Source organism: Podarcis muralis, chromosome 11, assembly GCF_964188315.1.
Source record: "Podarcis muralis chromosome 11, rPodMur119.hap1.1, whole genome shotgun sequence".
In the NCBI taxonomy this organism is placed as follows: domain Eukaryota; kingdom Metazoa; phylum Chordata; class Lepidosauria; order Squamata; family Lacertidae; genus Podarcis; species Podarcis muralis.
In genome coordinates this window covers 37540768-37657524 of record NC_135665.1, presented here as the reverse complement: position 1 = coordinate 37657524, position 116757 = coordinate 37540768, and the positions used below count along the sequence as shown (strand labels likewise).

General features: G+C 42.4%; 2 protein-coding genes and 2 long non-coding RNA genes across 15 annotated transcripts; 3 read left to right on the top strand and 1 right to left on the bottom strand.

The window, feature by feature from the left end:
* The first annotated feature begins 8235 nt into the window (after positions 1-8235).
* On the top strand, positions 8236-58177 carry ANKRD31 (ankyrin repeat domain 31). 10 transcript variants are annotated; one of them, XM_077936288.1, is made up of 25 exons: positions 8236-8691; positions 19738-19769; positions 21588-21631; positions 24260-24817; positions 29120-29385; positions 29691-29818; positions 32343-32525; positions 34013-34155; positions 35516-35660; positions 36087-36145; positions 37339-38668; positions 40027-40263; positions 42276-42467; positions 43222-43364; positions 44700-44859; positions 45171-45283; positions 46419-46568; positions 46955-47042; positions 48119-48215; positions 49394-49829; positions 50095-50409; positions 51290-51430; positions 51963-52056; positions 52341-52529; positions 55258-58177. In XM_077936288.1, the coding sequence occupies exons 1-25, from the start codon at positions 8588-8590 to the stop codon at positions 55407-55409; spliced, it is 5499 nt and encodes a 1832-aa protein (XP_077792414.1). In that variant the 5' UTR covers positions 8236-8587; the 3' UTR covers positions 55410-58177. The 10 variants fall into 10 exon arrangements, 9 of the variants coding, with proteins under 9 accessions (XP_077792414.1, XP_077792413.1, XP_077792418.1 ...); XM_077936287.1 differs by having other exon boundaries at positions 29688-29818; XM_077936290.1 differs by lacking the exon at positions 8236-8691 and adding an exon at positions 8701-9139 and having other exon boundaries at positions 29688-29818.
* An 804-nt stretch (positions 58178-58981) lies between these two features.
* On the bottom strand, positions 58982-61118 carry LOC144329216 (uncharacterized). The gene is made up of 2 exons (XR_013394682.1): positions 61022-61118; positions 58982-60704 (listed from the first exon to the last, which is right to left on the bottom strand). It is a non-coding gene; the product is annotated as an uncharacterized LOC144329216 (long non-coding RNA).
* A 648-nt stretch (positions 61119-61766) lies between these two features.
* On the top strand, positions 61767-87684 carry GCNT4 (glucosaminyl (N-acetyl) transferase 4). Of its 3 annotated transcripts, none has more exons than XM_028749025.2 (3): positions 61767-62026; positions 72855-73040; positions 81528-87684. In XM_028749025.2, the coding sequence occupies exon 3, from the start codon at positions 81529-81531 to the stop codon at positions 82882-82884; it is 1356 nt and encodes a 451-aa protein (XP_028604858.2). In that variant the 5' UTR covers positions 61767-62026; positions 72855-73040; position 81528; the 3' UTR covers positions 82885-87684. The 3 variants fall into 3 exon arrangements, with proteins under 3 accessions (XP_028604858.2, XP_028604857.2, XP_077792422.1); XM_028749024.2 differs by having other exon boundaries at positions 61767-62635; XM_077936296.1 differs by lacking the exon at positions 72855-73040 and having other exon boundaries at positions 61767-62635.
* On the top strand, positions 73050-78834 carry LOC144329217 (uncharacterized). Its single transcript, XR_013394683.1, has 2 exons — positions 73050-76445; positions 78452-78834. It is a non-coding gene; the product is annotated as an uncharacterized LOC144329217 (long non-coding RNA).
* Positions 87685-116757: the final 29073 nt, after the last annotated feature.

The window sequence follows — 116757 nt, the reverse complement described above, 5'->3', positions numbered from 1 at the left end:
CTACCCATTTCTAGAAGGGTAGTTTATCAGTCCGTTGCAGTAAAAAAACAAAAACAAAAAAACAAAAAAGCCTTGTGGCACTTTAAAGACCAGCTCATTTTATTATAGCATAAGGCTTGGCGTACTAGAGCCCAGTTTGTCAAACACATGATTGTAAGTGGTGGAGAGGCATTTGTAAGCAGTGGACTTTGTGGGGAATAAATGCAAGTACCAGGATACACCAGGGCAAAATTAAACTTCCTCATTTTCTGTATTAGTTGAGTTGAGTTCCAGGTATAGTCACTGAACAAAGTATGCCTGTCATCCACATGAATTCCCTTAAACATCAGTTGCAGCAGGAAGTAAGTTGGAGTTAAGCAACGCTTGTGTGGTGGCAATAATGGAGGAGCATTGCTAAACAATTTCTGAAGTGAGAGGAGGTCTACTACAACATACTTTAATTACATCCATGCCTTATTGCTGCATACACTTACAATAATAATAATTGTTGCTGGTGCCCTGTGGCCAGTTATTTCTGAGGTTTATGCTATTTTTCTCTGTTTCTTTACATCAAGCATCTGATGTTGGATTCACCCTGCAATGCTATCCTACAGTTACACTAGGTGGACAAAGACCAAATCACTGCTAAATCTCTTTGCACTGATGGAACACAAAGGCTCTTGGTGTGGTAAATTCAGGCTGCACAATTAAAGCTGACTTGGAGCTCTTGCAGAACACACCTGTCCCATCCCCACCCATCAGACCTTTTGCAATAAGGAAAGTGGTGGAGGAAATGCCCTGGAAAGTGTGGGAGAACATTTGCTTCACACAAAGTCATCCAATCTTCACAATATTAAATAAAAAATGCTAATTAAAGTTTCAGTACTGTCTAATCGCTCCAATGAATGCTTGTTAAACAGGCCATCTGGAAGTCATATTGGTGTGACACCACTGGTGTGAACGTGCAAAAATCCTGTCTGCTCAGAAGGGCCTCCTACCCCCAAAATTGCCATAATGTTATGTTAGCAAGAGGTTGTTTGCATTTTAAAATTCCAGTTGAAGCATCCGACGACTAACCCCATCTTCTTCCTCACTGTCCACGTAGCTTCAGAAGTGGATAATAGGATAATGACTAAAGACCTCTTCAGGTGTTAAATGGGGGGGGGGGGCACCGTGATGATGTGAGGCTATGCATGCCAGACCCATCTTATTGGTTTGGGGGGGGGGTTCTTGTTTTTATTATGTATTTTGTGTTTTTATATTCCATTTTTATGCTGTAAACTGCTCTGAGATGTATGGATGAAGGTCTGTATACAAATGTAATATTAAAAATAAGTAGAAAGGTCTGAAGAGGGGTTGTAAGTCTGTTCACCTGAACACGATTACAAGCCTCCCCTGATCAGGAACACAAGGCAATCAAAGTTCCTGCTCAAAGGGAAGCTTGTGAACATGCTTACAAGCCCACTTCAGGCTTGGACCTCAGGTCTGGGGGAAGGGAGGGAGACCCGTGGGCATTGTCCCGCACCACCTACTCATTTTGACTTTCCAAGCCCGCAGGCAGAGGACTCAATTCTACAGCCAATCGTGGCAGATAGCCATACAGTTGCCACAGTCTGGAAACACCTATCTCATATCAAGGTGTTCGCATTTCACATTTTGTTTCCTTGTGCTCTCTAGCTCCATTTTGCTCCCTGTGTTGACCCCTCAGGGCATGGGCCTGACCGCTTGTGTTTAGAAAGCACTAGGCACAATGATGTCTCTAGAACAGGGGTCCTCCATGTCTCCGTAGACTGCAACTCCCATTACCACTGGCCATTGGAAATGGGAGTTGAAAGTTCTCCACTCCTGCCTCTAAAGCAAACAAGTGAGAGCTTGTTGATGGGAACTCTGAGAAAAGGGAACTTTACACAAACAGCCATTACTAACAGCAATAAGAGTGCAGATCAATGTCTTTCCAGAACCCCTTACAAATGTCTTTCCTCAGGGCTTGAGTCGCAAAGGTCCACTTACAAGTTCTACTGCTGTAACTAGGATGGCAAGGACATGTCAGCCCACACAGATGAGCATTGGAGGGTGGTGGGAACATGCTTTGTAAAAGAGTAAAAGAGTATTGGGAAATAATTTATAATGAACTGGGGGGAAATGTTTAAAAGCACTTTTCCAAAAAACAAAACAAAAACAGAGTCTTTTTTGTTGGGGATAATTCAGATGGAAATTCCCAGGTGTCAGAAAAGGTTATTTATGTATGCTACTACTGCGGCCCGTGTTTTGTTAGCCCAAAAATGGAAAACTAGCAAGGTCTCAACTAAAGAAGAATGGCAACTTAAACTGATGGAATATGCACAGCTTGTGGACCTAACTTATAAAACAGGAGAACAAGAAGAACATACATTTAAAGATTTTAAAATGTTTATTGAATATATGGGGGGAAATTGTGTACACTTGAAAACGTTGGCAGCATTAAGTTAAATTCAACAGTGTAAATAAGTTTTGATGGATGTAATAATGGAATGCGGAGTGGTTTAGTTTATATAAAATATGCAGGGATTTATGCTATGCAAACTGAACCATGGAAAGAGAAGGGAAGTCATTGATACTTTAAGGTTGTTTAAATGAACACACACACACACACTGCTTTTTTTCTGGGGGGGGGGGGGCGCAAGGGTACGCATACCCCTAAACATTTTGTTAATCTAAGTTTGGCCTCATTGAGGGGCAGTATTTCAATGTGAGTAGGAAAATGAGAGCACTCTTAAACATTTTTTTAAGAAAAAAGCACTCTGTGTGTGCAGCAACATGCTTTGTAGTGCTACAACTCCATCTTCCACATATCTTTCAAGACTTGCTTAAGTTTGTCACTGCATAGCTTTAAAAATTAAATAACCTGTACAGAAGAGCCCATGCCACATTAGGATTAACCCGTGTCAAATCAGGTGTGTAGCCCTGCCCTGGTCCTAACTGAAATTGATCCCAAGCACACTTGCTAAGGGAAGAAAGCATTGGCTGGGTTGATGTTTTGCTCTTTAAATCTAGCTAAATTGGGATGTATCCAATGCTTGGGTGTGTATACACTGTGTGATCATTTGCATTCAGTGCTGGATACAAACACTTTTGTGGGTGCTGTACACATGACATCATTCCTACGTCATCCAAAGTGCATTCTGCAGGGGCTGTTTTAATCCATTTTGTGCTGAGAATTCTCAAGGGTTTGCTGTTGCCACAGAGAGTGTCCTATAGGTCACCAAGTGATGCTGCAGAGCTGTACCATTCCTCATCTCCTACCAGACTGCCACTATATTCCTACCAGACTTCCACTATATTAAAAAAAGTGTGAAAAAATATTTTAAAAGCGAGGAACTGTATGCGCGCGCATGTGTGTGCAGGTAGGTGTTTCATTGTTTCCACCAGTGCTTAGGGGGCATGGACACACTAATTAATGGACCAATTAATAGACTGCAGATAGGTAACTCTTACTTCAGGCAACATTATCATATATGAAGGTATGTACAATTGCAGAGCACCATGTACCAAAGCAGCCTGTGGGAAAATGAGTCCTGTGTGTTTCAAACTCTAGTGCGTACGTGTTTTGCCCTTCCTCCCAAGGGAGCACAGGGTGACAACATACTCTTAGTCCTTCTCAGAATACGCCCATTAATAAAAATAATAATGGAAATGACTAACTTACATCTGTTCTAACTCTGTTGGATACTATCTTTCAAGCAGGAGCACAGGGAGCTGCCTTATACTGAATCAGACCATTAATAATAATAATAATAATAATAATAATAATAATAATAATAATAATAATTTATTATTTATACCCCGCCCATCTGGCTGAGTTTCCCCAGCCACTCTGGGCGGCTCCCAATCAGTGTTGTACAGCGTTACATATTAAAAACTTCCCTGAACAGGGCTGCCTTAAGATGTCTTCTGAATGTCAGGTAATTATTTATCTCTTTGACATCTGATGGGAGGGCGTTCCACAGGGCGGGGGCCACTACCGAGAAGGCCCTCTGTCTGGTTCCCTGTAGCCTCACTTCTCGCAATGAGGGAACCGCCAGAAGGCCCTCGGCGCTGGATCTCAGTGTCCGGGCTGAACGATGGGGGGTGGAGACGCTCCTTCAGGTATACAGGACCGAGGCCGTCCTGCTCAGTATCGTCTAGACCAGGGGTCTGCAACCCGCGGCCCCGGAGCCGCATGTGGCTCTTTTACACTTTTGCTGCGGCTCCGGGGCAGATACTAGCGAGGGGAGGAGGCACATTGTGCGCCCCGACACCCCCCACTGTGGCGGGGGCTGTACTGGCTGTGACGTCGCATGGGGGCGGTGCGTGCGTTAGTCACGCACCGTCCCGACGTCACCTTCCCACCCGCTGTCAGATCGGACATTAAGGTAAGAAACAATATATGCAGTGTTATATTTGTTTTAAATGTCGCAATGGTTTTGCGGCTCCCAGGTTGTTTTTTCTTCGGAAACGGGTCCAAGTGGCTCTTTTTCTCTTAAAGGTTGCAGACCCCTGGTCTAGACTCTACACTAACTGGCAGCAATGGCTCTCCAAGCTTTCATACAGGGACTCTCTTCCCCAGCCCCACCTGGAGATGCTGTCAGGGATTGAACCTGGGGCCTTCTGCAGGCAAAGCAAATGCTCTCCCCACTGAGCTACAGCCCTTCTCTCGGCCAATCACCTTCGAGCATACTTCTCTAGTTACACACAACAGAATTGATCACTATTGAAAACAGATGTGAAAGACAGAGGGGCATTTGCTATTAAGGACCACAAATATTAGCTGGGGACATGGGAAGTGGACCTAATTTCACTTGTAATACAGAGGTACCTCTGGTTAAGAACTTAATTCATTCCGGAGCTCCGTTCTAAACCTGAAACTTAACCTGAAGCACCACTTTAGCCTCCCGCTGCCGCACGATTTCTGTTCTCATCCTGAAGTAAAGTTCTTAACCCGAGGTACTACTTCCGGGTTAGTGGAGTCTGTAACCTGAAGCGTTTGTAACCTGAAGCGTTTGTAACCCGAGGTACCACTGTACTTGTGTAGCTAGCCACTTGGGCACCTGGGGTGCAGGGTGTGCGTGGGGCTGGGGCAGGGCGCCCGTGGGGGTGGGGTGAGGCGCCGCAGGGTGAGGTGCCCACAGGGCGGGGCAGGCATGCTAGAATCCCAGTGTCCAAGCCGCGTTCCGCTCTGGCACCCTGTAGTTCCGCGTTGCTTTTTCGAGCAGCATACAGCCTTCAGGGATTCTACTTGCCACCTCCGCATCAGCTGTAGGGCGGCTGAGAGGGAGGCAACGGGTGGATGCAAACCCCACACTGCTCTTTCAAACAGCGCAGACTCAGAGCCTGTAGATGCCTGAGCCACCACATCACTCCCAGGAGAGTGCTCTGTAGGCCCCTTGTTAAGTGCCGCCCCCCACTATGCCTCTGATATAGCTGCCCTCTGTGTCAGTTGTTTCCTTTATCATTTGCAGCTTGAAGTTTTTATACAGCAGTGCAGCGGAGCAGGGATGAAGCACTGACACTGATTTCCTGGGGTGCTTTGTGCCAATATTTTGCATGTCAAATAAGCAAGTTTTTCTCAGAGAGAAACCCACCAAATACCTGTAAGCTAAGCAGAAAAAGGTGCTGCTACTTTTAATTTGAAAAATTCCAAAATGCCTTTATTCTGATCAAAATGTTACACAATATTAAGCAACCTTTTGCATGCACCAGCAGTCTTAAGCTGGGGGTCAGGGGAGAGAAAAGGTGGCTTAGTATTGAAACCATAGTCTACATTGCTCAAAACTTCATTTTTGTTATGTAGACTCAGAAGGATGTGGCTACAAGGCTTGTCATTTCAGAACATGCCACTATAGCATACTACTTAGTGAGGGGGTCAATGCCTCCCTAATATTTTTCAGCAAGCCATTCTGTAGTACACACATACTGCAAATTATTCACACATCTGCTGTGTCACTATTGTGACATAAAAATATAATAATAACATGGTAATGAAATAGAATTGTAATCAAATAGCAATTATTATAATTATATAGCACCTATAGAAAAACAGAGTAGTTACCAACAGTGTTAACTGATTTTACTACTGTATTTTAAAATGGTTGTAACCTACCCTGTGATCTCAAAATGGTAGTTACTTGAGCTTTGTTTAAGGAAATAAATAATAGTGCAATCCTAGTCATGTCTGTCACAGAAATAAGTCCTATTGAATTCAAGGGACTGACTCCCAGGTAAGTGTGCTTAAGACTGCAGCTTGGTTAGTAGTTGTATGCCACTTTTCCGTATACATTACACTCAAAGTAGTTCAACAAAGCACAACAAAAGGCAGATCTGAAGATACAGGAACAGGGTAAAACCCTCTAGCCTGGGTGGTGAAAGGCAGTCAGAGAAGCTATTTCCTCTGGCCACAGTGGTCATACTTTAATATGGTTAATTTAAAAAAAAAACCCTGGACAGAAATTGCATTGCACCTGCGGGATTTGATTATATGTTCTCTGTCACAGAGTATTTTGAGAAAACTTTAATTGTGCTGCTAGAGTTGAAATCATTTCAATCATTTGAAGAAATACTTAGGATAGAACTAATATTTCAAATGGAGCTCAACATTTTGGTTTTGAGATTTTCTTTGGTTTGGCAGGGTGTGCTGGAGGAGACTCTTGAGAGTCCCATGGACTGCAAGAAGATCAAACCTCTCCATTCTTAAGGAAATCAGCCCTGAGTGCTCACTGGAAAGACAGATTGTAAAGCTGAGGCTGCAATACTTTGGCTGCCTCATGAGAAGAGAAGACTCCCTGGAAAAGACCCTGATGTTGGGAAAGATTGAGGGCACAAGGAGAAGGGGACAACAGAGGATGAGATGGTTGGACAGTGTTCTCGAAGCTACCAGCATGAGTTTGACCAAACTGCGGGAGGCAGTGGAAGACATTAGTGCCTGGCGTGCTCTGGTCCACGAAGAGTCGGACGCAACTAAATGACTAAACAACAACAGCAACAATAAACAGTTTGATAGTTGTTTGGCAGACAGAAAAATAGTCTAATTTCCATGCCACTAAAGGCTCCACCTTCTAAGTTTCTGCCTTCCAAGTGCTCTAGAGTATCTAAAGGCAGGGAGATGATTATGGGTGTGGAACTGGTTTTATTTTAATTTATATATATAGCTGGAACAAATGTAGGAAAAAGAAAGCCCTGAGATAACCTGAGGGAAGCTGAAGTTCACAATCTGCATACAGTATACTAGGGAAGTCCATGTGTGGTTACCAAGCAAGGACTTTTCTACAAGTTTGCATGTATATTTGTTTTTTATACTGAAGAAAATAAGATATTTTACAAATAATACAAATGATGATTGCTCCAGGTTAAGTGGATTAGGGTAAATGCTTGAAGTCCAAAGTATTTTGTTATGCATCTAGCTTCTAGCAATAAAATCTGACATTAGGCCAATGTACACAACCTGTTTCTGGTTTTTTTTCCCAGTAATCCACCCATACCGAATTGAGGTGTGGTAAACCAGTGGCGTGAATCAGCTACGGCAAATATAAGCTGTTGACTGGATTTTCTCAAAAAAATGCATGGCACATGAAGAGATGACTTATGATTCATAAACCATCTCTTCACATAACCAGTTTGCCGTAGCTACAGCAAAGTTATGAATAAAAAAGCTTCTGTGCTTTTATGCAGAAACTGAGCAGGGGAATGATTTCAGGGCATAAATAAGAGGGATGTGGGGGGAAAGGCTTTGCCTGTTTAGGTCATGTAGCTGTTCAAGGAACAGAAGAAGCTATTCTCCAAAACTGTGGCAACATTTGATGCGCAGGGAACAGAAGATGAAAAGGAAAGCGTGGAAGTGATTTTTTTGAAATTAAAATACAAGGTACTGGCCTACATCCAGTTTACCTGCAAATCAGCCCTGTGTCACTGAACGCACTTAACTCCCTATTAAATGCATACCTTTTTAATTGTATTTCAGCAGCGGAAGTTAAGATTCAGAAATCTTGCCAAGTGATCTCTCTCGGCTGGCAATCGTCCCCGTGTTCTGCCCAGCTAATGGGTAGCACTTTCTCATCTCTTACTCGTTTGTAATTTATTTGTTTTCGTTATAAGCGGCCACCTTGCACAGCTACCTCTTTATTGTGTTTTTAATAGTCTGTTGGGAGCCGACCAGAGTGACTGGGCAAACCCAGCCAGATGAGTGGGGTATAAAATCATCATCATCGTCGTCATCATCATCATCCCAAGTCCTTTCCTCCTGTAAGGTGCTCTGGAAAACAGCAACAACGACACGTAAAGTAACTAAATAAATGTTCTCGGATGCCCTTTAGCTTGACACCCTCACCACCCCACCCTCCCAATGCTCTCCCAATACCAAATACAGCTCCTTGCTTTAGTCAGGGACCAGGATCTTGCACGGAGGACTACGACCCCCGAAATGCACCGGGCCTCCCCTCAGAGAGTCTCGAGGGGAGGAAGTGTTGCCTGAGGAGAAGGCGGCTTTCGGTTGGGCCGGGGGTCCTGTGGTCGTTTGCAAGGAGGGGGAATTGGCTTCGGGCAAAGAGCAAAAGTCCCTGAGAGGGGGTTGGGGGGGTGAGGGGCGTAGGTAGCAGCCATGTCGGAGGGAGGCGGCACCTGCGAGACCGACAGCGATGAGACGATAGTGGAGGGTTCCGTCCCTGAGAGCGACGGGGACGAAGAGGAGCTGCTCGCCAGGAGGTGACAAATACACACACACACACGTTACAATTAGTTGTGCAAACACTTCACAGAGGCATCACAAGTCACCCTCTGGGGCTGACTGTAAGTGTCTGAATACTGGCAAAGGGTGTGTGGCTACTCAGAAGTAAGCCGCTCTGAGTTCAGTGGGGCTTGCTCATCTGGTATAGGATTACAGTTGGTCCTGTAATAAAGGCCTCCCGTTGACCAGGATATGCCAGTTGCTTCTGTTACTCATTCAGATGCATGGTAAAATTAATGGTGTGTGTGGCCCTTCCGCCCATATAACCGTCCTAAATGACTGCCTACTCTCTCCTCCACATAACTTCCCAAACAGAAAACAAAAGTCGCTCACGGTCCTAAGCATACAACCAACCACCCGTGGGATTTCATTGTGCTTTTTTGAGGTCCCCTATTTGGAAACATAGTCTTCAGTCAAATGGTTCAGGTATGGTTCACTGTAAAAATGGCAATTAAGGTTCCTGAAGGTGTGTCTTGCAACTCTTGCCTCCTCAAGTTCAGTTAACGAATACAAAAGCAGGAAAGGGTTTGTGAGATCAATGGTGTTGGGGGCACAGGCAGCTGGTGCAATCCCTCTCCCAACACCACACATCAGTATTTCACACATAACAGTATGTCTTGTGAACAGGGTTTCTGCATCAAGCTCCTGAATCTATATGGGGTGGCAAAATCTCAGAGGTTTTTGGCAAGGCCTTGGCAAAGCCTGAGCCTCTAACCTCTCTCTTACCTTTACCACACTGCAGTGGAAATGTGCTGTAAATACCGCAGCTCCTTAAAACTTTCATATCATTCTAGCTAAGTTCTTGGCAGGAATAAACCCAGCATATCCTCCCTTTTAAATAAATAAGTAAATGATATACAGTACAAATATTTGGTACTGAAGAGACAGGAACATAGTTTTCTTTCTCCCCCCCCCCATAAGATTTTATTAAAGCTTTTTTGTGATACAATAAAACAAAAGGAATAAACCTAGATAAAAACAAAGAGAAAAGAAAATGCAGAGTCTTGACTCTTAACCAGTGCTTTTTTCAGGGGGTGCGCAAGGGTACACAGTACCAGCACCTCTTTTTTAGTTGTGTGGCACTTACTGTAATATCTTCATGGTGAGTACCAGCACCTATTTATCTAGGAAAAAAATAATTGCTCTTAACCCTTATCTCACACAAAAATTAGTGGACCTTCCCAGCTCTCACCTGGGAGCTTTCCTGTCTTCTTCCAGTCACTCACCCTGGGAGGTCTTCTCTTCTCTGGCTCTTATCCAGGGTCCTTCCACCCATCCATAATCTTCAAGTGTGTGTAATCCTGAACCCCAATAACAGCCCAGAGCAGAGGACACCATAGTAAAGAGAGGGAGAGAGAAGAAAAAAGATAAAAAGAAGAGACGTATACAGTGGTACCTCGGGTTAAGTACTTAATTCATTCCGGAGGTCCGTACTTAACCTGAAACTGTTCTTAACCTGAAGCACCACTTTAGCTAATGGGGCCTCCTGCTGCCGTCGCGCCGCCGGAGCCTGATTTCTGTTCTTATCCTGAAGCAAAGTTCTTAACCTGAAGCACTATTTCTAGGTTAGCGGAGTGTGTAACCTGAAGCGTATGTAACCCGAGGTACCACTGTATAAGACGAAGAAAAAAGTAGAGAAAAATATAAAGGACTTAATGATTTCCGTTTGTTAGTTACATAGAAGAAATTATTTATCCTATGTTGTCTGCTTGCATTCCCAATCTCCTGAGGTAGAATGTAAAATGCATCCAGTCAGATATCCAAATGATAATTTCAAAAATAAGAGCTTTCTTCAAACAAGGATTCCTGGGATTCAGACTAGGATAGTGGTATTTTAAGAATATCAGTGAATGGCAATTAATAACTAAATTACCTTTTAGTTTGTGCACAAGTAGTAAAGGGGTGGAATTTTTGTTTTATTTTTAAGTGTAACTTATGTGAGAACGTTCCAGGTTATTTTAAAGAAGTACATATTTGCATAGGATAGTGAGAACAGTTACGTAAGTATGAATTTTACTAATCCTGGGGGTGTGGTTACTGAAGAATGTTGGATTATGTTAAGTAACTAACTGAGGAATGTAATTAACTATGTTATACATTTTCATAGAATCATAGAATTGTAGAGTTGGAAAGGACCTGAGGGCTATCTAGTCCAACCCCCTGCAATATAGAAACCCTGCCCACACCCGTCCCTGGGTGGACTTCAACCGCCAACTTTCTTGTTAACAGCCAGATGCACTGACCCATTGCACCACTGGGGGTCGTCATTTTTTAAAAAAGAAACAAGTTATGTACTTCATGCAAATATGAAACAAACAAATAAATTTGCTGCTTTGCATAAAAAAATATATATTTCATTTCTGTATGCCTTGTAAAACATGGAATTGTGTAGACTAGTGCCTGCTGTCCTGGTTTAGGTACTGTATCTATGCATGTCCTTTCATTAAATTACACTCTTGGAAATATCAGAGTTTGAAGACAGTGTGCACGTGGACCTTTGTTTGTTCTTATGTAAAAAACTGAGTCATAATTCCATTTAGAAGTGGCATTGATCCATTATTTGAATATTGAGCTAGATTTAGTTTATTAAGGTCAAATCCAGATCCAGCAGAACTTTATTTTGACCAAATTCTGCTATTAGGATAAATATAGCATAGTTCTATGATAAATATAGAATACCTTGAATCATAGACTTGAATCATAAATTCATAGAGTTGCAAGGGTGCCTTAGGATCATCTAGTCCCAACTCCCTGCAATGCAGGAACATTCAGATGTGCCTTATGGGGATCAAACCTTCAACCATGGCATGATCAGCAGCACGCTGTAATCAACAGAGCTACCATATGTGTTAAAATTCACATATTCATAGATTGGTTCATGATTAAAATATTTTAATTAGATTTTTTTTTACTTTGATCACCTAATCAGGACCAAGCCAAGGCAACTTGCTTCTTGAGACAAACGCTAAAGATAGTGCCCTCTGCATTCTACATGCAGAAACCAATTAAGAGGCAGTTCAATCTTAATTATGAACTAACAAGGTGCGTGTTTTACTGCACTACAAGATAGCAGGCTACAATAGGGAGTGCAGGGCAGTATGTGGGGCACATGCAGCTCTTTCCTCCAACACTTTGGTGCTACTTGCTCACTGCTCCACCTGGTGTCTTTTCACTTCCCACTCAAATGCTGTAAAGCAACAGCGGCACCATAGCTGCTACCACCACCAACATGTATCATGTGAGCAGAGCAATACATATGTGATGCCTGCTGGAATACCTGCTCACCTGATTAGGGGTAGGGGAGTCAACTTGAATAAAATATTGGGGGGGGGCAGGTAAGCCCCGCCCTGCATAATTGATCATAATATGTGGCACATGCATACTATTTGAATGCCAATGTCCATCAACGTGGGGCAGCCCCCCAAATATTTTATTGCGAGGAGCAAAGGAACATCGACCCCAAGGAGTTGGCTCCTATGATTATGGGTATTTCCCATCATTGCTGTCTCTGATATGTTGGGAAACATCTTACTTGCCCAGTCCAGCAACAAGCAAGATTCACTACTGGTGGGTTGCTGGCTCAGTAAGATAGGAATGGTGGATGGGGGAGGACCCTGGGGAGTGGCTGTGGGGGCTACTCACACCCACAGCACCTCCTGCCTGGGTTGGTTGTATAGCTGTCAACTTTTCCCTTTTCTTGTGAGGAATCCTATTCGGAATAAGGGAATTTCCCTTAAAAAAAGGAAAATGTTGACAGCTATGGTTGGTTGTCTCAATCTAATGGTAGGGCTGGGTTTTTTTTAATCTAATGCATAAAAAAGTTAGCTGTGATCAATGTGTTGTAGGGAAAGAATAAGAACCTCCTCCCCCACAGCTGGAAATAGTAGCAAAAGACACAGTGGAGAAATGGATCTAAAAGAGCAAGATTCAGGAGAAAGTACATGATATATGTGGGATAGGATAAATTCCTTTTAAATACAAGAGAGATAGCATCTCTTGTTCCAAGCTGGGGCAGGTTATTGTGTTCACCACTCAGGTGTGGCTTCTTTTAATAATAGAAATATTGAACAGGGAAGATTTATTACTATAGGTAAAGGTAAAGGTACCCCTGCCCGTACGGGCCAGTCTTGACAGACTCTAGGGTTGTGCGCCCATCTCACTCAAGAGGCCAGGGGCTAGCGCTGTCCGAAGACACTTCCGGGTCACGTGGCCAGCATGACGAAGCTGCTCTGGCGAGCCAGAGCCGCACACGGAACACCGTTTACCTTCCCGCTAGTAAGCGGTCCCTATTTATCTACTTGCACCCGGGGGTGCTTTCGAACTAATAGGTTGGCAGGCGCTGGGACCGAGCAGCGGGAGCGCACCCCGCCGCGGGGATTCGAACCGCCAACCTTTCGATCGGCAAGCCCTAGGCGCTGAGGTTTTTACCCACAGCGCCACCCGCGTCCCTTATTACTATAGGTTCTGTATTAAATATCAGATGGTGTGACATCTGTTAATGTATTCAAGGGTGTAAGCAGATGTTTTCTGCGTTACATCTGCCAGAAATTGCATCAGAATGAATGGATGTACTTACAAGCAGGGTTTAATTAAAATCAGAAAATTATGACATTAATCCAATAATTACAACTTTCATCTAAAAATCACCTGATCATCTAATTTTGCAATTTTTCATGCAATATAACTCATCAGATGTGTTGGGCTGTTGGAATCCTTTAGATTTTTCAGTTGCATAATTATGTTACTTAATCTTAATTACAGGTTGTTAAGTACAAAATGTACATTGTTCCAATCTGTCCTGCTTCCTTCAGTCTCCTCACCTGGTTGCTACTTATTCCTTCAAACCTTGCTAAGCTTCACTTAGACTTACAGTCTAAAGATGATGCTTTCTCATTTGTCTGTCTTGGTTTCCTTAACCTAATAAGTATTCTTCAAGTCATCAATATAATCTGATCTTCATAGAATCAAGGGAACCATGGCTTTAACAAATTGCCTGGTTGTAGCCCTTATCCACCCAAGAATTCCATGTTGGCCAGTGAGCAAGCTGGTGGAGGATGGATAGAACTCATGAGAGAGCCCTTCTAGGTCAGTCCACTTTGTTTCTGTTCTAGCCATGAGAGAAGGAAAGCCCCTTCCTATGCAAATTCATCTGAAAATGCACAGTGCTAACCTCTTAGCAGACTGATGACTTTTGTGGGTTTATTTCCAAGGCTGAATTAACAACCATGCAACAACCATGCAGGGACATAACAAAGGAAGATCTGCCATTGAAACCAAGAACTGTTTAGTTGAGATTCTTGCATTGCAGGGGGTTGTAGTAGATGACCCTTCCAGCTCTACAATTCTATGATTATATATTATCTTCTTCCTGCTGAATGTTCTGGCTGCTGCTGTGTCTGTCCCCTCCTCTTCCCGTTGATAGATGCTTTCTATGGCTTGTTGCCTGACGCAAGAGGAGGTTGCATTGCTTCCATTTCTGGTACCCCACTGTCGGGTGGTTCCTTTCCCTGCTCAATCACCTGCCCGCTCACTACCACTGCCACCTCTTCCTGAAAAAGAAAGCGCTTGCAGCTGGATGCCTGTGATGGAAGCAAACAGTATAATGCTCCCACCTCAGTCAACTGGCTGTGGGCTGCTTCATCCCCCAACAGGTGGAGGAAGTAGTATTGGACTGTTTAATCTCACGTGCCTCCCGTTAATTGATTTGCGATCCTCGATTAGCGATTTATGGCCGCCCGGCACACTTCCGCTCGGAGCTCTCAGTCACGTCTCAGCAGAGTTTCACACAGCGGTGTAAAACTGTCATGTTTTTCGGCTCAGCTTGCAGACGAACACACAGAGCACAGGTTTGTCTATTTACAGCCGTTTATTTCATCATTTTCTCAGAAAAATCCAGGACTGCTTGCAGCCATTACAAAACTGCTCCTTTCCCCTCACAACACAGAGTGAGACTGACAAACTCCTCCCAAACTCCTCCCACCTTCGAAAACTGACGTCAGAATGGTGGCACCATGGGAACAACTTAACCTGTTAAGTTCCAATCCCAACACCCCCCTTTGCCGCCCATTCTGACAAGACCCTTTTTGAGTTCAACACCTTCCCCTTTGCCTTGTGCCCCTTCTCGGCATCTTTCTCAGGCACCTGTTGAACCCCTTCAACACTCCCAGAATCACACTGTGCGAATCTGGCCCACGCACTTGTTGCCTGGTATCTTTCAGGTGGAACGCCCTTTGTTGAGCGACTAGACCTTCTGGGCACAAACTCAGATGTTACCTCTGACTCACTGCCACCAGAAGATGTGTCCTCAGCATCACGGGATTCCCCCTCTGACTTAAAACGTTTTCGAATCCTTTCCATTACACTCACAGGAGAACTGGGCTCGCTTTTGGGTGTTCTTTTTACATCTTGTGGAGAAACTACAGATACCTCCTCCTGTTCCTGACTTTGCTCCTGACTTTGGTCAGCGATCTGATCATCATCATCGGATTCTGAACCCTGATCGTGTACCTGGTCCTCATCATCGGGATCAGCCTCTGTTTCTCTTTCCTCCTCAGAATCAGATAGGCATTCTGAGAGCAGATCATGCTGGACAGCAGTTTTTGACCTTTTCTCCTGCTCATAGAACTCAGCGTGCTTACTGATCAGTAACTTACTCTGATCACCTGATGGAAATGCGAACCTCCATGCACTCGCCGCTGGCTCATACCCACAGAAGATCATTTTCCGGAACTTGGATCCATCTGGCCCCTGCAAAGCAGTAGGTACCGGCACAGATGCACTTGCACCAAACATACGCAAAAAATGAATCTGGGGTTTCCTGCCATGCAACAATCTAAAAGGTGTGTCACCTACTAGCGTATTGTAAGTACGATTCCAGGTGAAGCTCACATACTTGATTGCCTCCAGCCAAAACCTTGGAGGTAACTCAGAATCTTTCAGCAACACCTGTGCAGCCTGAACCAGAGCCTGGCGTCTCAGCCCTGCCACCCCCCACTGATTGGGTGAAGTCACTGAGTGACGTATCCCTTTCTTGCGAAAGAACTTCTGCAAAGCAGAACCTGTTGACTGGGCTCCGCTATCACTGGTCACCGCTTGCACTCTGGTGGAAAACCTTTGTTCCACCTCCTCAATCCATCCTTTGATCAGCTGTGCTGCATCATCCTTGGATTTGAGACCATGGGTCCATGTATTCTGTGTAAAATTATCCTGCACCGTCAGCAGATACCTGGCCCCCCCCAGACTTGGTTCCTTTACAGGACCCCACAAATCTATGTGGACCAGTTCAAAAGGTCTCGTGGTTACCCTCTCCACTTTTGGATAACTGCATCCTTTTACCTTTGCCAGTTTGCAAGTTTCACAATTTATAGCATATCCACATTCTGCGATGTGACAACCTTTGGAAACCTCCGGCAGCACCTGTAGTTCTTCTAGAGAACCATGAGCTGTTCGTGTATGCCAAGCATGGACACATGAATCATGATTGGGAATTGTAGCACGCAGTGCTTGTGCTTTCTCAACCTTCCCATCACCCTCCAGAGGCGTTTTAAGAATGAAGAGATCATTCTGCCCCTTTTTAACCTTGGCAAGCATCCTCCCTCCTTTGGAGATTGTGCACACATCATCCTGAAAACAAACCTTAAATCCCTTTTTCAGTAAATAAGGCACAGATAAAAGACAGTGGTGCATCCCAGGAACGGTACAAAACTCCATCGTCTCCTGTAAAGCAAGCACATGCACATTTACATAATTATTGACATTCCCTCTCTGTCCATTCGCAAAAAGTACAGTCTTCCCAGCCGGAATTGCCTTGCAATTCCACCTCTCGACAGCTGGTGTCTCTGGAATCAAATTGCAGTTAGCTGCAGAGTCAATAACAAAACTTAGCTCTGTCCCACAGCTGTCTTCAGACAAAGCCAGACTAGCTGTTATCTGATAAGTCTCCTCCTGGCTCCTGGCACGTCCACCAGCCTCAGTTCCACGCCTGCCCGTCTTCCCAGGCCTGTTGCCATGGAAACCCGACTGGTTCCCATGAGAGTTCAGTTGATTGACCTTGAAGCCTTCCTGTGCAGCTGTCCTCGCTCTTTGTGGGCAGTCTCTTTTAAGATGGCTGTTGGACCCACACGTATAACACCGACGAATGGAAAAAGCCTGAACAGAGCTCTCATCTGGCCTGGCCCCCCCCTTGCTTCCGGCGGAGCTGCCTGCGCCAGACTTGCCCTCCCTTAGGCGTCTCTCCTGTTCGTCAGTCAAGCGTCCCGTGACGTACGCCAGAGTCAAATCCTGCGGACTCATAGACTCCAAAGTTAGACATAGATTGTCATAACTTTTGTCCAGAGAGCTGAGCAAAATATAAACCTTCAGCTCATCTGTAAAGTTCACCTGCAACAGCCGCAGTTCATTAAACACAGAGAGCATCTCTGTAACATGCTGTCTTATGTCCCCACCTGGACGCAGCTTCATTTCAAACAAACGCCTGGTGGTGTGGATTTTTGCACCAGCCGTGGTCCTGTGGTGCACTCTTTCAAGAGCAGCATAAGCTTCATGCGCAGTGTCCAACCCCTCCACATGGGGCAACTCTGAACCCTCCAAACTGAGCACTATAGCTCCCAGGGCTTTCTGATTTCTCCTCTGCGAGGCATGCGCATCTGCAATTGCTGCAGCTGCAGCTCCGGCGGCTGGTTGAGGCAGTGGAGGCCTTAAGACCGCCTCCCACAGACCCTTGGCTACCAGCCAGGCCTTCAGCTTTCGACTCCATTCTGCCCAATTCTTGCCGTTTAGTTTTTCAAAAGGCACGGAGAATGAATCATGGCCGTCCGCCATCTTTTCCCGTTCTCCCAAGGGGCCCCAAGCTTACTCACAGCGTATCCAGCACCCGTCCGGAGAAACGATTTTCCAGCTGCTCTCAGCTCCTTGGCTCCACAGCATTCAGCAACACAGGCAAATCTCTGCGTTTTTTCAGCTTGCTTGCTTGCTTCAGATTCCGGCCTCCCGTTCTCCTGCCGTGCTTCTCTGCTTTACACCGCAGATCAAAGCTTTCGGCAGCCACCAATGACAGTTTTACGATCGGTGATTTAGGTTACCCATAACCTATTGGACTGTTTAATCTCACGTGCCTCCCGTTAATTGATTTGCGATCCTCGATTAGCGATTTATGGCCGCCCGGCACACTTCCGCTCGGAGCACTCAGTCACGTCTCAGCAGAGTTTCACACAGCGGTGTAAAACTGTCATGTTTTTCGGCTCAGCTTGCAGACGAACACACAGAGCACAGGTTTGTCTATTTACAGCCGTTTATTTCATCATTTTCTCAGAAAAATCCAGGACTGCTTGCAGCCATTACAAAACTGCTCCTTTCCCCTCACAACACAGAGTGAGACTGACAAACTCCTCCCAAACTCCTCCCACCTTCGAAAACTGACGTCAGAATGGTGGCACCATGGGAACAACTTAACCTGTTAAGTTCCAATCCCAACAAGTAGTAGTTAAAGCATAAGCCAGCAAGGAGTAGCAGGATGATATTCTAGCATTTGCTTTGCTGGAATACTGTGGGCACACATACACACAGAGAGAGCTCAAAATGCATCCACAGTGCTTTGTGTTTCTTTTTATATTTTGCCCTTACATGCTTGTTACAGAAGTGAGAGAGAACAGTTCACTTCATATTTATAAAATGATTTTAATGGACATGAATAAGTAGCTCACTCCTTTGCAGGAGTAAGTAAAACCAGAATGCCTTATCTTTCTTTATCAGGTCTGAATCTTGCAAATTAATTTCTAGATATCACCATAACAGGCTATTTAGAAATAGAGAAGCTACATTTTCAGAGGTCATGTGTTTAGGTCATGGAGCAGGAAGTCTAACTGATATCTGAGTGCTAGATGGCTTTTTGATTGCAACTTTGCCTTCAGTTTTGCCTTGAGCATGTGCCCTTTGTGGGTTGTTATTTTTTAATTATATCTGTATTCCTCCTCTGTATTCCTAATCACACACCTTTTATTCAGAAGGAAATTTACCATGCTAACCTGTTTCTCAGATACTCAGAAAAATATACGGACAAACTCAGTGCTTTTTATCTTGTGGTATGCACTGATATGCAGTACCAGCACCTCCATCCCCCTCAGAGCCTTGCACCTTTCCCCCAAAGCCCAGGAAGCTTCTACCTGGCTTAGGGAAGGAGGCACGATGTTCTGGCAGGGCCTGAGAGCCCTCCCACCTCCTTCCTAAAGCTTCCCCAGTTTTGGGAAGGAGGCAGGAGGGCTGCAGGATCCCTCACACCCCCCTTCTCAAAGCCTGGGAAGCTTCTGCCCAGCTTAGGAAGGGAGGTGCAATGCTCTGGCAGGGTCTGAGAGCCCTCCCTTGTAGGCTGAGTACTAGCACCTTTTTTCTAGGAAAAAAGCACTGGACAATCTACATCTTTCATTGAACAGCCCAAGCTTCAGGACTGTAGTCAGAGAGATGGCAAAGGAGGGCTCTCGGACCCTGCCAGAGCAATGTTTTGTTATCAGCAATAAAAGGATAGTGATAGATTTGAGGTTTTAGTTTTTTTATTTGAGTAAGAAAAAAAACATCATTTTTCTAAAGCCATACTGGTAATTTGGATGTATCATTATATCAGCCACCTGTCATGCACCACCAAGTGCAGAATTGGATGGAAAAAAGTTAGAACTGATTATCTTTTTACAGCCCAATACTGTCCATGTTTGTTTGGAAGTAAGACCTACTATACTCATTGGGACTTACTCCCAAGTAAATATAATTACAACTGCAGCCTTAGTCTCCCTGATTTCAACTGTTTAAGTTTTAGATAACATACGTATGTTTTGTTTTAGAAATAGTGCCTTTTAAGTACTTTAGAAATCCTGATGATTTCATGCATTTGTGTGCAACAAATTGTTACCATACATTCATCATTATATCACCTACAAATAAGTGTGAAGGATCTGAGTAAAACAGAGATTACAATCAAGCCTAAATCACCCAAACATGCAAAGTTAATTAATGTTATCTGTTCTTTTCCTTTCTAGAGCTGGGATAAACTGTCCCATCAGTGTTACAGGTATTTGCCAACTTGATCATTCACCAGCTGCTACTGTACATGGATGATACAAGCTTTTTATCTGCATGTTTATGTAATGGAGAGTAACTTGTTTAAGTATAGTTATTACACAGTTTGCAGAAAATATCAAACAGATGTATCTATATACAGCACAGTAAGGAACTAAATGGCTTTTGGAGTTTCAGTCTCAGAAAGGAGTTTGTAATTGGCCTCCAATTTCTGTGCAGTGGTTTTACGTAATGCCTATTAGCGTGGTCACCTAGAACTTCACAAGGCAGTGCAGTCCATTAAGAGGAAGGTTACCTAAATCCATTGTGAAATGATTTCTTCCTCCCTCCCACCCTGCCCTTATACTGCATCCCATAATTCTGGATTTGAACTAAATTGCCAGAGCAGAAGACTCATATACCCTGGAGGTACCTGTTCCCATTAGCCCTATTCAGCTTAAATAAGGCTTAAACTAGGGAGGGGTTACATACACAACCCACCCCCAATATATACATCTATTTCAGGCCCACCATTTAGCACCATTTGAAGGAGGATTCTAAGTGCATTTGGGTGAATGTGCTTACAAACTTCCCTGCGATCAGGACCCTTGATAATGCAGAGCTCCTAATCAAGAGAAGAATTGTAAGCACACTCACTCGTAACATTCCCCTTCAGACTTTCATGCCGAACATGGGAAGTTGTGAACTGGAACAGGTGCATATGTGGACATTGGGAGAGCGCCATGAGCCAAAAACCTAAATAGTGCTGCAGCTGCCTTAGGACATAGAGAACATACTTTCAAATTCATAAGTACTTTCATTCAAGGTTAGATGTTAAGCAAAATAACATACAAAAGAATGTTGGTGAATAAAATGGGAAAGTCTGCAATTTGTAAGTTTTATAATGGATTGCACAAAGTAGTTGGAGATTTAATGAGATTCAACCATCTTTGGCTGCAGGAAGATCTTATTTCATATAGCTATATAAAAATGTACACACTGCCTTTTTAGTACACATATTTTGCACAAGACTGATTACTTCTATTAAAATCACAATGTAGAAAATAGCAACAATAGTAGAAATCTAATAAACACAATATATCAACCACACATTAAAGGTATGCCAGTGACATCAGCAAGCTTGTCAAAGGTTCCTGTTGTTATCCCTTTCAAAATAGAAAAGCCATCCATCAGGTCCAAATTAGATGTTACATAGAAATTCCATGATTGACACTCTCCACGCCTTTTTCTTTCTTAAGAAATGAAAGTCCCAGTTTGCTTGGGGATCAGTCCTTGTGGGGAAGTCTAACCCTTTGCCCCGGTTGTCAGTGGTCAGATCCAAATCGCCCTCCCCCCAGAAGCTGCTATTAGTCATAGGGGGGAAATGTAGAGGCACACAAATTGTGCCTGTAAAGGGCAAACTAGACACATTTTTTGGTTATGTAAATAGCAGCCACAGGCAAGTTTGAGCAGTCTTGGGGCCATAGAGAGTCCATAGTCCTGATGACAATTACCTCTCTGAAGCTGCTATTTGTATTTCAAGGGATGCTCCCACTGGTGTAAGGGGAAGCTTCTGGATACAAGTTCTGCTTGTTAAGTTACAGATTAATTTTAGGTGACACACTAGGTATAATGTTAATAGAAGCTTTATTGTGAAGGGAGGCTATGCTTTCCTCATAGGTGGTCAGAAGCTCTTTTTCCTTCAGTTCCAGGATGGCTAAATTTGGTATTTACTGTTTCCCTTCAAAGACCATACTATGTTTTAAAGGATATTCAAAGTGATATGCATTGAAAAGAAAATTTAAAATTCACTTATTTGATGTTGTTTTAGGTTTAGATTCTGAAGTGGCTGGATTTCTGGAAACAGACAGAAATGTAGGTCTGTTAGTGTTCCCCTCCCCCCCAATTGTAACTATATAATCTCTGTTTTTCAATTAATTTATGCCTCATGGAATTCCCCCTTCCTCCGTGAAAGCCTACGAACATGTTTTCTCCAGATATTTATTACATAAACAAACAAACAAATAACTGTAATCGTAACAAGGACGCGGGTGGCGCTGTGGGTTAAACCACAGAGCCTAGGGCTTGCCGATCAGAAGGTTGGTGGTTCGAATCCCCGCGACGGGGTGAGCTCCCATTGCTCGGTCCCTGCTCCTGCCAACCTAGCAGTTCGAAAGCACGTCAAAGTGCAAGTAGATAAATAGGTACCGCTCCGGCGGGAAGGTAAACGGCTTTTCCGTGCGCTGCTCTGGTTCGCCAGAAGCAGCTTAGACATGCTGGCCACATGACCCGGAAGCTGTACGCCGGCTCCCTCGGCCAATAAAGCGAGATGAGTGCCGCAACCCCAGAGTCGGTCACGATGACCTAATGGTCAGGGGTCCCTTTAAAAGGTAAAGGTACCCCTGCCCATACGGGCCAGTCTTGGCAGACTCTAGGGTTGTGCGCCCATCTCACTCTATAGGCCGGGGGCCAGCGTTGTCCGCAGACACTTCCGGGTCACGTGGCCAGCGTGACAAGCTGCATCTGGCGAGCCAGAGCAGCACACGGAACGCCGTTTACCTTCCCGCTAGTAAGCGGTCCCTATTTATCTACTTGCACCCGTGGGTGCTTTCAAACTGCTAGGTTGGCAGGCGCTGGGACCAATGGGAGCGCACCCCGCCGCGGGGATTCGAACCGCCGACCTTTCGATCGGCAAGTCCTAGGCGCTGAGGCTTTAACCCACAGCGCCACCCGCATCCCTCAGGGGTCCCTTTACCTTTACCTTTACCTAATCTTAACAAAGATGTCATTTCAAACATTCAGTCTGAGCTTGAGCTTGAGCTTGCTGTTTTTATGCAAATCAATCAGCATGCCCATAGGATGTGTATAATGATACAGTGCAGAAGTTATTGTGATACAAATTATTACACCATACAAGATTGTGAAAGAATGTAACAGGTGAGACTTGCCAACATAGTATGTTGAGTATTGAAAATGTATTTTTGTAATTTTCCTGCAGTAGCTCCATTGGTTCTATTATGAGCACTGAACTAGATGTGATATTAATTGCATGAATGAAATTAACACACACAATTTTTCTTATGTAACTAGCAGCCTTGGAACCTTGGGGAAGGGAAGTTTAACTTTTTCTTCTCCCTGCCGTGGTCCTGACCAAAATAGCTTCTTTGAAGCTGCCATTTGCATTTCAAGAGTAACTATTTTTGTTGGGACCATGGAAGAGAGAGATTTTTTTTTAAACTTTGTGTGCTTGTGACACCCCATCATTTACTCATACACAGAAGACACCAATCAGTGCATGGCAATAGCTAAACAATTTTGTGATTTCACTCTATCCAGGATACACACAAAAGATAACAGGGTAGCCACAAAGACAACATGTCACCCTCCCAAGTGAAGACCTCCATAGCATAGTGAACAGGAAGGTGGCATCCCTAGTAACCATGTACTCCAAGTTTCTCCACAGAAAGGGTTTTGATTCCCTTGACATCCATGTCATTTTGATCATTCCCTGTCATCCTATCCAACCACAGTTCTCATGTCCACTTATTTGATTTCCTGTGTCTTGCTAGCATTATCCCAGCAGATTTCACTCCATTCAGCCCCCTCTCTGCTGGTTGACTTGTCATAATATCACAGCACACTGGAGAAAGCAAGAAGATTATTGGAGCCCACCATATTGCCTGTGCTGATGCTCTAGTAGTAGACCTCCAATTGTACTAAAGAAAACAGTTTTTCTTCAGCTTTTTTACAGTGGGTTATATATGTTTTCTGGGTGGGTTCCCAGGCTAATAACAGGACCAGGTTTTAAATTTATTATTTGGTATTGTGTTATGGTACTTTATGCTGTGGAGCACTTTGATATTTTATGTAAATGGGCATTTAGAAATATTTTTATCAATCAATTTATTTTTTGCATTTATACTTTCCCATTAACTCACTCCTCTGGGGAGTTATCAACTTTATGAAAAATAGAAAATACAAGACAGAGAAAATTAAAATAAAACCAATTTTTAAGCAATACATATCAACCCACAAAGCCATCTAAAGACCAGAGAAAATACATAGCTTTAGCAGTACAATTGCATCAAATACCTTCATGTCATAAGAAAAAATATAACAATGAATGAATGAATGATACTGAGAAAAACATTTAAATGTAAAAGACTAATAACGAGTAAAAGTTGGCTGTAAGCTCCCTGGAAGCAGACTGAGGGATCATAAGAAACCATTAAAGTTTTTAGCAAAGTGTATCAGGGTAAACCCTTTTTCTTTAAGTATCTTAAAACTATTATGTAAATATACAGTCTAGTAAATTGTGCACTTTTGTCTCAGATTAAAAGAAATATAATAGAACTGGGGAAGGTACAAAAACAGCTGTTTTAAAAAGCCATTTAAAAAAGCTATTTTAAAAAGAGCTATGAAGAGGAAGCAGCATTTTCTTTGAAGAAAGCTTTGCAAATGTGTGCTTTTGAGTGTTAAATTAGCATATGTTTTTATCATTAGCTTACAGAGACTTTAAATGTTGAAGTGTCTCCAGAAATAAGCCTTCTTTCTGGTATGGATGCAATAGAGGATTCAATTCCACAAGATACAGAGATGTCAGAGGTTTTTCAAATTGTCAGTAAGGAAGATATGACAGAAAACCATCCATTTGAAACAGTGCAATCAAGTATAAGTGTAGATGAAACAATGGCTGTGGAATTTGAAGATTTGATGGAACCACTTGATGATTCTGAGACCCTCAAAATGCTTGACATATTGGAAAATCAGGATGGTGCTATTTCTATGGCTAAGGCTGTAAATAAGGAGAGCAATGCCCTGCCTGTAGAGCTTCTCACAGCTCTGAACTCCTTGTCAGAATCTGCAGCAGCATCTGTCTGTCAGCCAGAAGGCAAGGGAAGTTGGTTCATCATCGCAGACAAACAACCGACACCAGACCAAACAGATGGTGATTGCACACAAATAACAGATATAAATGTAAAATGTCAGCTTCATATAAAACACCTTGAAGAAACAGAAGCTTTAATGATGACCACATTGCCATATCCTTCAGAGGAACAAGTATGTATACTTTAAAGTTGAAATGTTGGTTTACAATTTATATTCACATTAATGTTTATTGAAATGTTAACTTGCCGTTTATATTCACAAAACCATCTTATACCCCAAATAAGCCTATTGTTTGTGTATAATATTCCTAGGTAAGTGATGTATGTTTTTATTACCTTGCCTCTCATTAAAGTTGCATACTGCCATTGTTAGGATAAGCAACTTCGCTTCTTCCCTGCTGTCTTGTACAACAGTGATACCTGCATTGTAAAGCCCTCTTATTATAAGTTTACAGTTTGCTCAACCAGCCTTCTCTTTCTATTTTTCCTTCTGCAATCCACTGTACCCCTGACAACCCCATGGTGTGCGTGCGTACGTGTGTGTGTGCATGCTCCTGAACGGTGAACAGCAATGGGGTATAGGGCAGTGGGAAGGAAGAATAATCCCAAATCAGATGGAAGGATGTAATTTAAGTGAGAGCTTTGCTGACACAAGAGTCCTCTGGTTTTCAGGTGATTCCCTCTCTCACTGCAGCTTCATATGACATGGTCCACACTTGTACAGTACAGGGAGCTGCAGGAAGGAAGCAGAAGAACAGCTGCCTTCCACTATTATTTTTAATTATCATTTATTAAATTTATATATTGCCATTCATCTGAAGATCTTTTCTTAGCATCCGTCTCTCTATTGAGAGACAACAGAGTGCGCCTCTGGGGGTGAGGTCAAACTGCTGGAGAATCACAGCACCTGCTGTGGCTGCAGAGACTGGTAACCAGAACATTTAGCACCAGCTTGGCTGCTGGAGTTGCTGGAAGGAGGTGTACAAGACACCATTCAGCCATTTTACTTCATTCCAGATTTGTGTAGGGTTTACTCCTTAGCCTTTTATTTCCCTAAGATGACCCACAAGGCACCGGGTATCTGAGGATGGCTTATACCATTGGTCCATATAGCTCAGTATTGTCTACACTGATCGGTAGCATTGCTCCAGTGTTTCAGATTGAGGGTCTTCCAGCTCTACTTGGAAATGCTAGAAATTGAACCTGGGACTTTTTGCGTTTAAAACAAAGACATTGTAGTCCCTCTTACCAAATGAAGCGCCCTTCGGACCCATTTCCTCCCCCAGAAGCTTCTACAAGGAAGTCCCCACCCACCTCAAGTGCAACTGAAAGTTCTTTGGTGACCAGGACATTTTGTCTGTCTTGATAATTTGCCTTTGCATGTTTGTTTCTGGTATGTATGTATGTATGTATGTATGTATGAAGAAATGTAGGTTGTGCATTGTCACTAAACAAATCCATAGATTGATTACATTTCCTCTGTATATCAGTACCGACAACTTCCCATTTACATGCATTCAAGGCATATGTGACCATTCCTGTTGCACAAAAAGGCATAAAAACAGTGTAACAATCTGATGAGCCTTTGCAAATGCAATCCCATAAGCCCTTGTGCAAACTGTGGCGAATTGGAGTTTGAGGAAGGTGGTTTGGAGGGTGTTTGCTGGCTTTTTCAATGGTGTTCACGCAATTTCACTTAAACGTGTGGTGCCTCGGAACACAACCCCCGTGTAAATGGGGAGCTGTCTTTATATCAAAACACCAATTTCCAACCCCTCTCTTTTGAAAGAGTGTAAAAATATTTTTAAGGGTCTACTGAAACAGTAATTGAGGGAATAGGAATAGCGAACACCATTGCTCATTGGTTTGAAAACATGCCCCCTTGTGTATATAGTCAGCATGGCTTCTGCGTTAAATGATGTTATTGTGTGATAAAAGGTAAAGGGACCCCTGACCATTAGATCCAGTCGTGACCGACTCTGGGGTTGCGGCGCTCATCTCGCTTTACTGGCCGAGGAAGCCGGGGTCATGTGGCCAACTTCTGGCGCTTCTGGCGAACCAGAGCAGCGCTCGGAAATGCCGTTTACCTTCCCACCGGAGTGGTACCCATTTATCTACTTGCACTTTGACGTGCTTTCAAACTGCTAGGTTGGCAGGAGCTGGGACCAAGCAACAGGAGCTCACCCCGTCGCTGGGATTCGAACCGCCGACCTTCTGATCGGCAAGTCCTAGGCTCTGTGGTTTAACCCACAGCGTCCCTTGTTTGTACAATTGCAAACTGCTGTGTACACTGTGGGGAAAAATAACCCTTGTGTGTTTCATAGGGTGTGTGTATACACAGCCCCAGAACAGACAGATGAAACTACTTTTTCACACTGCACATAGTTGAACTATGAAATTTGCTCCCGCAAGAGGCAGTGATGGCCACCCACTTGTGTGGATTAGACATTTTTTTATGGAGGGTAAGACTATCAGTGACTACTACGCATGATAGCTGTGTTTTGCCTCCACTGTCATAGACACTAGTCCCCTGAAGAGCTGTTGCTGGGAATCACAAGTGGAGAGAGTGCTGTTGCATCCAGGTCCTGGTTGTGGGATTTCCATAGGCCACTCTGAGAGCAGGATGCTGGGCTAGATGGGCCTTTGTTCAGATCCAGCAGAGCTCTTCTTACATGGTTACACTCAATGGAACAGCAATTATGCAGACTATAGGTATCAACAAGGAAAGAAGCATCAGAGATTTTCTCCCCTTGGTTGCTTCAGGGAATGAGGAAGATAAGTAGCAGCAGAGCACTCAGATTTCTGGAACTTACATCATTTACAAATGCGAAGCCTGATAACTGGTTTGTGCTAATTTTCATTGCATAGTTCTGTTAAAGAGTTCTAAAACAAGCTTAACTTGTTGATTTATGTTGCTTGAATTGGACAAGGTTGGTGGCATGACATTCAGTAGGATATATCAGCAAACACTGGTTAGGAGGAGGATGCAACGTTGCGCAACATTTCCAGTTAGTAATAATTGATAATCACTTTTAACATCCAGAACTGCTAGGCTTATGCCATAGGAGGAGTGCTTGCATCTAAGGCAGGCCCTTTAGATGTTGTTTGACTCTGATCATCGCTAACCACTGCCCATGCTAGCTGGGACTAATGGATGTTGAACTCCATCAACCTCTGGAGGGGTACAGGTTCCCCATTTCTGTTTCATTAGCATGCTCTTTTAAGTGACTGTAGCTCAAATGCATCTGTAGTTCTAAGGTGCCATAGCACCATTTGGTCATACTAGAAGATAACTCAGAAACAGTAAAATGCAGTGGCTCACCTTCTAAGTGGAGTTAATAGAGCTATGTTGGACCTGTTTTAAAAGATTTTCACTGGCTACCAGCTTTGTTCCTGTCCACCCTTCGTCACCAGTATGGATTACCTTTGCAGAGAGTGGGACAAGGGGAGTACGACTTCTTCATCTCTCATTGACATATGATACCATCAACCATGAAATCGTCCTGGTCCAGCTCCAGGAAATGGGAATTGGGGGCACTGTATTACAGTCATTCGAAACTTACCTTCAGGACTGAATCCAGAAAGTAGCATTGAGAGTGTGCCTTTTGACCCCCTGGCAGCTACATTATGGGGTAACCACATTAACTGCAATCAACATTAATGTCTAAGAGATTCTTCTACCTTCAGAAGATTCAACAGGAAAGCTGTTGTCAAATCTTGCAGGTGTAGTCACAGTGCTAGAAACCCCTTATAGATAACAGTATCATTCTTACGCACGTTAAATAGTTATGTGAATAAAAAATAACTGAAAATTGCTACACCTTCACAGTTTTAAAAGTTATTGTTCATAACATCTGTTTTTTGCATTAAATAATCATCTGCACTGAAGCTATATGCATACAGAGAAGTAGAAGATTCTTTCTATAAAATATTTTACCTTCTAAAGTAATTGGGTATGTGAAGGAAATGCAATGTGATATTCTCCCCCCCCCCCCCAAAAAAGCCCCATCCAGCTCAAGGAAGAAACACAGGATTGTGTAACTAGAAAAAGCACCATTCTTCACATACATTGTATAGCTCAGTTATCTCTTTTCTTGTGAAGGAAATGACATCTAACCTTTGTCAGAAAAATATAGGGGTTATGGTAAAAGGCTGACTCATGAGAATTTGACTAAACCTATGTTGCTTGTCCTGGAAGTTCTCTAAATTTGACAGTGATTTCATTGTTCATACTTTTAAAACAGAAGTTTAAATACATGTAGCTGTACGCAGGGTTGCCATATTTCAGTGTAAAGCACCTGGGTTTTCCTGGACATTTTTCTGATTTACAAAAATTCCACCCTGACACTATTTCCGACGGATGAATCCCAGATATGTCCTGGAAATCTCGGATATATGGTAGCCCTAAGATGTACCAATATGTTTTACTGCTCTACTAATAATTTTGACATCTTTTATAATTGTTATTTCACAGATTGGCTTTAGTCAGAATATGAACAAATTAGTCCATTCAGACCATCAGAATATTTCCTCTCGTGACAGACCAGCTGAAAAAGGAGATTCCATTTTAAAGGATAGCAGTTCATGTGAACAAACTATCCAGGTTGCTTCATGTACATTAAAGAATTCAGCACAAAAAAGGAAGAAGCTTACTCTAAATGATACTGATCCTACTTCCAATTGTCAGTTTCTAGAAGGGATGCATCAGAATAGACACAGTTTTGAGGCTCAAACAAGAGAGTAAGCTAATGGTTTTGAATATGATAAATTTTTTACAGTGGTTAATGGGAAAGCTTATATTAAATATAACATTTTTACCACTTTGAGATGTTTTATATAATGTGTTATGGAAATGAAAATAATAAAATAAATAAGAATATCCTGAGTAGGTAAAACCAAAAAAAGTTTCCATGTGAAGTTTGGGTGAGACTAAATATACAGTTTTCCTTATCCTTTTAAAAAAAAATGTTTTAATATATATATGCACATCATGCGGAGTATAGAGAAATGCATTTGGTAATTTAAAATGTTTTGTTTGTCAGCAGATCTGACACTAAAGATAAGGAAGATGACTGTTCACAGATGGGAACTGTATTATGCCACTTCTCAACTACAGATACAAATACTAAAGTTGAGCAAGTGAGGAAAAGTCAGAGGATTGCCAAGAAAAGAAGTAAGCAGTGTTTTTTTTAATCTTCTGTAGCCTGAAGGACATATGCCCCCCCCCCCCCGCTAAATATGTCACTGTGGCAAAGTGTCCCAGTTCATGTTACCATTTCTGGGCATTAACAGAAGCTCTGCGTCCATCGCTATCAATTCTCTGTCTTGTACTGGGTTGGAAGAAACTATTGCAACCCAACGTGGAATTTAATTAGAGCAAGGGACACCTTCATTTTCTAGGTCTAAGCAAGGAGGCTTCACTGGCATTTCCCCTTACTCAAATCTAAAGGCCAAAGTACATGCAGTTTATGCTCTGCATCAAGCAAATGTCTCATTTGGCCCTCCGTGCTAAGCTCATGATCCTCAATATTACCTCAGGTTTGGGGTAGGGGATAACATTTGATTCAGTTAAAGGTGAACCTACCTAATTCGCACTTTTTAAAACAATATGCGATCAAAAAAGCCTTCTTTTGAAATTCACATTTCTCTTAATTTTGCAGTGTTGTTCTCCAATTTATGTGTACGATAATGCTCATACTAGAGTAAAGTGTTCCTAAAAAGCCATATACTGTATTGGTGTTGGTAATGTACAAAAATGAATTGCAAAACTGTGTGTATTGGGCAAAATTGTGCACAAACACGTGCATATTAAGAGAAATTCACACTTAAATGCGAATGAATTTCAATGAGGGCATTTGAAATTTTGTTTTGCAAACTGATGTGGAAATGTGGAGAAAAGAACTTAAGGCTGCAAAAATGAGAAACTGAAAGAAACCAAAATTGATTGATTTGTCCACCCCTATGCCAGATTCAATTTTACCACATCATCCTTATTGAGTAGAAAGCTCTTAGTGCTTGGGCATGCAGTTTGCTTCTTGGCCATTAGAGCCAGTTCCTATTACTTTTAGAAGACATTTTTTAATTGGAGCTGCATCAGCATTTGAAATCCATGATCACTTGGTTGGGCATGAAGTATTCATGTTTGCCTATATGAGTAGGTGCTGTGGGGAACCTTAGTTGATTGGGAATTCTCCACTGTATCCATTTATATCACACACACACACACACATTTTAAAATATTGTAAGTTGCATATTTATCATGTAGGATATACATACATACTAAAACAGCATTATGAGTCTGTTCTGCAAATACCACTACTGTCTTGGTTTGTACAATAAATCTGCAAGCATCAGGAAGCAGTAATTACAAGTTAAAAGCACAATCCATTGATACATGACTTCTTGTTATCCAGCAGAGGGCAATGGTTATAGTACTTAGTAACTTTGGATTGGCAATTGGAAGTTTTGCTTTAATTACCGTACATGTATTTATTTAGTACATATGTGCATGTGCCATCTTGTAATATTTTTTTTAATGTGTGGGGCAGCTTATAAATAAAAGAAATGTATTTGCTAAAATAAATAAGCTAAATTTGTTGCCTGTTGTTCATGATACCCTTTCAAATGTTTGAAACATTGAGTTTAATATGCATATTGTGTTAAATATGCAACTCAGTTATTTGATATTAAATACATGAATAACATTAGTTGTTCAGTTAACTTTTTTACTTTGAATAAATTATTATTTATTTATTAAATTTCTGTACTGCTCTTCATCTAAAAATCACAGGGCAGTTTACAATATAAAAACACAAAAATGCATACTGTAATAATAAACCATAACAATAACCCCAGTAGGTAAATGTCTTTCTTCCTTCAACTTTTATTCATGAAAATAAAATGGGTTTGTTTACTGTTCCTTTCCATTCAGAATGTTATTAACAATTCAGTTCTAGGCATGTCTAATCTAAATTGAGCCCCAATGAGAGGTAAGGTTTTGCACTGTATTTTTTATATATATATTTTAATTGGAAATTGTATTTTTATCATTTATGTGTAAGCCACCTTGAGTGAGTTTTACTCATAACCAGAAACACTTTAAATAATATTTATAAGAAAAATAGTCCTTGGGTAAGTGAGTATAAAATAATTATTTTTATTCCTTTATTTATTACTCCTACTATACCACAAAGGTCTCAAGGGAATTTACATTTATGTAGATTGCAGCATGTCTCCATTGTTTGGTATAGGCTACTTTTGCAGCCATAACACTGTATGCAGTTTGTTCACAATCCCTCTTAAGATATTTTGTCTATGGCATTAGGGACATGAATTCAGCTCTGTTACAACTTCAGATATATTTCTGTAATTAATGATACATTAGACCAGAGTTTTCCAAACTTTTCATGTTGGTCACACGCTTTTTAGACATGCATCATTTTGCGACACAGTAATTCAGTTTTACTAGCAAACTAGAGGTTAAACGAACCCCTTTCCAGCCCTGGGAGGAGTTCAGTAAGCATTTGCATGGCACATCTACGCCCTGCAGCCAACACACTAACATGTCACAACCTACAGTTTGGAAAGCTCTGCATTAAACCATGATTGACAGGAACAAACTAATACGATTAGATTAGACAACAATAAGCAACCTGCAATATTTTTTGCTTATTGCATCCTTTGTGTATATTTCTCAGGGAGGCAAGCCACTTGGAACAGTTCCTCTAACTCCTCGTATAACTACATTTCACTATCCAAAATCAATAGAAGAGACAGATTTGGCCAGACATTATTGCACAGAGCTGCTGTGGAAGATGACCTAAAGGGTTTACGTGCAATGATAAAAGCTGGTGGAAATGTAAATACTCAGGATTGTGCAGGTGAGCAGAATCTCCAATGTTAATTTCATCCAATGATGAAATAATAATGTGTAATAATAAACTTGAGCGGACGCGGGTGGCGCTGTGGGTTAAAGCCTCAGTGCCTAGGACTTGCTGATCAAAAGGTCAGCGGTTCGAATCCCCGCGGCGGGGTGCGCTCCCGTCGCTCGGTTCCAGCGCCTGCCAACCTAGCAGTTCGAAAGCACCCCTGGGTGCAAGTAGATAAATAGGGACCGCTTACTGGCGGGAAGGTAAACGGCGTTCCGTGTGCTGCGCTGGCTTGCCAGATGCAGCTTGTCACGCTGGCCACGTGACCTGGAAGTGTCTGCGGACAGCGCTGGCTCCCGGCCTCTAGAGTGAGATGAGCGCACAGCCCTAGAGTCTGTCAAGACTGGCCCGTACGGGCAGGGGTACCTTTACCTTTTAATAATAAACTTGAGCAAGGCACAACTTAATGCTAAGCATGTTTACTTATCATGTGTTCTGTGATATGCTAGTTTTACAGTATAAGTAAGTGCTTAGGGCTGGGCCTGTAATTTGTGTTAACTACCATTTTGTGAAATGGTAGTTAACACAAATCATCTCCTGCTCATTCCAGGAGAAAAGGGGGAAACTCTGGGAAATTGAAACCAAACATAAACTGTGCATGAGTTCTGTTTAGTACATAAAGGGGTTCAGATCAGAGAGCTGTGTTCCTAGACTCAACTAGGTCATGCCCCCACCTCCGATGAGGGAGGAAATGAAGCTTCTTCTCTTTCCTTTCCTCACCCTCTTTGTGCCATGTACCAAACCATGAAGGACATGTCTGAGCTTGCTGCAGTCTCAGATCTCATACTTGAAACTATAGTCTGTATTGTGTATCCAAGTGTATTCTACCTGTGTTCACCTAGCTGCTGCTTGGATCAGCACATGAATCATACCTTTGGATTTTGTAAGTAAAACCTTTTAAACTTACTTAACAGTGTGTGGTCTGTTCATTTTCTCATTACTTTCCTGATGGGCATGTGGAAATATGCCTTCAGCAGCTCCTGCCTATCCTTCAACCTCTGGAATTTGAAGGAGAAATGTGGGAGGGGGTGTCTGAATGCTAGGATGTTTACAAAGCACTGTTCGAAAGCACCATGGTTTGCTCTGAAGTCCTAATAATCAGGGCTTTAAAGGGAAGCATCACCTGATATGACTATGAGATCAGGTCATTGACGGTGGGCGGCCCCAGCCACCTGTTAGCTTCAGTTTGTCCGCAGTTGGGGAGATAAAGATTTGGCCCTCTGGCCAGAAAACTTCCTTCACTTTATTTGCATAGGTTGCTAGTGTTCCATTCTTTCCCTTTCCACTACCTAAATCCTCAAAAACCAGTCGTAGTCTCCAGGAGGGGAATGTTTTCTGGCCAGAGGGAAATGTAAGTCATTAGAAAATAATCCTATAAAATATATGGCCTAAATTCTAAGAAAGGAACACAAAAAATAAGTATTTTTTTGATGCCACAGGTTGGACTCCATTGCATGACGCCAGTCTGGCTGGATTTTGGTGGACAACAAATGAGCTTTTAAAAGCAGGAGCTGATGTTAACTGTAAAGGAAGTGAAAAAATAACACCATTACATGATGCAGTTAAAGGTGGTCACTATAAGGTAATGCTTCTGTATTTGAAAATACGTTGCAATTTATCTTCTACAAAAAGCCACAAGGAAAGCCATTGTTTTTCCTTCTTAAAGGTACAGATGCTATTGTTTTGGGGTGCTGCTGCAGTGGAAGCTGCCTACCATGAAAAACCATGTGACAAGGACCAGGAGGCAGAGATTAAAATAGGGAAAACAAAGATTTAGAGGCCTGGTCCATTTGTTTTTATATATGTATTGGTTTGTCTGCAAAAAAATAATAATTAGAGGGTAGCCCATCCCCAAATAATTTCTGGGTATGGAAAGTAGTTATAATGAAGCTTTGTTATCTCCTGTTTTGAGCTCCTGTCTTGCACCATCTAGTGGAAAAAAGAAAGAAAGTACTGGGAGTCTTTAGTTCGCTTCATTATATTTAAGAAATGCCCTTTCCTATCCTATCCTATCCTGTCACAATTGGCATTCCTTCCTTCTTTGCATGTATTTTGCTAATTTTATTATAATTAGCTTTACCTTACTTAGAAGATTGGGGGGTTATTTATTTTAGACATTCAATAAGACCTGTGGAATGTAAACATAGACTAAATTGATCCTGTTTGTTTCTTCTAAAAGAGTTTACATATTCCATTAGTCTTCTGAGGTGGTATTCAACTGAGTTTCATCCAGAATAAACCCACTGAAATTACTTGACCTAACTTAGTCATATTCATTCATTTCAGTGGGTGTCCTCTGAGTAAAACTTGGAATACCACCTCTGATTTGTAGATTTCTTAAACAATCTACCATATTTTACAAAAGTTGTGTGTTTATTTATGACAGTGTTGTAACCACTCCTTTTTTGATTTTTGCTGACAGTGGCAACGATGTTTACATTTGATTTTAGGGATCTAACAAGTCAGAATGCTGCACAAGCTTAGTGGTGTCCAGAGCCATGGAATGTTGAGAATGTCAGTCTTCAGGGACACACCCCCTCCCAAGTACATAGTAGTAATAAAGTGCTCAGGCTCTAAAACCAACTCCTTTCACATTATAAGTGCAGTGCAGGAAGGTTTCATGAAGATGAAACAAAAGCCTGTGTGTTTTTTGCTGAAACTTCCTCCTCTCTTCATCAAGTTTAATAAGCACTCTTGTTCCAGGCTGTCTGAGCCCCAGACAGAACCATTTCCGTTAGGGGCTGAGGATGAGCTGCAACATTTTGTTGCAGGGTTCTACTTGCTCATATTATATCTGTTACTACATGTAAAATTGCAATGAGCAGCAGCGACTTTGACTTTTAGTTGCTGTGGAGCGACACCTGTGGCTGTTCTGTATGATGAGTGAGATACGGAAAGAGTGAAAGCGTTAGGAACAAACGTTGAAGCATCTTTACCTCTAGGTGGCAGAGTTACTACTTTGGTATGGAGCCGATCCGCTGTTCAAAAATGAGAGAGGGAAGAGTGCTTTAGAAGAAGCAACTGACATGCCTATGAGGAAACTACTTGCAAGTTTTATAGCTAAATCTAGAAGAAGGTCAGCATCAGGTAAGAAAGAGCTATATTTATATTGACACTCATTCACAAAGGAACTACAAGAAATGTTTTTACTCCAAATTTGAGATTTGTTCTGTATGCAGATAGGACTTTGTCAACATAGCTTCACCAGAGCACTGGAATATAACAAAATGACATATGTATACAGTATTTGTGTTTTGGATTAATTAAGCAGGAATTACTGCCAAGTGATACAGTCAATTTTACAATATATAGGGCATGCATTCTTGCAAACTTCAGTGGAAGCCAGATGTTTTTCTTAGCATTTTTAATGTTAAAAATCTAGTAATGTTTTCTTTGAATTTTGTTGCTCTATGGCAAGCATCAAGCTGTATCACACAGCTCCTCCAGATATGGGTAGCACTTCTAATTTTTGGTAAATAAAAATCCAAATATCTTCCTTGAATGTATTTTTAGCTGAAAGAGTTCTAGAAGACCCAGTGAGTGACCAAAGTAGAATTGAGAGCCAGCCTAAGGTAAAAGTTAAAATGAATTTTCAATACAAGTGAGTAGTGAAATATAATAGTCAAGTAACAGTCAAGGTATTTTATTGCAGAGGTTTTCTGAAGTGCTCTTCAAGGTCCTAACCATAATAATTAGTTTCTAACTAGTACTGGTAATATCATATGCATTGAACCAGAGACACTGCCAAATTGGAGGGTATTTTCTGTCACTCCACCCCACCCCCTGACCCGGCTGCTCTGCTCTTCTTGGAAGGAGAAGGGGATGCCACTTACCTTAAATGTACAAGGCAGCCAAAGGCTGTTTTAATTCTTTATTATTAGTCTTTGAAAGGAAGGATTCTAACCACTTAAATCAGCGTGAGTGTCTCTACACCCATTGCCCCCACCTACACTTCTTAGAAGAGCTTCAGTTCTGGAGGCAGCATGGCACTGAAGCCGTTCCAGAAGTGTGGCTTAAAGGAAGCAGCCAACCACAGTTTCTGGAGCTGAAACCCTTCTAGGAAGGCCTTTTTTAGAAAACTTAGGCAGATGGAATGGGCATTGAGAGATCTGCACTGCGGTGAGCTCTGCAAGCCTCTCGTTAAAAGGTTAAAAAATAAAAATACGGGGGGAACCTTTGGCTACCTTGTACAGTGGTACCTCAGGTTAAGAACTTAATTTGTTCTGGAGGTCCGTTCTTAACCTGAAACTGTTCTTAACCTGAAGCACCACTTTAGCTAATAGGGCCTCCTGCTGCTGCTGCGCCGCCGGAGCATGATTTCTGTTCTCATCCTGAAGCAAAGTTCTTAACCCAAGGTACTATTTCTGGGTTAGCGGAGTCTGTAACCTGAAGTGTCTGTAACCTGAAGCATCTGTAATCTGAGGTACCACTGTATATTTAAAGTGAGCAATAGCCCCACTTTCCTCTCCTCTCCCAAGGAATAAGCCTCCTCAGCTTGCTTGTGGGTCCCCTTAGCTGCATGGGGTCCTCTAATTGCCACAGGGCTACAAAAATGAACCCTTTTGTCTTGATCCAGCAGCACTACGGCATTTATTTAACATAGCGTGGAACTGATTTTTGATTGTTCTGTGGTAATTCACAATCTTTTCTCTTCCCTATTGTTATCAAAACCCATTCATGTGAATAAATATTGGGTGGGGACTAGGAAATATATCCTGGCCATTATTTCTGTTTCTCTTCTGTTATCACTGTTTTGCTTTTCCAGGCAAAAACATGCTCAGGTGAAAGAGTTCACCATACATCTAAAGAAAATACTAAGGTACTAAAGCCACAGAGGGTAAAGTCAGAACCAAGTAAGAGAAAAAGGACTTCACAAAGAAATTATGCTTCCAAAATGTGCAATAGTTGTTCACTAGTGAACGCTACAACATTTGAAGGTACATGTCTGGTTTCAAAGGCAAAGCAGTCAGTCAGGGGAAGACCACCATCTTTGGGAGCATCAGGGGACAAAAGAAGAATAAATGGCCAGAGGAAGGACATTCAGAATGGTCCTGCAACTGATCTTACATTGGTCTCAAAAAGAGCAGTTGGATCTTCAGAGTATCGCCAGTATAATTCGAACAGAAGTTGTGAAGCTGAAGAAGACTGTAACATGGCAATGGGGTCAGAAATTCAGCAAGAGAGTGACTCTAATAATAGTATTGATGACTGTCCATCAGAAAGAAAAGAGGCTCTTAAAAGCACTGAACTGGCAGGAGCAACAAAAGATCAAGGAACTAATTCCCGTACTGTCACATCACTGAATCCTGTTGAAGAAGAATCTGCTTTAGCTTCTGAAACCGAGGTAGTAAATGAACCTAGTTTGGATTCTACACACTTCTTATGCAGAGACATGGGTTTGCCTTTGCAGGAGGACAGCCAGTATGCAATGAAAGATAATAAAGGGTCTAATAGTCTTAAAGCTGTTACTTTAGAGGACAACCTTCATACTGCTGAAAAGACGCTTGTCTGGACAGTAAGAGAGAGCATCATTATTCTTGCTTCTGAGAAAAATAGATCACTAGACCAGTATATGCATTCTGAAAACTCTGTAGATCAGATTAATCTGGACAACCATAGTTTGGGGCATGAACTGGGTGTGAAAGAGCCTTTATCTGTAGCTGAATCTGTCTGTTTAGAAGAAAACCCATCCGAGTCAAAAATCCCAACCATCTCAATGTTGCAAGAAATTGAACTTCTCAGTGATTCAGATTGTACAGTCCTTTCTGAAGAATACAATTTAAATGCAGGCCAAAACCCAGGTGAAAACACCTCTAGAGCTGATGGAATCTGTAATGAACAATCAGTTCATGTTTGTATGGAACTATCCTCAACAATTTCACAGAGTATTAATAGAGTTGGTGTTTCTGAAAATCCCGGCACTTGCAGCTTCAGTGAGCAAAGATTTTTAACTCCTCCTGTTCATGAGGGCATTATGATAGGAAGAGCAGAAGGAAACGTTGGGAAATGTTGCTTTGAGAGAACAGGAAATGGTAGTAGGACTGAGAACAACACAGTCCTCCCTTTACAGATACTGGACAAAGACCCATTCCAAGGTAATCCATTCAGAGAAGATAGAGAGATTGCTGAAAATGCAATGATACAAAAGGAGAGGTGGAGAGAGAGAATAGACATACGTCTAACTTCCATTGTGATTATTTTTAGTGCAGCATTAACTTTTTTATTTACTGTTGATTGAGGTAGTTTTATTATATATTTATCATTTGTTGATAATCCGAACCCTTGAAATTATTAATTGAAGGGCTGTGTAAAAAGGATTTAAATTAATCTAATTATTTCATTTATTTATTTTAATAATTCTTAAATTACAGTTGTTTCTAAGCAGGAAATTAAAATATATCCCTGATTCAACAGTGAAAAAGAGTCTTTAAAGAGTCTTTAAAGAGTCTTTAAAATGCAGAAATTGCACCAACCAGCCAGCTGTTGGCTGGTGAGAAGGGATTGTGGGGCAAAAGGTACCCCAGTTACCATCCCCAAATAGCTGATAGATGTACTTATGGCTTTCAAAGAAAGTGTAAAGTTCCCCTGTGAAACCTAAAGGCAATTAATCTTGCGAGCATGGTGAGGCTAATTTGTGTCCATTTCACAGATCATCTTCATAAGATTCCTTGTAGTAAGATATGGTAGTAATTTTTTTATGATTTTCTGCAATGAGTTAAATTAGTAACCTACTTTACATTAGGGTTACCACTGCATGTGAAAACAGTTGGCTCCAAATGGCTTAATACTGAGCACCTTAGTCAAAATTATGGCATTCTAAATTAGCACAATGAAACGTTTGCCTGGTTCGCACCTCACATTAAATCATTGTTAAAATCAACGGGTTTAACATGAACAAACAGCATGCAGGTGCTTCACACCTGTGCCTCCATGCTTTCTGGAAACAAGCCATGGTCTGATTTGTCACGTCATTTGAACTCAGGCTTGTGGTTTGTTTCCCCAAAACAAAGCGTGAACAGTAAGCCAAGAACAAGGTTTAGTTTCTTCTCATAGTTTGGAGAGAAACAAGCCATGAGGTCAGGTTTGGGTAGCATGAAAAGCCCACATGCCTTGTTTCCCAGTAGGAGCAGGGGAGGAGTAAAGCATCCACAATTCCAGCAGTAGGCACCAGTATGTTGCTCAGCCACATAAACCATAGTTTATTTTAACTACAGCTTAATGTGATACATGAAACAAGCTATTGCTACACTATCTTTTGTTTCAGAGCAAGCAATAGAAATGTTAATAGATTTCTATAGAAGCATTTTGTAATAATTTTCTGTGGAATCTTAAAAAGTTTGGTGAATATTTCAAGAGCAGCAGGCAGCTCATACTAATCATGTCTGTAATAATATACTTTATGGTATTTTCATTAACATTCTTCATGGAGACGCTGCACTTTTTTATTCAACAGATAAATCACTACAAACTCAGATCCTTGGAAAATGTTACAGTGAGAAGAATGATAAAGAAAATTCAAACAATACTCCAGATGTATCTTTACAGTCAAATGAATTAGAAACTATCCAAAGTAAAAGAATGGAATCTATATCCATTGAGGATTGCCAAAACGAACATTTGTGTTCTAGCAATAGTGCAACTCCTTTACAGTTTAATTCGACTGAGGAGCAGGAAATCCCACATTCATTAGGTAAGACAGGTATGGTTAACCTGTGGCCGTCTCGATGTGGCTGAATTACAACTCCCAACATCCCATTGGCTGTACTGATTGGGGTTGATGGGAATTGTAGTTCGGCAATCTCTAAATAAGAAGAGGTTAACCACCCCTCAGGTAAGCAGTTAATAACATTGCAGAAGTGAATATTGTGGTTGAATTGAGTCAGATTTCCCATCACTTTGAGATTGTTCAGACATACCTTGGCCTCCAAAAGAATATCTGAGGCGCAGCTGGGAGAGGACTAAAAGCAGGGGCAGCATGTCCCATTTCACTGAGGCAAAATGGGAAGGTGTCGCTCCCACCACAGCCTCATTTACCTGGGTCGTGCAGTGGCACCCATGAAGTGGAGATGATGGTGGTGGGTTCCGGCAACTTCTCACAAAATCTTGCAGACTGCATGAGATCTCATGAAATCTTGGTGGAAGCCACCGCCACCACGTCCCTGCCAAGGCAGGGCAGCCATGGGGACACTTTCTCTTGGGCTTCCACCGCCTGAGGTGGCTGCCTCAGCTTGCCTCAGGGGTGGGCCAGCCCTGACTCAAAGCTCATACAGTCCTTCCTTTCTTCCTTGACTAGTTTAAGATTCTAAGTTTTATATATATATATATAAATTTTTTATTGGGTTTTCACATTTTATATAGACAAGACAGACACACACAAACAAAAACAAAACATGTATATTTTCAAAAACCTTTCTTTCTTAACCACACTCCCCGACTTCCCCTCACCTCCCCTTCGTACATCCCGATTCCAGTAATTAGCTCAGCAAGTTCTTGTCCCCATCCTTACCATATTGTTATCTTTTTTTTAAACTTAACTCTTCTTAATTAGTCAAATTTAACTTATACAGAACTCTTATAAACATTATATCCTTTTCTAAGGTCGACCTAGGTTCCCTTCCACGAATTTCCCATTTTTGTATTAAATATTGGTCATAATAACTGAACACAAAAGTCATAAAAAATTCTTAAAATTCTGTTTTCACTTCCCTCCCTTCCCCAGTTTCAATCCCTTCCCAAATGAATGTCCACAGTAACAGTTCTTAGCCTGGATTTCTCACATCCGAGAATCTTTAGTTTAAGATTCTAAGTTAATGGAATGTCCCACATATATTTGAAAGTGGAATCTCCTTGACCTTTTACATATAAGCACAGGTATGTTGGGTGGGAGTTTTCTTGATGTTTCCATTTTATCTTGAATGTCCTAAGGATCATTAGTTATAATGGATAAAATAAATCACTCTGCAATACCATTAAGTCTTCTAAAGTTACTTCTCCACATTTGTTGTATGAAGTATTTACATTTGTGCCTTGCTTGGATTCATTCTCTTTTAAGTCGTTGCTCTTCTCCATTTTCTCCCCATTTTTTTTTATCTGTAAGGGACACATGATAAGGCTACAGTGGTACCTCAGGTTAAGTACTTAATTCGTTCCGGAGGTCCGTTCTTAACCTGAAACTGTTCTTAACCTGAAACACCACTTTAGGTAATGGGGCCTCCTGCTGCCGCCACGCCGCTAGAGCACGATTTCTGTTCTCATCCTGAAGCAAAGTTCTTAACCCGAGGTACTATTTCTGGGTTAGCGGAGTCTGTAACCTGAAGCGTATGTAACCTGAGGTACCACTGTATATGAACTCATGGTTATTTTATATTTTTACACACACACACACACACACACACACACGCGCGCACACACACACACATATATGCATAGATGCTATCTGATAACAGAAGACTGAAGAAGACAGATTAATGTTATGTAAACTTTAGGAGACATAATTGTTTTAGGTTTACACAGCTGATGTTCAAAAGGTTGTTAATGTTGACACTGATGTGTGAATATTTTACACCAGTGTCTTTGAAAGCATGTTTTGGCAAGTGGTATTTCTTTAAAAAGTATTGTCCAGCATCTAGCATTTGGTGTAGCAGTGCCCCTCAAAATAAAATACCTTATGTAATTATTAATGAGTGCAAAATATGTCTTTAGACTCTTCACATTCTAGTGAAAAGGAGAAACAAGCTTCTTCTAATCAGCTGCTGTGTACCATAAAACCAAGAATAAACAAAACAAATGCCAAAGGAGAAACTTGTTTGCATTTGGCTGCTAAAAAAGGAGATTTGTCTTTAGTGAAATCTTTAATAGCATCTGGAGCATGTGTAAATCAGAAAGATAATGCAGGTGTGGTATTCTTAATTTATAGTTTAAATGTTTTCTGCTATGTTGTGACCCTAGAATCATCTCTCTCTCCCCCTCTCTCTCTCTTATCAAATTCTCTTCTTCACTGCCAACAGCAACATCCAAATAAGGATGCTTCATGGTTTTATAGGATTAATATTATGCTCCATGGAGAAATATATATATACTGATATATACATATGGACACACACACACTGTATTCGAACAGATGTCTAGTAGATGAATAGGTGTGCAAATATGTAAAGTGGCCTGGATCTAAAGCGCTATTATAGTTGGAAAAAAGAAATTTGGATGGGACTTTGAATTGCTTTCTGTGAACAACAGATCATAATCTACCTTCAAAACTCCTTTCAAATTCAAAGTCCTCTTGGGCACCTGGAACAAGCTCTACAGTCATTTGGATCCAGGCCAATGTAGTAAAATTATTACATATTATTAGATGTGGCAACATTATTAAGTGGGCTTTTCTTCAGTGGCTCCCCATTTGTGGGGTGCAAATATCTTTAGACACCAGGCTCAAGCTTCCCACTTCACCCAGGCTTTTGACTAATTAAAAAATTAAACTGTGTGTGAGGGTCATTGTTTAGTTTGTTATTATGCTACGTATTTTTGTGTTTTTATACATAAACCACCCTGTGATCCTTGAATGATGAATGGTATCTTGATAACAACAACAGCAACATTAGGTAAAGGCTCATGCATCTTACAGACTCATATCTAACTCTGGTTTTACTAGGCTGGACAGCAATTCATGAAGCTTCCAATAAGGGCTTTACTGAGATTATCGAAGAGCTGCTCAAAGCTGGTGCTGATGTGAATTCTAAAAGCCTGGATGGTGTTTTTCCAATTCATGATGCTGTTTCAGGCAACCATTTTGAGGTAATGTAGTGCTAACCAGCCTCTCTCTTGTCCACCGTCTGTTTACCAGCTTGAAAGCGTGTTTCAAATCCTAATTAAGATGGACCTGTTTGAATTAATAAAGGGTTTGCCAACATGACAACTATACGGTTCACAGGTGCCTGCAGAGGCCTTCATTAGAGCCCACTGTGCCTCCTCCACCTCATTGAAACTCGCCTTAAGAGAAGCATTCTGTTGTAGTCCATAGACAAGGTTGTGGTATGCACTTGGTTGCAATGTATGTATGTAGTGCCTAACTTCAGTTTCTCTGGTTTACAAGTACGCCCACAGGCCCCAAAATATTAGCAGCCTCTGATACAGAAAGCACCTTGTTTGAAGGGCTTTTGATGTCTATGGCCTGGGTACGGATGGGGAAGAAATTAGGTTTGCTTGGTATTTTTGCATTTTAATGAGAGCTATCTAATTTGCAAACTGATACAGAAACTGAAACATGATTATCATTTTAAATTCATCACTTCTCTGAATTTTGTGACACAGTTGCCCAACCAAACAATGTGTACATAAATGCTTATATTAGTGGAAAGTCTGTTTAAAATACATGTATTAGTGAAAACAATATATAAATTGTATATATTAGTGAACACATCATATAAATTTTTATCTTGAGGAAACTGCTTGCATAGTATTGGAATATGTATAAGCCAATACTACACTTAAATGTCTTTATCAGGAGAAATATGCACTAACATGCTGACTAGTTTTCATGAAGTTTTTTTTTGGGGGGGGGAGTATAAATTGCTGCAGAACTGAGTGTTGAGTGTGGACTATAGTATTCAAAAAATGAGAAAATGGGAGAACTGAAATTGTCAGATTTATCCATCCCTAAGCCTGTCTCTGCATTTAGCCTTTGATAGAGTAGGTAGTGACAAAACACAGAGTCCAACTTAGGTTTTGCTTCTGGATTCTTTTATTTTACCAGCATCTCTTGGAGTTACTCCCTTTGTACCAGTTTATTGACTATCACAAATCTTTTCCTCTTCTTCTAATTCCTTCATCATTTTTCAGTTAGCAACATATATGCAACAACGTATATTCTTGCTGTAAACGGTTTTTTTTACTATAATGTTATTGTTTTAATTTTTTTGTAAGCTGTTTTGAGGTTTTATTACCCTGAAGTGGTATATAAATGTTGTAAAATAAAATAAATACAATTTTAAAACGAATTGGAAAAAGGAAGCTGAATGTCTGTTTCTGATCTTAACATTTGGCCAGTCTCTGGACAATTGTAAGAGCAGAAGAACATGAAAAAAATAGTAACTAGACCATAGGAGTGAATAATTAAGAAATATGTTGCAGGCAGCACAGTGTCTACTACTTCATGGTGCAAACCCAAATGAGATGGACGCCTGTGGGAACAATGCCCTGGATGAAGCCACCTGTGACCAAATGAAAGTACTCCTTAAATCTTATGGTGCTACTGAGACCAAAGAGGCTCATCAGATGACTGATGTGCTTGGTATGTCCCTTCCTTCATATTAACTGCAACTTCCTTTATCCTTTTAAAAAGCATCCAATAGCACGATAAGCTTCCTGAAGTTACTTGTTTTCCAGCACCCTGGTCCTATTGTAATTAATTCTCCATTTTAGTGTGTCTTAAGTGGATTTGATTTTCAGAAGAAGGTATCAAATGGCAAATACACACGTGTGCATGTGCACAACCAGATCCCCCCCCCCCGTACTTAATACATGTGTACTCAAGCTGATACTATGTTGATTTGGTACATTCATAACTTATTTTGAAACTATAATCATTATTTCTTGATTTAGGCGAAAAAGAGTTGCACACTTCTAGGTCTAGAAAAATCCGTAGTAGTTGCAGTGGCTGTGAAGAGGATAACATGGTTTCACAGCTCAATTCAGCTAAACAGAGCTGTGACACAGTGAGTATAGATAGTTGAGCAGTTTTGTTTCCATGCGTTAGCATCAAATGTGGCATGTATGAAGTTGCTGAATCGTGAATTATGTTTGTGTTATGTGGAGTTTCTGTTCACCTTTTGGCCAAAAAGGCCCCAAAGGCAGCTCATAAAACTTATAAACACAAAATCCAAACAATACAATAAGATACAACTTACACAAGATTTAAATAGTAATATTTCAATAACATATTTAAAAGAAAGGAAATAAATAAAGAAATCTCCCACTCCATGAAAGCAACCCCTGCCCATGCCAAAAGAGAGCAGGAATAACCTGACTCCTTCTTTCCCCTTTGGCAGCCATTACCCAGTCAGGGAGATGCAGAACAACTCGCTCCTGACTGTTCCAAGCACAGTCTTTTCCTCTGCATCAGGACTTCCTAGGCAGCAGCTTCTTATAAGAGTTCCAGGCAAAGCTGGTTTAAAAAATGCCTTTCTGCACGCACAAGGTGTATTTCACTTACACAAAGGATATTCTGCACCTCATAATAATAATAATAATAATAATAATAATAATAATAATAATTTTTATTTATACCCCGTCCTCCCCGGCCAAGGCCGGGCTCAGAGCGGCTTACAAGCAATAATAAAAACAAGTTAAATGATTACAACTTTAAAAAAAATTAAAAAATACAACATTAAAATATTGAAACATTAAAATATTAAAATGTAGCCTCATCGCAGGACGAGAAGGAAAAGAAAAAAGAAAGAGAGGGAGGGAGGGAGGGAATCAAATTGGCTCCAAGCCAAAGGCCAGGTGGAACAACTCTGTCTTACAGGCACTGCGGAAAGAAATCAGATCCTGCAGGGCCCTGGTCTCATGAGGCAGAGCGTTCCACCAGGCTGGAGCCAGAGTTGAAAAGGCCCTGGCTCTGGTTGAAGCCAATCTAACTTCCTTAGGGCCCGGGACCACTAGGGTGTTGCTATTTATGGACATTGAGGCTCTCCATGGGGCATACCGGGAGAGGCGGTCCCGTAGGTACGAGGGTCCTAGGCCGTGAAGGGCTTTAAAGGTCAAAAGCAGCACCTTAAATCTGATCCTGTACTCCACCGGGAGCCAGTGCAGTTTGAAAAGCACTGGGTGAATATGCTCCCATGGCAGAGACCCCGTGAGGAGCCTCGCTGCAGCATTCTGTACCCACTGGAGTTTCTGGGACAGCTTCAAGGGCAGCCCCGCGTAGAGCGAATTGCAGTAGTCAAGCCTGGAGATGACCGTCGCATGGATCACTGTGGCCAGGTCGGGGCAGGAAAGGTAAGTTCATGTTACTGTGTTGCACAAGAAAAGTGGAACTTATTCCAAAACTACTCTTCCACTTGTAGTTGTGTTGTTTTTGCCAGCATAAGTATTATAGAATCTATGTATCGTTGCATGTCATGAACTCTTCCCCTGGTGCTTGCACTTCTGCTTTTTGCTGATGGCTCTTTGGATCAGACCACATGTTTTACAGACAGTAGCAGCACAAACCTTCATAACAGTAAATCACTGTACACCTTTCTCTCTTTGTAAGTTGTGTGCACCTATCCATCCGGCACAGCTGGCTCAGGTAAAATACCTGGCCGCTTTCCAAGTTTTCATGTTTTAGTTCAGTTCCAAACTGCCTGTCTTTAATAAAGCGAACAATGATTTGCATTTGACAGCACGAGTCCATCAACGAAGTATTGCAGAATATAGAAGAGAAACAAGATAGACTTTTGCTCTTTGAATTAAAAAGCCAAAGAGATGCAGGTGTGGATAAATTGTATAACTCATGAAAGATTGGCTAAATGTGTGTTTCATTCTTATGTTGGAGTAACAATTTTTTTGTAACTCCAAAGTTGCGTCTTGGATTCATGTTCATAGATGCTGGAAAGACTCCCATTGTAAAAACTGGTGAACCTACTACATTGAACAGGAGCAAACGTCTGAAGCTTGGGACTCGAACTGGAGCAATTGGGAGCTGCCTCAATATGATCCATCCCAATCCTGTGTTGCCCTGAATTGTCCCAATTCAGTTCAGGATCCAGTGTATAACTCTAATGGAGATACAGGAAGCAAAGGGCATGGTCCCTAAAGACAGCTTTCCTTAAGAAGAGGTGCCACCATTGGGTGCTGCCTCATTGGCACAGGGTGGCAGTTCCTGCTTCATTGAGGTCCATCTACCTTCCTTATTTTAATATTTAGGAGGTATTTAAAAATATTCCTGTTCACTCAGATGTTTAATGACTGAAAGCTACTGAAGGATGCTGTTCCTGCCAGCCTTGAAATGCTTAATTGTGAAGGTACAGTCGTACCTTGGAAGTCGAATGGAATCCATTCTGGAAGTCTCTTTGACTTTTAAAACATTCAGAAACCAAAGTGCGGCTTCTGATTGGCTGCAGGAAGCTCCTGCAGCCAATCAGAAGCCGTGGAAGCCCCATCGGTCGTTCGGGTTCCAAAGAACGTTCACAAAACGTCCGAGTACCAAGGCATTTGGGATCCAAGGTACGACTGTATTGGATTGTTAAAAAAAATTTTAATTGTTTGATTTTGCTAGTTTATTAGTTACTGTCCTCAGCTCCTTTGGGTGTAAGGACAGAATAGAAATAAATTAATATTCTCTGTGATATTGGCATTGATTTTGTATTGCATACAAAATTGTATAGCGTTGTAAAGCAATTTGTAGAATGAAATTTGCTTTAAAAAGCTCAAGAGTAGACAATGCAAGCTGATTTCTCTGTCACATCGTTTTAACTGCCACATTTTTATTGCCTCTGTTACAAATTATCAAAAGGAGGCATGTCAGTTTAGTTTATTAACTTATTAAATCTGTAAATGTTGAACAGATCTATATATCCAAGATCTATCTCAGATACAGAACATTTTGAATGCTGTACTTGCCAAACAGAAATCAGAAAGGGATGATCTTGCTAAGAAATACAGGTAGGCAGAAGAAAAACTGTAGGTTTTTCTTTTCTTTTCTTTTTTACAAAATAGAGCATGGAATTATTATTTTTTACTTTGAAATCAAGCAAAATTATAGTATGCTACCAACATTCTCAGACCCTTCATTAGTTTTAAACCTTGTATACTTCCCATTAAGTTAAATCAATCCTGGTACAGATCTTGTGCTGCTTTGGCATCTGTTTTTAGCTGTTGTGAGAATTATGCTTTTATTTATTTGTATTGTTTTAAATAAAAATCAATATGACTAAAATATTTCAAAATAGGATTCTGCCTTTTAAAAAACGTTTGCTACCTTCATTTAGGGTGGTTTAAAAAAGCTTTTGTTATTCATTATTTTTGTGATTCATTATTAGGGAAGCTTGAGAAATTTGTTCTTTGCAGATTTTGATACAAACTGACCTGATCTACCTCCTGGATTAATACATGAATCTGAACTCTGTTACTCTTTTTAATTTTGCACATCTCTGAATATTGTGGTGCAATTTAAAAACAAAAAGGAGAAGCATGCAAAATGTGTATACAGTGGTGCCCCGCAAGACGAATGCCCAGCAAGACGAAAAACCCGCTAGACGAAAGGGTTTTCCGTTTTTGAGTTGCTTCGCAAGACAAATTTCCCTATGGGCTTGCTTCGCAAGATGAAAACGTCTTGCGAGTCTTGCGATTTTTTTCGCTCCCCCCTCCTTTTTCTAAGCCGCTAATAGCCGTTTAGCCACTAAGCCTTTAATAGCCGCTAATAGCGCTAATCCGCTAAGCCGCTAATAGGGTTGCTTCGCAAGACGAAAAAACCGCTAGACGAAGAGACTCGCGGAACGGATTATTTTCATCTTGCGAGGCACCACTGTACTTTAGAACAGAATACATTTTGCCATATATATTTGTGAGAAAGTATGTTTTGGAATACACATTTTAATGCAGATTCTTTTTTTAAAAAAAATCTGCATTAAAAAAAAATCTACATATTAATGCAGAAAGAGATGTGATGGACTTACGAATGAACACATATGAGACTAACCTGGAATGGAACTAGATGGATCTGATCATTATGCTTAGAGGCAAGCCATATTCTTGAATGGAATGGGTGGTTCATTTTAAACAAGATGTATTTTTCATGGAAGTTCAATTGACTGTTCAATTGTTTTTAAATTTGATTTCAGAGCTTCTGCAGAATCTTTTAAACAGGGAGCCCTAAGGGAACAGATAGCAAAGCTTGTTTCCAGACAAAAGAGTCTTTTGCTCATGGCACAGAAGCAGAAAGAACTAGGCCAGAAAATACAAAATTATAAGAGTGCAAAAAAGGAGGCTTCACATTCCGCAAAATGTGCCCCAAGCACACATGGCTCTTGTGAACGCAATAACACGGAAGATGATCCATCTGGGAGAAGAGCACCCTCCTCTGATATAGCTATAGGCCTTGAAAACAGTTGGGTCGCAGACAATATTTATTTAGATCAAGAATCCAGCCAGTATCCAAACAGGTCTCTGAATATGTCAGAAGGGAATGGAAAAGAGAAAAAGCAAAAAGGAGTTGGTCCCCAAAAAACAGCGCCTGAAAACAAACCCAAGGAATATAACACCGAGGAGTTAACAAAGGTAACACATTTGAAGTATGTTAGATCATACTATAAACCATACTATAGATCAGCCAACATTGCCTTCAGAACATGTAGTTTGCCTTATTCAACAGACACACATAGAATATACTGATCATACATCAGTGGCGCTACAGAGAAGCAAATTCCCAAGAATGTGTACACTAAATAGTTCATCTGCTAAAAGTACTGTTGTCAATAATAATATTCTTATTATTCAGCAAACCCCTGAAAGTCAACATGTTTTCTCTAATGTGTCTTCACAGCAATACTCAAATGTAAATGAGGATTTGCAGATGCAACCAGAATTAGAATCTACACACAGCTATCTCGCTACTCATCAGAAAAACATCCCAAAAAATAGACACTCGCTTAATGCTAATTTAGAGCCTGCAGGGATATTTTCTCATTCGCTATCACAAAGCAGAATCAGCCCAAGTTCTTCTCAATGTTCTAACAGTCAGAATTCTGAAAAACAATTAAACTTCAAAGCAAGCAGATGGAAGAAAAATCAGCTATTGGATCTGCTCAAACTGGGAAAGATTAAGTCCGGAGATGATGTTCTAGAATTCACAGTACAGGTAGATTGTTCAGTTGCAAAGCAATGTAAATATCAATGCTAAATGTATTAAAAAACCGCAGAGTAATCTTAGCAAAAGTTAATTGATCATTAGAAGCAACAAATAATCCTGTGACATGTTAAAGCTAACAAATTTATTATGGCATAAGCTTTCATATAGGAAGTGTTACCTGACATTGCAGGTATACAAATATGGTTGGGGGGTGAATTGTGAGGTCAGGAGGAAATTATGCCTAAATAACGTTGTAATGATTTTGCCTGCTCCATTACTGCATTGTTCAGGCAACATATATGTTATAATACGATCAGGACCTGGTTCAAATTCTAGCATTAAAAAGAAATATTCAGAGTTTATTTTCTGGCTTCTCTTCCCCTCCACCCTGATTCAGCTGGGTGCTAAGAGTGCTCTTTTGCCCTGTATTATCAAAAATAAGCAGGAACACAAGTAAAGGCTGGCCTATGCCATTTGATTGTGCTGTGTCCTAGCTTAGTGTCAGAAGAGGGTGTGGGGACACAGATGCAACTACGTCCCAACATGCATTGCTCGCAAAGAAATGCAGTGCTGTAGTGCCTGTATTTTCTCTATCCTCTGGCCTTCCCTTGCAGCACTATGATGGCAGCAGATGTACAGCAAACTGCAGTTTTTCCAGTCAGCTGCTTAGCTGGGGACAATTTCTGCTTATTACAGGAAGCAAGTGGACAAGGGGGAAATTGTGAGGCTGGTATGATAGAATTAGCAGGCAGCTACTACTGACAAAATAGTTGGAGCACATCATGGTGATCTTCAGCCCAGACAATTACATAGTCTAAGAGGTGCTAGTGGTTCAAAGTGTAGGGGATTATAATTCTTAATTGTTTTGTGTTCCTTGTTTTTGATTTAGGATTCCAAACATAAAGGCAGCCTTTTGGGAAATGGTAAAGTCAAAGCTGGCAACAACACAGTTTACCAAAATCTAGTTCAATGGATTAAAGCACTACTAGGAAGTGACATTTCTGTAAGCTGGAAATACGTATACAACAAGGTAGGCTCATTGTTTTTTTTTAATAGGTGACATAAAATTTAATGTTAGTGTGAAGTTTGTTGCATGAAAGTGAGCAGTGTAGTGGTAGTTTGTCTGAGCACAGGCAGGCAGGCAATGTCAGGAGCGAGTCAGCAATAAATCACATGGTGTAAATGAAGTTAACTCTTTATTAGAAGAAGCAGGATCTGCTCAGGTGGGCCAGGCCTAATGAGCACAGCAACTGGTTGTTTATTATTATCATCATTATCATATTCTGTACAATTCATTCATCATTATTTTTAAGGAAAACTGTCATCAACCAAAAAGTGTATTTTTAAAAAATAAGCAAGAAAAAGAAGGGGGGAAAGCCGCAAAGCATTATAGTCCTGTGTAGTCTTCTGCATTTGACTTTGGCTTTTTGTTTTTCCATACTCGACTTGCAGGAAATGTATAAAGTAGATATATTACTTTGACACGGGCTCAATATTTCTTGATGCATTTTAAAAAATGAAGTAAATAACATCTTCAGTGACGTATATTTGCCTTTATACAGGTCACATACTGTGGAACTCTGTTATCAAAAATTATTGCTGAAGTTCATGTTTCTAAGGAACCAGAGTTAACAGTGCAACAAAATAAGCTATTTGGTATGTGCTGACTAAAATGTGAATTCCATTTAGATGAAAATGCCCCCCAAAAGGACAGGGTTTATAAATCCTCAGACTTCTACTGCACACTTTTTCTATCTTTTTCTATCTAAATTATGGACATAATAGCATTTTTTAGTAGAGCCATGCATGTGCCTCAGAAATGCTAACAAGACAAGTTTTCTCGCTGGTGGCATAGGAACGATTGAATGTATTGGACGCTCTGGTTCAAGACTTCCCTTGACTGGCATGTTACACAGATAATTTTGATCTTTTTCAACCAGGGAGAAACTCTACAAGATACAAACACAGCCGAGGTGCTGAGTTCTGCTGTTTTAGTCATAAGGCTGCTTCCTCTCAGAATGCAGAGAATATAAGGCAGGAAACTGCACCCTTTCCTCAGGAAGAAATGGAAATCTCTCTGTCCCCTGAAACAGAAGCTGAGGAAATAATGACAGCAGTCAGTGAAACAAGTAAGTGAAATAAGACCACATGCAATCCTGTTTTGTCACAAGTTTGTCGCAAGTAGAATTTTGGTGGTAGGACTATTGCAAACTCTTGGTCTTGGCACAAAAAAGATTAGTTTGCTGTTGAATTGTACCCTTTTTCTTTCTGCAAAGCGTGCATTTTCTGTTTACTGCTTCAGAGCCTGTGCTATTAGACAATGGTTGTCTTTAAATATTCTATGGTTTTTCCTAATTCAGTGTAGTCTAACTGTGAAAGACACTTTACAAAGCCCTGCCTTCTTCATTTATCTGATTTGCTGTATAATATAACAAATATATGTAGGATGTTGTATATCTTATGAATCCACATACATATTGGATTGGGAATGAACAGCAAAGCCAAAATAGAACATTTAATTATCTAAACATATGGTTGCAACCTGCATCCTCTTAGAGATACTGAACATATACTACACATCTGCAGTGAATCTTCCAAAATAAAGCTTATTGCTCTTTAAATAACCCATACTAAGGATATGCATTTATTGATGGAGTGTTAAATGCTTTTGATACTGAAAGACTTAATCAGGATTTAGTTCTTAAAATGGGGAGAGCATCTGGATAGTGACATACAATATCTGTTTTAACTGAGAATCTTCTTCAGGGCATTATTGTATTTTAAAACATCTGTCTGAGCAGAGTTTTAGGCCTCCTCATGAGCAGCTCCCCTAAGGGTAACCTACCACGTTGCTTTTTGTAGCTAGAGGTGCTCACACACATGTAAACTGAAGTGTGCAAACATAATATGAGAAGGGCAACTGTATGTTTCAGTTTTCCCAGAGAAGATGCTGTTTTGTAAGAAGTGTGGAAACAGATCCAGACAATCCTATTTCTTTACTTAGAAGAGAGAGGTCTTCGAAAACTTGTAACCATTGTGGTGGATGAATGTGTGTTTATTGTTTATTTTTTTAAGTGTTGCATGCCACCCAAATCCCTGAGTGGTGGGAGATTCCAGGGGTTTCAGGCACTTATTTGTATTTCTGTTTGGAAATGAGGCACAATGGAGACAGCAGAGTCTTCATGATATATGGTTTATTTACACATACTGTATATACAACCTGAGCATGCGATGGAGGGGTTCACAGCATCAACACCCCAAAAGAGTCTAATTTCTCCCATAGCTGCAGCCTTGGATTCAAACATAACTCAAACATTGCTCTCAAGCGTTGCCCTGATTTTCTCTCCAGCTTGCTGCTTTACTTCTAAATTACATCACTGCAAACTCTCAGCTCTCACCTTTGTCTTTTTCTAACTACTAGGCAATCACCTCAACAGGAAACTAAACGGACTTATATTTTAACATTTGCTGGATCCAGGGATTAGAAGGGTCTCTGCACAGTGCACACAGCCTACTTCCCCCCACCCTAAACACATAAGGAAAACCTCTTTAAAATTTGCTATATGACTCGACTTCAGTTGTGTTGGTACTTCAGTGTAGATTTGTATTCCTGTTCACTAGGTGACTGCTTATATTATTTGTTATTTATTTATTTGTTTTTTAAAATGTATATACCACTGTTCATCAAAAGACCACAGGGAGATTTCCAACATAGAACATACAATAATAAAACATAACATAATATCCATACAAGAATAATAGTTGCTGCTTTTTTCTGGGGGTACTCAAGGGTACACAGTACTCCCCCCCTCCAGAAGAAAGGCACTGGTTAAAAGTGCAGCACTCACTGTAACAACTTCATGGTGAGTACCAGCACCCTTTTTTCTAGAGGAAAAGCACTGATAACAATATAGAGTAATAAATAATACATAATAGTACGCAGTTCTTTTTTGGTTAAAAAAATGAGGTGCCAGTACTTAAACTGATAAAAGTGTCATGGGTGCCCACACAAAATGGCTGCCAAAATGGCTGCAAAAAAAGAGGTGCCAGAACTCCATGCCACTGAGTACTGCCACAGAAAGCAGAGGTGAAACTAGGTTTTGTTTCACCTAGATCAAAGACCCAGTTTGGCACACCCACCCACACACATGTGCACACATGCAGGCTGGGAGCCTCCAATTACTTCACATTTTCAGGACTGAATCCTGGATTGCAGATATGTTCTGCTATGTTCTGATGTGCCACGACTCAAATGAAACAAATCGTTTTTTTGGTATCTTGGTTTGAATATTTTCTCCTTTTAATTTAGAGGAAAAGGTGTTTTGGAGAATGAATAGTTAAATTAATTTTGGGGGGCAGGAAAACAAAATGCAAATGTAAAAAAAAGTTTTCCTTACAGTTTAAAATATTTTGTGCATTTGGTTTTTTGTCGATGGATGTGCAGGTGTAAACAATACATGAATTCAACGATTATGTCATGGTATGGCTTTATTGCTAAATAAAGAGGTATGGAGTCAATCTGATCTGTAAATCATACTTGGATTCTCTTACGTGGAAGCTCTTTCACTGTCCTTAAATGTGCAGAAAATAATTGATTTTTTTAAGAGAGGAGGAGGAAAATCTCACTCTGCACATGTGCCATGACACACTTTCCTAAATAAGTGCTGTACAAGTCCTATTGTCATGAAAACGGCAAAGTAAAAAATTGCAGGTCCCTCCCCCCCCCCCCCCGTCAAAATGTTGCGAGCTAGCACTGGTTGTCTTAAATATCTCACCACTTAAGAAATTGGGGGTTTAAAGCATTCCTTATACTTCATGCTAGATATTTTAATTTAGTGCATTTCATCTTTCTAACAGAGGTTCCCTACCACCTTGATTCCTCAACACCATCCAGGAGATTTCTACAGTTCAACAGCAGAGTTCTAATAAAGGATGAAGAATTTATGCCAGGCCATATAATGGATCAGTACTGGAACTTCTATGTCCATTGTGAGGGTTTTGGATTTTAAACGAAAAAATAGATAAACGTTTTCCTTCTCTATCTAGTAAAATTTAATGAGCTTGGGGAAGAGGATTGCATTGTGTTTTTTGAATTTTATTATTGCACCAAATCTTTGTTAGCATCACTTTTAAAATACAAAGGGAACCTTGTTGTGTCCCAACAGATGTAAACTGTTTGAGAGCTTTTAGTAGGAGACCAGGTGGGGGGGAAAGGTTATGGGTATAGATAAGGTTGCGAACGGCTGTGTGGTTACAGTTGCTATGCACTTTGACCTTGATATGCCTCATTATGGAAAGGAAAAGTCTGATGTGGATGAGATGGCTGAAATAAAAAAAATGGTCAGGATGGCACCTGTTGTTATTACTGAAGCACAGACTGACAGAAAATTAGAAGCATTTCAGGTGAAACAGATGTTGAGTTGTGGCCTGAGCTCCAGCCTCTGGGTCACCAATGAAAGTTTAGTCTGGTTATCTTTAGACAAGGTTGAATCAAATTGTCAGCGTCTGCCAATTTTGATATGTCAGCCCTAATTAAAGAACAGGGAACAAATGATTATCTCTAAAGATTCCTACACTGTTGTTGTTTTTCAATGGAAGACTCTTTCAGACTCAGAATCTAATTCTAAGAAAGCAAACCTTACAATACTGAACTGAAAATTGTGCTCATCTCTGTTTATACACACCCACACAGCCAATAAAGGATAATTGGTTTCAATTACTTTTGTGGCTAATGTTTGTTGTTAGTGAAAGTTTTTGTAATGCAACCTGAAATCTCATTTTACCTCAAGCTTCCATTTGTAGCAGGATGAAGCTGTCTTATTTACATTTCCTATCATGGGGCCATATTTAGCTCTTTTATAAGGGGACAAATCTTAAACAGCTTTCAATGGAGCTCCACAAGTAAGTTACAACATTTTGAACCTCCATTTGAATCCCATCTGTGTGAACACACCATACAGTGAAGATTTATAGAGCTTTCTTTTTCTTTTAATTTAAAGGAAGTAATTCCTTTGGGGATTTTTCACATTGAGCTGGTCCCAGTGTAAAGCTATTCATGGTATTGTGCGGTCTCTCTCCCCTTCCATCTCTTACAGAAAGTTGCTAGGATTAGCTGTGATTAGTGTTGGTGACACGTAACATAGCCATGGTTAAGGCCTGTTGGAGAATTAGTATGAGAGCAGGGGAGGCTTTAGAGAAGAAAGTGTTTCACAACCTCCTCCCAATATCCTAGTCACCCTAAAGTGATTGCAGTCTTTGCACTGGCCCAGTGAGATATAAAAAAACCCACGCTTATTGGATTACATAAAATATCAGTATTTTATGAAATGCAGTATTTTGAAATACACAGAGGTGAAGGCTTAATTATCAGTGTCATTCAGAAATATCCACGGGCATTCAAATACAAGGCGAAAATACTTTTTAATCATTTTGATTATAATCTCTTTGAGCTTTTAAACCCGGGAGCTACTTTATACTGTGCAGTATCTTCTGGGGGAGGGATGGTGTTTGTCTTACATGTGAATTATTTCCTACTTCTTTGCTAGGGTATCTGTAGCGGATACAGCTGCCATAGCCAGAGTTGAAAATGTTTTGGGGCTCTTTCATGTCAGATTAAACAACATTTTAAAGATGCAAGATGAGATTCCTTGTTAACTCATTTTGCTGAATTGCTATCAGCCACATATGGAAGAGTTTCTCTACTGATTATCTGATTGGCATATAAGCTGGTGTACGGAAGTGACTGTTGACTGGCTTAGGCAAAAAAGATATTGGAGATAATAGAGAACAAAGTCTGTGGTAAGGAAATTTAACAAAGTCAACACTTTGTTAGAAAGAGCGTCTAAGGTTTCAGATGTCCAAAACTGTCATGTAACAAAAAAGTAAACTAGTTTGATGAGTAAGGTACTTAAAACAATGCTATTTTAGTTGAATCTTATTTTTTTGGCCATTCAGCTCCTGTTGCGCTTTAATTACACTGTACTCTTTTGTTATAACGAACATATTGCATTACTGGTTGAAAGAGAGCAGTGATTCATATTTATCTTTTGTTGCAGGAGAATATTGTACTGCCTATGAAATGTACAAAAGATTTATCCGAATATTAGATTTGCTTCACTGTTCACTCAATTTGTTGTTTATGTTGTTTTCTTTGATGTAAGGCACCTAATAAATTAGGAACATGCCAACTGCAAGGCCTTGTTGCTGCATTTTGGATTAGCTTTGTTCCTACAGGAGAACATAAAATCAAGATTTGACATGATGAGTATGAAGTAAAAGCTTTGGCTCTAAGCTGGCTTTTCGGTACTAAAAAAGACAGACACCATTTGTTAAATATTGTTTCTTCTGTATTTGATTTACTAAAGTTTAAAATGTAATTACATTACCTTCTCTTTTCTTTTTGAAAGGAAAAGGGGAAACTTTATTGTATAAATTTAGTAGATCGGTACAAGATTTTATGGTATGAGTGGCTGCTGTTCTGGTGGGGGATAAAATTCAGATTCAGAATATAGGAGACATGTGACTGTGTCTTAGTATGTAGAGTAGCAGTATCTTAGCACCATGGTCTAGGATTTGTTGTTAAAACTGACAGTGTTGATTAGTGAGACTGTTTTTCAACAGTGTCACTGTAACCACAAAATCCACTAAGTTCTAGATTTCCTTTATTGGGGGGGGAAATCTAATTGACTTAATGTCTTTGTGATTTCTATTTTTATTGTGTAAGCTGCTTTGAGACACCCTAGTGCAAAAATGCAATAAATAATAAATACTGAAAAAGCATTTTTGTAATCAGTTTATTATCGCTGGTCATTCAGAACACATTGTTCTCTCTTTCTTGATCACCTAGTACTCTGTTACCTGTAACCGATACACTGGAAACAAAACTAGGCCAGTATCTAATACTTCCTTAAAACCAAAGTGCCTGTTTGGGCATACTATTCTACTGTAATACATTGACTATTAAAAATTATTCATGAAATATCTGAACATATAAAGTGCCCATTGGGTGGGCAAGCTTTTTCTGTTGAGGGCCACATTTTTCAGGGGAAATCTGTTGGGGGCCACAGTAGGAAGGGCCAAAACCAAAAGTGAACAGGGCCACCTCTTCTCTCTTTTTCTGCCATCTACTTTTTCTCTCTGACATCCCCCTTTCTCCATGTCCAGTCAGGCTCTCCAGGCCAGGGACAGATCACCTTTGCAAAGATTTGAACTGATTGCTTACAGATGACTTTTTAAATTATGCCAAGATCTAAATAATGCTTGTCGCTGGTCTATCCAGTCCTGTACTTGTCTATCCTTTAACTAGCTCTCTAAGGGTAGTGCTCACATTACTGTCTTGGAGCACAGTGAGATTGTTTTTTCTTTCTTTTCTGGTGCATTTCACATCTCTCTGCCTCCAGCTGTTCATACCAGCATGGTTTCATTGGTGACAATTTCATTTCTGTTTGTGTACACACCAGGGGGTGTTTATGGGCAGGGATGTCTTTACCTCATGCAAAGGTGTTCGTTCACACCTTGGCTGGAGGCAAATTAGAAGCTGCTTAAGAACTGCAGCCATGGTGAAGCTAGTTTGAGAAACAACTCATCAAACAGTATTATTTTATTGAAAAATACAGGATATATACGGTAAGCATTTTTTACAATGTCATGTGAACACATTCAAAACCCAGCACTGGAAATGCAAAAGTGCACAGTGTGAACACAGCTTAGATCTCAGAGAAGAGATGAAGAGAAGAGGTGAGCCAGCCATACTACTTAAATCCCTTGTTTGCTAGAGACACCAGGGCCTGATTTTCTCCTGGACATGATATTGGTGGAAGTGGGGAGTCTGACTTCAATTATACAAATGCAGCCTGAATTTAAGACCTGATCTTACGTAACAGTATTTCTGCATCAAAAAAAAATCTCATGTTGAAGCCTGTGAGAAGCTCTCTTTTATGAGCTTCAGTGTGCTGATGCTCAGTCTCTGTGCATGCAATGCACTGCACCTTCAAGCTTCTACCCATTTACTGAAGGGGGGGAAATACAGAAAGGGCGAGATTCAATGACATTACACTGCATGTGCATCCTGCCTCCTAGCAAAGTGGCATTTATAGGATTATCTAATTTTAGCCTCACAGCAACCGTGAAGACATATACACATTTAACTGTGGGAGTAAGCGCCATTGAGTGCAGTGGGAACAGGAAGCTGCCTTATACTGAGTCAGACATATTAAACTAGCTCAATATTGCCCACACTGACTGGCGGCAGCTCACCCCAGCCAGATGGGCAGGGAATAAATAATAAATTATTATGATTATTATTCTCCCAGCCTTACCTGGAGATGCCAGGGATTGGACCTGGGGCCTTTGGCATACAAAGCAGATGCTTTGCCACTGAGCTATGGAGTTTCAAAGTGATGCTGATGCTGCCAACTTCTGAGTTGACAGACAACATCCTGCCATCACAGGGGTCAGCAAACTTTCAGCAGGGGTCTGGTCCACTGTCCCTCAGACCTTGTGGGGGGGGGCCCCAAATTATATTTTGAAAAAAAATAATGAATGGATTCCTATGCCCCACAAACAACCCAGAGATGCATTTTAAATAAAAGCACACATTCTACTCATGTAAAAACACCAGGCAGGCCCCACAAATAACCCAGAGATGCATTTTAAATAAAAGGACACATTCTACTCATGTAAAAGCACACTGATTCCCAGACCGTCTGTGGGCCGGATTTAGAAGGCGATTGGGCCGGATCTGGCCCCCGGGCCTTAGTTTGCCTACCCATGACATATGCTGTTACATCCACTACATCTTGGGTAAGGGAAAAAGCGCTTCTGCTCATGAGAGGCTTAAATGCCCAACAGAGATGATGGGTAACCATTCAAGGATTTATCTTATTTTTCACGTGTTTCACTGCTCTCCCAGCTGCATAAAAAGACCATTAAATTGTTTTTTTAATGAATATTATAATGTGGACATATCCCTATCAGACATAGTAAACCACATTTTATCACTCCCCTTCAGCAATTAAAAACCTCAGCACAAGCCCAATCAAAACAAATTATCGGTTGCTGCCAGTCTAGACAATATGCGTGATTGAGGCTGCATGCCATCAAAAGCTTTCCGAAATAATAAAAAAGGAACATTGTACTTGCTACCAAGCGCTTACAAAGTATCAGCTCTGGGGGCGGAAGGTCTCCCAGGAAGGAAAGACGGAGCGATAACACGCCTCCTTCTCATTTGTATGGGTATGTGGACAAATCCCAAGTTCCACTTTTCGTGACGAACAACATTTGCCTATGAAGTACTGTACGACGTCCTGTGGGAGGAACAGATTAAAAAGTCCAGCTTTGCATACACACACACAGAGGGCAATGGAATACTGGAAACTTTCCAAATTTGCAACTAGTGGAATTGGAAACAAGCAAGCTGATTAAAACACTCAAATAATTACTGCGCGCTCCCCCCCGCCCCCGGCCACAGAGCAAAAGTTGGAGGAGCGAAAGGGGATTAACTGACTGAGGCGACACAGCCAGCCCTCGGGATCTGCCAGCGCCTGGGTTGGATTTCCTCGCCCTCCTTGCTACTCCGCAGCCGCCGCGCGCGGCCCCTTGGAGTCTCCCAAAGTCGCCTCACCGAAACCTCGGCAGCCTTCGCGCTCTGCTTTCCCAATGGGTCCGGAGCAGTCCCGAAAGAGCGCCGGATGGCAGCGCCGGATGGATGTTCCGCGCCCACCAGAAACAACAAGGCTGGTTGGGATGGGAACGAGCTCGATATGGAGATTCGTTCCCAACCTCGGTCTCTGCCTATCTAGGTCGCCTAAGAGAAAACACTTCCTGGAGGTGAAGCAGAAGCTTTGGGGATGCCACCCAGGCTGTGGGTTGGACTGGATGACCCTCGGGGTCCCTTCCAGGCCAGCTCTAAACTTCTGTGATTATAACACTGCAGGAGGAAGGGGAAGACTGGCTTTAATATATATATAAAAAGAGAACTGTGCTCATCCTTGCGACACCTTTCCTTTATTTCGACATTTGCACATTTCGAGTTGGACTGGAACAGCCCGGCGCCTCCGGGCCAGCCAGCGAAGGCCCACAGGGCTCCTCCCGCCTTTCCCGTCCCGTATTTCCCCCATTACAGAAACAGGGGAGGGCAAAGGTTCGCGACAAAGTTCTCCAGCGCGCCCGTGTGCGCTCGCGGGACGCCATAAGGGCTCCGTCCCAGCTCGGTAAGGAGCCTCCGGGTGGGGAGAAGGAACGGTGAGCTGGGTGTTGTTGACTGGAAAAAAGGGGTCACGCTGCTGCGGCTGTTTCGGTTTCTCTTGGGCTGAGCGGTCGTCAGCGTCGCTCTTCCATGCTCAGGAGGAAGGAGGTCCCGGGCGCGGCGGCGGCGCCCCCTCCTCCTCCTCCTCCGACCACGTCATGGGGTCCTCTCCTTCGCGGGAGCAACAGTTCCCGCGCACTCCGTCTCCCACAGACACGCTCGCTCGCGCCCGGGTGGGTGGGGGAGGGCAGCGAGGAGAAGGGAAACTGCGCGGCGGCGGCGACGGCTCTGGGTGCGCGGCCACTAAGCCAGAGGCAAACATCTGCCTGACTTCACAGCAGCCGCTGGCACCGCCGGGACAGACAGGGCCGGTGCGCTCTCGTAAGTGGCGCGTTCGCTGCTCAGGAAGGGAAAGAAACTTTTAGATGTCGTCGTTGTTTGCCCGCCTTTCTTGCCTTGCTGTGAGGCAGCGGGAGGCGAGTGCCCTGAGGAAGCCGCTCGGAGTGCGGGGCGGCGGCACTGAGGGAAGGGCAGAGGGAGGAACTGGAACTGTTTGCCTCAAGAAGGAAGCGGCAAAGGGCGGGCGAGGAAGCGCGCGCGAGGTCCTCGCGGTTGGCTTTGGGGCTCAGGAGAAGGCGCAGCCTCTCAGCCCCTTCATTCCTCCCGCGGCAGAGCTCGGCGCCGCCAACTTGTGCAGGGACGACGCCCGGGAAGCCCCATGTCCTCGGGACAAGCAGGCACGTACCGGAGGAGGGCGACTTCCGAGTAATTTCTGCCAAGTGCCTGTGGAGTTGATCGCGCGTGCCTGCCGTTCGCTTCCCCCGCTGGCTAACAACAACCCCGCGTGGAGTTGAGGCGGAGCTCTGGCAAAGAAAGCAAGGGCCGGCCGGCTCGCCCCTCCCTGAGATCTCGCTCGGATGGTTGCTTACATTCCTTCCCCTCTCCGTTGGGCATGCGGTGCTCAGTTCTTGCAGAGGAGCGAGCAGACAGGTAAGGCTGGGGCGCTTCACGTGACCGCAGGAGATGCTGCTTTCCCTTCCAGAAGCTTGCACAAGTTTCGCGTCACTCCCATCTTGCATTGTGCAAGCATCCGGCTAGCATCAAACTGAAACTTTGGCGTCCTGGGAGGGCCAGACCCGAGAGGTTGCTTGGAGTAGAGTCGTCCTCTGTGGGATGAAGGGAAGCTTGCTGCCTTTCAATGGCCAAAGGTCCTTGCTTTTATTGACCGAGTGATGGGCAGACAATCAACAGGTGCAGCTTCAGTTCTTGCTGATTCTTTCTTGGTCTCTCCTCCGGTTGCTAAAGGTGCAAGTCCTCAATCTTTATAAAGAGTCATTCTCTTAAATTTTAAGGGGCCACTCAAGGGAGTTGCATTTAGCACTTTGGGTGGGGGTGGGGGTGTACTGAACTCAAGTGTGCAATGCTTCAAGCTGTCCAGCACCTGAGTGTGGTCACGCCAATCCTCTGCCCACCTCTGTAAGGATTGTGTTGACAAATTGCAGACCATGTGCTACTAAGATGGCAACTTTGCATTTATTGTCATGCAGTAACAGACAATAAGAGGACAGGTCTCTGCCCCAAGGAGTTCACAGTCTAAAATTTCACCTAGGGGAAAAACCTAGAGAATTGGCTTACAGCTGCTTACAGCTAAAATATTGTTAATGTGCGTCTTTGGAGACTGTGAGCAGTTTTCTCGATGGAAAAGGTAAACCACTCAAATCCTGCAAAAGGTGCTCCATAAAGAGAACAAAACCCAAAGGGCTAATACTGCATAGCACAGTGGACGAGTGCACTCCAGTAACAATGAATTCCCGATTTTTTAAGTTGATGAATTCATCAGTTCAACTTCACAGTCTGAAAAAATAGTGAGGATTGTTGTTTATGGCTCATAGAAGATGATGGCCCATTTCATATGTTATGATCCACATGTTCAAAGAGCACATGTGGAAGGGCAGGTTCTGGCTGTTGTCTACACCTGTTAACTGAATGTGTGAACAGGGCTTCCACACATGCTGCTTTATGTACAATGAGCCTGTTCTGGAATTCAGTGGAAACACAAATGGGGAGCGAGTGGAACCTGCTGTCATTTCCACCCCTTCCCATACATTGGTGCATTAATTACATATCAAAAGACTATTGTGTCTAAGTCTGTAATCCTATAATCATGTGCACACTGGCTAGGAAGAAAACCTATTTACACTGAATGGGTCATGTTTCTAAGTACATATCTGCATTTTCCAGTTTTATAAATTTCATGATTTTTGACCTCTTGATCCAAGTAGCAGTTGTCTGCCCCATGGCAGTAGTTTGTTGTTTTTAGTAGAGGAGTTCTGGAGTTCTGAAGGCAAAGTCCTCCTTGTCGTAAGATAATCAAAGGTACAGGGCAATGACGTTTCTTGTTGAAAGAGCTTGACCCCTGGGCTTTCTGTGTAGTGTATTGTGAGTTAAGTAATGTTCAGGGGAACTAAATAAAGAAAAGAAAAAAGGTATGCCTAGCTTTTGAGAAAAGGCAGCTGTTGTGTCATCTTTTTAAAAGCTTTTTCTGAACGAGTGGAAGATGTTGTAGACAAGTTGCACAATGGAGTTGAATTAGAAGCCTCCTAATTGTGAGAATGAATTAGGAAAAAGCCAGAAAAAAACTGCTTAGATAAATGGTGACATTATGGTCTTGGAGGCTTTTAGTGTGATATTTGTAAGACGTGTTGGAAAGAACAAAAATGTGCCTTGGTGTATGATAGGCATATGGACTAGTTACTTAGCTGCAATCCTATGAATATTTAAGTGGGAGAAACCCCCCACTGAGCACAGCAGGGCTTACTTCTGAGTAAACACAGAGTTATGCTAGAGAGGTCCTTCTGACATTGACGTTCTGTAATTCTCAAATACAGCAGCAAAAGAAACGGCAGTATGCCGTCAGGCAGGTTGCTACACAGAATTGCAGTAAATATTGTCCCTTGCCTAAATGCACTAACATAGAAGATTACCATTGCAAGAGTTAGATTTAGGTAGGTAACTGTGTTGGTCTGACACAGTTGAAATATATAAAAAAGGAAAAAAAAATTGTCCAGTAGCACCTTAGAGACCAACTAAGTTTGTTCTTGGTATGCACACGAAAACTTATACCAAACTTAGTTGGTCTCTATATTGCAAGAGTTCGTTATTTAGGATTGTGCACAGTGAGACTTTGCTGTAATGGACAGCACTCCCCCTCTCACACTACCCAGTACAGTCCCCTCTTTTCTCCCAAAAGCTGCCCACAAGGGTTGGGGAACCCTTTGGAACAGTATATGCGGTATTGTGCAAAGGGCAGCAGTAGGTAGGCAGAGTGGGTGGATTGGCAACAAAAAAATGGGTGCCCTGCCCTGCCCTGCTTCACACTTTCCACTACTGCACCACTAACAATGGATCACACAGACTAGGCTTTGCAATTTCCTGTAAAATGACACTGGTTTATGTCCTTCTCCAGTGCTTGAAAGTTATTACCCAAGTGGCATTTTTAACTTGGTGTGGTTAAATGGATTGAATTTTAGACTTGGGAACCATGGACTCATTAGGTAGTCTTTACCTAGACAGCTTCAGATTCCCACCTACAATTTTGCTATGTTGAGAGCATAGACAAGTCAACAACTGCAATGTGCTTTTGGATATCAAGAGTACTTTGCAACATTAATGATTTGGCATTGAAATATTTTTCCTATCTGGAACTTAAAGTTAACTTTTCTGATGAGTGGTCCCTATAATAAAAGGGCACGGGTGTTGTTGTGTTTTTTAACGCACCATGAACTGAACATTCAAGACTGTCACCTAAGTCTAATTAATTATTGCTGTTAACCATAATTGATTCAATTAATCACTTCCTGGCTTTTGAAACTTCAGAATTTTAATTGTAACTTGTCACTTGGAAAGGATGCATGCAATGTTCGTTAGAATAATTTTCACACAGATACAAATTCATATACACCACCAGCTTTACTTTGTCACTAGAAGATGAACCATGGAATTAAAAAACAACAATCCTGCACTGTATATCACTAGTATTTCAGTGACTTCAGCTGAGTAGCTGAATTATAAACCTTTGCTTTGCTCCCATTCTTTCATTTTCAAGTGACTCCACTGTGTACATGAAGCTGCTCCACTGGTCTGTTGCTAGTCCAGTAATATCTGTTTGTAACTGAATCTCCAGGGTCTATCTCAGCTCAGAAGCCTGACATCTTTTTAACAGGAATTGCCAGGGATTTAACATGGATCCTTATGCATTCAAAGCATGTCCTACCACTGAGCTGTGGATTGCTTCTTAATGCCCCTATAGCTGTGCTTTTAATAGCAGCTTAATGTGCACACATTAGCAGGTGATAAAGTTTCTCCATGTTGTTAAAAAGCTTTGCCTGATGGTTTTGCACATCAAACACAAGAGCAGATTAGGTTGTTTTTCTTCTTCTGCTCAATTCCTAGCTATGAACAAAAGTAGAAAAAGATTTCAGTTCATTTGTGGTCAGTGGTAAGATGTAGCTGGATACTTCTTGTATGATAATTTGAACTTTAAGTAAATCTTAATTACTGTAAACCTCATCTTAAAAAAGAACTGCTATTATAGCCCATAACTAGGTGCTAATTACATTTTTGCTGTTGTCTGCTAACATCCCTGTGTTCTGACCTGCAGCACTGACACACTCAGTTTCCATTGCCAAATCTTTTTTTTTTCAAAGTACGAATTGAGCTGAATAAAGTTGCACACAGACTTTGTAAGCAAATAACCTAAATTTGCAGGAAAGTCATATTTGTCATTTGCAGATCTTAATTGTATTCTTTGGCTTTGCACTATTTGAAATCTGTATGCTTAACAATCTAGGGTTGCTGTCCTGTACAGTGGTACCTCGGTTTACAAACTTAATCCGTTCCAGAAGTCTGTTCTTAAACCGAGGCATGCTTTCCCTAATGAGCCCTCCCGCCTCCGGTGCCCTTCCACTGTTCAGATTCTGTTCTTAGACCGAGGTAAAGTTCTCAAACCGGGACACTATTTCCGGTTGGGCAGAGTTTGTACACTGAATCGTTCTTAAACTGGACTGTTCTTAAACCGAGGTACCACTGTACATACTTCCCTACGAGTAAGTCCCTGTGACCTCAGTGGAAGACATGCATAGAATAGCACTGCCGGGATGGCATTAATGTAGTTATCACTTTTTGAGAACCAGAAGTTTTCTCTGAAATAGTGGTGTGTGAAAGGAGGAGGGGGAGTAACATAGTATTACGCAGAGCTGTAGCTACAGGGGTGGGAGGGCTATCTGGGTTTTTTGCCCCGAGCGAAGCCTCCAAAGGGGTGCCATTGAGGCTCCAAACTTGTGTGCGTGTGTGTGTATGGAAATGTGTGTGGTATGTGTCCCAAACTGGGTCTTCGACCCGGGTGAAATCAAGCCTGGTTTCGCCCCTGGTATTGTGCCTCACATTGAACAGGAGGGCTTTTGAGAGTGAGGATGGAACCACACATTGCAAGGGAAACGGGATTCCAAAAGTGGAGCAAGCAAGAGGTGGGTGCTTAATCCTTTCCCCATCTGCTGATTGTATGTTGTGAATGCTTGCCAAGCAATGTTTAATCTCCTGTTCTCAAGCTGGGATTCCAAAACTAGAGACAAACCTGACCGATGAGGGAGAAATCAGCCATTGGTGGGGGTTGTGCAGGTACAAGAGAGTACAGATTCACATCTACTCCAGACATTTAGAGCACAGTGACTTCCCCCAAAGAATCCTGCAGTTTGCTAAAGGTGTGTGGAACTGTAGCTCTGTGGGAAGTAAACTATGGTTCCTAAGGTTCTTTGGGAAGCTATGTGCTTTAAATGTATGGTATTAAGGGCAGTTCAAAAGCACATCAAAGTACAAGTAGAAAAATAGGTACCGCTCCGGCGGGAAGGTAAACGGCGTTTCCGTGCGCTGCTCTGGTTCGCCAGAAGTGGCTTAGTCATGCTGGCCACATGACCCGTCATAAAACTTTCCACCAGTCCTCTCTTTGATCAGTAATTCATTTCCACACAGTTCTTGATCTCCTGCTTGTGATTAGTAATTTGCAACGATCCTTCTCTCTGGAGGGGAGGGTTATTAGTACTCGCATAAGACAAAAAAGAAAAAAAAGAAAAGTTTTTTCCTCCCCCCCCTTTCTGTTTAACTCCAACATACCAATCTTTTAATGATGATTCTTCACTTGATTTATTGTCCAGCCCGTTGCTCCGCTCATAGAGATCCCATTAATCAGCAGTCTTCACTCCCGATCTTCACTTGATGTATGTGCATTAGCTTCTTTCCAATTATATATTTCGAGCTAATGCGAACCAGTGCGCGATTAGAGACAGCATCAGGGAGAGCCGACTTCACCCGAGGGCTTCGTGCCAAGTGCCCACACCCCCTTCTTTCGAATCCGGGGGTGAATTATGGACACAGCTGGCAAGGCAGTCCCCCCATTCCCTTGGGGGGGCAAGGGAGGCTGCATACTCCCATATCAGCCTCTTAATTACCTCGTGTGGGTCGGAGAGATGTTATTGTTGGTCATCTTCCAATGCTCCCCCTGGTGGCCCCCCTCCCCTCCATCCCTTTAAAAAGTGCTGCAGAATTTTTCACTTCCTGTAAATTCTGAACCAAGCACAAGGGAAGCCTTATATAGAGTGTTGCTATGACTAGTAACCATAGCTTTGCCATCTATGATTTTTTATTTTTAAAAAACTCCTTTAAAGCCATCTATATAGTGGCCAAGGGACGCAGGTGGCGCTGTGGGATAAACCACAGAGCCTAGGACTTGCCGATCAGAAGGTCAGCAGTTCAAATCCCTGCGACGGGGTGAGCTCCCGTTGCTCGGTTCCTGCTCCTGCCAACCTAGCAGTTCGAAAGCACAAAGTGCAAGTAGATAAATAGGTACCGCTCTGGCGGGAAGGTAAACGGCGTTTCTGTGCGCTGCTCTGGTTCGCCAGAAGCGGCTTAGTCATGCTGGCCACATGACCCGGAAGCTGTGCGCTGGCTCCCTCGGCCAATAAAGCGAGATGAGCGCCGCAACCCCTGAGTCGGTCACGACTGGACCTAACGGTCAGGGGTCCCTTTACCTTTTATGAAGTGGTACAAGAGTGCTGTAGGGACGCGGGTGGCACTGTGGGTAAAACCTCAGCGCCTAGGACTTGCCGATCGCATGGTCGGCGGTTCGAATCCCTGCGGTGGGGTGCGCTCCCGTCGTTCGGTCCCAGTGCCTGCCAACCTAGCAGTTCGAAAGACCTCCGGGTGCAAGTAGATAAATAGGGACCGCTTACCAGCGGGAAGGTAAACGGTGTTCCGTGTGCTGTGCTGGCTCGCCAGATGCAGCTTGTCACGCTGCCACGTGACCCGGAAGTGTCTGCGGACAGCGCTGGCTCACGGCCTATAGAGTGAGATGAGCGCACAACCCTAGAGTCTGTCAAGACTGGCACGAACGGGCAGGGGTACCTTTACCTTTACCTTTACAAGAGTGCTGTAAGCATGGGTGGAGAGCTAGATAAGGATATGAATATGCCCACAGGCTTCCTATTCCTTTTAATCGCTCTGCCAAGATTCAGGCGTGCATTTAGGTGAGGGTGAGAGAAAATTGCAGTCTTCCATATGCCCTGTGATCAGTCTCTGTGCCCATCAGGGGATCAGGTCCTTTGTCAGTTTGTTTAATTTATAATTTGGGGAGAATTCTAAATATTAAAAACTTTCTTTCCTTCTGTTTGTAAACCGAGTGAACACGTAGGACCTTCAATAAAATGTTGCAAGGTGGCATCTTCAAATATCTGAAGGGCTGTCCCATGGGAAGCAAGCAAGCTTGTTTTCTGATGGTCTAGGGGGTAGGACCCAAACTCATGTATTCAAATGAAAGGAGGTTCCAACTAAACATTGGGAAGAACTTTATGATGGTAAGAACTGTTCGACAGTGGGAACGGACTGCCTCCTTCATTAGAGAAGTTTTTAAACAGATGTTGGATGGCCGTTTGTCAGGGATTCTTTAGCTGTGATTCCCGCATTGTAGGGGGGTGGACTAGATGACCCTTGGGATCCCTTCCAACTCTCCAGTTCTATGATTCAATGAATCCTCTTGCTTTGGGTTGCAGCCAGAGAGCCAAACTGCCTTTCAGGATACTTCATTCCATTACCACCCCCCTCTGGTTTTCCACATCACAAAGAATCTGCCAGCATTCTGTGGCCATTAAGTATTCTTAGTCCTCATCAGGCTGATTTTGAGCCACTTCCCCAATTTTTAAAAATATTTTTGCAAATGTTAGGGTTTCTCAATAACCTCCCTTAAGTGTGCGGATGTTGCTATTTTGGCAACGTAAAAAAAAAAAGGCATTTGGAGAATAGAGTTCATGGTTCCTATATATGATTGGCTGTCTGAAGGAATTAAGGGATATGTTGCAGAAGAAAATTCTTAACTGTTAATTAGTTGATTATCTGAATGAAATTGCCCATTTGAAGGAATCAAGGGACAACTTAATCATTAATAATGGAAATGAACCAAGAGACTGTTGTAGCCATGGCAGTAATCTTTTCCTATAGTTAATTGAATATTGCAAATTGATTTATGACCATGAAGGTTTAATTAGATTTGAGTAGTGGAAACAAGAAAGTAGATCCATATTTTGTCTCAAGGAGGCTGAAAACTGGAAAGCAAATGCAGGCAATGATGTAAATTATAGTTCTTAATTTAAAGGAAATAAAGAAATTTTGCAACCAGGATGATATTTTTAAAATGTTTTAAAATATTTTTTGCTGATTTTTTTAAATATTTCTTGTAAACTGCTTTATATTGCAATAAAGTTTGTTGAAATAAAATAGGCACACAACATGGTTTCTCCCTGTTTTTCTTATATCCCATAACTTATGATTTCTGTTACTCTTCTTATTTTTTTTATTTTTTGTGTGTTTTCAGCACTAAACAAATAATAAACATTTTTAAAATAATAATAATAATGCAATGTTAAATTTAAAAGTTAAGATTTAATGTTAGCATGGTGTCAGCTTGTGCAAGTAACTGTGACAGAAGGAAACTTTAGTCTAAGACAAGCCAGATACTTTTTTTTTATTTGTCTAGGGAAGGGTGAAGAAGAAGAAAATTCTAAAAGCTGTCTTATGCAACATAATCCATCATGCTCCTTGAAACACCAAAACAAAGATACTAATGATAGGCTGCCAGGTTGAAATTCCAGTGCGAGTTGCAGAGAAGTTGAAGTACCCAAAAAAATAGATGCTTGTTTTTAAAAGGCATAAATGTTATGTGGTATTGACCAAATGATGAGGAAGCAGTATTTTTCAAGGCTGCAGTGTGTACACACTTTCCTAAGAGTAAGCTCCATTATACTCAGTGAGACTCATGAGTAGATGTGCACAATTCAGAAAGTAGAAAACTGGATTGAATGAAAAGTTACAGTTGCTGGAAACTTCAGAAGTGTGTTCTATACTGTTATACAAAGCTAATGAAAACTGAGAACACTAAGGTATTGCCTAAAGCATCACAGCAGCACCCCAGGCATGTTTACTCAGAAGGAGTGACTCCCACTGAGTTCAGTTGGACTTACTCCCTGTTAAGTGTGTTTAGGGTTGCAGCCCTCTTGGCTGATAGTTGGAGATTTTACAATCCATAGTGTTCCCACAGTGGCTGACCATATGCCCATGGAAAGCCTGCAAGCTGGACACATGCCCACTCTGCCCATATGCAATTCCCAGCAACTGGTATTCAAAAATAGCTTTGACTTCCATGAATTTTTCCAATCCCTTTTTAAATCATCCAAGTTGCTGGTTATCGCTGACCTACTGTGGGAGCGAGTTCCATAGTTTAGCTGCAGTACATGAAGAAGTACTTTCTTTTATATACAGTGGTACCTCGGGTTACATACGCTTCAGGTTACATACGCTTCAGGTTACACACTCTGCTAACCCAGAAATAGTGCTTCAGGATGAAAACAGAAATTGTGCTCTGGCGGCATGGCGGCAGCAGGAGGCCCCATTAGCTAAAGTGGTGCTTCAGGTTAAGAACATTTTCAGGTTAAGAACGGACCTCCGGAACGAATTAAGTTCTTAACCCGAGGTACCACTGTATACTGAATCTTCCAACGTGGATGTCCACGATTTCTAGCATTACGAAAGGGAGAAAAACTTTACTCTACCCACTTTCTTCATAATTTTCTAAACTTCTGTTATGTCACTTTCCCCTCACCTTTTCTCAAACTGAGAAGCCCCAACACTGCAGCCTTTCCTCATAGGAGATTTGCTCCATCTTATTATTTCGTTTGCCCTTTGCCCTTTTCCAAACTCTTTCCAATTCCACAGTACTGCTTTTTGAGGTTGGGCAACCAGAACTGTACACAGAACTCCAAATGGGGCCACACCATAGATTTGTATAATGCCATTATGATATTGGCAGTTTTATTTTCAATTCCTTTCCTAATGATCCCTAGCATGGAATTCGCCTTTTTCACAGCTACCACACACTGGGTCAACATCTTCATCGGCTATCCTGTCTGACCTCAAGGTCTCGTTCCTGGTCAGTCATCACCAGTTCAGACCCCATAAACATGTGACCTTAAGGTTTTTTGCCCCAACATGCATCACTTTACACCTGTCCATTTGCCATTGTACTGCCCATTCACTCAATTTGGAGAGGTCCTTTTGAAGCTCTTTTTACCATCTCCTTTTGTTTTAATGACCCTGAACAATTTAGTATCGTCAGCAAATCTGGTGACCTTGCTACTCACTCCTAACTCTTGATCGTTTATGAACAGGTTAAAGTTGCAATGCCAATCCTTGAAGGACTCCACTCTCTCTATCTCTCCATTTGGAGAACTGTCCATTTGTTCCTATTCTCTGCTTCCTGCTACTTAACCAATAACTGATTCACAAAAGGACTTCTATTATTCCATGATGGCTAAGCTTACTCAGGAGTCTTTGATGAAGTTCCTTGTTGAAAGCTTTTTGAAAGTCGAAGCACACCTTGCCTCATCACAATCCGTGTGCTACTTCATGTAAAAACTCAGAAATGTCTTTGTTGCACCATACAGTAAAATGTAGGCCAGAGCCATTGTCCACATGATGTATTTATGTATTTGAAGTCTAAAAGCTATTTCCCAAAGTAGAGTTCACAGTGGCATTCAAAATTCAGATTGTTATGTCAGTGCAGCAAACTATTTTAAGACATCTTAACCCCCTTTTTCTTTGACCTTGACAGAAAGAAGTGTTTTTCCTTCATACTTGCATAGAATGGCTGCATACTTGAAAAGAGAGAATGGTCTAGAGCAGAGCTGATACAAATATGGGAAAGAACTATTTGGATGTAACCCATCAGTTTACATGGTGACTGCAAAGTATCCTACAACCCAGCACAAAGGGAACAGGATACAGAGAGATACAAAAGGTAGGTCTACAAATGCGGTGGGTCTAAACTCTCTAGAATCCTCTTTGAAATTGAAGTTGGGATATACACCAGACAGCTTTCTGGGTCATGTGGCCAGAATGACTACACCACTTCTGGTGCAACGGGTCACTGTGACGAGTGCCCAGCACGCACGAAACACTGTTTACCCTCCTGCTGCAGCGGTACCTATTTATCTACTTGAACTGGTATGCTTTTGAACTGCTAGGTTGGAAGAAGCTAGGAAAGAGCAACAGAAGCTCACTCTGTCACATGGATTCGAAGAAAAAATGCCCCGGTGCCAGGATAGCACCTGATGTTTCCACCATCTGGAGGTGCATGCCTGGGGATCCTTGGATCTTGACTGTTTTCCCACACTAGCAACACATCCTATAGAATTCTCTCTGTTATATTTTATCTGCACAATCAGAATGAATTTCAGGAACCAAAAAGCTGTATTGAAAAATATGACTTTCAAGTCGTCTGGCCCAAAAATGGCAACTAAGCATTATGTTTTGGTGAGGTTAACCCTGGTTTAAGGAGCCATTTGGCACCTAGCTGAGTTTCTAACACTGCTTCTGTCTGCTGCATGTTGCTTTTCTTGAAATGAAACCAGCATGTCCAGACTCATGACAGCAGGAATAAACCTGTTTGGGGGTGACTCAGAGATGTTTGGAAACAACAGGAAGGCGAGCTAACAGGTTTGAATTTTGTTGGCCCATTGTGAGTAAACACACAATTAGGAGAGGAAAGTAGCTATGTGGAGGCTTCTTGTTAACTGAAAGTTAGCTCTATAAGCAGAACCCCTTATAGTTCTGGTATATTGCCTTTACATGGAAGTTTCCTGTGTCCAGTGCTGCATTGGGAACTCCAGAATGCTTACAGCCTGTGCAGTGAGCCATTCGTGCAGGGAGGAAAGAGTGTATGACTCAATTTCCTTTGTTTTGTATAAATCCCAACAGGGAAAGGCCAAACTATAGGCTTCCTCAGCCCTCAGTCCTTGGTTAACTTGCATGACTACAGCCCAAGCATATTAGTCATGCCCTTGAAATGAATAAAATTGGGTAGGCCAAGGAAGCAAAAGAACCATAATGGTAATAATGAAATTGGAAGATGACATGCTTAGCTCTAGAGTTGCGAGGCTTTCCTGTTAGTATTGTCAACCCCTGAGTGTCAGTGTTGAGACCTTGTAAGGGCTAAAAGTGATTTGTAGGCAACAGAATGTAAAAAGTGAGATAAGCCCAGTCCTAGCTTGAAACAAGGCCTTGTGTATGTACTGTATATATGCAGAAGCATCTCCAGGTAATTGGGTAGCTCCGTAGACATGGAATAAACAAGACAAATTTATAATTTTTAGCAAGGATTTGATAATCCTTTAGCACTACTTCTCCTCTCCCGTATAAATTGCATTCTAAATGTGGCAGGGAGAAAAGACATGAAACTTTTTTTTTTTGGCAGCATGACTGAAATCCATAAAACTGCTATAGACACAAGCAACATGAAATTTGCAGTAGATTTGCTTTAATCATTGTAGTTATTTCATGCTCTCCTTTTCCTCAAATAAGGACAAGTTACCGTATTTTTTGCTCTGTAAGGCTCACCTTTTCCCTCCTAAAAAGTAAGGGGAAATGTGTGTGCGTCTTATAGAGCGAAAAATACGGTAATTCTTGCTCGTTTATATAAACAAGAGATGCATGAAGCCTTGTCTCTCTCTCTCTCTCTCTCTCTCTCTCTCTCTCTCTCTCTCACGGATAACCTGTACATTTGCACAAAATGTTTTGTGCTTCATTTGTGGGGGTGTGCAACTACAAGAAATCTTGCCTGGTACCAGTTGGGCTATTTAAAGATTTGTGACTCAGCTGAGGTGATAATTTGATTAAAATACTTTAAAGTCACTTAGCACCTCTTGCCCAGAAAAGTATCTAAGGTGTAAATGCCTGTTTACATCATGCAGTGTGTTTCAAACTTACGTGAGAAACCAGATGAAATCCTTCAAAGAATGAGAGCCATCTTAAAGCCCAACCCTATGTAGGTCTACTCAAAGTAAGCCCTATTTTGTTCAGTGAGGATTACTTACAAGTAAATGTGCTTTCAGCACAACCCTACAAATGTCTCTCTAAGTAGACAAATTTCTACTTAGAATATGGTCTACTGTGCATGGTGGGGTTTACTCACAGGTAAATGAGAATACAGTGGTACCTCTGGTTGCGAACAGGATCCGTTCCGGAGGCCCGTTGGCAACATGAAAAGAACGCAACATGCAGCAGTGCATCTGCACACGTGCGGGTTGCAATTCGCCGCTTCTGCGCATGCATGTGACATTATTTTGCACTTCTTCGCATACGCGAGTGGCGAAACCCGGAAGTAACCCTTTCCGGTACTTCCGGGTCATCGCGGGACGTAACCTGAAAGAACGTAACATGAAGTGGACGTAACATGAGGTATGACTGTAGGATTGCATTCTTAGGCTTCAATCCTATCCTTCCTTACCTGGGAATAAGCTCTATTGAACACATTCATCTTCTGAGTTTATTCAACATGTAAGGTGGGCTAGTCCACCTCCCAAATCTCTTTCCTATTGACCTCCACAACTTTGCAAATGAGGAAAAGATGAGAAGAGTCTTGCTCAATTAGGCCAAGGGTCCATCTGGTCCAGCATCCCGTTCTCACAATGGCTGACTTGATGCCCATGGGAAACCCACAAGCAGCACCTGAGTGCAACAGCCCCTTCCCTTCTTCTAATTCCCAGCACATGGCATTCAGAGGCTCACTGCCTCTTGACAGTCAAGGTAGAACATAGTCATTGTGGCTAGCAGTCTTATTTTCCATGAATTTGCTTTATCCTTTTATGGATCCATCCAAGTTGGTGGCAATCAGTACATCTTGTGGTAGTAAATTCCATAGTTTAACTATGTGATTTCCTTTTGTCTGCCCTGAATCTACCATCGTTCATCTCTATCCACATGCATAATCACACCAAAGGAGAGGCAAGTGACACATTCTAGTCAGGCAAAAACACTTGGGGTCAAGTGAGGGGGAGAGTCCAAAAGGCCAGACAGAGAGGTCTAGAGGGCCATATTTGCCTCCACCCTGCACACCTGAGGTTCCTCACTCCTATACTAAACACAGAAGGTTCTGATGCAAACCGGAAAACTAGTGCCTCTCATTTTGAAAGGCCAAGTGCTAAGTATCCCTAGGATCAAGAACAGCGTAGACCCTCATTCTGTGGCTGATTAGAGATTGTGAGTTTGGAGTTAGCATGATCTCATGCATCACATAAAACCTTTTGAGAAATTGCAGCTGAATCATTATGGTTTTCCAGTACATCAGGGTTTCTGAAGATGGTGCTGTGTTTAGAATATTTTGCCTTGTAGTTAAAACTCAGCCTTCTGGGGTTTAGGAAACAAGGTGGCCTGGACTTCCGGTCGGCGCCAGCGTTTAATGGCGGTCCTCTCTTCGAGCTCCGGAGGAGGACTGCTCCGCGAGTTCGGGTCTGACCCACTACGGCGAGCGGGGGACCCCTAAAATCACAGGCGCTGAAGCCTGTGAGCAAGGAGACTCGGTGGGCACCTTTTGCGCCCCCCGGTACTGTGAAAGAGCCTTTTTAAAGGCTCCGGAGCGGCACCGGGAGTGAGCGCGGTGCTGAGAGTCGCTACCCAGCCCGTGGAGTGAAGCCGCGTCGCCATGAACGGAGAGCGCCGATTTCTTCCTGAAACTGAAATTCGACTGTAACACCCGTGAGTAGGATTGAAAGATTGAACGGGACTCTTAAATTTAAATCTTGAAATTTGGCCGAAAACGGGAAAGGCATAAATCAAGGAAGTCTGCCTCCCCGGACTGCATGACAATTAAAGCAACAAAAGCGCAGAGCTGTACTTGAAAGAAAAATAAGTTTAAAACTGTCAAAGCCTGACATCTGATCTGAATTTCCAGTAGGCAGGAGAAGGGGGGAAGAAAAGCGGACACTGTTAATCTGCCTGAAATTAATTAGGAAAAAAAGTTTTTCTGCTGTCTCAATCTCCTGGGACGGACTGCCTGAACAAGGCACCGGGAAAGTGAACTGTCAGTTGAAATTGGATACAAAGTTGGAGTTTTATCTGAGACAAAGTTTCGGGACTTTATTGAAACTATCTTGCTGAATTTTTGATTATTAGGAAAGCATTATATAATGTTTGGATGCGGTACAAAGATTTACTGGAAAGTAAAACTCCCAGGTGGTTGTCACCAATGGAAGCTAAGGAGGTGAAAAAACTCAATATGGGGTCTAAATGGCCAAAATATTGTGAAATTTTAGAACAAGATGGTGAAAAAGTTAAACTACAGAGCTATGAGAAATTAAAGTCTAAAGTACGAGACTGGCTTCATTACCTTCAGATAAACGAGGTATTCAAACAGGACAGGAAAATAGGCTTCCAGAGGGAGAGGTCAAAACTAGAAACAGAGTTGTTAGAACCCAATACTAAGAATTTGTCGAGAATGTATAACTTGCTGTTGAAATGGAATACACAGGATGAAACGGTGAAATCAGCTATGATTAAATGGGCACAAGACATTGGTCATGAAATTATGTTTGCTGACTGGGAACAGTTATGGACCACCGGTGTTAAATTTACGGCATGTAATGCCTTAAGAGAAAATATTATGAAAATGATCTACAGGTGGTACATGACCCCAGTCAAGCTAGCAAAAATTTATCATTTGCCCAATAATAAATGTTGGAAATGTAATGAGACTGAAGGTACCTTCTACCACCTTTGGTGGACCTGCCCGAAGATAAAAGCCTTTTGGGAAATGATCTATAACGAAATTAAGAAAGTTCTCAAAAGGACTTTTCCTAAGAAGCCAGAGGCTTTTCCCTTGGGTATGGTGGGCCAATTGGTGTCAAGGAAGGATAGGACGTTTTTTATGTACGCCACTACAGCAGCAAGGATCCTTTTAGCAAAGTATTGGAAGACACAAGAACTACCCACGCTGGAAGAATGGCAGACGAAGGTGATAGACTATATGGGACTGGCGGAGATGACTGGCAGAATCCGTGACCAGGTGAAAGAGACAGTGGAAGAGGACTGGAAGAAATTCAAGATATATCTTAAAAATTGTTGTAAAATTGAGGAATGCTAAGATGTCAGGGAAATGGGAAACAGAGAATTGCAGCTGTAATTAAAAAGTTAAGGCAGAAATTAAAAGAACTGATTTGAATAATTAGCTAATTGGAGGAGTTGCTGAAGAAATTTAAAACAAGGATGTGGAAAAGGGGAGGTATGGGGAAGTCCAGGAAGCAAGGTGTAAGAAAATAAGAGTATGGAATTATACATGTTTATATGTTTGTATGTTTGTGTATTGTTTATTGTTTGTTTTTATTTTGTGTGTTGAAAACCAATAAAAATTTATATATATATATAAAAAGAAACAAGGTGGCCTGCTAGTCCACATGATGTTAAAGGTAAAGGTACCCCTGCCCGTACGGGCCAGTCATGTCCGACTCTAGGGTTGTGCGCCCATCTCACTTAAGAGGCCGGGGGCCAGCGCTGTCCGGAGACACTTCCGGGTCACGTGGCCAGCGTGACAAAGCTGCATCTGGCGAGCCAGCGCAGCACACGGAAATGCCGTTTACCTTCCCGCCAGTAAGCGGTCCCTATTTATCTACTTGCACCCGGGGGTGCTTTCGAACTGCTAGGTTGGCAGGCGCTGGGACCGAGCAACGGGAGCGCACCCCGCCGCGGGGATTCGAACCGCCGACCTTTCGATCGGCAAGTCCTAGGCACTGAGGCTTTTACCCACAGCGCCACCCGCGTCCCTCCCCACATGATGTTAGCTACAAGCAAATATATGGCTATATCCAACACTTATTCTGGAGCTATTCAGAAATTATGTTGGTTCACCGTTTATGTATTCATCAGTCTGTTTGAGGGCAAAGCTCTCAATTTGTAATGGGTTTTGCATAATAAAGACTGTACAATGCACCCACTGTACAGTATTTGCTGAACAAGGCATAGTCTTGCCAATCTCTGTGCATGTGTATCCTCTGCTGACGGTGTGTTTCTGAACTGTCTCTTTCAACAAATCTGTGAGGAGCTAACCCAGCTGCCTGGTGTTTCCCTTGCTGCTGACTGCATGCCCAGGCACTTGATGTGAGAGGATTCCTTCTCACAAGAAAAGGAATTCTTGAGGCTTCAGCCTTTATGCATAGTTCCATTTAAAAGCAGAGGGTTTGGCATCCTCAGTATGTTTCATCTAACAATAAATGTTTCCCGGCAATGTTGCTGCTAAAAGCAATATATTTGGGTGTGGATCACTTCATGCCTTTGTTTTCTTGTTTACAGTAACAAAATTACTGAGTTTTAGGGACACCCAGTGTTGTGCTGTCCCCCACCCCAAAAACACTTCATGAAGTTGAAATATTGGCACAATTTTGTTTTATTTATTTATTGAATTTATATATCGCAATATACCCGCAGGTATAGCATTCATCTGTTGCCCCACATGGCTGTTTTTACAAAACATTTATCTGTTAATGCTGCGATGTCCTTCAGCAACAAATACCCCTGAATTTATAGAAAAATAATATATGGGATACAGCAATTTCTGAGCATCTCACCAGACACAGAAAGGCTATTAAAGGCATAATGAATAGAGACAGCTTCCAAGAAACATGGACCCATTTCTTTAACTATGATAATGTCAAAAATCAAAACCTTCTTATACCAACTGCTCAGTTTTCTCAGTGGACAGGTTACATTAAGTAATATGTTTGATGTTGAACGTGTAAATGTATGTCTAGAGACAATGGATAAAACAAAAACCAGCAGATGTGCTGCTGGATAAGTGTTTAATGGTTCTTGTATTTGTTTAAAAAAACAACCAAAAATTGTTTTTAAAATATGCACATTGGCACACAAAAAGGAAAAGTCTTATTATTAAGGAAATGGAGAAGAAAAGTAAACCCAGATCAAAACTGTACAAAAGCACAGTATGTTAAAAATAGCAGGGTTTTAAAATACTGCAGTGGAGGGAAAAATCAACAAATAACAACTGTAATCTTCACTAATCAATTTATATAGCAGGGGTAGCCAATGTGGTGCCCCCCCCCCCGATGTTTTAGACAACCACCAGCCCCAGTCAGCATGGCCAATGTTCAATGATAAATTGTAGCAGGAGAAAGGTACTGGCTTTTCTACCAGGGATGGAGAACCTGTAGCCTTCCAGGAACTGTTGGATTCCAACTCCCATCAGCCCCAGCCATCATGGTCAGCAGTGATGGGATTGTGGGGGCCATCCCTGATATATCCACAAAAAGTAACGGTAGACGTGTTGGCCATTAAAAGCATCTTCAGATGCAGTGTGGGAGGTGGCAGATGTTCCTGTGAGGTACTGTGCAGATTTCAGGTTGCCTCTTGTGAAAGAGAAATGCATTGTGGCCATTTTAGTTGGCCTACTAAGGGTATTGCGCCAATACGGATTTTGATTATTCACCATTCTTCTTTGTGAAGAGCTGGCCTATTTTACCCATTTCTTTTGAAGTTTTATTCAATGCATCAGCAAAATCCTTTGTGCTACCTATATAGATGTCCTCCCAAACTGGTAAAATGTTAACTGTGACATTCAGCCTCCAGAGTACCAAATCTCATTCTCTTTCTTGCTTGTCCAGCAATAGCACCAGCATCACTGTTGAGAGGGATCTCAGGAGGCTCCCTGTCAAGTGTAACTTTGCTCTTTCATCACCGAGAAGGACAGGGCAGGGAGGAGCCACAGTGAGGGATGGAGTGTGGCTGTCCCTCATGCTTAGGACAGCCTAGTTTCTGCTTCAGTCTGTCAAATCAGTGGGCACTTCACTAATTCAGCATAGTAGCCCCAGCAGATGTGGGTGGCGCTGTGGTCTAAACCACTGAGCCTCTTGGGCTTGCTGATTGGAAGGTTGGTGGTTCGAATCCCCGCAATGGAGTGAGCTCCCATTTCTCTGTCCCAACTCCTGCCAACCTAGCAGTTCGAAAGCATGCCAGTGCAAGTAGATAAAGAGGTACCACTGTGGTGGGAAGGTAAACGGTGTTTCCGTGCACTCCGGCTTTCATCACGGTGTTCTGTTGTGCCAGAAGTGGTTTAGCCATGCTGGCGACACAACCTGGAAAGCTGTCTGTGAACAAACACTGGCTCCCTTGGCCTGAAAGCGGGATGAGCGCCGCAACCCCATAGTCGCCTTTGACTGGACTTAACTGTCCAGGGGTCCTTTACCTTTTTACCTTTTTAGTAACCCCAACAGTACTGTAATTATGGCAGCTGATACTTCATTTCATTTACTGGTCAGACCTGGGATTCAGGAAACAAAGTTTTGTGTAAAGTTAATGAATCATATTTAGTTAGTGATGGTTTGAGATGATCGTAAGGAACTGTAGAACAGCCCATTAGAGCTGCAGTCTTGTCAGTGTTTGTCTCATATGTGAAAAGTATAGAATTGTCTTTAATTCCCTGACTGTATCTTCTTTCTTTTCACAGGATGAAGAGACATAAATGCTCCTCTAATTATCCAACAAGACGGCATCTCTTGATCTTGTTTTTAACAGCGTGGCTGCTCTTGCTGCTGAAACTTCTCAGAGTTGAGCTGCTCCCTCACAAAAATATTTATTTTGTAGAACCTTTTTTAAGCACCTCATCATTTGTGAAAAACAAATACACATTATCCCAAAAAGACACCCAGTATGAGATTAACTGTTCCTCCATATACAATCAGGATCCTGTGGAGATTGGGAAATCTTTAGAGATAAGGAGACAATCCATTATCGATTTAGATGATGAAGATGTTGTAACAATGACTAGTAACTGTCAGCTGTACCATGCAATTAGAGGATATCACCTAAAGCCCGTCTCTCTGGAAGAGGAAAAATTCCCATTAGCTTATTCTCTGGTTGTTCATAAAGATGCAATAATGGTTGAGAGGCTCATCCATGCAATATACAGCAGTCAAAATGTTTACTGTATCCATTATGACAAAAAGTCCTCTAGCACTTTTAAGAATGCTTTGGATAATCTAGCCAAATGTTTCCCCAATATTTTCATTGCGTCCAAATTGGAGGTGGTGGAATATGCCCATATTTCAAGGCTCCAGGCAGATTTGAATTGCTTATCTGATTTGCTTAAGTCCTCCATCCCATGGAAGTATGTAATCAATTTATGTGGCCAAGATTTTCCTCTGAGATCGAACTTCGAGCTGGTGTCTGAATTTAAGAAGTTAAATGAAGGAAACATGCTGGAGACAACCAAACCGAGTAGCAGTAAAAAGGAACGATTTACCTATCACTATGAACTTCAGAAAATGCCTTATGACATGAAGATGCCTGTGAAAACCAATATCTCTAAGGACCCGCCACCCCAGAATATAGAAGTTTTTGTAGGCAGTGCCTATTTTGTGTTATGTCGAGCTTTTGTACAGCATGTCCTAGAAAGTTCCATTGCTCAAGATTTTTTTGAATGGTCAAAGGACACTTATTCGCCTGATGAACATTTCTGGGCAACCCTTGTTCGTGTTCCTGGAGCACCTGGAGGGATTTCAAGGACAGCTCAGGATATCTCAGATCTTCAGAGCAAAACTCGTTTAGTAAAATGGAATTACCTTGAAGACCATCTCTATCCTCCCTGTACTGGTACACATCTCCGTAGTGTGTGCATCTATGCAGCTGCAGAATTGAGGTGGCTTATAAACTATGGGCACTGGTTTGCTAATAAATTCGACTCAAAAGTGGACCCAGTTTTAATAAAATGTTTGGCAGAAATGCTTGCAGACCAGCAGAAAGAATGGGTTGAGTTGTCTTCTGAAAAACTTTTTATGCACAGGACATTTACAGATGTCTCATAACAATATAGCATACCTATGGTTGGACTTCTGCCATTTTTTAAAATGTGGAATTGCTGGATCGAGCCATATCACTCCTTGGAATACCTCCTGAAAGCATCTCTCTGATCTGTCTCAGTGGAATTCTAGTACACTGCTAATACGTGCAATTAAATGCAAGGCTTGTTTAGATCCTTGGAGCAGAGGTAGGATTGTGGGAAGTGAGAGGCACTCTACAGCAATTCAATAGACCAAGAAGGGCCCTGGCTTAATCCGGTGGTTCTCAATACTTTTGAACTCGGCACCCCTTTACAAATTTACTCTGCTTTCTGCCACAGTGAAACCCAAACTGTTGACCAACACAAGATGGTTCTTGCATGTTGTCATATGTGTGCATGTTGCATACAAGGATCTCTAGACAAGGAGTACCAATCCAAATCCAGCATTAGAAGAAAAAAGAAGAGGACAACTCTGACCACGCCTACTCCAAACTATGTGCAGGGACGCATAGGTGAAACAAAGCAACCGCTATTTCCAAATCAGGTTAGGATGGTGATGTACTGTAGAACAGTCACATCCACAAATTGAATGAAGCTCAGTCCCCTGCTAGGGCCATTCAACCCACCCAGGTCTTTGCTACTGACTGTAGGAACAAGCGTCACATCTTTCTCTTAAATTCACCCCCTCCAGGTGGAGAACACCTCATAGGTTGATAAATGCTGGCTTAACCCATATAAGGCACTGTGTCAGATTCTGCTCATGATTATGCCTATACTGAGCCTTTATTATCTTTTACTTCGTGTGGTCATTTGACTATTCCTATGCAAAGTGATTGTAAAATGTTACCAAATCAATTGCCTCTTTGTTAAACTTCTGTGCCATGCCTTTGATAGATGATGTTATTATTTAAGCTGTTGTGTCCTTCGAAGCTGGCTGAGTAGCTTTGGAATAGTGTTTCTTGGTGCTCATGCTCCTTATGAGCATGCTGTCTACAAGGTGGTCAAAAAAGATGCACACCACAGTACAGTGGTACCTCTGGTTATGAACTTAATTCGTTCCGGAGGTCCATTCTTAACCTGAGGTACCACTTTACCTAATGGAGCCTCCCACTGCCGCCGCACAATTTCTGTTCTCACCCTGGGGCAAAGTTCTTAACCCAAGGTTAGCGGAGTCTGTGACCCGAAATGTTTGTAACCCGAGGTGTTTGTAACCCGCGGTACCACTGTATAGTACAGTAAAATGTTTAAATCGTAGTCTAACGGTGAGGTTCTTGTGGTGAGCATCTCTTTGAGCCAACTTGTATATATATAATTCAGCATGCATCTTCCCTGTGCAGTAATAATTCTTGCCCAGAACTTGTACAAGTGTTTTATTTCACGACATGATATACTTGTAACTGTTCAGGTATGGGGGATACAGGTATCTCTCTTCTAGCTTCTGCCACCATTGCTGGAAATCCAGCATGCAAGCTGCAGTTTGACTTTTAAATGTAATTCCCTTACTAGCACTGTTACTGTTGCTGAGATTCTATGCGTGAGATAGCGTACCACTGTCATGGGCATCTGTTAAGACGGTGCATGGAAACATCGCTGATGACAAGATTCACTTCTTAGCCAAGCTTGTGAAAATCTTGTTAGGAGTTCTTAGGGTTTAGTTTATTTTTGCGTACTGTTTTTATACAGAGTGCTTATATAGTCAAAAGTTGCAAACAGGAGCAAGGATTCGTTCTCTCCTCGTTTAACTTTGTTTCTTTGAAAGATATACGCTCTCCTCTCAATTTTACCTGTCTCATCAAAGGATCCTCCCTCCATCAAAGTTACTTCTTTCTCCATTGTGTTCATTTAGGTTTCTTGGATAAACTTAATAGCCTTGTACTATGTTTCCTGTAATGTAGGTGCAGGATCTGGTCTAGAGAAAGCATAGCAATAAAGATGAAGTTACTCCCATTTTTAACAGCAATAATAATTATCTATAACAGGCATAGGCAAACTCGGCCCTCCAGATGTTTTGAGACTACAATTCCCATCATCCCTGACCACTGGTCCTGTTAGCTAGGAATGATGGGAGTTGTAGTCCCAAAACATCTGGAGGGCTGAGTTTGCCTATGCCTGATCTAGATTCTCCTACAAAAAAACCCTCTTGTTTTTCTTTAAAAATGAATGTTCACATAAATGTTTTGAAACCCCCACCCTATGATATAATATAGCACCAATATGAATAGTGACAGAAATAAAAAAAATATGCATAAGACAATCAGGAAATGAAATCTACAGCACAGGGAATAAAATAAGTTGTCATACAAATAAATTATACCATTTATGGATCAATGGTAAGTAAGGCTTGGTCTGGTGACACTTCGAAAATAAGGCCTCCAAGAACCAGTGTATGTTGCAGAACAATGGGTACAATCTGAGTTCCCTCAACATTAAAAAAAAATGTGTTTGAGACATAGATAGCTTGCCTAAGAGCAATAAGAAATCAATTGGACCCCTAGCTGGAACTGGGGTTTTCCATTTAAGGCGAAACCTTTCTGTGTATTTTCTTTATCATAATTTTCTTTTGGGGTGATTATTAGGTTTTAAAAGCCAAATTAATACAGTTTTCATCTGCTTGTGCCATAATTTTGCGTAGCAGTTACTCAATGAGTAATGGTTCATTCTGTCCACTCTTCTTCCAACCCTCCAGGTAGAATATGGTAGCTATTAAAGTACAGTCAATGATGATATTGTTACTGAGATTGAGACAGATCCAGAGCTGTACTGCAACAGACAGGGGTGTTTGTAAACCTTGGAAGGTATGGAAACCAAACCACCAGGAGCTGGAACATATTCCTTATGAAGAAGAAAAGCGACTATAGAGGTACATGAAAAAGATTTGCAAAATTATGTGTAGTGTGGAGAAACTGTGAGGGTTTTCGCCTATACTAGATTTTGAACCCGGTTGAAACCGATTGGCAGGAGAATCAGGATAGACAAAAGAAATTAGGTTTTTGACACTGCACCTCATTAATTAATGGAACTTGCTGCCACAATATGATGTCATGGTCAGTAGTTTAGTTGCCTTTGAAAGGGGATTAGGCAAATAAATGAAGCATAAGTCTATCAGTGTCTATAAAGATCCTTGATAGCTATGGGCACTTTTTAAGAGGAAATAAAGTATGCCAATGAATACCAGGTGCTTCAAGAAAAACCAGGAGAGGACAGTTTCTTGCTTGTCACCTCAGCCTAGCCATTGTAGAAAATGAGATGCTGGAATAGATGACTTGGCTAATTCAGCAGGAATCTTGCAGAGTACAACTATGTATAGTGTTACTTACTGGATCACACGAGAGAGAGAGTACCTTTACAGGAGCGACTTCGGCCACAGTGTCTTAGGTATGCTTCATATGGATGGGTGGAGAAATACATGCCACGCCAGCAATTTATTCAAACGGTTTGCCACTGTAGACAATGAGCTCACTGTATGAAGCTTTCAGTTTTCAAGAAGCCTCCTGTTACATACTGCTCTTTGCAGGGCCACTCTTGCCCTCCTTCTGTGGCACAAATAGGTTGGAATCTGAGAAACATTTCTGTGTGCGCATTTTTCATGATAAATTGAAGAGGAGGAGGTTAAGTGTACCTTCTCCATGCACCAAATCTCAGCCATTCACATGGCACGAGTTGAACCCAGCTGCCAAGTGACTTGCTGGGGTTGTATTTGGGGAAAGGGGGCACGTTTAATCCTCCCCCCTTTTAATTTCTCTTGAAGACCAATAACCTTTTGCACTCAGAGCAGTTGCCTGTGTCTGAGGCACATCCCTTGCACTATTAAGCCTACTTGGAGGGAAAAGGCAGCAAGCAGCCTCCAAGTAATGGTGCCTACCCTTTGCACAAACAGATCAAGAGGAAATGGAGAGCAGGAGAAAAAGTCGTTTTCTCTCTTTCAGAGGGAAACATGGATAGAGGTGGTTTTAGTCATGCACTCTACGAAACAGGTAAAGTACCATGTTTATTGGATTATTTAAATAAAACAAATCATTGACCTCATAAAAAAGTATTCCTTTGTCTCCTCTGTGTCCCTTCCTGGGCTCCAGAACTAACAAAATAAACACAGAGGGTTTGCCACAAAGAGGATCTTATTTTGTACACATGGAGCTAGATGTCTGCTGCATGGCTCATGCAGCAAATACACTGCAGGTGTATTTGCACCTATAAGCCATTGCCTCTATAGAGTGGTCTGCCTTACCTTTGAGAAGCCTTGTGCTCAAGTAATCCTACTAGGCTAAGTGGAAATTGTATGCACCCCTCAAAACTGATTCCATAGCCCCTCTTCTATTTCCATGCTTTGTTTTCTGAGAGTCCCCTAAAGAATTTAGGGCAGCAGGTGCATAGACATAACACAACTTTTACTCATAGCTGTCAACTTTTCCCTTTTCTTGCGAGGAATCCTATTCAGAATAAGGGAATTTCCCTTAAAGAAGGGTAAATGTTGACAGCTATGCTTTTACTTTAACTCAAACATTGGATAAATCAACCAGTATAGTTTTCAGGAATTGCTCAGGAGATGGTGAAAGCTATTCATTGCGCAGATGACGACAATCAGGGCTATTCTGCAGGAATTGTGACAAATGGTGGCAGCTTTGAAAATAACACACCTAGTTCTCTCTAAGGAGTGCGTTTTTGTATGTGAGGTGAAGATAAAATGTCAAGCTTCTGATAATTTTTATGCTGAGAACATCTTGCTGTTGTACAGCATTTGGTGAACGTTGGCCTTGTTCAGGATTTTACCTGGATATTATTGTGGAAAATAATTGTAAATGCCAAAATAAATCTGATGTGAATGTGATGTTGCCTACAAATGTGAGTTGATTTCTCTTCTTGGCTCTTTATACAGGCATAGATAATGGGAGCCCCCACAAACTCAGTGTTTTGTGCTTTCCCAGAATCTACTACTTACATTCAAATACTCACCCATAAGGTTCCTATCACATTGGAAATCTCAAAGGCCTATTAATAATGCTAATTCTAAGCTTTTTTTGTTTCACTTTTAAATGCACAAGTGAAAAACACAACTAATGGGTAGATAATACTCCATTCACCCCTTGCTCTCCCTTGCATTTTTCTGTTAGTTGCCTCTGAGAGCTAACTCAGAGGAGGTAACTCACAGTGGGGTCCATTCGCCGCCACCTCTATTAGTTCATTCAGTTGGGGAAATTCCTGGATTGAGCTGGCTTGCAGCCACATTGGTGGCCAGTCCTTCTATAAGCCAGCCATTCATTCCAGGATAATGCCGTTAAACAGATCTGCACAGTTTGAATACTGTGTACAACTCTGGTCACCTTGCCTCAAAAAGGACATTGTGAGGTGTGAAAAGGTTCAGAAAGGGGCAACCGAAAAGGTCAAGGAGATGGAGCCAGTCCCGTAAAAGGGAAGGTTGCAAACATTTGGGGTTTTTTAGTTTAAACAGAAAGGGTGATTAAGAAGTAACTTGAAAGAAGTACAGTATATAAAGCAATGCATAGATAGAGAAAAGGTTTTATCTCTTATGTTGCTAGAGCTTGTGAACATCCAATGAAGATGAATGTTGAAAGGTTCAGGACAGATGAAAGTACTTATTCACACAATGCCTAGTTAAACTATGGAACTCACCAACTTTAAATGATTCAACAAATTCATCGAGGTAAAGGCTATCAGTGGCTGCTGAGCAGGGTGGTTATCTTCTGCTTCCGCGGCTGGAAGCACTATGCTTCTGAATACCAGTTGCTGGAAAACACAGGAGAGGAGAGAGCTGTTGTGCTCAGGTCCTGCTTGCCAGCTTCCCACAGGGACCTGGTTGACCACTGTTGACCAACAGGATACTTGACTAGATGGGCCACTGGCCTGATCCAGCAGGCTCTCCTTACGTTCTTTGTTGTTGTTTAGTCGTTTAGTCATGTCCGACTCTTCGTGACCCCATGGACCAGAGCATGCCAGGCACTTCTGTCCTCCACTGCCTCCCGCAGTTTGGTCAAACTCATGCTGGTAGCTTCGAGAACACTGTCCAACCACCTCGTCCTTTGTCGTCCCCTTCTCCTTGTGCCCTCCATCTTTCCCAACATCAGGGTCTTTTCCAGGGAGTCTTCTCTTCTCATGAGGTGGCCAAAGTATTGGAGCCTCAGCTTCAGGATCTGTCCTTCCAGTGAGCACTCAGGGCTGATTTCCTTAAGAATGGATACGTTTGATCTTCTTGCAGTCCATGGGACTCTCAAGAGTCTCCTCCAGCACCATAATTCAAAAGCATCAATTCTTTGGCGATCAGCCTTCTTTATGGTCCAGCTCTCACTTCCATACATCACTACTGGGGAAACCATAGCTTTAACTATACGGACCTTTGTTGGCAAGGTGATGTCTCTGCTTTTTAAGGTGCTGCCTAGGTTTGTCATTGCTTTTCTCCCAAGAAGCAGGCGTCTTTTAATTTCATGGCTGCTGTCACCATCTGCCGTGATCATGGAGCCCAAGAAAGTAAAATCTCTCACTGCCTCCATTTCTTCCCCTTCTGTTTGCCATGAGGTGATGGGACCAGTGTCCATTCTTACATTCTTACGTTCTTACAATATCACAATTGAAACCACGGTCAACTTTTGGCTAACATGGAACTTCCCCTTTTTAGAAATGAATCCAGATGCTTGAATAACAGATGTATGGAACACTCCTTCATTTAATTTGCCCACTGGCTGCTGCCATCCTCTGATTACAACCCAGCTGAGTGTCACAAAAGTTAATGTCAAATTCTCATTAACACCATCAGATTCAACATTTAGTACTTAAAAGCTTCAGTCCAAATGGAAAACAAATTGGGATATTCATACTTCCTTTCCATGAAGTGAAAGAAAGCTTTTGGCAACCAAAGTATCACTTATGACAGAAAAAAAGGATTTGGGCACATATTTTATAATGGAACTAAAATATGCCTAGTATGGTGAGGGAGAAGAAAATGGAATTTTAGTATTTGCTTTGGGAATGAAAGAGTTTTTAAACAGAGAACCACACAAATATTAGCACTGAAAATATTAGGATTGAATTGTCACCTTGGTTTCAGAAAATCTATTGAAGACTACTGTATTAGAGTGTTTTATTTGAATAAGAAAATTGGTCTGACGAGATGAAAGGCATTTCTTGTGCATTAGTGGAGTAACTTTGCTTTTTAATCCCATGATGACATTAATATTGATGCTTTGGAACGTCTTTAAGAGCATAAATGAAATGGCTAAGACTTTAGTAAGGCAAACCTGACAATCTAACCCTCTTCTTTCTTATGCGGTATTTAAGGTTTTGTGGCTTGGGAAGACCTTTGAAAACACAGTTGCCACTGAAGGTTCAGAAACAAGACAGTTTATTGTTAGGAAAGGAAGTGCTCAGTTAAATCATTGTTCTTCTGCACCACAGACTTATATGCTCCTAACCTTCCAACATCCTCTTCCTGACTTTCAGTTCAGACTTCCCAGATTCAAAACAATGCCCCTGAAAATAGCAAATTCCACCACTATTTCAAACTGTATAAAATAGAGTAAGACAGGCTTCTTAAACTATGTTTCATGGAGCTGATAACTCCTAATTTTCATAAATGGATTTTGCTCCTGTGCAAAGCTAACTTGTAAAGATTTGGAGTTAATTCTTTCATGTTGAGAAATGAAGGCTTGGCTCAAACTTTCAAAATCTGAGTTCAATACAAAGGAGAAGGGAGTAGGAAGTCTAATTTCCATTAGTTCTTTCCTTCAATGACAGCCTCTATACCAGGGGTCACCAATCGAAGGCCCATGGGCCAGAAGCAGCCCGCGGAGGTTGTTTGACTGGCCCATGAGCTGCCCCCGAATCGAGGTACCCGATTGCTGTGCTAAACCAGTGCAGCGCGGTGCAGGGACTCGCTTCAGTTGTTTGCGCAGATGCAGACACTCCAAAAATCACAGGTGGCGCACAATCCAGCACACAGAGGAATCTCCGTGGGACCGATCCGGCCCAGGCAAGATAAACCTTGCTGCAAGATAAACCCAGGCAAGATAAACCCTGCTCTACACCATTCCTGAAGGTTCCCCATCCCTCAGAAACTGTTTTGTTTTTTGGTGGAGTGATACTGCGGTGCTGTGGAAAGAAGGGGATGGATGAGCTCTATTCTGGGAGAGGAACCATACTTGTGATGGCTAGAATTCAATCCCGCCAAGACCATATAACACCAGTCTTGAAAGACCTACATTGGCTCCCAGTACGTTTCCGAGCACAATTCAAAGTGTTGGTGCTGACCTTTAAAGCCCTAAACGGCCTTGGTCCAGTATATCTGAAGGAGCGTCTCCACCCCCATCGTTTTACCCAGACACTGAGGTCCAGCACCGAGGACCTTCTGGCGGTTCCCTCACTGCGAGAAGCCAAGTTACAGGGAACCAGGCAGAGGGCCTTCTCGGTAGTGGCGCCCTCCCTGTGGAACGGCCTCCCGCCAGATGTCAAAGAGAACAACAACTACCAGACTTTTAGAAGACATCTGAAGGCAGCCCTGTTTAGGGAAGCTTTTAATGTTTGATGTATTACAGTATTTTAATATTTTTTTGGCAGCCGCCCAGAGCCGCCTATTTATACCCCATATGGGGGGGGGGGATAAATAAATAAATAAATAAATAAATAAATAAATAAATAAATAATATTGTTGCAGGTACATACCGTATTTTTCGCTCCATAAGACGCACCAGACCATAAGGCGCACCTAGTATTTGGAGGAGGAAAACAAGGGGGGGGGGGAATCTGAATCCCAGAAGCCAGCAAGAGGGATCTGGCTTCTGGGATAGCCTCTAGCTGTTCTGGTGTCTGGGACAGGCACGCCAAGCCTCTTCAGGGCAGTGGGATGAAGGTTCCCCCTGCCCGGAAGGGGCTAAGGCAGAAGCCAGGACAGCAAGCGGGATCGCTGCGCAGCTCTGATTTGTCTCCATTGCTCCCCCATATATTTTTTGTGAGGGCGCTTCTCTACCCAGACAAAATGATTTGAATGTTACTCATGCTTAGCTCCTCTGTGTTTTGACCATCTATGCAGCAGCAGTCAAAGATATCTGACAGCATCTAACAGCAGAAATGCAGTAGCAATCAGTATTTGACAACTCAGTATGCTAGAATGTGGTACGCTCCATATGTCATTCATTGATTACTGAGCTGGATTTTGAAGTATGACATGAAATTTCAGTTTCAACATTTCAATTCTGAGATCAAGATTTGGCATTAAAAAAAAAACCAAAACCCAAGCGTGTTCCATGTATTTTGTAAAATTTTGTGACACTCAAGCGCTGGCTACGTGCATCCCATTCTACATTCTTGATCTATCTGCTTGCCTTTAGTTTCATAAACTTCTCTATTTCCCAGTCTAAGCTTCTTTCTCTTCTGAACAGATTTCTCAGCTGTAACCTTGGCTTGGCTAACCTCTGGTTTTGGTACTCTGCCCCTTTCATTAATGGCTTCTTCTGTCTATTCACTCCCACCAAAATACTTACTATGTGACATACCTAGGGTCCTACTCACTGCAGCAGGTAAGAGAGGATAGGGGGAGAAATTGTCGCTGCTGAGTTTCCTGCTTTTTGAGAGGGTTTAAAGGTCCAGCAATGCTTTCTGATCAGCAGTCTGACCCTTTGACCCCTTTGTGGCCTTTGCATACTTTCTTTCTGACACAATAGTGCTCACGGACCACCACTCCCTCCGATTACCGTACTTTCCACCTTCTGTGACTGTGGAGCTTCTCTGACTCAGAGTTCCTAGCCCAACATAACAGGAAACCCTTGAAACAGTTTTGTTAGAGATGACACAAAACAAGCAAAGTTTTGCCAAGTCCCTGAGCTCATGACAGCTTGAAGTGCTGGGATGTTCGTGGCAGAGTTCTATTGTTTGTTTGGCCTTGTGCTAATTAAATAAAAAAAAAAATTAAAAGATTAAAAGATTCTTAGTGTGAGTTCACAAAGACATGCTTGTCACTCAGTGACTGAAATTCTTAGTGCTACTGCTGCTCCTAGGGAACCTGGCATCACATATATTAATAACTTTCTATGAATAATCTCTCACTTCCATGGTTTTTAATAGCAACATTTCACACATTCAGCTGTGTGAATCACTGGGAGTTGGGCAATCAGGTGATGAAATCTTGAGCGGTGTATACAAAAGCAAAGGAAGCTCTCACCACTAAATATTGTATAAAAAAACCCAAACAAAATGAAGATCTCTCAGCAGCTCATATGTTTGGCGTGTCCCTGTGTCTCCCACGCAGGATGGATAGCTTTCCATGAATAAACACTTGATTCCTGCATTGCAGGAGTTTGGATTAGATTATCCTTGGGATCCCTTCCAACTCTACCATTCTGTGATTCTATGATTCTGTGACTTGATTCATTCTTTTTAACGCATGCTTCCTCAAGTGGCACACACTTTGTATATAATGGAACAGCTAATGGGATGTTTATTTTGGGAAACAGAAAGTTTGTCTTGCTACAATAATGTATATAAATGAATTATCTTTGGACATCAGCCTTGGGAAAGCCAGCCAGTCACATCGCTGTGTCACTATGAGGTTCTTTCTGTGCTCTTTAATGACACCTACCCCATATTTTCCTCTTGTGTTGAGTGCATCCAAAGTTGTGTTATTCATTTCGTTTTGGACTCTACGACTGCAGTGCTTCATGTGGACATTGTTTTCCCTTTTGTGAATGGCCCTACTGCAAGATTTTCTCGTCCTGATTTGACATGACAACACTAATTCACTCTCAACAGCGCCTTTTATGATTCATCCAAGATTATTCTCAAGCAAGACTTTAGGAGCTCCCAAAGCTGCTTGTCTTGTTTGAGAGGTAATTGACCCTTGTTTCCCAAAGATGAACTAGACCAGGCAAAAATCAGTTTCATGTTTTAGTAAGGTCTGAATGAGGCCACCCCTAGGACACTAAGCAGGTGTGGTCAGTACCTGAATGGCCGCCTGCCTGGGAGGGAACGGCATGCCTGTTCATTGGGGTTCCATGACAGAATAAAGGAGGAATACAAATATAAGGCAGCTGTTATATTGTTATGAGTTTGTGGTTGTGGACAGAATCCCCACAATTCCTGGAACCAGTAAAGGGTTAGAATTTAATTCTGCCCCCTGAATCCCTGATAATAGCTGAGTCCAGTGCTTTTTTTCCTAAAAAAATGTTTAGGGGTACTCTCGTTTTCCTTCTCTTATTGAAATACTGCCCTTCCATGAGGCCAAACTTAGATTCACAAAATGTTTAGGGGTATGCATCCTGTTATGTACTGAAGCTCTCACCCTGGGCCAGCAGGGGGATACCGTAGATAGTTTTCACTCAGGTCCATGTCAGTTATTTTAGGCGGGAAACCCTGGGTTGTTGTTGCTACAATGTTGACAGCCGGCTGCCTATAAAAGCAGGCCGGCTGAGCTGTTGGCTGTTCAGTTCTGTTCCAGCTTACAAAATAAAGAGCTGCTTTGGAGAAATCGCTGTGTCGTCTGCCATGTCTACCCACTATTCAACACATCCCTTCAGAAAAAAAGCACTGTCTAAGTCATTAACCAAACAGAGGCTGGGATGTGAGTCATTAGCGAAGATGGCAGAGGGGTGGGACCCCTCCTTCAGCTCTGTGTTAGTTAGCAGGGGCAAGGCAGAGGTTTCAGTCTGCAAGTGGTGGCAAGATTGAGAGGGGAGTCAGAGCACAAATGTGGGCTGACTATTTTTCGCTTGCATCTGAGGCTGCAGCAATGGGAGAAACAGGGCCCTCTTGGGTTGTGAATGCCAGGGACCCTCCATCGTAGAATCAGGTTGTATGTGTAAATAAACTACCGTATTTTTCGCTCTGTAAGACGCACCAGACCACAAGATGCACCTAGTTTTTTGAGTAGGAAAACGAGGGGGGAAAATAGTCTGAATCTCAGAAGCCAGAACAACAAGAGGGATCGCTGTGCAGCGAAAGCAGCGATCCCTCTTGCTGTTCTGGCTTCTGGGATAGCTGCGCAGCCTGCATTCGCTCCATAAGACGCACACACATTTCCCCTTACTTTTTAGGAGGGAAAAAGTGAGTCATTTAGAGCAAAAAATACAGTATTTAGCATAAAGACACTGCAGTTTCCGCTATGCTTCATTTCCAAAAGGAAACATGAACCCTGGGGAAACACCTGGATCCCTGCAATCTCACACTGCTGTGGAGATTGGGACAGTGTGTAACAACATTAAGCAAACAAGAGTGAGTGGAAGATACTTCTTTCTGGTGGATCTTAAGGACCAAGTTACACATGGGATTAGTCATGTCAATTGTTTGAATAAGTGTGCTTGCCCTGGTGACTTACTTTTTGGGGGAGGAAAGTAGTCCCACATTAAGGAGGGTTAAACCACACAGCCTAGGACTTGCTGATCAGAAGGTCGGCGGTTCGAATCCCTGCTCCTGCCAACCTAGCAGTTTGAAAGCACGTCAAAGTGCAAGTAGATAAATAGGTACCGCTCCAGTGGGAAGGTAAACGGCGTTTCCGTGTGCTGCTCTGGTTCACCAGAAGCGGCTTAGTCATGCTGGCCATATGACCCGGAAGCTGTACGCCGGCTCCCTCGGCCAATAAAGTGAGATGAGTGCTGCAACCCCTGAGTTGGTCACGACTGGACCTAATGGTCAGGGGTCCCTTTACCTTTACCTTTTAGCCCCACATTGGTTTTCTGCTGAACATCATGCCCTACCTGGTTGCTGACCTACCGGCACTTTTTCCTTTTCTTTTTTACATTCACTGACTTGCTCCTAGGTAGGCCTGCCCAGGATTGTAGGCTAAGGCTACAATCCTATGCAAAGGAGTAAATCCCATCAGCTACAGTGGGACTTCCTTTTGAGCAAATTTGCATAGGATTGCAGTAAGGTTCTTAAGATTCCACAAGCCATCCCCTCTATTTTTTTTGCATTTGTTGTAACAGGCAGGGCTATGTTACATGTTATATGTGAGAACTCTCAATTAGGTAAATATTTGATTTCTTTTTTCATATATACGGTATGTTTAAAGGACTTACAACCAATTAATCATCCTTGGCTATGTTTGATATGGGAACCAAGGGAAAACCAATACCTTCTGAAAATAGGTAAACAAATATGCAATGAATATATTAGGCTGCTTACACAGCGTTGTACCTTTTACTCTGGCTTACTGGAATTTGAATCATTGTGTACACAACTTTACACACAATGCAGAGATATCCTGCTGTTTCATAAGAAATACAACTGTTCTGTGTATTTTGCCTCAAACCAGCTTCAGGAAAACCTAAACCACATTCACCCTGCAGTTAATCTGAGGTGTGTACATTCTGAGACATCCATTGTGCATACGCAGATGACTGCATCATGAACAGAAGTTATGTACATTGTGAGGGTTGGAGAAACAAGTAGGCAATCTGCAGACATATCTGGCCCCTTCCTGGTGTGTACAACAGTGTGTATAGAGGATTGCAGCCTTTGACCTCTCTCCCTGCCACCTTTGGGCCCTGTTTGTGTTAACAGAAGGAAGTGTCACTGTCAGGGCTGCCTCAGGTCCCAGCTCACAAGAGACCAACGCCAAGTCCAGTTTATATACAAAAATGTTTATTGAAGTTCATTGTACGCTCCACAGCCGAGGCGCGCAGCCCCACGTCTGTTACGCTTAGACCGCTGAAGTCCCCTCTGAGTCAGTCCCTCCTCTGCACCAGTTTAAGAGGGCTGTGCTGCTCCACCTCTTCCTTTCTTTCCTTTTCCGCAGGGTCTTCCTGCCCCCTGGGGTTTCGCCCCTCCTGGATTCCCCTGACGCTGAATCCCCAGACAGCTCTTCCCCCCTCCTGCGTGCTTTGGGACCTGGCTCCTCCTCCGGGCTCCCTGTTCTTCCGCGCGCCTCCACATTTGAACTTGGCGCGCGTTCGCAACCGCTAACCTTCCTCTTGACAGTTACACTACTCCCTGCACTACTCCCCTCCCCTTCCGGGAGGATGTCTTGTTCTGATCTCCCCTCCCTCTCTGCTTTCGGTCCTGCTTCTCCTGTCACTCTGGAATCTCCACCCCCTTCACTGCGCTCTGGCGGAGAAGCCGGTCCCGACTCCCAGCTCCCACTTTGGGTTCCCCCGCTGGTCCCCTGCTCCTGACGAGTCCCCCCTGTGACTCCCCTTGGCCTGACCACAGGCGCCCCCTTCTGGGAATCCTCCGATTCACTTGAAAGACTCACGGAATCCCTCAAGTCATCGTCATCCTCTTCCTCGCTGCCCTGGGATTCTTCCCCCTTGCTCTCTGTCTCCTCCCTCACCTGTGCCTCTGTCCCTGAACCCCTGACAGTCACACTCAGTGGTGTAGCAGAAGGAGAACAAGGGGGAGAATTTCCCCTGGCCTTCATGCCTTCCCATGTCTGTTTAGCCCCTCAAGGCCTTTACACTGCTGGTGTTGCATAAAATGCTTGCAAATATGGAGAGAGAGAGGAGGTTAGAGGATCACTGCTTTCAAAGCGTCTGATAGGCTGAAATTAGAGAGGGCACAACAGATACATTTATTTGGAGAAAGTATAATAAACATCCATTAGGCTTCTGCTTTTAATGTGTATGAAAATCCGGCAAAAGCTTATTAAAATGTTGCCTGAGGCATTTTCAGGGCACCTTCAGTCTGGAAGGATTATTACGCACTGCTAAACTAGGGTAATAATTTCTCTCAGATTGTCAGGCCACGTAGGAGAAACATAAGCCGTGCACAGAAGGGTTGTAAATGTCAAGGCTGGCCTGGAATTGCCCTTTCAAACCAAAGGCAACTCACAAGTTACATGATGCATGAAACGCATGGTTGCCTTTAATACGTGCCTGGTCTTTTTTTAGCAGAATATTTTGCGAGGGGTTTAATAAGGATTGGGGCTATGGCATATGGGCATGGGAAGGGCAGACACTCTAATCCTTTCTCCATGTTGTAGTCCTCATGAAAATCCGGCTCCCCCTCAAAACTGCTACTTGGTGCTGGAGGGAAGCAAATAGCAGCTTTGAAATGGGGGGGAGGGGGTGTTTCCATTGTCGCTGCAGTAGGGTGGTGAGTTTGAAAGGGTTAATGGCACTTCTTGCATTCTTAGCCTTGGGTGCGCTATAAAACTTAGGACAGATGTGTGGATGAACTGCACATACTGATTAGTTTGCATATCTTTGCATTTTGTGTTGTTAGCTTTCTTTTTTTAAAGCCAATCTTTGTTAAGAGCTACAGAGGGAAAATTTCAAAATGATTTACAGTAAGCCTGCAAGTTATGTTGAGGGCTTAAAGGTAAAGGGACCCCTGACCGTTAAGTCCAGTCGCGGACGACTCTGGGGTTGTGGTGCTCATCTCGCTTTACTGGCTGAGGGAGCTGGCATTTGTCCACAGACAACTTCTGGGTCATGTGGCCAGCATGACTAAGCTGCTTCTGGCAAAACCAGAGCAGCGCATGGAAATGCCGTTTACCTTCCTGCCAGAGCAGTACCTATTTATCTACTTGCACTTTGACATGCTTTCAAACTGCTAGGTTGGCAGGAGCAGGGACCAAGCAATGGGAGCTCACCCCATTGTGGGGATTTGAACCGCTGACCTTCTGATCGGCAAGCCCTAGGTGCTGTGGTTTAGACCACAGCGCCACCCGCGTCCCAACTGTTGAGGTCTTACTGTATATTAACATACAAATGCATTGACAGTTTCTTCAAAATTATGTCAGGATTAGATAAAGCAAGGTTTCTTCAAAATTATGTCAGGATTAGATAAAGCAAGGGCATTGCAGAAGAATATCACAACTAGGGAGGAAATATGTATTGTAGCAGGATGAGACTTTCCAGCTCTAATCTGCTGCTTGTGTTTGTGTGTGTGTATCTAGTAATAATGGGCTGCATGTCCATCCCCCCCCCCATGCATTAAACTGTGTACAATTCATGCTTTCATGAGCAAATGGGCAGACTGGAAACACTTGAATGGTTGCATTGTCCATTGATCATTACACATTTTTTAAAAGTGAAAGAGAAGTGGCAAGCTTCAAGACAAATGCCAGCCTCCAGAAAACAATTTAATTCGATGATTCTGCTAATGGCTCTGGAGTTTGGCACACAAACGCTCCAAACAGAATCCCTCACTCCTTTGTGGAAAACTGCATTAGAAATTCAAAACTAGTTGAATTCAAAACTCTTGAGATATTTTTTTGTTATGCACATAATTGGTTCAGTGTGTCTAAACAGGTCCTGTGATTGTGTTCACAGATTCCGTCTAACTTTAGTTTTCATTCTGAACTTATTTTTTATGAACACTAAGGCTATGTTCACATACATTAGTGGCTTAAAACTCAGCGAAGTCGCTCACCACCGCTCGCAGTGTTTCAAGCTGCATTTGAATATTCCTGTCCAAACCAGAGAGGGGGCAGTGATGATGACGACGACGATGATGATGATAATAGTAATAATAATAATATATTTATACCCCGCCCATCTGGCTGAGTTTCCCCAGCCACTCTGGGCAGCTTCCAATCCAGTGTTAAAAACAATACAGCATTAAATATTAAAAACTGCCCTAAACAGGGCTGCCTTCAGATGTCTTTTAAAGATAAGATAGCTGCTTATTTCCTTCACATCTGAAGGGAGGGCGTTCCATAGGGCGGGTGCCACTACCGAAAAGGCCCTCTGTCTGGTTCCCTGTAACCTCACTTCTCGCAATGAAGGAACCGCCAGCAGGCCCTCGGCGCTGAATCTCAGTGTCCGGGCAGAACGATGGGGGTGGAGATGCTCCTTCAGGTATACAGGACCGAGGCCGTTTAGGACTTTAAAGGTCAGCACTAACACTTAGAATTGTGCTCGGAAACGTACTGGGAGCCAATGCAGATCTCTCAGGACCAGTGTTATGTGGTTCCGGTGGCCACTCCCAGTCACCAGTCTAGCTGCCGCATTCTGGATTAGTTGCAGTTTCCAGGTCACCTTCAAAGGTAGCCCCACGTAGAGCGCATTGCAGTAGTCCAAGCGGGAGATAACTAGAGCATGCACCACTCTGGCAAGACAGTCCGCGGGCAGGTAGGGTCTTAGCCTGCGTACCAGGTGGAGCTGGTAGACAGCTGCCCTGGACACAGAATTAACCTGCGCCTCCATGGACAGCTGTGAGTCCAAAATGACTTCCAGGCTGTGCACCTGGTCCTTCAGGGGCACAGTTACCCCATTAAGACAGTGATGTCTTAACCCCATACGTATTACCCCCGTTTGGTTTCTCTTTGCCTGCAACCCCTCCCTAAAACTCCTATTTACGAAGCTGTGCACTGTGCATATGGAACAGCTGTCTCAAATGTACACACTTCAGCTTACCTGCGACGTGAATGTGGCTCACGTTTTCAAATTGGATGTAAGCTGGTTTAAGGAAAAGGTATCAAACAACAGTATTTCTCTGAGAAACTACAGCACAAATATGGATTGCAGCTGATGTCACGTGTACGCAGCTTCAAACTCCAGCAGTGGGACCACACTATGATGTGTACACAGCCTAAGAAGGCTACATATTTGCTAACTTACTTTCAAAAGGTATTGATCTTTCCTTGGTCTTGATCTTTTCCTCAAACATGCTATCTACAGTCTGGATTAACAGACTGTAAAGCCTCCAAACATTTACCTAATTACTTAAGAGTACTCACTTATTTGTTCCAGGATAACCCTGTTAGTCTGTAGCAAGAAATGCAAAAGAAGGAGAGGCCCAAGGCACCTTAAAGACCTAAGTGCAATCCTATGTGTTTTTTGGTCCAAACTAAGTCCCATTGTAGCTGGTGGGATTAAGGCGATTTTTTGAACTACAGTGGTACCTCGGGTTAAGAACTTAATTCGTTCTGGAGGTCCGTTCTTAACCTGAAACTGTTCTTAACCTGAAGCACTACTTTAGCTAATGGGGCCTCCTCCTGTTGCCGCACCACTGGAGCAAGATTTCTGTTCTCATCCTGAAGCAAAATTCTTAACCCGAGGTATTATTTCTGGGTTAGCGGAGTCTGTAACCTGAAGCGTCTGTAACCTGAGGTACCACTGTAATCTCTAGGAAAGGACCTGCAGGCAACAGCTAATTGGAACGGGAGTGGGGCAAGAGATTAAAAGTGCTATTCCTTGCTATTCAGTGCCATTGTGGTTTCTTTGATCCTAAGTAGTCACAATATAATAACTACTTTTGTGGAAAGCTCTACCTAACCAACAATGTGTAGAAAAGTATCATGAATTTATGTGGGTTTTAATGTCTTAAACTAGATGGGAGCTGGTTCATGCTACTACCACTTTGGGTAAAGTATAAAATTATGCTATACCAACAGGCAATTAATTAGCAAAGAAACTGAAGTAACTGGAACAATATCTATCACTTTTCATCATATTTTGCATGTGATACTGCTTTGAAAAGAAGGCCAGAATTTCTTCAAATCAAATCAAGCATATATAGCAAAGTTTAGGAGCCTGTGCATTGGAATGCGGGTGCTTGGCTTTCAGGTTCCTAAACTTTAGGGGCTTAGAGCTACCCCCGTAGTTCCGGGGCTTAGGGTTCACAGTTCCTACTTTTCTCCCTGACACCCTCAAACCCTGAACAAAATCCACATTGTCCTGCTCTTCCCCCTACTGCTCAGTGGTCCCCTAGTCCTCAGAGATGCACAAAAATGGGAATGCAGCTGTGGTTAGAAAAATTACCCAAAATCCGCTTTAGCATGAACATCTAAAATGTCACACAGTAGTGAGCAAGCTCTTGAGAAGTTCTGGAGGACACGTTCTCTGACTCTTTTTCATTGCTCTGAGGAAAGCTCACTCCGTACTGTGGGTCCTAATGGGTCCAAATGAAGGCATAAGCACTCCATCCACTGACTGAGGCTGATGGGAGTTGTAGTCTCAAATATCTGGAAAGCAGCAGTTTGTGGGAAGCTGGTGTAGAGTAATGGTTTCCTTGTAGGCAACAGAGACTGAGAAAAACTCTGCCGTGCTTCTGAAGGAACAGCTTCCTATTTGAATTTAATTGTGAGCGTTAAAGGGAGGGGAATTATTCTCCTGGCAGAATCTGCAGCTTTTCTTCCTAATGTGGATACATCTGTTGACACAGGCCTGCAGGTTTACATAAGGAAGGTAGGCTGCTTCACCTAATTGTCTAACTTCAGAGCAGGCCTGTGTTTTGTTTTGTTTTTCAAGAGAAGTGATTTGAAGAGTGTGGCTTTCATATTATGTTTTAAAGAGGTTTTCTCCCTTTGTGTTCGTCTTTGGAACAGGTGGGAGAAGTTGCCTTGCTGGGTAAAAGATAATAAATAATCTGTTTGTTCATTTCTTTCTGGAATTTCTTTAAAAGACTGTGGGAATTGCTCACTCATGCTCAAAAGAGCCGCCAATGTGCAGCCCTCAAAGAAGAAGAAGAGTTTGGATTTGATAACCCGCTTTATCCTGAAGCAGTCTCAAAGCGGCTAACATTCTCCTTTCCCTTCCTCCCCCACAACAAACACTCTGGGAGGTGAGTGGGGCTGAGGGACTTCAGAGAAGTGTGACTGGCCCAAGGTCACCCGGCAGCTGCATGTGGAGGAGCGGAGACGCGAACCCGGTTTCCCAGATTACGAGACTACCGCTCTTAACCACTACACCACACTGGAAGGGAGTGGAAGTGTAGGTGCTCCTCTCAATGAACTGAACTGTTGAAAGAGGGGGTATGGAATCTCGCCCAGCCAGAGAGCCTACATTCCCTTGTGGACCAGCCTTCCAAGAGCCACATCATGCCAGAGGCAAAAGTGGAAGTAGCAAAGGATACGACTTTTACTGTCCACCAGGCTATATTCCAGCCAGGCAAAAGCTTGAGATTTCTACATTCTGCATTAGCAAGACTCATTATTACAGTTAATAACACATCTAGCCAGGCAAAAGCACCTAAGGAAGGTGCGGAGCATAGGTGGGGAAGGGTGTGGTCTGGGCACAGAGGCCTGGATAAGGCCACATTTGCCTCCAGTCCAGATGCCCTCACCTCCCTGCGTAAATAAATAAGTAATACTCTATAATTACTGTTCACTCATCAAGGCAGTGGGCGGGATTTGCAATCCTGGGCTTCCTGTGCCAGGGTGACACCCCCTTTTTGGTTGCTGGCTGTTGCTCCGCCCCCTCCCCAACTACCCAATCTGCTCCCAGCTGTGGGGCGGAGCAAGGACCAGGTATTACAGGATTCCAGCTGACCCATCTCTCTCATTTTATCCCATACATCTGTTGTCATGTCTCATTATTTACGGGTTGGCTCCCGGGCCGGGGGGGTTAGTGCACGGGCTCGCAATCTCTTCTCTTTCTTGAGAGAAAAGGGGTTGCTTTTGTCTAGTTACATTGTATGAACTTGTATGAACATGCTGCACTTCAGTGGTGTACATGTGGGTTTCTAGGAAGCATTTTAAATGATAAGGGGGGGGGGGAAATATATTCTAAGGTTATGTGAGTGGAAGGAGAGACTTGTGTCCTGTGGCTCAGTAGTGGCACGGGAACCATGAAGTACAGTGGTACCTTGGGTTACAGACGCTACAGGTTACAGACTCCGCTAACCCAGAAATAGTAGCTCAGGTTAAGAACTTTGCTTCAGATGAGAACAGAAATCGTGCAGCGGCGGCAGGAGGCCCCATTAGCTAAAGTGGTGCTTCAGGTTAAGAACAGTTTCAGGTTATGAACGGACCTCGGGAACGAATTAAGTTCTAAACCTGAGGTACCACTGTACTGGTAGCTGCTTGTTGGTCTCCATTTCCATTAAGCCCAGCCAGTGTGGCCAATGGACATGGGAGATGAGAACTATCGACCAGCAATGGACATGTCCAGACTGTCACTATTTTCGCTTGGGATTCAGTTGCATCCTGGCAAATTCAGGCTGCATCTTAAAGGCATGATACACACCCAGCAACCCTTAAATTACAGGGCCCAGAATTCTTGGGGGGGGGGGGAGTGCTTTTAATGTGCTCTAAAGATATAGAGTGTGTGCAGCCTAAAGCTGAGGGGGAGGTCGTGTGCCAGAAGCCAGCTTTCCCTAAGGATTGAACATTTTGCACCAAGTAATTGGAAAGTGCACTGAAAAGTGTAGCATAATTCTCGAATGCTGTATAACCTCGCCTCAAACAAATCAGTATGAATATTCACTAAACAGGTCATATGGACAGGGGCGGAGGAAGGGGTATGTGGTGGGTGCAGGCCGCCCCGGGTGTCACCACTGGGGGGGGGGGTGACAAAATGCCGGGCGGCACTCACCGCGGGGCCTGCAGTGTGCCCGAGCCACACGTCTCTCCTGGGAGTGACACAGTGGCTTGGGCGCCTGCAGGCTCTGTGCTGCCCCAAACGGTCCGCCCGCTGCCTCCCCCCACTGGCGGCGGAAGAGGAGTGTGGAGGAGCACACTGTCCCTGGCAGCGCAACCCCCAGGCTCTCCCCGCCCGCCCGCGCTGGGCACCATGCCCCCGCAGGTGGCATGCCCCACCCCCAGCACGCGCACTCTGCCCCTGCAGACATCGCATCGCGCCCCCAGGATGCGCACCAGCCCCGCCCCCACCTGCTCTCTGCACCCCCGCGAAGTGTCCTGCCCCAGCTGGCCCCGCCCCTGGGTGCAGGGCACGCGCGCCACCCCAGGCACCCAGTTGGCTTGCTCCGCCACTGCATATAGACTTGACTAAAACCTGGGGCACCAGAGGCTCCCTATTCCTGGGCCTTCAAATGTAAGCAGAAGCATTCAACCAGTGGCGTAGCGTGGGTTGTCAGCACCCGGGGCAAGGCAAGTAATTTGCGCCCCCTAACCTGTGGATTTGCGCCCCCTAACCCGTGGATTTGCGCCCCCTAACCTATGGATTTGCCCTAATCCCAGATGTTGCGCCCGGTGCGACCGGCCCCCCCCTGCACCCCCCACGCTACGCCACTGCATTCAACTGAACAGTTGCGAAAGCTTTCAGGCAGGGCTCCGTCATGGAAGAAATAAGAACCTGAGATGAGTGAGTTCTTGTCCAAGAGCTCTTGAGAAACTGCTGCGACTCGAACCCGTCAGAGCAGTAGGGGAGAATGTTAGACAGTTAGAGGGTCACTGGGCCATGCAGTATTCTGGCTGGGAAGTCATATCAGTGCAGCAAAACACACGTGTACCCTGGTTTTTTAAAAAAATTATCCTCTTTGTATACAAATATAAGTTATTTGCAGTTTTGCCAAAGGCGAGCAGATAACAAATAAAGCAATACTACAGCACAAGTCCTAGAATGAAGGGGGAATTGTAGTTTTAGAATTTGAGACAATATTTATTCGGATTTAATTTGCAGTATGTTTCATAATGGGATTTGTTTCCAGTGCCCTTAGTAGCAATATACAAACAGTGCAATGAACATTTCCAGGGAGATCTTGGCACCCTTTGGTGTCCTTTCTTGAGCACACGCGGAACGCTTAGCAGTTGTTGTGGAAAATGAGCGTTACTGAGTTTCAACCTAATATCTGATAACAAGAACAGCAATAGATTATTTATTGTCTGATCCATTCAGGTGTTGGTTTGTGCGGCTGTCTTGCTCACAGTTTGGCATTGTTGATGTGTGGTTTTTCAGATATCTATATATTAGCATAGGCGCCGACTCCATGGGGCTTGAGGGGGCCCGAGCCCCCTCAAAAATTCGTTTGGGGGGGCTCCGCCCCCCCAATAATCTCCGGCGCCCCTCCAGCAGAGCGCCATCGCCGCCCCTCCCCCAACCCAAAATGCACAGGGAGGGGCGGGCTGCATGCCTCCTGCCCTCCCTCCCGAGCAAAAGCTCCACCCAATTTCCTTTGGAGCTGATTAATAGGCGCAGCACGCTCTCCCCTATTCGCTCACGAGGAGGCGGCGCCACTTCATTTGCATATTCATGAGCTTATTTATTATTCATGAGCTTTCCCGGGCCCCCCCAATATTTTTTATAAGTCCGCGTCCCTGTATATTAGTAAAGATAATGGGAGCATCGCACCATTGGATGCAAGTTTAATTCAAAGCTGGAGAATTTTTTTTAAAAAAAAATCATAGCTGGAGAAAATAAAAGAAACCTTTGGAAAGAGTTGAGAAGGGATTGATCATATTATTCCACAAAGGAAAGGAAATATGCAGGAAGCAGGGAAGGAAACTGTATAACATCTAGCACTGAGTAAAAGCTGCGCTTGCAGAAAAGGGTTATCTATGGATATACATTTAATAATAATGATTAGGAAATTATTATAATGCATTCCATAATTTGAAATTAGGCAAGGCTTAATTTGTGTCACTCTCAGAAATCTATCTCAAGATCTAAACTCAGGTGTTATTGAAATCGCTGGCCATGCATGTTTGCAATCAAGCAAAGTGGCTTTTCCTAATAGGAGCTTTGTATCCTGTGTGTAAATAATTAGAGCTAATTGCTTCAGCAGCCTGCTCCTCCTTTCCACACTCGCCTCTTCCCTTGATGGGAAGGTGAGGAGATTGCCACCAGTTTCCATGGATTAAAGGAGAAAACGCCCTGTGCATTCAGGATCTTTAGTAAGAAGTTCAGCCCAGCAATCACTTCCCTGCAGTTGTTCACGTGGACATAGGAATGGCAGCCCCTGAGATGCAAAACCGAAGACAACCACTAGCCCCTAATACAAAAGTTATGGAAAGGGATGTGTGAGCATAGTAGCAGATAACCTTTAACTAGCTTTCTCTTGATCCAGTTTTTCACACAACCCAGTATTTGCCTACCAAACCCTTAAAGCAGGGGTTGCCATTGGGGTGTCTGCAGGTGTCAGTGTGCCTGCTGGCAAAAACGTCTCAGTAAATATAGAAACCCCACAATGCAGGACTATTTGTTCTTCTTGCTCAGTTCACTCCCACTTCCCATTTTGCAGTTCTTTTATAATAAATTAAGCAAATACACACAATATTTTTATCACCTTTTTTTAACAGCTAAGTTGACACACCTGTTTATTTTACACTAGGGTTGTGTCTAAGTTTTACTGACACTGGAATTTATGGGCCTAGTTTGGTCTTGTCATTATTTTTTTCAATTGGGTAATTCTGAGTATGACTAATGTTGGATACCACATAGTAAGGAACCTGACAGGTTGCCTGATTCACATATTTAAAACACTAATTTATTTGTTATTGTAATTGCTCCCAATTGTTTGGACCAATCACTAAGTGGAAGCTCAAAAGATGTATCTTCCAGTGTCAGTGGTGTAGATTGGGTTGCTAGCGCCCAGGGCCATGCAGAGGGGGTGGGTGGGAGGGAAATGGATGGTATATGCATGCACATTCAACTGCCTAATGAGGTCCGCATCACCCAGAAGATCACAGCCGCAGAGATAAGAAGAGTCATCCTGGAGAGGTCACTTCCTGGTTCACATGGAGAAGCTGCTTTCAATGGAGCCCAGCAATGGAAGCACACAGCTGTTTTGAAGCAGTGCCACGTGTCAAATTTTTGCGCCCCTAACAAATTTTTGCACCCAGGACAACTGCCCCTGTGGCCGCGCTCTCATGCTATGCCACTGTCCAGTATTGCTCCAGGGCACTCGTCATTTTTAAGCTAATGTTTATGATTAGCTGTGTTTTCCTAATGCTTGGTTTACACACTTAATTTTATTTATCTGTTCTTAAAAATGCTTTATATTGCTGTATTATATTATATTATATTATATTATATTATATTATATTATTATATTATTAGTTATATATTCAAAATATTTTTATTGAAACTTTTAGTTCAGGGTAAAAACAACAACAACAACAAAATTGGAATAAGCCATAAATGAACTAAAAAGTTTGGTCACATCATTCAGTAAAATTTTATTGAAAGGCATCTGTTACATTGGAAACCACCCCAGAGATCACTGTGTGTGTGAGATGAAGAGCAGTCTAAAAATCTGGTAAATTAAAAATAAATACATAAATAATATAGCCGCCTCCTTAAGATCAGCTTTTTAAATGGGACAATGATGTGGTAAAGGCTAGAGAGAATTAAGTTAAACATGAACTCCTATGCAAATCAGGTTCGAAAACAGGCTCTATGGGAAATTCATCCCGAAGACAAAATGATGTGTATTTCTTTAAAGGCCAGAGCAAATAACGTGACCTAGTTTTACAGCTGTGAAGCAGTATAGCAGGTGCTGTTAAGTTGTGGTGATTAAGCTGTTGGGTATAGTATATAAAGAGCAGCACCTAGCTCTCTCAGTACCCTGGTGGTTGGGTCATGCTTATTGATGTATTATGGTTAATGTAAAAGGAGTTTTTGTTATTAAAACCTAGCTGAAGTTATTTTTGCATTCCTTGTAACGTGTGGTCTCCTCAGCGCGCCTTCTGCAGTGCACCTAATCTGCAAATAGCCAACACTTTGATGTCCTAATCAGTTGGGAGGAGGTGAAGCCCCACCCCCAGCTGCCTTAATCAGTCTGGGAGGATAGTGCTGGAAAACTTCTTTGATGTTGGAGGTGGTTAAAGTGAGGCATTGGGAGGAGGTGGCTATCTAGAAAATCCGAATGGTTTGGGCAGAGTTTTTGAGAAGCTCATGCACGGACTGATGCAAACTGAGGCCACCTGGGGGAGTCATTTTGCCACTTCATGAGGGCTTCCAAGTGGCAGGTAGAAGGGCATGCTTGGTATGTATATATTGTTGTACCTTGGTTCTCGAACGCCTTGTGACTCGAACGTTTTGGTTCCTGAATGCTGCAAACCCAGAAGTGAGTGTTCTGGTTTGCAAACGTTTTTGGGAAGTCGGACGTCCAACGCGGCTTCCAATTGAGTGCAGGAAACTCCTGCAGCCAAAATTGGAAGCTACGCCTTGATTTTTGAACGTTTTCAGAAGTCGAATGGACTTCTCCTCACTCACTTGTGTTTTGTATTGCTTCTGAATCTTTTAAAAGAACCACCTTGCATTTTGCAACACACAGGCATGTTCTTAGAAAAGTTATTCCACAAAATGAGTAGGAGTTGTTCAAGAACATGGTATTAAGTAAGTTGGACGGTGACCTAAATATCTAAAGTATGGTACCAGAGGAATTTGTACACTCTGACAGTGTCTCAACATCACAGAAAGATTGCTTTTATATTTACCTCCATCCCTTTAATTACCAAGATTCCGGCTATGATTAGGTACAAGGTACATTCCCAAGAAGTCTTATACAATACAGTGGTGCCTCGCAAGACGAAATTAATTCGTTCCGTGAGTTTTGTTGTCTTGCGATTTTTTTCGTATTGTGAAGCACGGTGTCGGAAAAGTTTTGGAAAAGCTTCAAAAATCACCAAAGTCTTCAAAAACCTCAAAAAAGGCTACCACACCGCGTGCTATGAGTTGCTCCTCGAAGTCAAGTCGCAACTGTATTAACAGTGTTAAGAAAAAGGAAACAAACTTGCAAGACATTTCCGTCTTGCGAAGCAAGCCCATAGGGAAAATCGTCTTGCGAAGCAGCTCAAAAAACAAAAAACCCTTTCGTCTTGTGAGTTTTTTGTCTTGCGAGGCATTCGTCTTGCGAGGTACCACTGTACTGATAATCTTTCTAATTTACTTTTGGCATTTATTTAATCAGCAAATTTACTTACGGCATAAATTGGGTCCACGCTGCACATCTGAAACCCAGGAAGTTTAAAATATATGTATTACTAATTGAACATTTTCAAACAAAGAAACACACAACGCATCACAAGCAGGTGATTAAAGTTTTTTTTTATTATTTCAGCATGTGAAACTATTTATTTATCGTTTTGGTATTAAGGGAAATCATTATGGAGTTGTTAATAGAATCACAATATAATGTTACAATCTACTGCCATGCGTCCAATAACCCATCTACAGATCCTAATCCTGTTTTCTCATAGGAAAAGAAAATGTAATTCACAGGTATGCAAGTCTAACACAAGGCATCACAATGGCTGTTGACAACTTTTAATAATACTAGAAAAAAATTCACAGACAGCATTCCAAAGAGAATAGGATGCCACATATAACCAAATACAGAGGGTTGAGAAGAAGGCTGCCTCTGTTGTTAGGCAGGTAACCCTGTCCGATTCCAGACAACACTCCCTCTTGGGGGTCCTCCTGGAGCCTTTGCTGTCGCTTGAGGCGCAGGTGACCTGGGTGGCGCAGAATGCCTTCCCATCAGTTTTGGCTGGTGGTCCAGGTGTGCCCCTAACTTCTGCTGCCTGTGCTCCAGTAACCTCTGGGTGTCTTGAAGTTGTTTGCTCTGGCAAATTTTATCCATTCACAAGAAGTGAGCCAAAATGAGAAAAAAGTGCCCAGAGAAACAAAGCTCAGGGGAGTTAAAATTCAAGAGGAAGGGAGCAGGTCCATCATTCATTGTCAGGGAACTGACATCGGAGCCGAGTGGAGAGGTTAGGCTCCCTAATGATGCCGGAGAGGGAACCAGTAAGGGGAGAGAGAGAGCTTCCGCTGGGGAAGGAAGCCAAGGTGACACCAGGAAGAAAGGAGAGGCTGAGAGTACTTCGGAGGGGAGGCTCCGAGACTCTTCCAGTGAGGTCAGTGAGGAGAGTGGAGGACCACCGCTTGGCACGCCCACTCTGCGCAGAAGGCTTCCACGCAGAGAGGCGAGGAGGAGGTTGTCTGTTAAGGAATTATTATGTTGGAGGAAGTTTAGGAAACTCCCACTGACGGATTCTGCCAGTGACTGAGACAGTCGCGTTTTAGGGCTGTCAAACCGGGGAAAGGTCCAGCTATACTACCAGCTCGGAGCAGTTTGGAATTTACGCACAAGCAACCCTAATTCCCATTACATTCATGTACTGCTTTTACTATTAAAGTAGGACAAGTAATACTGCTGCTTTCTGGTATCATGAGCAAGATAGGTATTATTATTATTATTATTATTATTAGAGTTTGGATTTGATATCCCGCCTTTCACTCCCTTTAAGGAGTCTCAAAGTGGCTAACATTCTCCTTTCCCTTCCTCCCCCACAACAAACACTCTGTGAGGTGAGTGAGGCTGAGAGACTTCAGAGAAGTGTGACTGGCCCAAGGTCACCCAGCAGCTGCATGTGGAGGAGCGGAGATGCAAACCCAGTTCCCCAGATTACGAGTCTACCGCTCTTAACCACTACACCACACATAATAATTGAATTTATATACCGCCCTATATACCAGAGGTCTCAGGACTGTTCACATAAAAAGATACCAAGATTTACAAAGGGCAAGATGACACCACCCTCTTCTAATCTTAAGCTGTTTGGACTTGTTGACTTTGCATAAGGTTGTTTCCAGACAGCCTATTTATTGAGCACTAGCAGGCCTCACACCCACATTGCTTAGGAATTGTAAGGAGCCAAAGTATTTGTGGTTTTGAAACCAGTTGGTAATCCAGTGGTTTTGAAAGGTTCAGTCTGCCTGCCATCTTGATTCAAAATGATGTCCAACGATATCCACACATAGATGAAAACCTGTTCTTTGGTCTCAGGAAACATCATGCAAAAGTTGGTTATGATATCTTAAGTCGTGTCTGAATGCATAGCAAACAAAGAACTTTCTAAAATATATAGGATCAAGTGTTACCACAAAATTTCCAGTTTCCCCTTCAGTTTCCTTATGGCAAAAATATACTATCTTTGGGGTGGGTTTGTGGCACAATAGTGTCCAACTGACTATAATTCCCCCCCCCCCAACAGTTTTATTTTCTAACAAATTTCACATCATGCTTCTTCATCATGCTTTAGAAATTCTTGGATATTATACTATCGTTCTTTGCAAGGCGCAGGACTGAGTCATCAGATTCCCCCATTCTGTGAATTCCTCCACAAATGCGTAAGTTCTGAATTGGTCATTGACTCTGCCTGTGACTTTATCAACCTCAGAAATATTCATCTGGATGGAGGCATGGTCTTTAGCACCAATTATCTGGTTGCTAGCAGAGCTCCTCACACGCCGCGAGCCCAGGCCGGAAAAAGCCCAACTGACTATAATTGAGCAAACCGGATTTGCTGGTGACGGAATCCGATCCAAAAATAGTGACAGTCTGGGAAGCACCCTAAGAATGGGGCTGTGCATTTTAAAAATATATATAAGCAAGGCTTTTTTCCCAGCTGGAACTCTGTTCTGGCATCTTTCAGGTGGGCACCATTGCCATTATAAGAGAACAAGGGAAGCATTTGGGGTGCTTTTTCTAGAAAAATAGCACTGTATATAAGGATTAGGAAGTAGAATGCTTTCACTCAGGCTTCCTCAACCTTGGCCCTCCAGATGTTTTTGGCCTACAACTCTCATGATCCCTAGCTAGCAGGACCAGTGGTCAGGGAAGATGGGAATTGTAGTCTCAAAACATCTGGAGGGCCAAGGTTGAGGAAGCCTTCTTTAACTGGTAATCGTAGAAAAGAAGACATGTGCACCATCTGCAGACCAACTTGATTATTGCAAGTGATTCACAAAAACCAAATGCTAAACCCTATGGAGCGCCTTACATGACAAAGCACTGCTCATTCCTTATGACAATTATTTTCCTTATCAATATAAGTCAATATATTTTTGTTAGTTAAACAATAATTCGGTTTTTGAATGGTGGTGCATAGTATGATGGCCTAAGATTGTGTAGCTTAGCTGAGCTATGACAGTTCACTGGAAGTTATTGTTGCTGTTCTGGTGTCTTCTTCAAGCTCTGTGTAAGTTCTATTTTCCAAAAGCATAGTGAACCAAAAACTGCCTTGAGCTTTTTAGATGAAAGGTGGGTTATAATAAATAAATAGGAGGAGGAATAAGGCTGCCAGCTAACTTGAAAGAATGCATTCTGGCCCATTTCTGTCTCTTTCATATCTGGACATCAGACCAGTATTAGTAGGTGATCATGCTCACATGCACTCCATGCCAATTTAGTCCAATATCATGCAACCAACAAAGTGGGAATTAGTCCCTAAAGCTTATATCACAATATAGGTAAAGGTAAAGGTACCCCTGCCCGTACGGGCCAGTCTTGACAGACTCTAGGGTTGTGCGCCCATCTCACTCAAGAGGCCGGGGGCCAGCGCTGTCCGGAGACACTTCCGGGTCACGTGGCCAGCGTGACAAAGCTGCATCTGGTGAGCCAGCGCAGCACACGGAAACGCCGTTTACCTTCCCGCTTGTAAGCGGTCCCTATTTATCTACTTGCACCCAGGGGTGCTTTCGAACTGCTAGGTTGGCAGACGCTGGGACCGAGCAACGGGAGCGCACCCCGCCGCGGGGATTCGAACCACCGACCTTTCGATCGGCAAGCCCTAGGCGCTGAGGCTTTTACCCACAGCGCCACCCGCGTCCAATATATCTGTATATAACAATATATAATCAATATATATAATACAATATATATAATCACAATATATCTGTATATAAAAGCTAATAGTGTGGCATTGGATCCAACAGAAGCAGCAACCACACCACATTGGCGTGGTTCACTTGGATCACTTCTTGGATAGGCTTTCAAATAATCCTCTGATGGATGCATACCCCACTCATAAGCATCTGTGAACTAAAATTAACCCTAATGGGCAGGAAGTTCAATGAACGTTAATACTGCGGGTGAAGAAGAGTTGTTAATCTGATAGCTCCACCTTGTGGCCAGAAGTTTTAAGCACGGAATTGAATTAATTGTTTCCTGCTGACCTTAACGCGTGCTGGAAATTGATATGGCCAGCGGAGCAATTGGAATACCATTTATTTTATTATGTGACCCACCTCAACATTCATTGGGTGAGATCCAGTTAAGTCATATTCAGAGCAGACCCATCAAAACCAATGGAATTTAAAACCATTGATTTTAAAGCACTTACTCTATTGCTTAATTGGTCAGCCACTCCTGAGTTTGTTGAAAGCATGCTCAGATCTCACTTTGGGTTTTATGAATCACCCCTGATGGGATGATGACAATGATTTTTTGCATTTATAGGTCACCTTTCAGAATTGCCTGCCCCTCTCAAGGCAGCTCCCAACATACCCAAAAACATATATATAGGTCTTTTTGTTTTCCCCCCAGACCTTCCTAGGCAGGCTGAAAGCTATACATATGGGATCAGCAAGCATATAAATGTCTTGCTGGTAGATGCTCATGAGGTTGGAAGTTAGAACGGACTGACTCAGTGTCAGTTAGCATTTCTCAGTGCAGAAAGTATTGATCTGATGTGTAGAAATCTTTCCTATTCTGATTAATTCAAGAGGGTTCTGGAAGTTTCATACAGCTGCTCTGTATGAAAGATGCTTCATGATAGTTTGGGTTATACCTTCAGAGAAGCTGAGTACAGCTGGCTTGAACTGGTTCTCTTATGTCTTCCAATTAACGTCATGCCGACTATAAATATAGGCCAGGAGCCTGGGTTTTACTTTCTCTTTCTATCTCTCTTCCTTCTGATGTGGTGTTCTGAACATAGGTTGCTTAGTGTTAAGGTTTAGTCTTGTTATAAGTTTACAGGTTTTTTTAAGTGCTGCAACTGGATTCTTATGGACTGTGCCAATCCTGAATGTACTGGACTGGATTTGTGACTATTATGCTTATTTGCCTTCAGTAGCAAGTAAAGCTCTGCTGGATGAAATACAATTGCCTCTGGTCCATTTTGGGGCACTCTGTATCGTGTTGATAAGTTTTTTCCTCCTCAGAAGAAGCTGGGGCGACACTCAGGACCATGACTGCCACATGCTGGCAGCAGGATCATGAACAGCCCCGAGACATGAGCTTTCACACACCTTAAACACACAAAAACAGCAGGTGGTATTGTCTTTCTTAGAAGACTTCAACTTCAAACTTGAGGTATAAGACTGCATGGAGTTCTCATCTAGCACATCTGTTTATTTATCTATTTTCCTCTGAATAGAAAGATAGCAAGTCGTGAAGAACAGTTTGGATCTTTGGAATGGAATCTGAGTATAGGTGAACAAGTCGTGTTTGTGTATGGCTGCAGAAGAATTATAAAGTAAGTGGCATGGTATAGGCATGAATGGAATGTGGTATGTGTGTGAAGGCCTAGCATATCTCTGGGAAAGTGAAATTTAAAAAAGGCTCAGCATTACCAAAACCCATGTGATTAGTATATGTGTGGATGTTCAAATCATTTTGACAGCTTACTAGTTGTGATCATACGATAGCTACTTGGCTTGCAAATTTGTGTGCTAGTTCCTTTATTTTCCATGAACACTTGCTGAAGACTTAATAGTCAAGATCAGGCACCCCCAAACTCAGCCCTCCAGATGTCTTGGGACTACAACTCCCATCATCCCTAGCTAACAGGGCCAGTGGTCAGGGATGATGGAAAGTGTAGTCCCAAAACATCTGGAGGGCCGAGTTTGGGGATGTCTGGTCAAGATGATCGCCACCTTTAAATTTGAAGGGCTGAGGCATAGGTTCTGTACACAGATAGATAGATAGATAGTTTATTACGGCTATGGGCCCATATTCAATACATCATACAGCAAAACAGGTATAACAAGATAAAATTAATAAATTAAATTACGTTTAAATCAAGTACATCTCAAACCATAAGTTTCTAAATTCCATTAAAATAAGAACAATATAGTGCTTAAAATATCAAATTATCAGTATAAATCAATATTATTTAGGCAAAATCAATAATCATAGAGTAATCCATTTTTCCTTTTATAGGCTAATATTGTTATCAGAAATCTGGCAACAGAAAGGGACCTACTCGGATCAGAATCTTGCAGTAAATGTATTAGCTGTGTTTCCAAGGAGTCACCTGAGATTTCCAATAATAAAGGGGACAAAAATCTGATCCGAGAAACTGAATGTAGTGGACAACAGAATAGTATATGTTGTAAGGATTCTATAGATCTATTATCACCTACACACACCGCTGAGATCCGACCATTGGAAAATCTATTATTCAAGACATTGGAAGGAAAGGCGTTAAATCTTGCCTTAATAAAGGCATATCTGTGGGCCGCTACAGACAAAGAAGTCAAATAAGATGAGTTCTGTACACATTGCCACTGCTGCAGCTCCAGTGTGCTCCCTCTGCTGGAAACCAAGTACACATGATGTTACCCAACAACCAACCATATGTATCCTGCAGTTTCTCAAGAAATATTGTTTGATGCGTTTCCCCTCAAACCAGCTTTCATCCAATTTGAAAACACAAGCTGAAGTTAACGTGTTTGCATTTCACACATCTGTTTTACATGTCAATGCATGAAGATGTGATGGGTTCACTGAATTAGGAGTTCGGTTGAGGTGTGTGTGTGTGTCTGTGTGTGTGTGTGTGTGTGTGTGTGCGTGTGTGTGTGCAAGTACAGTGAAACAAATCAGATAATGGTGTGCACAGCAATGTAAAACACGACTTGAAATGCAGTGGGGGGAAGCAATCTCACAAGCATTGTGTACGTGCCTGTAGCTGAAGGGGCAAATTTGTCTTCTGTTGTTCCAGATGGTGGGGCCTGAACCAAAGGTCAAAATTACAAGAAAGAGGACTGGCTAAATGCTAGGAAAAACTTCTGCTTGGCAGTGGAACACTGTCCTGAAAAAAGTTGGACTTGTTCACAATGCTTAGAAATTCTGAATACACACTTCATAGAGAATGAACTCTTGAGTGTGCATGTATATTCATCAGGGCAACATCATAAGGAACAAGAAATAAAATACTCAAATAGGGCAATGCTTTCTTTAAAGGTCCATATGGAAGTTGGGAAATCATACATTGGATCTGATAACACTTTAAGGTGTAGTGCACTAAATACCATTAAATTAAAAAAAATATGACTATTTGGATCAACAAAGCCTTCTTAATCAAATTATAAACCAAGTAACAAATCATGTACACCTCAGCTGCTTTGCAACCATGGACTGAGCTCCATTTTGAATATATACATATTTGCAAATAAGTAACTAGGAATCAACTTCAGCTTCATGGGTAAGTGTGCTTGCGTGTGGACACAGTGAAGAAGGTGGGACACTTTTGTGCAAGCTTTAATCAGAAGAGGACAGGTGGTGCTTACCTGGGTACAATTCCACAAAATGCACAGCTAAAGATAAAGGCGTA

Bases quoted from the DNA above. Each gene is read 5' to 3' on its own strand.
- ANKRD31 (XM_077936287.1), top strand. From the start codon at position 8,588: ATGTCGGAGGGAGGCGGCACCTGCGAGACCGACAGCGATGAGACGATA. The intron at 29,386-29,687 runs GTAAGCTAATGG...TTTGTTTGTCAG, and splicing joins TTTGAGGCTCAAACAAGAGA to CAGATCTGACACTAAAGATA. The intron at 35,661-36,086 runs GTAAGAAAGAGC...ATGTATTTTTAG, and splicing joins TAGAAGAAGGTCAGCATCAG to CTGAAAGAGTTCTAGAAGAC.
- GCNT4 (XM_077936296.1), top strand. From the start codon at position 62,598: ATGCGGTGCTCAGTTCTTGCAGAGGAGCGAGCAGACAG. The intron at 62,636-81,527 runs GTAAGGCTGGGG...TTCTTTTCACAG, and splicing joins GCAGAGGAGCGAGCAGACAG to GATGAAGAGACATAAATGCT.